The 135305-nt window shown below is 38.2% G+C and overlaps 7 protein-coding genes across 8 annotated transcripts; 4 read left to right on the plus strand and 3 right to left on the minus strand.

Annotated features, from left to right (window-relative positions):
* Nucleotides 1-4977: 4977 nt before the first annotated feature.
* LOC104238521 (uncharacterized) lies at nucleotides 4978-16103 on the plus strand. The gene is made up of 12 exons (XM_009792896.2): nucleotides 4978-5572; nucleotides 6842-7068; nucleotides 8604-8671; nucleotides 10089-10163; nucleotides 10332-10681; nucleotides 10888-10956; nucleotides 11066-11154; nucleotides 12078-14153; nucleotides 14552-14629; nucleotides 14772-14883; nucleotides 15310-15360; nucleotides 15496-16103. The coding sequence occupies exons 1-12, from the start codon at nucleotides 5192-5194 to the stop codon at nucleotides 15547-15549; spliced, it is 3630 nt and encodes a 1209-aa protein (XP_009791198.1). The 5' UTR covers nucleotides 4978-5191; the 3' UTR covers nucleotides 15550-16103.
* Nucleotides 16104-17603: 1500 nt separating this feature from the next.
* On the plus strand, nucleotides 17604-23130 carry LOC104238522 (small ribosomal subunit protein uS8mz-like). The gene is made up of 3 exons (XM_009792897.2): nucleotides 17604-17828; nucleotides 18005-18165; nucleotides 22745-23130. The coding sequence occupies exons 1-3, from the start codon at nucleotides 17699-17701 to the stop codon at nucleotides 22841-22843; spliced, it is 390 nt and encodes a 129-aa protein (XP_009791199.1). The 5' UTR covers nucleotides 17604-17698; the 3' UTR covers nucleotides 22844-23130.
* A 4028-nt stretch (nucleotides 23131-27158) lies between these two features.
* On the minus strand, nucleotides 27159-28151 carry LOC104238523 (ESCRT-related protein CHMP1B). Its single transcript, XM_009792898.2, has one exon. The coding sequence runs from the start codon at nucleotides 27969-27971 to the stop codon at nucleotides 27360-27362; it is 612 nt and encodes a 203-aa protein (XP_009791200.1). The 5' UTR covers nucleotides 27972-28151; the 3' UTR covers nucleotides 27159-27359.
* Nucleotides 28152-55595: 27444 nt separating this feature from the next.
* LOC138888522 (uncharacterized) lies at nucleotides 55596-57875 on the plus strand. Its single transcript, XM_070170396.1, has 2 exons — nucleotides 55596-56095; nucleotides 57857-57875. Exons 1-2 carry the CDS (start codon nucleotides 55596-55598, stop codon nucleotides 57873-57875), a joined length of 519 nt encoding a protein of 172 aa, XP_070026497.1.
* A 28201-nt stretch (nucleotides 57876-86076) lies between these two features.
* Nucleotides 86077-92007, plus strand: LOC104240725 (anoctamin-like protein At1g73020). Its single transcript, XM_009795599.2, has 16 exons — nucleotides 86077-86430; nucleotides 87465-87534; nucleotides 87686-87801; nucleotides 88293-88419; nucleotides 88494-88594; nucleotides 88721-88812; nucleotides 88904-89008; nucleotides 89111-89389; nucleotides 90132-90264; nucleotides 90342-90455; nucleotides 90534-90604; nucleotides 90717-90847; nucleotides 90993-91075; nucleotides 91170-91277; nucleotides 91355-91513; nucleotides 91602-92007. Exons 1-16 carry the CDS (start codon nucleotides 86245-86247, stop codon nucleotides 91725-91727), a joined length of 2001 nt encoding a protein of 666 aa, XP_009793901.1. The 5' UTR covers nucleotides 86077-86244; the 3' UTR covers nucleotides 91728-92007.
* Nucleotides 92008-107097: 15090 nt separating this feature from the next.
* On the minus strand, nucleotides 107098-109346 carry LOC138888774 (large ribosomal subunit protein eL28z-like). Its single transcript, XM_070171312.1, has 3 exons — nucleotides 109034-109346; nucleotides 108543-108706; nucleotides 107098-107447 (listed from the first exon to the last, which is right to left on the minus strand). The coding sequence occupies exons 1-3, from the start codon at nucleotides 109179-109181 to the stop codon at nucleotides 107328-107330; spliced, it is 432 nt and encodes a 143-aa protein (XP_070027413.1). The 5' UTR covers nucleotides 109182-109346; the 3' UTR covers nucleotides 107098-107327.
* An 875-nt stretch (nucleotides 109347-110221) lies between these two features.
* Nucleotides 110222-115179, minus strand: LOC138868194 (uncharacterized protein At1g51745-like). Of its 2 annotated transcripts, XM_070171314.1 has the most exons (4): nucleotides 115160-115179; nucleotides 112944-113872; nucleotides 111597-111821; nucleotides 110222-111494 (listed from the first exon to the last, which is right to left on the minus strand). In XM_070171314.1, the coding sequence occupies exons 1-4, from the start codon at nucleotides 115162-115164 to the stop codon at nucleotides 110659-110661; spliced, it is 1995 nt and encodes a 664-aa protein (XP_070027415.1). In that variant the 5' UTR covers nucleotides 115165-115179; the 3' UTR covers nucleotides 110222-110658. The 2 variants fall into 2 exon arrangements, with proteins under 2 accessions (XP_070027415.1, XP_070027414.1); XM_070171313.1 differs by lacking the exon at nucleotides 115160-115179 and having other exon boundaries at nucleotides 112944-114813.
* Nucleotides 115180-135305: the final 20126 nt, after the last annotated feature.

The raw sequence follows: 135305 nt of genomic DNA on the forward strand, positions 1-135305 counted from the left end.
GCGTAAAGCTGAAAATTATGCGACTAAGATAAAAGTCAAACAATGTAAAGCAAAAGAGAAGCTGAAATATTTAAGCCCTCGAAGTCACCAAGTTGAAGTCTTCAAGTCCATCGGTATTCAAGTTGAAGTCCCCAAGTTGAAATCTTCAACTCTGTCGGTCTTCAAGTTGAAGTCTTCAAATTCGCCGATCTTCAAGTTGAAATATTTAGGCCCTCCAAGTCTCAAAGTTGAAGTCTTCAAGTTTGCCGATCTTCAAGTTTCAGTCTTCAATTCGCCGATCTTAAAGTTGAATTGTTTAAGCCCTCCTAATCTTCGAGTTGAAGTCTGCAAAGTCCGCCAAATTTTCAAAGTTCTCCAAGTGTTCAAGTCGATGTCGTCTTCAAGTTGAAGCTTTATAACTTTCCAATCTTAAGGTGGACATATAAGTCCCTTTGCACCTTAAGTTGGCCTCTTCGTGGGTTTGTCCTTAAAAGGAACTATAACTTTCCAATCTTAAGGTGGACATATGAGTCCCTTTGCACCTTAAGTTGGCCTCTTCGTGGGTTTGTCCTTAAAAGGAACTATAACTTTCCAATCTTAAGGTGGACATATGAGTCCCTTTGCACCTTAAGTTGGCCTCGCCGATAGTCGGGTCGCTTTGAGAGTAATCTCTCCAATAGTCAGGTCATTTTGATAGTAATCTCTCCGATAGTCGGGCCACATTGAGAGTAATCTCTCCGATAGTCGAGCCGTTTTGAGAGTAATCTCTCCGATAGTCGGGTCGGGATGGGTACTCATCCCTTTACACCCTAATATTGTTTTCTTCATGCATGTATCATCATTAAACAAGAACATATCTTTCTCGCTTGACCTACAAAAAAAAAGACAACAAAGAAGAAATTACAAGAAAAGAAGAAGAAATTACCTTCGCGTTAATACTTTTGAGTCCACAAAATAGACTCAAGTGGCTTGTAAATACTCCGAATTAGATATTCTCGATTGGAGCATGCAACCATATATATATATAGATGTCAGAGACTTCTTGCAAGAGTATATTAACGATGTAGAAGTTAGATTATACAATTGGTCTCCTAGATGGATTCAGTTAATGGTGACGGGTTGGTTGCTGATAGTGCAACGTCGATTGGCTATTTAGAGTTCAAGTAGGATTTGGAGGCTTTCAAGCATTCCTTATATATTCGGTGATTGAGGCAGCAGTGTTATATGGATAGATATCTTCTGATCATGGATAATCACATGCCTTGGTGGTGCAAATTTCTATGTCAAATTAAAATGAAATCTTTTCTTTAATATAAAGAATGACAAAAGTTTTTACAAATTTGTCCTACGTGATGGCTAATGTTTGGTCATAATATATCTTTATGCATGCCATTAGTAATATGAAAATTATTTTCTTGATTCAAGGAAATAGAAAGTTCGATTCCGGATAACTTTTAAGAGGACAACTGTCTTCCATGTGTACTTCAAGACCAATTTTTGAGTTTCGATTAGACTACACTCCGATTAGTCTTGAAGCGGGGCATTTGTAAGTATTTAAATTTTATCGGATTTAAATCCATAAAATTATTTGGACTATATTTTAAATTCAAGATAGATTGGTCCAAATAAATATTATGGGCTAATATATAAATGAATTAATTATATAAGTCTAATATAAATGTATTAAATAAATAAGTCTTAACCCATTGGTCTAGCCCATTTAATTGGGCTAAAGTGATGAGCCCACTTCATTAAGCCCAATATGTCATCTTCCTAGATGCCCAGTTTGGTGCCACGTGTCAAATGACGTAGCGCGCCAAGTCAAATGGAAGAGCCAATTGGATCATGCCACAGGTCAAAATGACAAAGCATGCCAAGTCACACTAAAAGGCCAATGAAATTGCGCCACGTGTGCAAGTGACATATTCTAACCAATCAAATGCGGCCATGTCACACTTCAATTTGATTGGTCGGAAAGAGTTTGTTCTTATCATAACTCTTCCCTTCCACAACTATAAGTAGGGGTCTTCATAACTTAGAAAAGACACCAGAAGTTATAACAAGAAGCAAGAGAGAGCTCGTGGATCAAACTCCGCAAATTCCTCCACAAGTTTCAAGCTTCAAGCAATCAAGCTCAAGTTCAACAAATCAAGTTCAAGCTCAAGCACGAAGAACAAATCAAGTTCAAGCTCAAGAACAAAGAACAAATCAAGGTTCAAGGAGTGCGAGTTCAAATCAAAGTTCGTGCTAGTTGAATTCAAGATCATCGTTCGTGGCAACAAACATAGATTCAAGATCAAGCTCAAAGGCCTTTGAATTTATTTACAATTGGAAAGAAGAATTAGAGGATCCATAGAGATTGTAACACTCAAATATTCAAAATAAAATACTACGATTGTTGCGATATTTTTCGGTCTTGATTTTATTTTCTTGACACAAATTTATTGTCTACAGTATCTATAGAATAGGTGCAAACCATTTAAGTATTATGCACAAACCGTATAATATTATAGGCCATTTATATATTTTTATAAGTTATTTATCATTTATTTAAGTGTGATTGATTATATTAAAAAGATTACACAGTAAGTAAATAAAGCTTAAAATCTTTAAATTTGTTAGCGAACCTCAAACTCTTCTTTGTTCATTCACGAATAATTAAGTGATATTCTCATTATAGTTTTAAACTATTTAAATAAGCTACATGATTTAATATAAACATTAGATGGTGCATGGGATTAATGACTTTTATGATGCCATGCTAGAGTATATTATAATAGCTGATTGGTCGCTGCATTGTTTTTTTGATTGCATTAGTTAATGATTGTGACGAACTCATCCCTTACAATTACATAATCCTCTTGGATTGTGGAAAATTCGGTCAAAATCATCAATTTCACCATAATTTTAAGAAAAACATAATCTTAAAAGTGAAAATACAAAATTATATATGTTTTAAATTTACTCATATATTATTCCGAATTGACAAATATATTATGTCATTCGTTAGACCTTTAGTATAAGTTTATTCGTGTCGTAAGGACATAGTCAAGTTTTTGCCATTGACCGCTCTTAAAAATCTAACTTCAGAGCAACTTTTACTTGTAATAATATTTGTCCCCGCAATGAAATAACTTATTATGCTTCTCAAGCAATTAGGAAAACTGCATGATTTCAATTTCCATCCTAAATATGCAAAAATGAATCTGATCCAATTGGAATTTGCAGATGACTTACTCTTATTTTGTACAGGGGATGTAATTTCTGTTCATATGCTATTTGATAAGTTTCAAAGTTTTTCTAAGGCATCTGGTTTGGTTGCAAACTTGAGCAAATGCTTTATTTACTGTGGAGGTGTTATACATGAGGTCTAAAATGATATCCAGAAGCTCTTGGGATTCAACAAAATGGGAACTCCATATTAGATACTTATGGGTCCCTCTAAGCACCAACATAGTATATATTGTTCAATGCCAGCCTCTTTTGGATAAAATGTTGGGAAGGACCAAGTCCTGGACTACTAGATTCTTGTCCTATGCTGGAAGATCCCAATTGATAAAGCCAATGTTGTTCTCTATAAAGGTCTTCATGGGGCAGATCTTCATCTTACCTAAGAAAGTTGTTAAAGTCATAGAAGCTACTTGTAGGAATTTCCTTCGAACTGGTGGTATTGGGTTGTCAAAAAAAAGCTTTGTTAGCTTGGGATAGGGTTTGTTATCTAAGGTCCGCAGATGGTTTAAATATTCTAGACATTGCAGTTTGGAGTAAAACGGTAATTAGTAAACTGTTGTGGAATATTTGTAGGAAAAAAGATAAACTTTGGGTGAAATGGATTCATTGTTACTATGGGAGGAATAAGAATATGTTTGAAGATGTCCCGAAGCAAGCATCTTGGATTGTTCAGAAGATTTTGAAAGCCACAAAGTACTTTAATGAAGCAGGCTATATATTGAATGAGGTATAGGGTATGGAGAAGTTCTTTACAAAACAATTTTACTTGAAGTTAAAGGTTACATTCCAGAAATTAGCGTGGAGGAAACTTGTGTGTAACAACCAGGGTCTACCCAAATGGATTTTCATATTGAGAATGGCTGCACTTGGGAGATTGTATTCAAAAGATAGATTATTCAAGTGGGGTGTGACTCAAGATCAATTCTGTCCCTTATGTGAGCAAGACCATGAAAGCTTGGCCCATTTATTCTTTACCTGTGAGACCACTGCACAAATTTGGACGAAGCTGCTCAACTGGATAGCTGTCACTAGAAATCCAATGGCTTGGGAAGATGAACTATAGTGGGCGATGCAACATGCTAGTGGGAACAGTCCAAGACCTGAGATATACAGAATGCTACTAGCGACTGCTGTTTACCATGTGTGGATGGAAAGAAATTATAGAGTATTTCAAAGCAAGCAGTTGAGTATTGAGGTATTGACAAGACAGATAGTTCAAGAAATCCATTTTAGAGGTTCAATGAAGGTGAAGATTGTAAAGCGGCTGGAGAGCTTAAACTACTACCCAACCTAATTATTTTGGTATTGAGATGATCTTTTTGCTATTTTAGTTTCTAAGCTTAGACGGAAGGCTAAGACTTGATGTCCAACATTCAAGGTTTGTATTTTGTACATAACTCTAATTTGGGTAATAAAAATCTAACTAATTACCAAAAAAATATATATTGAGGGTTAAATTTGAATAATATTTTTATAGAATTTCGACAAGTAGAATCAATCAATTTCAGGCCAGTACTTTCAATAGCAAAATAAATAAAAGCAATTTACAAAAGATAAATATTCGACCAATCCAAAATTATAACGAAAAGCAAATTATATAATTTTATATTAATATGTGGACAAATTTGCACCTTTTTCCTTGTAAAAAACACCAATCGAGAGAAGAGAGTGCATTTTATACCAATTTTACGTTTAAATTTCACTAGCCTCCTCAGTTTCCTTCCATAGTCTTTACCTATCAATGATTAAAAAAAAAAATTCGAATAATCAGTTTTTTCCCTGTACAGTTCTCAACTTGCACGAGTTATCGATTTTATCTAAAAGTAAAATTAGAGTAAGAATTGTGGGCCCAAATTAAAACTAAAATCCCAAAACCCAAATTTGTGTAATCGTCGTCGGCTCCCCCAAATATCGCTGGTATTCGGTATCTCAAGTTCCGATTCCCCTTTTGTCAATCTATTTTCGCATCATTCCAAACGTAATGTACGGAGGTTCCGGAAAGCTTGGCCGTGGCGGCGGCGGCGGAAGCGGTGGCCGTGGAGGTGGCGTTGGGAAGCGCAACATCCAGTCCACGTTCCAACCGCCGCCTCTCAATAGGTCAACCGCCGCGTCTGGCGGTCGCCTGTCACTGGGCGGCGGTGGAGCTGCCGCACCTCGAAACCGCAACAGCAGCAGCGCGACGGGTCCCACTTCCTCTAATGGAGCGGAGGAGACTTTTAGCCTCGTCACTGGGAACCCTTTGAATTTTGCAATGATAATTCGGCTGGCGCCAGATTTAGTGGAAGAGATCAAGCGAGTAGAAGCTGAAGGTAGTACAGCTAGGATCAAATTTGATACCAATGCCAATAATTCCTCCGGAAATGTGAGTTTTCTTGTTCACTTTTGTTTTACAGATCTGTGTGCAACATATTTATTTGCTATTTGATGGTTTTCCTTTTTGTTTTTAGGTTTTATCTAAGTTGGATTAGTTGAACATATTGTGCTTAACTGGATACTTATAGTGCAGTGGAGAATATGAGAGACTGCTAAAAGCATTTGTTGATTTTCAGTTTAAACTTTGCCATGGGCTGTTATGCTTAAAAACTGACTCTTATGTTACATGAAGATGGAACATAAACACTGTACTGCTGGTGTGCAGCAAAAAAGCTTGTAGCACTTCTAACCTCTAGCGACTGGTGCGAGTCAATATTTACGTCTATTTTCAAGACTTGCAGGTTACCTACTTACCCGTAACAATAAGACTTTGTATCAGGGGCGGAGCTCGTAAGAGGGGAAGGGGTTCAATTACATCCCCTTCATCGAATATTTATATTAGGTAAATAGGTAAAAATTAAATCTTTAGGTTCAAAAGTTGCTTTAACTTACAAGTTTGAATCCCAACTATGACATTCTATTTTTTTTTTGGTAATCCCCTTATGGCTTCGCCACTTCGGTTCATAGGTTACCTTTCGTTTGAAAGCTATGCACTTACCAAATGTATCACTCCAACCTTGTTTGCCTGTTTTCTTTATTAGATTTCCTCTGTAACAGAATAGGAAAATGAAGAAACAGAATACCCTATTTTTGGGCAATATGATTTAAAGGCCTTTGAAATGGGGAGATGTGCTTCTTAAGGTGTCCATTTCAAGCTATTTACTCCATGATGCTTCCAGTGTTTTTGTTATCTATCCTTCTAAATTGTGATTATGTATTTGTTCTTTAAAAACTCAAACCGAGGAGCCATTCTTGTGAGAAGCAAGGGATGTCGTGAACGGTGGAAGGTCACAGAGAATTGGCCTATTCATAGAGTGATCCTATGATAAGACTGGCAGTTACATTTTAGTGGTTGTGTTTCGTAGATATTATACTACACTGCCATAATTATATATCCTGACTTGCATCTGAAATGCCACTAAACGTCACTTCTGTTTGTTCCTTTTCTAATATACACTTTTGTATTAGTTGCTTTGAGGTGTTTGGTTGTGCTCTTTATTGAATTAATTTATGAGTGCCTCATTAAGAACTTATGACCTCTTTCACTTTTATAAAAGAAAGAACTTCGACATCCTTTGACTTGATCTTGAACTCATGCTTGGCAATAATGTTACTTTAGTTAAGTATAATTGGATGTGATTTGCCCACATTGTATCAGGTCATTAATGTTGGTAGTAAAGACTTCAGATTCACATGGTCGCGGGAACCTGGAGATCTATGTGATATATATGAAGAACGTCGAAGTGGTGAAGATGGAAATGGTTTGCTTGTTGAGTCAGGTGGTGCTTGGCGAAAGTTGAATGTACAGCGCGTTCTGGATGAATCATTTAAAAACCATGTTAAAATGCGGTCAGAAGAAGCTGAGAAGAAACTTAAATCACGCAAGTATGTTTATTGTCAAACTCTTTTGTTTTTTTTTGGATAAGGATTTATTGTCCAACTCTAAAATGACATGAAATGGTTGATCGTTGTAGCTAGATATATTAGATTTCTCTACATGATAGTGCTCAACTTAATGATATGCAAATATATAAATTTTAGTGCTTTTTATTTGTTTGGCAAGCGGGAAGGGTATGATTAAGGGCATAGTGAGGATTGAGTTTTGCAGTTTTAGGATTCAAGGTGGGATGTCTACCACAGCTACCGCTTAATTCTTGTACAATCAAGTTCATATCTAATTATGTGGCTTTCCTGACCCGTTTTCTTGTTTGCTTTAATGTCTATCTGGGTTGATCTGCTCTCTCTCTCTTGGAGTGAGTGTCTAGGCAAGGTCACTTTAAGCTCATTCAGCGATTTCATGGGATAATGGTTTTGTCCACTCATTTTACATGCTCTTTATTCGACTCTGCTGCTCTTTATTCGACCCTATCTAGTTAGGCTGAAGTTCTGTGATACTGTGTTGAGCTAGTGGTACCACTGTTATCGACGTTTAATTGTCTTTAAGATGCAGCAGCTCACTTCCTTAAGTAGAAGACTAATTTAAAGGCTTTTTTTTTTTTTTTGGTTGAGAAGGTAACATATTTGCATATTAAAATATAGACTACACAAAAGCTATGAAGTCACCCATAATTACACTGTGGAATGCAGGAAAAAATAACTCCTAATCCTTTGTCTTCTTACAAGGATTCTAAAACATCAAAAATAGATTCATGATCTTTCAAAAACTTTCCTTTACACCAAAAGTATATAGGAATTAAACACTTCATCTTCATCTTTTGGATGTTACTAGATTTGTCTTCAAAGCATCTATGCTTTGTCCACCATATGCAAGCTGGGAGAATCCTCCATCTCTTGTTTTGTCCACAACATAATTTAAAAGCTTATGGTATCAAAGGAAAAATTATAGGCTTACAAAAATAAGTCTTTCTCTTAAAATATTAAGCATTTTGCAGTTAGAATTTATTTTTGATGAGAGAGAAAGATCCTGTCTCAAATTTTGCTAAATAACTTGCTAATAACTAGTTAACAGAAAAGTATGATTGATAAACCAATTGATGACCACTATAGTTGGAGTAACAACATTCATATCACTAACCCATACTCAGATTTTTCTTTTGTTGAAAGAAATTAGCTTGGGATTGTTGTTGTTGCTCACTTTAAGAGAAAGCCTATGGTTGATCAAATGTACATCTTAGCACCTTGGTACATGATCTAAAGTGTGGTCTAAGCGAGGGCCGAGGTGAATTGCTTAGCCTGTGGTGCACCTAGCTTGAGGGCTTATGTGTGCCTCAAGCAAGTCTTTGGCAATACTGTTTCTGATGATGCAATGCAGAGGAAAAATGTTTTAAGGCTTTTCCGATGCTTTGGAGAAGTTTTGTTCTAGTTAAATAAATAAAAGATTCTCTGTTGTTTGTACCTTAGCTGATATTTGATTTTCTCATTCTGTCTTTTATATTGATATTTTTGCATCTCTAAAACAGAGCCATTGTTTTGGACCATGGCAATCCATCCATGAAGAGTCAGGTGAAGGCAATGGCTGCAGCTGAAGGTACGCATCGTCATGAACATTGAAATTAAGCATTTGATAATCGCTTTTCTGATTTACCTTGGTTAAAGTCAGCTAGATTGCCCTTAAGTTTCACATATGATTCAGTCATTTTCTTGTACATTTTTCGCATCCTCTGATGCCAATGTAATAACATTTTACCTTCTCAAAAAAAAGTCCTGGTAGATTGCTCCTAGTTGATTATTCCTTCTGCATATTGAAAGGATTATAAACTTGATGGTTATTGGAGGTAGAAATGCTTCTGGTGTTCATTTGAGGATAACACTACCTAGTAATGCAAAATCCTCAGAATATTTGATGGGCTGTGTGCATTATCAACTTGAAGGTATACGAGAGAGGGATGCTTCTGATATCCCATTTTGACTTTCTATTTAATGAGCCAAAAGAAAAAAATTTGATGTAATCAACTATGAAGTATCTGGTAGTCATTATGTATATTTGGCTTTACGTGGAATGAAAGGAGTAGGAGATTGATCCATAGTTATGAGAGAGATATTAGTAGTTTATCTTCTCAAAAAAGAGATATTAGTAGTATAAGGAGATCTTTTCTATTTAATGCATTTGTTGGTGTAGGAAAGAATATTTGTGGGATCTGTGGTTAGATCATTGGATTAGCTTGTTCGAGAACCATTGTTGAGTTTGCTTTATATTTATTTTTCACACCAACTTGGTATAATCAATGAATGAAATATTGAGAAAGAAAAAATGAAGATTCTAATAGTGGCATATCGGCTATCATTCTTGGTGTTCAGTGCTCATGCTATCCTAGTATCTTGTGCTACTCGTTATTTGGAGCTATAGCATAAAACTTCTTTTTGATGTATGTGTTTGGTTTACATGGATTCAGATACTGTTATTGTGTGGTAACGAGATAGGTAACTACAAAGTTACGGAGTCTTGGGAAACTTCTATTGCTATCCAATATCAACTTTATCCAATATAGGTATCTCTCATTTCTGGGCTGTTAAAGAAGGTCGAGAATAGCAATATTACTAAAACCAATTTTCATAACATTTTGTGGCAGCAAATCTACTGGCAATGAGAAAAAAGAACCTTATTGCATCTGTTAAAGGTGGAAAGGATAAATTGTAGTACCTTATCAAACAACAGCTTAAACGCAATAGCTAACACAACAGTGAAACGGTGGCTTATAAGAAGAATCAATTTTAGTAACCTATGAAACAGCAGTCGTTTAAACGCTATAGTTAAGCAGATGATGTGTAAGCTTGATCTTCAGGATGATGATGTGTAAGCTTGATCTTCTGTAGTGTCTCTTTTGTTTATTGAACATATACTATGGAGAACATTAGTTTTCTCTAGATGAATGATCTATAATGATGGTATATGTTTAATTTCTGATATTGCAGTTTGATGTAAATCTAACTCTTTGTCTCTTCAGCCAATCCATGGAGGATGGGTTTCAAGCAAAAGAAAGAGCCTCCTTTCAAAAAGCGAAAGGCAGAACCACCTCCAGGTAATTTGGGAGCTGAAGTTTAGAGGTTTCTTATTAGATGTTTTCTGCTAGTAGTCCAGTCAGTTTATTTCATGTCCAGGTGTTGGAAAGGAGGGATGTCTTGAATATAATTTCACTGTTTTGATGGTGTTATGTTTCCTATCTTTCATTGAACTTTATGAATTGCAGGGGGGGCTTACGGATCTGCTTACAAATCTGGCTCCTCTGCAACAACTCATTCAAAGGGAAAGCCTTCTGCTTCACCTTTGTCTTCTCCCCCTGAACTATCTGGTGCTCCAGCATCTCCATTTGACAATGCCAATCTTTTGAAGGGCCATATTGCTGTGGATGATGTGATACCAGCTCAAACCATGACTAAGGCTACTAGCTCTGACAAAGAAATTCCTAGCAAGGTGACCACAAGTTCTTCACATGATAAAGTAGGGCGTAAAAGGCATGCAGGCTCTACGCCTACCGACCTGCGTAGCATGTTGATTTCTCTACTTATGGAGAACCAGTCCAAGGGGATGAGTCTTAAGGTAAGCATGTGAACTAAATTGTACCTTTGTTAATTTAGCATTGTGTTGTAGGAGGTAGAGTGTAAGTTTAAAGCAAAGAAGTCCATTTTCCTTTGGTTGTTTTTTTTTTGGTTGACATGGAGTACTTGTTAAAAATTCTTAAGTACATCTCTTTACTGCATCAGCTTCTTGTTTTTTTTCCGCTTAAAATATCTTCTGGGTTTTAGGCACTGGAGAAAGCTGTTGGAGACACATTCCCGAACTCAGCCAAGCAAATTGAGCCCATTATAAAAAAGGTAAATGGTAGATGAAATTGCTGTAGTTCTGCTGAAAGAAGAAAAGATAAGTGAATAATATTCTTACCACAATAGTTGTAATATTTTACACATGCATTTCTGGTGGTAGATTGCTATATATCAAGCTCCAGGAAGATACTTCTTGAAACCAGGAGTGGATATAGAAAGCTTCCCGAAACCTGCCCCTGAAAGTGGAAGGTACAAAAAATTTTCGGGCTCTTTGTTCTTTTGTTTTGTCTCTTCTATTTGAAATTAAAATAGTATCTGTCAGAGACAAAGTTGATCTGCATTCAGCACGTCTGGTTAAACTGAAGTCTCGGTAAGTGTACCTGTAGGAGCACGGGAACTTTCTACCAGAGATAAACTTGGAAGATGTTTGTGAAAATGATATTAAACAAAAAGACCTTGGCATTTTACATCCATTTTGAGCTAAAACAATCAAGGAACATATGCATTTTTTTGACGTTACAAAGGTTAAAATGTGCTCATTAATTTTGCCCTTCTTTTGGGATGCTAATTTATATGTTTTGACACTAACGTACAAGGATCATATCTGTATGTATTTGTTTTTGGCCAAATTCCTTGGAGGGTGGAGAGGTGGGAAGATTATTTTCTGATCGAGAGATTATTTTCATTTCCTATTCATGTTTCATTTGATGATCCTCTGTATTGTGGTCATGAACTATTTTCCTTGAGAGCAGAACACCTCCTTCCACAGTAAAAAGATCCACGCACGTATGATCTTTTCCACAGTAAAAAGATCTTTCTTCATTAAAAAGAAAATTCATGCATCTATGCACACACAGTCGGACATTGGTCAGGATGTATTTTCTTATGGTTTTGGTTTGTAACCCAATCGCTTTTGCTTTAGTCAGTTGATTGTGCTCTTTAATATGTTTCCAGTATCACCTTTTTGATTATTATAGGTATGGCAGACATCAATTTAACTTCTCGTTCTAACATATCTCTTTTATCTTAGTGCTGCTGAGGACCAGACTACTAGCTCTACTATGCCTTTGATAGGAAAATCATTCTTCTGAAAAGATATATTCTTTGATTGAAATGCTTGATTCCATGTTAATTGAAAGTCCCCTTACCCTGATGTTTTCTGCTCTTAACAGTTCTCCTGAAGATCATTGTCAGCCATTATCTGCCCCCGATAAATTTGACCAGCTACCTGCTCCAGAACCGGTCTTACCTTTAAAAACTGATAGCAGTGAATTGGAAGAGGGGGCAGTGAGCGATTCTAAACCTCAAGAAGCATATGATGCCATGGAAAAAATTGATATCCTCCATCATTCACCTGATCGAAGTGTAGGGCTGGCTAATAGCTCTAGCTCTAGCTCTAGTGATAGTGAAAGTGAGAGCAGCGACAGTGGAAGCGATAGTGGAAGTCAGAGTAGAAGCAGAAGCCCAAGTAAAAGTGTAGCCAGTGGGAGTAGCAGTGACAGTGAAAGTGATGCTTCTTCTAATAGTAAGGAGGCATCTGATGAGGATGTTGATATCATGAGCGATGATGACAAAGAGACAAATCATGAACCGCGAGCTTCTGAACAGGTTCAATGCGGAACTTTGGATTTTGAGCCAGGTCAATTTAAGGTAGGTGAGAGGGACGATCTTAATGTTACGGATATTGTGGAAATTGAGAAGGACTTGCCTCACGGCGACCAAGTAGCTCAAATGGCTGTTATTCCTGGCTCAGGTCCTATGAGAGATAATGAAAAACCTGTAGAAGAAGTCAGACCTTTATCGTCTGATAGGCATGAGGATAAACAAAGTCAGGTCCAAATGGGTGAGCTTCATCATGAAGCACAAATTGTTAGTTACCAAAAACATCATAGTGAAATTGGAAGTGTCGACAAGGATAGCTTCAAGCATGAGCCATCTGGGGGTAGGAAAAGTAAATCTAAACGAGTGCGTGATGAAAAACGTTTAGTTGATAAAGCAGACAAGAATAAGAGAGTAAAAACTCAGAATGTTATTCAGCATCAAAGTTCTGGTCATAGGAACTCTAATTTTGTAGAGAGTTCACACTTATCTCCTGATAAGCCTTCAGAAGGGCCTTATAAGGGCCTTAATATGCAGCAGATGGATAGAACTTCCAGGAAGTCTGCTTCTGAACTTTTGCAGCCAGACCGGAGATCTGTTGATTTCACTGCAAGGGGCAAAGCTCCTACTGGTTCTGAGAGGCCAATAAAACAAGGTGAAAGCTCAGGGCATACCACTAAGTACACTGAAAGAAGCCTTCAAATGAATGAAGGGCTCCCCTCACAGAGAGACAAGGTTAGTAGAGAGTCACAAGATGAATACGACTTTGTTAGTGATAAAAGGGAAAGAAAAATTCCAAAAGATGGTGTTGGGGACCAGCAAAGAACATCAGTCGATTTGAACCTCAGTAAGTATGACAGCCCGCTGCCACGAAATTCTCCAAAGGATAATATGTGTAATACAGGGAAATCATCTTTCATGAATGGACGTGGGCACATGCTTCAAAGAGAGCTTTCAGACCTGGAGTTAGGAGAACTTCGGGAGCCTCCGCCACAGGAAACAGCTGGGTTAAACAAGCAGTTTGAGAGGAAAAGTTCTTTTAAAGGAGAGAATAGACCAACAAGTTCAGATTATTGGAATTTTGAGTCAACTAAAGGAAGAACTACAGAGAAGAATGTAGCAGAGTTTAGAAGATCATCTCCTCTCCAGTCAAGCGCTGTGCCTTCTGGGGCTCCAAATGGCTTTTCTAAGAGGAGGACCCCTGAACGTCATGCTGAAGATTTTACAAGACCTCACCAAAAGGTTTCACAACCTCAGCCTCAACAACCCCATCCTAGAATTAATCAGAATGATATTGGTTCCCAATATAATCAACCAGTGGAAGTGCATAATGGTCGGCAAATTGAAGTAGAAGGGAGATTAGGAACTGGTCAGGAGGTCCATGGAGACGCTCGCAAAAAAAATTCTGCTGGTGCACGAGAACAACATGACCTAAAACATGGTGTACTTCCAGCATCTGCCAAGGAGAACAAAGGGCAAAAGTCCAGTTTGGCTGCTGAGGTAAATGATAGGCATAAGGATGCTTCTTTACTGGTGAGCTCTGAAGGTCATCAAAGGATGGGAGAGTCTTCTCCTGATGAGATGAGTTCGTACTCCAAGTATGAAAAGGAGGAAGCAGAGCTGAAGGGACCAATAGAGAATTTTGCCCAGTAAGTATTTCTGCATTTACTTTAGTAGTGGAGACACCACTTTGGAGCTTGTTGAAACATGCAGGCATACTCTCAGATTCAATTGATACATAAAAGAGAGTACACAAATGTGGTTTTCAAGTGATATGCTTCAAGTCGTTTTCATTGTTGAAATTTTTTATTTCTTGAAACCTTTTACTGAAAAAAGAGAGTACACGTGTAGGGTCAAGTAGTAAATGTGTTGGATAATTGAGGTCGTTTTCATTGTTGAGACCTTTGTTCTCTAAACCATTAAGTATTAAAAACGAGTAGAGCCTGTTGTGTTGAAGTTATTAATGCCTTTTGTACTTCCTATTATCTTTTTGGCTGGAAATCTTTATTTTTGATGCTTCTCATATATCAGTTTATCCATGTTTCAGGTATGAAGAATATGTGCAGGAGTATAGGGAAAAATATGATAGTTATTGCTCCATAAACAAAACATTGGAGTCTTACAGGTTTGTTGCACGAATAGATTTATGCTTATTTCTCAAAGTTTAATGGAGATTATTTCTTGTCAACTTTTTTAACCAACACCTTTTGCAAACAGTTTATTTTCAGTTTTAGTTAGTCTAACAATTATTGGGATAAACTCTTTAGGAATGAGTTCATGACACTCGGCAAGGAGCTTGAGGTATCTAGAGGAAGGGACAAGCAAAGATTCTATGACATGTTGGGACAGTTAAAAGATTCGTATCGTAAATGTGGATCAGTAAGTTTCCTCCTCTCAATATGTTTTGTGGTCATGGATAAGCAGTTGGAGATTATACTCCAACATTTTTAATGTTGATGTCTATTATGTTTCTAGACTAATGGTGATGCCAGCTCTAGTTCTCTAGCTCAAAAAATCTCTCCTGCATTTTTTTCAATGCTTTTGGATGCAAGTATTAAGTGCCTTTCCGCAGGCTATTTCTGGATGACAGATTACCTAATGGCTGAAATAGTTTCAATGCCCTCTGTAGAGACACTTTCTCCATAGTCCTGTTTACTTGGATAACCCTTTACTTTTTCATTTGACTCCTTGAGCTGGTTTATTAGATGTATCTGTTCACTTGCCCATGTGCCTTAGGGTGATATACTATAACTGTACTTTCTCTGTGATGTCTGACTCATTGGTTTTACAATTTAAACAATGCAGAGACATAAAAGACTGAAGAAAATATTTATTGTGCTTCATGAGGAATTGAAGGTACTTATCGGACCATCACTTTTGAACCTTATTGCTTCATTTTCCTATGATCCCTAGTAGTTTTTCTTTTCTCTTTTTTGCCTTAGTATTCTTCTTTTTCTATACAATTTCTGAATGCTTCAACTTGTTGTGCAGCATTTGAAGCAGATGATCAAAGACTTTGCTGTTTCATATGCCAGAGACCGGTAACCAGAAAGATCGACTTCTAACTCATTTTTGGCCTGTTAGGGAACCCGGAGTGCTCGGGGATTATCTCCTCTATAATATGCGGTGGTTAACTCGTTTGGTGGAGGGGCCAGCAGAAAGTGCTCTGTCCCATTTGTAGATGAAATGAATGATGGTGACACCACAAGAGTTGACAGAAAATGTGAAGATACATTTGGAGCAACGCAAATGTAAATAGAAATGTAGAGTGCCTTATTTTTTTTCCTTTTTCAATTCTTTAGCGGGGCTTGTGTCCCAGTACATTTTTGTGTATATTATTTATGGAAGTTTTAGTGTGCCTGATACGTACAATAATGACTCCTGATTCTAGGAATCGCCCTAAGGGCTAATTTTCCATAATGTTGTCATCATAGTAGGCTCCTATAAAGTGGAGAACTACCAGACGTTTTGGTTTCTTAAAAGTTTTGTTCGCCATTTGTAGTCGCAATGAAACACGTAGTTTGTAATATTATGTACATGTTTCAGTAAACAGATTAGAATTATTATGCTTTACAATTTCAACAATTTCTTTTTTAAAAGTATTATCTTGCTTTTCTTTATTACAAGAAAAATGTTACAAGTGTTAAATTATGAATAAATGCTCAACTTAAAAAAAATAACGCAATAACGGAATATCCTATGTATTTACCACTGCTCATATCTTCTTTTTATCTTTCCAAATTGAATTTTTTTCAATATACATATTTTATAATTGAATTTAAAATACAAATAAAATTTTATTTACGAATAAAGATGTAATTAATGATTGAAATCCCCTTAAATGCTATTTTCATTGAAAAGGAAAAAGAAAAGAAGCCGGCAAGATTGAAAAACCAATTGGGGGGGGGGGGGTTGGAGGGGAGTAGAATCTACAAAAAGGCCTTCGCTGGAAAATTACACTATATAGCCGCTCCCAAAATAATAGTGAAAAGAAATATATATATATATATATATATATATATATATATATATATATATATATATATATATATATTCTATAGGTTATATACAAAAAGTATACAAATTTTTTACACTTTTTCGGGACATTTGCATCTATACCCGCTTTTTGTGTCACGTTTTAACTTGTGTCTGCTTTGCAAAAAAAATTGCAACCGTACCTGCTTTTTCGCATAACTTTAGCATACGGGGCTGAAGTAGCAAAGGCAATCACGCAAAACTTCAGCATTCTAGTAGCCGGGCATGAAGTTCAGCTATAGAGCTGAAGTTTTTGTTTTGTAACTGGCGAACTTCAGCTCTAGAGATGAAGTTTTTGTTTTGTAACTGACGAACTTCAGCTCTAGAGCTAAAGTTTTTATTTGTAACTGGCAGTTTTTGTTTTGTAACTGGCAAGCAGCCGAAGCTTTTGTTTTGTAACTAGCGAACTTCAGCTATTTCACACCTTTTCTCTGTTCCTTGATCACGTGCAGCTGATGAGATGTTATGGTTGAAATTTTCTTGAATTTTGGCTTCGGGCATTAGATGGCAACATTTTCTTAGTTTCTTCCAGTTCTAATAACTTCTCTTCCAATAAAAATTTAGTATCATTAAGCTTCATATGGACTCGTAACCTCAGCCATTCAAATCATTTTCCTCTATTATTCCGTTTCTTTCCTCAATCGATTGATCTCTGCTCTATCCAACGATATATGATTGGCAAGTTCTTCGCAGACTCGTTCCAATGCTTTTCTCCCTTTTCTCTCTTCAGACAACTCTCTTGCAAACATCCCATGAACTAAAGTTCCATAGCAGCACCAACATCAGCAGAAGAAAGAAGAAGGAGAAGAAAACGAAGGAGGAGAAGAGGAAGAGAAAGGGGCTGAAGTTATTTAAAAATTGGGTACAAATTAAAAATTTTTAAAAAATGGGCATAGGTTAAATGACGCGACCAAATAGGGCGCCATGCGTGCAATTTTTACACTTTTTCTCGGCTACCAAATAAAATTTGGAGAATCAGCTGTCCAGTGGGTTCTTTTCTTAGCCCATTCTGCATCACGGCCCAATCAAAATACATAGTATCTCTCGGGTCATACCGATGAAAATGGCCGAAGCAGGTTGTGGGCAAGGGTTTTAGGTTGAAGGGCGAGATTGGAAGTGGAACATTTACAGTTGGCGGAGAAGAAACAGTAAAGTGAAAATGGGGAGGAGAATATTGAATGACGCATTGAGGACAATCGTGAATGCAGAAAAGAGAGGCTTTGCTTCTGCTGAGCTCAAACCCGTCTCCAATGTTATTTCTAATTTCCTCCAAATCATGAAATATCGAGGTATTTAATTAGCGATTCTCTTTCACACTTGTAGTTTTGAGCTCTAAAACATTCAATAAGTTTTGGTAGTAAATTCCCTTTTGTGATGCTTCCTCCAATTTGAGAGAAATCAAATGACTTTAGGATGTTAGAATTCACGGGGCTGCTTATATTTAATTTATAGCTACTTTTTTCAGGTTATATTAAGGACTTTCAAGTACATGATCCTCATAGAGTTGGTAAGATAACTGTTCAACTGCTTGGAAGGGTCAATGATTGTCGAGCTCTCACCTATAGACAGGATATCAAGGCTGCAAGCATTGAGCAATATAAAACACGCGCCCTACCAACTCGTCAGGTTTGTGGTTTCCCCTTTATTAAGGCTCTTTTTTGTTCATGCTATTGAGCTCTCATCAGTTATAAGAAAGCCATCAAACATGAGCTGATTCGCTGTTCGTTGAGTTTTGAGTTGCACTATTGAAGGCTTTGCTTTGTATAATGTAATTCCTATTTTATATCATTTCTCTGTTGATTGCTTTGTTCGCCAAATGCTAATCTGTTCTCCTTCTCTGCTTGAATATGTTAGGTCTTGGGCCATTCTCTCCATTTCTGAGCATTTCCTACATTTTGTTTATGTTTTATTGCTTACATTTCTTTCTCCTTAAATCACTTTATCAGTAAAATCATTTTGCTCTAAACTTTCTCCCATTTCAAATTTATCCTATTGGGTGTTTGTGTTATCACATTTTTGAAAACTAAATGTACAAATGGGTCACAGTGGTAAGCTTTTTGCTACTTGAGAATGCTTCTTGCTATTGCTAGAGGTGTTTTAAGATAGTTCGTATTATACATTGAAAGTGAAGAAGAGCATAGCCAACAATCCCAATTGAAGCCACAATGTTGTAAAAGATGATCCACATCCTCATCATTTGCACAAAACTAACAATTATACATCTCATCCTCAACTTTTCAGCTGTTAAGATTACTCAATCTCACCTACAAAAAAAATGCAACGCTTTTAGGAGCTTTAATTTTCCATATGGGTGATCGGATAAGTCTTGAATGGCCTCCACTGAACATAAAATTTCTAGGGAACTTCACCAAAAGGCTCGAAGGGGATCCTTTCCATATCATCTTATCTGCTTTCAATATTGCGTAAAGTTGTAAAGTTGTGATAAAATATTTCTGCCTCATCAAGTTCCGAAACCTTGAACACTTCTTCTGAAGTATACTTCCATGATGGCTGTCTTGCCTGGACAAGAGTATACTCATCTTGAGTTGCGAGAGTAGCTTCCCTAACTAGCAAGTATTGTAGTGACAGCTTGCAGTGAATCTTATTATGCTCTTTATAAACATTTTAGGTATGGTATTCATGTAATATGTAGATCTATATCATACACTACCAACCTTGAACCCTTAACCTAGTAGTTTGGAGAGAACTCCTCAACCACTATGAACAAGGATGGCTGGTCATATACTATAATTTCTCATCTTGATCATAGTTTAAGGTGCAATTAAAGAAGGTTGTACACTTTGATGTTTTATTTTAGGCGAAATACATAAACGGCCCCTTTAAGTTGTCCTTAACGATCAACCAAACACCTTAACTGACAACTTTACCATTTTTACACTTCAAGTGGCTATTAGGTGTACCTTGTAAACATCCGAGTCCGGCAAGCCATATACGTGAAGTACACTCGCTAATGACATGTCAAATGAACCAATTAAAGAATGACACATGTAAATTATAATTAAAAATTGCACAAATATAATTAACCAAACTCAAATAAATTTAAAGAAACCAAAAACATTTTTTTACTGTTACTGCCGCCCCCCTCCCCTTCCCCCCCCCCCCCAAAAAAAAAAAAAAAAAAAAACCTCTCACGTTAATTTCCTAGCAACTTTCAGCAAAATTTGGATGAGATACACATTATATCACCAAAAAGGATGGGATTGTGATCAGTAATCTAGAGGCCAAATGGTTTTAGTCTTTTAGAGGAGCTTGAGTTTCAATGAAGTATTTTTCGTTCATCTCATGCGTTTTACAGGATAATCAGATCTGGACATCATGTGTTGTACGTTGCCATTTAAGGAAACCTTGGAGGTCTTCTTCTCTGAAAAAATGGAGTAAGACCCAAAACAAAAGGCAACACTACAAAATACATCTGTCTCACCGGAAAAAAGGCCATAGCTTTTAGAGCACCCATCTCTCAATTTCTTTCATTTTTAACTAACTGAAACTCCACCTTAATACCTTGAAAGAGACCACTAAAAACAGTCATCCTGGCATCCATTTTTCTCCGGCGAACAAAACCTACGAAGTCGAAGACCCAGCAGCTGTAGCGATGAGTGGAAATTATCAAAAATGGGATTGAATTTTTGTGGGTGGTAAGTGAAATTGTTACAGTGTAGTCAGTAGTGGCTATTATTAATTATTACTTCCTTCGTTTCATATTAGATGAGGTACTTTCCTTTTTCGTCTGTTCCAAAACAAATGACACATTTCTAAATATGGAAATAATTCAACTTTAAACTCTTCATTTTACCCATTTACCGTTAATGAGAAGCTTTTATAGCCACACAAATGTCATGACCCCACAAACTTTTTACCACCTAAGCTTTTAAGACCACAAGTTTCAAAAGTCTTCTTCTTTTTTCTTAAACTCCGTGCCGAGTCAAACTACCTTATCTCATATAAGACGGAGGGAGTATTACTTTAAGATTGAAGAAGAGGAGGTGAATTAATGGTAGAAGGTGGAGGTGCTACTGTTGCCATATTTAGGGCAGGTAAATTTGGTGGTGAAGATGAAATATTTTGGGAAGAAAGTGAAATTAATGTGTGGAAAATAAAAAATATAGTGGGACCCACATAAAAATTATGGTGATCCACATAAAAAGTTAAATTTAAAAAAAAGGAAAAAAACTTAATTTTGAGGGATTCACGCACTTAGAACTGAATATAAGGCACAAACTTTGCCATGTCAACATGAAGGGTTCACGAGGTCATACTTAATAGCCACTTGAAGTGTTAAATTGGTAAAGTGGTCAGTTGAGGTGTCTGACTAATCGTTGAGGACAACTTAAAGGGGTTGTTTATGTATTTCGCCTTTATTTTAATATGTACTAAGTACAAATGTAAATCTACGCTCTGTAGGTGCTTACACCATTTAGCTCTTCAATCAAACTGCTCTTGGTTCTTGCTCCCTAATTGTAAGTGGAAATCTAATGCTTCCATATTTCTATTAAAGCTGCCCTGGTAGGAGGGGCGGGGGATTAAATGTCTAATTTATATGGTAAATTCTCATTACGTGAAAGATGCTAGAACTTTGCAGTTACAGGTAGATATAATACATATTCATAATTTCTTGTGGATGAGTTGTTTCCATATTCCTATAGAAAGCTGCCCTGGGGAAGGGGCGGGGAATAGTTGTCATAGTTGTTTAAGGAACTCTCATTACCCGAAGGAAACTAATAAGTATGCAGTTTCATGTATTCATGAAATGCACATATATAATTTCTCGTGACTGAAAAGTTTTCAATAAACGTGAACTTCTGAGATCTGGAGAAGAGTCGACCCACTTACCTTCATATATCTATCAATCACGTGCTACAAATAGTTGCAGTCGAACTAAGGTGGTATTGCAAAACCTGTTTTATCATGCAGTTCTTTTGCATATGGTATATCGAGGCAGGACTGGGCCAATGTATGTCTCTGCTGCACTTGCTTTAGAACCAATTTGTCCAACCAACAGATCAAACTACTACATCTTCCAGGCATTTACTCCCACTCGTTCTTTCCCAGTTTCTGAACATACCATCATCTGCACTCTCCAAACCAGCTACTACTGTATATCTATCCATTTACCACACTCCTAGTTACTTCTCAGCTGCTGCTCTTTCTTGAGTTTCTGCTGTGTGAAAAGAATATCCACAATTGTTGTCATTTCTCTCCCTTCAGGAAGGGGAGCCTCGGCGTAACTGGTAAAGTTGCTGCCATGTGACCAGGAGGTCACGGGTTCGAGCTATGAAAACAGCCTCTTGCAGAAATGTAGGGTAAGGATGCGTATGATAGACCCTTATAGCGGGAGCTTAGTGCACCGGGCTGCCTTTTTGTTGTCATTTGTTTCCCTTCAGGCTAATCTCTTTATTATCTTTTCCATCCAAATATAACCATTTTCAACCAATTTTTCTGTCTTCAGAAACTGACATTTCCCCTATCATTTTCTGTCCAAAAAGAACCATTTTGAGCCATCTTACTATCTTGGGACAGTGAAGCAGAGGAAGTATCTTTGACCAGAAAAAGCTCTCACTTAGACGTGCCATCTGGGTTTGCTACACCATTGTCCAATATTATAATATCCACAATAGTTTTCTATCAAACATCTTTGAGAACATTTCGAAGTGTTCAAATTTGCATTGTGAAAACATATCTTTAAGCTGCATGTTGTGTTGCGAGTGCGGGAGCCAAATTTGAGTTGCATGTGCATAGATTATGTTTACAGTTCTTTTCTTAGCATAGGCTACGTTTTTAGTTCTTCTTTGTCTTCTTTCCATTTTTCTTGTCCGTCAACATTATTTTATTTGAAGATAAGGAAAGAACACGATTTGATAAATCATCCATTACTGCCTTGCTTACATCCATCATTGATCTTTGAAGTTCACTAGACACATGTAAACCTTTTTAATCCCCGTTAATCTGTTATCCTATATGCCTTTTAGTGTGGTTTTGCTTTATCCTAATTATTAAAACCTTAAATGCTTAAGTTTTTCTTTCTTTTTTCTTTTTGTATATTTAACCTTCAGAGAAATGATCAGGATTCATTTGCTCTACAATCCATTTTTTTTTTTTTTTTCACCAGCTTCTCTAGCTCATGACCAAGAACTTATTAATGATTTTTATTTCCTATTGAGGGAATTGATTTCTTCCCTTCATGCAGTGGGGATATGTTGTAATTACAACACCAAATGGAGTTTTGGATCACGAAGAAGCTCAGCGGCAAAATGTGGGTGGACAAGTTATTGGCTACTTCTATTGAACACGTTAAAACATGGCTCAAAGTTGCCAAGAGTATTGTTTTACTGTCATCTGTTTTGTACATTGTGGCTTGTTGCTAGCAAGGAGGATTCATACAATCAAGCAGCTTTCCTTTCCCGACGCCCTAGATGAAAGTGAATTTTCCTTTAATAGGGAATAAAACATTAGAATTCCTGTTAAATTTCTTTCTTTGAATCGTACTAAGCAGCAGATGCTCTATTTAGCTGTACTTATGAGCTTTCGATGACATTTGGGTTGAGACTTTCGAGTCAAAAGGTTTCTTGGTGATCGGACTTTCTCCTAGGCAGTGATTGGCAAAATAGTTAAAAGAAAACAGTTAACCACCCATATTATCCACTAAAAAATGGGTTAGATAATGAACTTTTTAAAAATGAATAAAATATAAATAAGAAACATATTATCCAATGGATAACTAATGAATTTAACTTTTACATTTATAACTAATGAATAATCATATTCAAGAAGTCATGGATAATATGGTTACTCATATTATCTGACAGTAACCTGTTTTTTTATCCATATTAAATATGGGACGGGTCGGATAATTTATCTGTTTTTATAACCTGTTTTAGGACCGAACCATATCCACCCCGCCCCCGCCCCTTTGCTAACCGAACCATATCCACCCCGCCCCCGCCCCTTTGCTACTCCTAGTCTTGGGTGTAGTGTGTTGGATTTTAATCTGTAGAAGAGAGCGGGCGTGATTTCCACATCTCGCCCATGAGACAAAAGTCCCCCTCACTTTTTTTCTAGTTCTGCAACACGAATTTACTCGAGGATAAACAAAGCAACGTAAGCCTCCACTTCACACAGTACTATGGTTTTAGTTTCCTAGTATGAGATCTAATAAATAACTTACAACGTAAATTGGAATGCAAGATTAACAAACCCTACTAATCGATAAAATATTCAAAACTAAATATAGCCTTTCTGTGTCTACACTGTCACAGCCAATCCTGACTATACCAAATGTTTGCAGTGTTTCGCTCCGTTTCTTTATCCAGTCATTAAGCAGAATAGCATGATACTAACATTCTTTCTCAAACATAAAGATTTCTTACTGAAGTTAAGTGAGCAGGGGAAAAACATGAACAGTGGAAAGCATAGGATCTCTCCGCAAAGACAGCCTTCCACCAGTTATTATTATCAGTTATCAGCTACTCTTTTACATGATATCCAGACTACGGTAATGCTCTTCTCTGCCTTACATGTGCAAACTCTACTAGTAAATTAACTAGATGAACTGTAAAAGAACATTTATGCAATCCTCCAATTAAGACTGACGAAAAACAGTAACCGCTGTAGAATGTAAGTCAATAGGAAATGAATTTATTATCGAGTTAGTCAGAAGTTTCTCCCACTCTAGCTTCCCAAATAAAAATTTATGTATGCAGTATGTTACCCGCTTCCTCTTATACAATTCAAACCCAATTAAGTAGAACAGTCAACTCACTAGAAGTCTAGAACAATGAAGAGATATCAGATTGTTGTGTAACTTACCTGGATCTTTTGACACTAATAGACTAGCAAAGAAAACCTCCATAAGGCCCATCTCCCCTCATTCCAGGTTTAACACTATAAAGTTGCCATCAATATCATATGGCAAAAACTATTACGTCCGAGTCATGCACTACATACAAATGTTTCTAAAGCTATGATAAACTAAGGGAAACTGTTGCTGACTGTTTCCAAGATGAAATCAGTCCATCTAAACTTCTGAATTCAGCACGGACCACCAACCCATGAACATAATAGTTGGATCCATGACAGGAGAAAATCATTTTATAACATTCAATATCCATAATGCTTATGCTTCATCTATTCCTTTAGCATCATAGCCTCATGCATGATAGATGCTTCATGTCATTGAACAGGAAATTCTAAACGTCCACATGGAAACAAAAACAAAAAACTCTATGAAAAATTAAACATATTTAAAAATTAGCTTTGCTCGACAACCTCAAGCATATTAAACTATGCAAAAGTTAGCTAGGCACAATAAACCTTTTTGTTTTGGTTGCTCAACATGAAATCAGTCCAAATTAGTGGTGCAAGGACAAACCCTACCCATGGAACACTAGACTCCACCCAGTACATATGGCTCTAGCGGTCTTCCCTAACCCCCCTGAATCAGTAGTCCATATGGCTCTATAATCTCCTAATTATAAAGATTTCAAGAGTGGCATACACCATGGATTGAGTTCACATCAACAGCCCCTATTTTTGTCAGAGAACTATTCGAAGTGGATACAAACAAATGTGCAAATACTACAGTAATTAGCTACAACAGATTGCCATAAAAATATACACGAAATCATTTCTCTTGCAACGTGCACATAAAATGCACACTGACAAGTAGAACTTCTAACCATCTCCAAGCCTTTCTCACTCTACAATGTTATGTCTAACTGCATCAAAAGTACCACCGTTTGACTTCTTTGCTTCGTACCTGCTGCAGTCTATGCAGAATTACATGAAAACACTTTTCTATCTTAACACTGAAACATAATTTTATTACAGAAGTTTAGCATAAACCAGGAGCCTGAAAGGAAAGCATCTCCACCAGCAACTATTATCACTTAAAAGCTATCTGCCTGGATGATACCATGGACCTAGTTACACATTGAAACAAACTACAAATGCTCTTCCTCCTCTTCCCTCACACACACACACATTCTAACTAGTAAAATTAACAAAAATTGATCTGCAAAAGATCAATCAAGCTAAAGAACGACCAAGCAAGGTCATCTGTAAAACATACGCAACTAGGAAATGAAGTTATTAGCCCTAATTTTTCCCACTTCACACTTCCTATTAAAAAGATGCATTTATGCAATAGAACATCCACTTCTCTTTGTTAAGTGCCTTAACTGATAAGGCGGAAAATAACAAAACTGCAAAGGTATATCTAATTTGTTACAGTGAGAATAATATAATACAGTATGACCACTAGAAGCCTAGAACTACAAGAGCATATCAAATTGGTGTGTGGCTGTAGTTAACCAGGAATTTCAGCGGCGTACAAACTTGTGAAGACAATATCCATAAGCACCACCCCCTCCTCCCCCCCCCTCGCAAAAAAAAAACAAAAACACACACCACACGCAAATCTGCAACTCACCGATGCAAAATTTTAAAATTTTGTCAATATGTCAAGCTGCAAAACTATGACATCTGAGTCATGCATACTCACAAATGCTTTCACAGCTATGCAAACTAAACTTATGCAACAAAAAGGTAGATGGCTACTAAGACTGCAGATTCTTACAACAATAATGGTTCCTCTAGCCGGAAAAAATGGCGTCAATCCATTTGATCCGCTTGGTTTAGATTATTTCCATAGGCCAATAAGACGGTGTCTAGGATGACAACCAACTATCTTTCCATAGGGATTATCATTTCCAGTCTGGCTCTCGAAGACTCAATATCAGAGGAAGGTTTTTTGCAAATTAGTCCCGCATTAGTATCTGAATGTTGGAAAATATTCTAATATAATAGAGTAATGTTCGAGGCTCACTATCATAGGCGGATATAAAGTCCTATCTTGTAGATACAGATGAAATAGAATTATCTTTCTCTTTGAAATCCAGTAGATGTTGAAGGTGCAGTTGTTAAGACTGCAGATTCTTACCCACAACAATAATTCCTCTAGCAGGGAAAAAAAGAGAGGAGTCAATCCATTTAAAATTTCCCCACTTATGGGATTTCACTGGGTATGTATGTTATTGTTGTTGTAATCCATTTAACTTCAGTATTCAGTTATAACATTCAGTTCCATATTATCCATCATTTGTCTATTCCTTTATCATCATAGAAACATGAATAGCACAAAGTTGAAGTCCACGAACAGGACATTTTGGTATCCAAACCCCCCACAAACTGTCCAGGTGGAAGGAGTGCTAGAAGGATGTTAAAACCAATGAAAGTTGTTTGTAAATTAGCTTGACACGACAAAGATCAAGCTTGTATAGAACACAGCCATTCTTACTCTCCAATGCCCTCCCCCTCCAAAAAGAAACATCACCATATTTAGTTTCTTTTAACTGAGCATGAATTCATTCCAATTTAATTCCTCTGTTTCACAGAGATCAAGTAAACCAACTGGATAGCTTCGCCTTTACATGTAAAACGGTGTCATTTTCCAATACTACGAGGAGTGGTGGAACTAGGAATCCTAAACAGGATATTCATTTGAACCCCCTTCCATACCTCTAGCTCCGCCACTGACTACGAGTTCTGGGCAGCTATATCTACAAGTTTAGCTACAACACTACCAGACAATGAATAAATTACCCTTTACCAACAAGCACTTTAAATTATAGACACGCAAATTCTGTAAACCATTAAGGAGGGCAAAATAACTCCACCAATCACAAGAGAGTTAAATGCACATTAAACTCGTTCTTCTGTAGGAAATAGAGAGAACTGCACATACTATTTCACAATATACCAATTGGGCAGCCTCATTATTAACATAAAACTCAATAATTTCTCAATTACCCACGTGCCTTCAGCTCAGCAAGGCGCCTGGTAAGATCGTCCTCGTCCACTTTCTCGGTGTCCTTTGTAGGAATCGCATGACCAGCTGCTTGCGGAAGCCCAACAGAGACCTCAAGGCCATAGTCATCAGCCACTTGGTGCATAAGGCTGTTAACCTGGTCCTCTGGAGTCGACAGCGACGTACTTCCAGCCATAGAACTCTCCATAAACTCAGCTTGAACTTCCATATTAACGAACTGTTGCTCGAACTTGTCCATCGTCTCGGACATCTTCTGGAGATTACCTGTAGCAAGAGAAGACTCAAGTGATTTTACAATATTTCCCATTGACTTACTAATTGTGGTCATTTTCGCCTGTGTATCGAGTCGAGCCACAACGGCGTCGAGCCGTGAAGATAAACGGAGATAATTCATCTGTTCGCTGCGCTTGCGGATTGCGTTCTCGGCGTAAATTCTAGCGCCGTCCATGTTTCCTTTTTCGATTGCTTTTTTCACCTTAAGCTTCTCGGATTTTTCGTCTTTCTCGCATTTACGAGCTTGGCGTTGAAGGCTTTTTGATGTGAACTTGAGCTCCATGATCTGGTTCATCAATTTCTCTGTGTTTCCCATGGCTCTTAGATCTGGCAATAAACTCTTTCGAATTTGTGAATTATTGATGCAATTTGGTGGTTTTTTCACCTTCGATCGATCACCTTCGTTGAAGTTAGGGTTTGGAAACGGAGATATTTTGCTGGAAATTCCTTGGATACGGTATTTGTATATGCTAGTACTCCCTTACCGAGTAAAGATCATCTACGGTCAGAATCAATTGTAGCGTCGTTTATTTCAATAACCGGCCGTCAGATTAATGAAACACGTAATGGTGGGCCCCAATGGATGAGTCGACCGTTGAACGAGTTTACTTCTTTTTCCTAATTTCCTGAATTGACGTTGGTATTGCTTTTTTTATTTTGATTTTTTTTCGTTTCTAAACTTCGACGCGTTGATTTACGTTCTTCTTAGTCCTTATTTTGTTCCTAAATCCTGGATCCGCCTCTGTCTTCGAAGACGAAGATGAATATTTTTGCGTTCCTTCTATCTCATCTTGTTAGATCTATTTCGTCAAAGTATTAGTTTATATCATCAAAGATTATGGTGAAATAGTAAGTATTCTTTATTCTTAATCAACAATTTCGGATTCAAGTCCTAAAAAAGTCTTCTTTGGCAAGGAGCATTTTAAACCCAAAATGGGACTTCCATTCGCGAATCCAGATTAATCGGACCCTAAAAATGGTTCCACCTATCAGGTTGGAAACCAAAAAAAAAAAAAAAAATTATCTCCTTACAATGTTCAGTAAAAATTTATAGTTGTAGATTGAATGATTTAACTCCAAGCATAGCATATACATGGCAAAGTTAAGATTGATGCTCTATTTCAAAATTACGCTACATGTGAAATGTGTGTCATATCTTGTGTGCCTACCTGATGTTCTTTTTAAGATAGTCAATTACAGGAGATTCAAAACTCCAGAAAAAAAAAAATAATGTGACTAAGATTTCAAATACCATCAAAACTTTCTTTAACATCACCAAGACACCAACAATGTAGGAAAACTCATCTACACTAGATATTTTTCTCAATAAGAAGAAATGGCAATATTCCATTTAAATTGAGCAGTGTCTATTAGAAAAACAATCTAACATCAGCTGCTATCTCACTGGTCACAAGGCAACTCATGAGTCTTCTTGGTTTTCTTTGCAGCAACTATGATTGGCTCTGGGTTGGAGGAATGGACTCGCAGATTATAGGAAGATCAACAAATACGTCGACAGGCATAATCCTGATGCAATTTGTTAAAATCGTACATAATATTTTTGGCTTCTGATTTGATTATGCGTTTTTATGTATGTATATACCGGATCTTGATGCTAACAAAAGAGCTGGAGTTTAGCTACCGCTAAAAAAGTTTTCAAATTTCACTTGAAGTTGAATTTCAGAAATTTGAAAAACTCGAAAAAGCTATTTTTCAAAATTTTCACTTTAAATCACCTACAAAAATTCAAAAACAGCTCCAAATTATATTCATGTCCAAACACAACTCTAATTTTTAAATATCATTTCACTTAAAAAGATTTTTTACTGTTTTCGAAATTTTACAATTCTTATGTCCAAACGCCCACTATGGCGTTCATGAGAATGGATTCACATTCCAAATTGAACAAATGTTTAGTCATTTCGTGTTATGGATCTAACATGGAGTCCCTTTTATGACATTCGCATACCAACTCAAAAGAAATCTTAGCTTTCTTGATAACAAATGTAGGTCAATAACATAAACAAGGTACTTTATTTACATACTTAAATATAGGATATCTTGAACTCCAAGTTGTCTTGGAAATTTTCATTTTCTAATCAAAATTGTAAAATAAGATTTCCCAAGTGTGTTTCTTTCATTGATAATACCTCTCTAATATATATACAAGTTGTACCTCTATAAGTAAGAAAACATATATGTACAATTTATTAAAACGATCTGACTACTTCAACTACGGAAAGATAGCTCTATGATCTGATTGCTATAACTAAGGAAACATATCCTTGTGATTTTGTAATATATACAAGTGATCACATAAGATCCTCCAATACTCCCCCTCAAGTTGAAGCATGAATTGTGAAAATTCCCAACTTGGTTAACAATTTATGAAACTGGTCATGACCAACAGCTTTCTGAGTATATCAGCCAATTGGTTCTGTGAAGATATAAGACGAGTCATGATCGTCTTTGACTGTACGTATTGCCGAATGAAATGACAATCTATCTCAATGTGCTTCGTATGTTCATGAAAAAAGGATTGGCGGCGATATGGATAGCAGCTTGGTTATCACAAAAAAAGAGAAACTGGGTTTGCATGTGTTACTTGAAGATCTTGTAGAAGCCGAGGTAACCAAACAATCTCACTGATAGTAGTGGCCATGGCTCTATATTTCGCTTCAGCAGAGGAACGAGAAACCACTGATTGTTTCTTAGATCTCCAAGAAATGGGTGATTTGCCAAGAAACACAATGTATCTTGTAGTTGATCGTCGTGTCATTAAACACCATGCCCAATCAGCATCGCAGTAGGCTCTTACAGATAGAGAATTATCCAAAGGAAGTAGAATCCCTTGACCTGGATTTCCTTTGAGATAACGTAAAACTCTATAAGAAGCTTCTAGATGTGATTGTCTTGGTGCATGCATGAATAGCTAATATATGGACGAATGATAGTAAGGTAAGGCAATTGTCCTAGCTGGCTTATGTTGCCAGAATCAAGAGAAAGCTTATGTTGTTGCTCCATGGGGAAGCTAGCTGGCTTGCAACCTGTGAGTCCATTTTCTACTAAAATATCAAGTACGTACTTGCGTTGGGTTAATAAAATGTCCGCGGGTGACCTTGCCACTTCAATACTAAGAAAATATTTGAGCTTTTCAAGTTCCTTGATATGAAATTTTGCATTTAAATGATCTTTCAGCTTGGATATGCGATCAGAATCATTTCCTGTAATGATGAGATCATCCATATATATGAGAACCGTCATAAAAGATCCTCCAGGATGAGACAATGTAAACAAAGAATAGTCTGCATGTGATTACTGAAAACCAAGAGAAAGTAAAGAAGTAAACTTATGATACCAATTTCGAGATGCTTGACGAAGGCCATATAGAAATTTTTGTAATCGACAAACTCTCTGCTCCTCCTGTTTTGCAAAACCTTGCGGAATCTTCATGTGGACTTCTTTTTTCAAGTCTCCATGTAGAAAAGCATTATTGACATCTAATTGATGAAGTTCCCAATTCTGAATCGGAGCAGCCGCTAACAGACAACGTACCATAACAAGTTTTGCAACAGATGCAAATGTTTCATGAAAATCAACCCCTCAATTTGAGTGTATCCTTTTGCTACCAAGCGTGCCTTGTAGCGCTCAATACTTCTATCGGGTTTATATTTCACATAATAGACCCATTTTGAGTCTATAGCTCGTTTACCTGGAGGTAAAATCTGCAAAGTCCAAGTATGGTTGGCTTCTAAAGCAAATGTCTTTTGCTATGACCTCTCTCCAATATGTGTGCTTAACTGCTTGAATAAAAGATTTTGGCTCATCGGTGGATGAAATGGACGCAAAAAAAAAAAAACAGCATAATTGGAGGATAGTTTAGAATATGAAATAGAGTAAGATAAAGGATGTACCGTTGAGTTGGCCGATGGAGTAGATAAGAGCGGTTGATTATTCAACTTGGCAAAAGAAAGGGGCAAAATATAATCATATCCTGGCAACTTTTGTGAGACTTGTCTCGAGCGTTTACCAAGTGCAAGGCTAAGAGGATCAATACTATCAGATATATTAGTAAGATCACTACTATCAGTTGTAGACATGTAATTTTTCACCCTTCCCGAAATTTTATACCTTTTAGTGCTTAGATATTAGTTTTAGGTCTAATAGTACTATTTTGAATATTTTAAACTTTTTTGCTTTATTTTGTATTAAAAATAAAAACTACAAAAATATTTTCCTTTATTTTAGCTAATTGGTTTTGACTATCAACTTTTAATTTTTCTTACTTTTCATAAAATTGAAAAAAAAAACAATAGTAAGCAAGTTTTTTAAAAAAAAATAAATTTCATATTTTTATTTGTTTTGATTTTAAGTTGTACATATGAGTAAACATTGAGTAATATTTTATATTTTCTTTAATATAGCAATGTTAATCTTTCTTTTAAAACTTTAGATAAATAGTAGTATTTTACTTAGCTATTCTGCCTAAAAATAAAAAGAGAAGGAAATGATCAATTAACCAACTCACATGGCATACTACAATCAAATCCTTTTTACCTTTCAATCTACAATGACACACTCCACTTACTTTATTTTTTCATAAATTAGTTTTATTTTAGACATACACAATACACACGGTGCACTCTTAATTGTTTTATCTTCATTTGCCTCACTTCATCAGCACTCCACACATTTTCATTTTTATATAAGCATACTCCATTTTTATGAGAGGGGACCACACATTTTTTTGGATTTCTTGCAACGTCCTCCAAGCAAGAAGAATAGATAATGGGGACAAGACTTTGAGAGGAAGGGAGGATTTTTGGGAAAAAGAGAGAGTGAGTGGAAGACAATAGAAAAATTAAGCACTATTTGGGGCACAATAAAGAGAGGTCACAGACAGAGATGGGGGAGGAAAAAAAGGAGATTTTGGAAAATCATCAATCTCCTTCTCTGATTTTGGTCTTCTTGGAACAACCAGAAAAAGACAAATGAAAACAAATTCAGTTTAGCCCTTTTCATCTTCAGATTTTATTTTACTTTTCCATTTTTTTAGTTTAATTTAAATCCCAGAAAAATTAAAAAATATATATATGTTTCTTCTTTCCAATTTCAATTTTCGTTTTAAAAGATAGAATTTGATTGAAGTCCGAGTTTGGATTTGAAATTCCGGTGCCGATTCGAGGTTCGTGGCTTAGCTCGCGGTTTTTGCTCAATTGCGTTGCTGTTCTCGTTTTAAATTTTGGGAGTTGAAATCTCTGTATTTATTGAATTTTCATATAGTGGAAAAACTTACTCAGCAGGTTCAATTCTTTCCTCTTTCTCTTTAACTCGCTTACGAATTGAGCATTAACTGAGCCATTAGAAGATGGATTAATTATTGATGATTATGGATTTATTAATATGTTTCTCTTTGGTGATGATCGTGTCAATTGGTTTGTTCTTGTCACGACCCGAATTTCCCACCCTCGGGAGTCGTGATGGCGCCTACTAATGAGAGCTAGGCAAGCCAACTCTTACTACTTTATCTAATATTAGTAATAGCATGAAAAATGACTGAATGAAAATGCGGAATCCAACATAAATCTCTACCCAAGAACTGGTGTCACATTACTCACGAACTTCTAAGAATACTGAATACAATCATCTGAAAGAAAATAATAAACTGTTTGTCTCGAATACAATGAGATAACAGACTAAAGTAATAGATAGAGGAGACGTCGGGCCTGCGGTCGCCTGCAAGGCTACCTCGGTATCTCACTAGTCTGACTGCTCACACCCGCGTTACTGCTGCTGCTGTCCGAAACCTGTATCTGTGTAAAAGAGCACAGAGTGTAGTATCAGCACAACCGACCCTATGTGTTGGTAAGTGCCTAGCATAACCCCGACGAAGTAGTGACGAGGCTAGGACCAGACAATCAAATAAACCTGTGCAGTTCAAGTATATATATAGACAACAAAGGAAGTACTGGAAGCAACCAATCAATGTGGGAGGGGGAACATGTTGTGGGGAGGTAACAATTTCAAATAGAAATATTCAATAAAAGAAGGAGACAACAAAGTCATAATATCAACAAGTATCAAAAGGAATCAACAATTTGCACGGCATCACCCTTCGTGTTTTTACTCTCTTCCTCACCCAAGCAATATATAAAATAAAATTGTACACGGCATCACCCTTCGTGCTTTTACTCTCTTCCTTACCCAAGCAATATATAAAATAAAATTGTACACGACATCACCCTTCGTGCTTTTACTCTCTTTCCTCACAATATAATCAATAGATATCAGTACGGAATGGCACATCGTACGGCACGACATCACCCTTCGTGCTTTACACTCTTTCCTCACCATATCAAACAATACACGGCATCACCCTTCGTACTTTATCACTCTTCCTCACCCAAACAATAATTACAGATAAGGGGCAAGGAAGTAAACTAGATATTAATCGGGATTCCAATAAGGGCACAATAATTAACAATAAGATTCCTGACAAGGAATATATCAACAATTCCACAATTATCTCGGCAAGGGAATAACTCAATAATTCTTTCTCTTTCTTTCATTTCTTACTTAGTAATTCATTTTATAACTTGAGCCAACGCTCCTCAAATATTAAATATCACCATTTCTTTCACATGCACTTCATAACATATAGAAGTCATCATTTAATCATGGAAGATATAACAAAATTCGAATATTCACGATATAAGGACTCACGGTCATGCAAGACACCAACGTATAGATACTCGTCACCATGCCTATACATCGTACTCGACAAATGGCAAGTAGCAATTAAGACTCAACTCATATTCCCTCAAGCTAAGGTTAGACCAAACACTTACCTCGCTTTGCAACCGATTCAAAATTCCAATAAGCCTTTGCCTCGTGAATCCGGGTCCGAAATTCTCAAATCTAGTCATAAATAATTTGATTCAGTCAATAAAAATTATAGGAATTAATTCCATATGAAATTCTACATTTTTCATTAAAAATTCGAAATTGCACTAAAAATTCGGCCGTGGGGCCCACATTTTGGAACCCGACAAAAATTACGGAATATGAAACCTCATCCAACCACGAGTCTAACCATACCAATTTTACCAAAATCCGACATCAACTCGACCCTCAAATCTTCAAATTAAACTAAGAGGGTTTTCAAGATTTTCCCAACTAAAATCACCAATTAAGTGCCAAAACTAGTAATAGATTCGGGTAATCTAACCAAAATTAAGTTAAGAACACTTACCCCGTTATTTTCTCTGAAAATGTCCCAAAAATTGCCTCTCCCCGAGCTCCAATTTGTAGAAAAATGGAAAATGAGATACTGTTCATGGCCAGAATGTTACATTCTGCCCAGAATGTTTTCGGGGTACTGTTCACGCATTTTGCTATTCACGGGATACTATTCACATGGTACTATTCACCGGTACTATTCATGGGTACTGTTCACGGGGTACTATTCATGGGACTGTTCGCGGGGTACTATTTCTGCAATTTTTCTGAAATTTTCTGCAATTCCGAAATAACTCCGAGACACCTCCAAAACACTCTCGAGCCCTCGGGGCTCCCAACTAAACACATACACTAACTCAACAACATCCTATGAACTTAACCGTGCGATCAAATCGCCTAAATAACGTCATATACCGCGAATTAAGCTTTAAAATCCAAGAATTCCTTCAAATTTCATAAAACATCAAATTTTTCATTTTGAGTCCGAAACACGTCAAACGACATCCGTTTTCAACTAAACTTTACAGAAAGTGCTTAAACCATATATAAGACCTGTACCGGGCGCCGGAACCAAAATACGGGCCCGATACCATCACTTTCTAATCAAATTTCATTTCCATTTTTCTTAAATATTTTCAAAAAACAATTTTACTCAAAAATTCATTTCTCGGGCTTGGGACCTCGGAATTCGATTCCGGGCATAGTCCCATATTTTCCTACGGACCTCCCGGGACCGTCAAATCATGGGTCCGGGTTCGTTTACCCAAAATGTTGACCGAAGTCAAATTTATTCATTTTAATATCAAAACTTAGCAAATTTTCATAGAATTTCATATTTGAGCTTTCGGCTATGCACTCGGACTGCGCACGCAAATTGAGTTGACTGTAAATGAGGTTTTCAAGGCCTCAGAAGCTCGAAATGAATAAGAAAATAGGTGATGACCCTTTGGGTCGTCACATTCTCCACCTCTAAAACAACCGTTCATCCTCGAATGGACAGAAGAAGGAAGTACATGAGTCAGGGAATAGATGAGGATAACGGCTCCGCATGTCGGACTCGGACTCCCAGGTCGAAGCCTCGGGAGGCTGACCTCTCCACTGAACACGAACAGAGGGGAAACTCTTGGATCTTAATTGACGGATCTGCCGGTCTAGAATATCCACCGGCTCCTCCTCATAAGACAAGTCCTTGTCCAACTGGACAGTGCTGAAATCTAACACGTGGGATGGATCGCCGTGATACTTCCGAAGCATAGACACATGAAAAACTGGATGCACGGCTGATAAGCTAGGCGGCAATACAAGTCTATAAGCCACCTCTCCCACTCGCTCAAGAATCTCAAACGGGCCAATAAACCTAGGGCTAAGCTTGCCCTTCTTCCCAAATCTCATCACGCCCTTCATAGGCGACACTCGGAGCAATACCCGCTCACCAACCATGAAAACCACACCTCGAACCTTACGATTTGCATAGCTCTTTTGCCTGGACTGAGCTGTACGAAGCCTATCCCAAATTATCCTGACCTTGTCTAAGGCCTCCTGAACCAAATTTGTACCCAACAACCGAGCCTCTCCTGGCTCAAACCATCCAACCGGAGATTGACACCGCCTACCATATAAAGCCTCATAAGGACCCATCTGGATACTCGACTGGTAGCTGTTATTGTAGGCAAACTCTGCTAAAGGCAAGAACTGATCCCATGAACCTCCAAAGTCAATAACACAAGCTCGGAGCATGTCCTCCAATATCTGAATAGTCCGCTCGGACTGTCCGCCCGTCTGAGGATGAAATGCTGTGCTCAACTGCACTTGGGTGCCTAACTCTCGCTGAACTGCTCCCCAGAATCGCGAGGTAAACTGCGTGCCTCGATCCGAAATGATAGATACCGACACACCATGAAGGCGAACAATCTCCCGGATATAAATCTCAGCTAACCTCTCGGATGAATAGGAGACTACCACAGGAATGAAATGCGCTGACTTGGTCAGCCTATCCACAATGACCCAAACTGCATCAAGCTTCTTCCGAGTCAACGGAAGTCCAGTAACGAAGTCCATAGTGATTCGCTCCCACTTCCACTCAGGAAGCTCAATCCTCTGAAACAAACCACCAGGTCTCTGATGCTCATACTTAACCTGCTGACAATTCAAACACCGAGCCACGTATGCAACAATATCCTTCTTTATTCTACGCCACCAATAATGTTGCCGCAAATCCTGATACATTTTCGCGGCGCCTGGATGAATAGAATACCGGGAACTATGAACCTCCTCTAAAATCAACTCTCGAAGACCATCAACATTAGGCACACAAACTCGCCCTTGCAATCTCAAAGCTCCATCAGCTTCCAATGTACCTGCTTGGAACCTCCTCGCTGCACCGTGTCTCTAAGGACACACAAATGGGGATCATCAAACTGCCGATCACGGATACGCTCCAATAATGAAGAATGAGCGACAGTGCAAGATAATATCCGACTAGGCTCAGAAATATCCAACCTCACAAATCAATTGGCCAAAGCCTGAACGTCCAAAGCAAACGGCCTCTGACTGACCGAAATATAAGCAAGACTGCCTATACTGGCTGACTTCCTACTCAAAGCATCGGCCACCACATTGGCCTTTCCCGGATGATATAAGATAGTGATATCATAATCTTTCAACAACTCCAACCACCTCCTCTACCTCGAATTCAACTCCTTTTGCTTAAACAAGTACTGAAGACTCTTGTGATCAGTGAACACCTCACATGTCACGCCATACAAATAGTGTCTCCAAATCTTCAATGCATGAACAATAGCTGCCAACTCCAAATCATGTATTGTATAGTTCTTCTCATGAATCTTCAACTGTCTCGAAGCATAGGCAATGACCTTGCCATCCTGCATCAACACTATGCCAAGCCCAATACGAGAAGTATCACAATAAACTGTATATGGCCCTGTACCTGTGGGAAAAGCCAATACCGGTACCGTAGTCAAAGCTGTCTTGAGCTTCTGAAAGCTCGCCTCACACTCGTCCGACCATCTGAACTGGGCACCCTTTTGGGTCAACCTGGTCATCGAGGCTGGAATAGATGAAAACCCATCCACGAATCGACGATAGTAGCCTACCAACCCCAAGAAACTCCGAATTTCTGTAGCTGATGCCGGTCTAGGCCAGTTCTTGACTGCCTCAATTTTTTTCGGATCAACCTGAATACCCTCTGCTGATACAATATGACCTAGAAATGCAACTGAACTCAACCAGAACTCACACTTCAAAAATTTAGCATATAACTGACTATCCTTCAGAGTCTGAAGAACTATTCTGAGATGCTGTTCGTGTTTCTCTTGGCTACGGGAATATATCAAAATATCATCAATGAAGACTATCACGAACGAATCCAAATAAGGCCTGAACACTCGGTTCATCAGATCCATGAAAGCTGCTGGGGCGTTTGTCAGCCCAAATGACATAACCAAGAACTCATAATGTCCGTACCGAGTGCGGAAAGCTGTCTTAGGGACATCGGATGCCCTAATCCTCTACTGATGGTAGCCAGATCACAAGTCTATTTTGGAAAACACCTTGGCACCCTGAAGCTGATCGAACAAATCATCAATCCTCGGCAGTGGATACTTATTCTTGATTGTAACCTTGTTCAATTGCCCGTAATCAATGCACATTCTCATCGAACCATCCTTTTTCTTTATAAACAACACTGGTGCACCCCACGGCGAAACACTAGGTCTAATGAAACCCTTCTCAAGCAGGTCTTGCAACTGCTCCTTCAACTCTTTCAACTCTGGCGGGGCCATGCGATATGGCAGAATAGAAATGGGTTGAGTGCCCGGAGTCAAATCAATGCAGAAATCAATATCCCTCTCGAGTGGCATACCCGGTAGGTCTAAAGGAAAAACCTTAGGAAACTCGCGAACCACGGGCACTGAATTAATAAAGGGGACCTTGGCATTAGAATCACGAACATAAGCCAAATAAGCCAAACACCCTTTCTCGACCATACGCCGAGCCTTCACATACGAAATAACACTGCGAGTAGAATAACCAGGAGTCCCTCTTCACTCTAAACGGGGCAAATCCGGTAAGGCTAAGGTCACGGTCTTGGCATGGCAGTCCAAGATAGCATGATACGGGGATAACCAGTCCATTCCCAATATAACATCGAAGTCGACCATATCTAAAAGCAACAAATCAACACGGGTCTCAAGACCCCCAATCACCACAATACAGAAACGATGAACTCGATCGACCACAATAGAATCACCCACCGGTGTAGACACATAAACATGAATACTCAGTGGATCACTAGGCAGAACCAAGTACGGTGCAAAATAAGAGGACACATACAAATACGTAGACCCTGGATCAAATAGCACTGAAGCCTCTCTATCACAAACCAGAATAATACATGTAATAACTGCATCTAAAGACTCAGCCTCTGGCCTGGCTGGAAGAGCATAACATCGGGGCTGGGCCCCACCACCCTGAACCATATCTCTGGGACGGCCTGCTGCTGGCTGGCCTCCATCTCTGGCGGTCTGAGCTCCACCTCTATGACCTCTACCTCCACCTCTAGCACCTCTACCCCCATCTCTAGCTGGCTGGGCGGGCTGTGGAACACCTGGTACCAATACCATGGCACGAGAACTTTGATGCTGAGAACTACCCGGTGCTCGAGGGCAAAATCTGGCAATGTGACCTGGTTCACCACAAGTGTAACAAGCTCTCGGCTGCTGACCTTGTCGACCTGAATGACCACCTCGGAAACTCTGAAGCGGTGGTGTACCGATAGGAGCTGATGGTGCACTGTAAGGCTGCTGATCAGAATAGTGCGTGTGAGAACCACGACCACCTAAAGTACCATAGGAAACCTAGAGATCTGACTGGAAGGGCCTGGGAGGATGGGCTCTGCCATACTAATCTCTACCTCCAGACGAAGTACCACTAAATCTGTCTGAATGACGGGGCCTCTTATCCGACCTATGAACACCTCCCTATGATAGAACCATCTCAACTCAGCGGGCCACATTGGTCGCCTCCTGAAATGAGATCTCACTCCTGGCCTCTTTGGCCATCTGAAGACGGATCGGCTGAATAAGACCATCAATAAACCTCCTCACCCTCTCTATCTCGGTAGGAAGTATGACGGGAGCATGGCGAGCTAGATCAATGAACCTGGTCTCATACTGAGTGACCGTCATGGAACCCTGCTGAAGGTGCTCAAACTGCCTCCGAAAGGCCTCTCGCTGAGTAACGGGGAGAAACTTCTCCAGAAATAACACTGCAAACTGCTCCCAAGTCAAAGATGGCAAACCGACTGGTCTAGCTAAGCAATAATCCCTCCACCAAGTCTTGGCGGATCCAGACAGTCTAAAGGTAGCAAAATCAACTCCATTGGTCTCAACGATGCCCATGTTCCTAAGAACCTCATGACAGTTGTCTAGATAATCCTGGGGATCCTCAGAAGATGCACCGCTGAAAGTGGTAGTGAAGAGCTTGTTAAACCTGTCCAATCTCCACAAGGCATCGGCGAACATAGCCGCTCCATCGTCAGGCTGAGCCACTACACCCGGCTAAACCACCATAGCTGACTAAACCACTAGGACTTGAACCTGGGGAGCTACTGGCTCCGGAGTGCGCGTAGCAGGAGTCTGGGCCCCTCCTCCAGCCTGAGAAGTGGCTGGTGCTACCGGAAGCAAACCCGCTCGGGTGACACTCTCCATGAGAACTACCAATCGGACTAGAGCATCTTGAAGAACTGGGGTAGCAGTAAATCCCTCTGGGACCTAAGATGGGCCAATCGGAATTGTCTGGGCTGGAACCTCATCATCAAAGTCAACCTGAGGCTCCACCGCTGGTGCTGTTGCTCTGGGCTGAGTTCTGCCCCTACCTCGGCCTCGGCCTCGACCTCGCCCTCTGCCCCTCGTGGGAGTTGCTGCTGGGGGCTCGGGCTTCTGAGCGGTAGATGAGGAAGCGCGTGTTCTCGCCATCTGCGAAAGAACAGAGTAGAAAGGCAATTAGTATTGAGGAACAAAACCGCACAACAAGAAAGAAGAAATGTGAAGTTTTCCTAACTCTATAGCCTCTAGGGATAAATACAGACGTCTCCGTACCAATCCCTCAGACTCTATTAAGCTTGTCCGTGAGTTGTAAGACCTATGTAACCTAGAGCTATGATACCAACTTGTCACGACCCGGATTTCCCACCCTCGGGAGTCGTTATGGCGCCTACTAATGAGAGCTAGGCAAGCCAACTCTTACTACTTTTTTCTAATATTAGTAATAGCATGAAAAATGTCTGAATGAAAATGCGGAATCCAACATAAATCTCTACCCAAGAACTGGTGTCACGTTACTCACAAACTTCTAAGAATACTGAATACAATCGTCTGAAAGAAAATAATAAACTGTTTGTCTCGAATACAATGAGATAACAGACTAAAGTAATAGATAGAGGAGACGTCAGGCCTGCGGTCTCCTGCAAGGCTACCTCGGTATCTCACTAGTCTGACTGCTCACACCCGCGTTACTGCTGCTGCTGTCCGAAACCTGTATCTGTGCAAAAGAGCACAGAGTGTAGTATTAGCACAACCGACCCTATGTATTGGTAAGTGCCTAGCATAACCCCGACGAAGTAGTGACGAGGCTAGGACCAGACAATCAAATAAACTTGTGCAGTTCAAGTATATATATAGACAACAAAAGAAGTACTGGAAGCAACCAATCAATGTGGGAGGGGGAAACATGTTGTGGGGAGGTAACAGTTTCAAATAGAAATATTCAATAAAATAAGGAGACAACAAAGTCATAATATCAACATGTATAAAAAAGAATCAACAATTTGCACGGCATCACCCTTCGTGCTTTTACTCTCCTCCTCACCCAAGCAATATATAAAATAAAATTGTACACGGCATCACCCTTCGTACTTTTACTCTCTTTCCTCACAATATAATCAATAGATATCAGTACGGAATGGCACATCGTACGGCACGGCATCACCCTTCGTGCTTTACACTCTTTCCTCACCATATCAAACAATACACGACATCACCCTTCGTGCTTTATCACTCTTCCTCACCCAAACAACAATCACAGATAAGGGGCAAGGAAGTAAACTAGATATTAATCGGGATTCCAATAAGGGCACAATAATTAACAATAAGATTCCCGACAAGGAATATATCAACAATTCCACAATTATCTCGGCAAGGGAATAACTCAACAATTCTTTCTCTTTCTTTCATTTCTTACTTAGTAATTCATTTTATAACTTGATCCAACGCTCCTCAAATATTAAATATCACCATTTCTTTCACATGCACTTCACAACATATAGAAGTCATCATTTAATCATGGAAGATATAACAAAATTCGAATATTCGCGATATAAGGACTCACGGTCATGCTAGACACCAACGTATAGATACTCGTCACCATGCCTATACATCGTACTCGACAAATGGCAATTAGCAATTAAGACTCAACTCCTATTCCCTCAAGCTAAGGTTAGACCAAACACTTACCTCGCTTTGCAACCGATTCAAAATTCCAATAAGCCTTTGCCTCGCGAATTCGGGTCCGAAATTCTCAAATCTAGTCATAAATAATTTGATTCAGTCAATAAAAATTATAGGAATTAATTCCATATGAAATTCTACATTTTCCATTAAAAATTCGAAATTGCACTAAAAATTCGGCCGTGGGGCCCATATTTCGGAACCCGACAAAAATTACGGAATATGAAACCTCATCAAACCACGAGTCCAACCATACCAATTTTACTAAAATCCGACATCAACTCGACCCTCAAATCTTCAAATTAAACTAAGAGGGTTTTCAAGATTTTCCCAACTAAAATCACCAATTAAGTGCCAAAACTAGTAATAGATTCGGGTAATCTAACCAAAGTTAAGTTAAGAACACTTACCCCATTGTTTTCTCTGAAAATGTCCCAAAAATCGCCTCTCCTCGAGCTCCAATTTGCTAAAAAATGGAAAATGAGATACTGTTCATGGCCAGAATGTTACATTCTGCCCAAAATGTTTTCGGGGGTACTGTTCACGCGTTTTACTATTCACGGGATACTATTCATAGGGCTCCTAACCAAACACATACACTAACTCAACAACATCCTACGAACTTAACTGTGCGATCAAATCGCCTAAATAACGTCATATACCGCGAATTAAGCTTTAAAATCCAAGAATTCCTTCAAATTTCATAAAACATCAAATTTTTCATTTTGAGTCCGAAACACGTCAAACGACATCCGTTTTCAACCAAACTTTACAGAAAGTGCTTAAACTATATATAAGACCTGTACCGGGCGTCAGAACCAAAATATGGGCCCGATACCATCACTTTCTAATCAAATTTCATTTCCATTTTTCTTAAATATTTTCAGAAAACAATTTTACTCAAAAATTTATTTCTCGGGCTTGGGACCTCGGAATTCCATTTCGGGCATACTCCCAAGTCCCATATTTTTCTACGGACCTCCGGGACCATCAAATTATGGGTCCGGGTTCGTTTACCCAAAATATTGACCGAAGTCAAATTTATTCATTTTAATATTAAAACTTAGCAAATTTTCACAAAATTTCATATTTAAGCTTCCGGCTACGCGCTCGGACTGCGCACGCAAATCGAGTCGACTGTAAATGAGGTTTTCAAGGCCTCGGAAGCTCAAAATGGATAAGAAAACAGGTGATGACCCTTTGGGTCGTCACAGTTCTTGCTTAAATCTTTTCTGTTGTTTTTGTTTTTAGTCAAAATGAGCTTGAAAGTGTGTTCTGGTTTGCAATTTTATATAGCTATGGTGTTGGATTCGTTTTGAACGTTTGAAGCCAATTCACTAAGAAAATTACAGCATGTTGGTTTGAGATTCCTTTTTCGGTCTAAACTCTAAAACATAGATAGATTTTTTTTCAATAACCTTTATAGACTTTTAATGCAAGATAGAATCATTATATTTCCATGAATTTGTTTTACCACTGCTTGGATCCATCAATTTGTATCGAAAGTAACAAGCATGTTTCCTGAATGTTGTCTAAGCTAGTTGTGTCATTTGGTATTAGCTTAACTATTGCATAAGTATGTAGGTCTGTTTTCTTTGATCGCCCATTCTGGGTTTATTTTTGTCCTTTTAGAGTAATTTGCGTATTTGGAAGGAGTCTGGCTTGCCTTTGCATTACAGTTCCACCCACATTCATTGTTGAGAAAATATGGGTTAACTTAAATGAGTTTTACCAATTTCATGTAGTAACAATATCTATAAAAATGGTACAGTAGGCGCTTATGTCTTAAACGACTTGTATATGCATTCTGCTCGTTTCCTATTATGTGTGTTAGGATGATGCATTGACCTAGATATTTCATGTTATCTTTATATATGTTCCTTTATTTTGTCTTTGTCTATCTTGTTTCCCTTTCTTATGTGTTTGGTCATTGATAACACAATTTTGCTAGACATTTGTTAGATGTGATATTTATTTTTTTGTGGTTTGGTGATTTAATCAAATTGAATGGAGAAATAAGCCGAAGGTTTGGGGCATTAAAAAGAATGATAATTTGGATCTTAAATTTTCATTGCTATTGGTTATAGTTTTATTTTTCTTTTACCCCACTAGGAGCATGCTTAGGCCGACCACATTTGGGTAGGCAAACCTTTAGGACGTTTATATTTTAGTTTTGTTAAGGTGAGAGGTTATCCCTTTAGTCGATTGTATTATCTGGGGAATGCCCTGAAGTACTTTGTAAATATTTTGGAGGCCGTGCCGAGCTTGTGAAGGAAGCATGGTGTAATATCTTATTTTGTTTCTATTTTCATTTTTGTTTTTCATTTGTTTGTCTTTTATTTAGGTAGGGACAACCTTGAACCTTTTATGTCTATTTTTTTGTATGTGTTTTTACCTCAATTTGGATATTTTAAAAGCCACCTTGATCATGTACGTAATCGTAATTTTCACGTGACCTGGCACACCGAAACCAATGTTAGGTGGCAACTCTGAGTTAATCCTTTTGAACACCATCTTTTGTCACTTTCAAAATTGAAAAACCCTTTTGAGCTTTGCGAAATCTTTTTATTTATTTAAGAGGGTTAGTGAAGCAGTGCAAAAAAGAGTGTGACAGCTCTGGCGACTCTGCTGGGGAACTTTGCAGGTTCGAGCTGATACTGTGATCTTGTTGGCTTTTTAGAATATTTGGTTGAGGTTTTTATTTATTTATTAGTATTTGTTGTATTTGATTTTTATTTTTATGTTGTTTTATTATTTACTAGTTGTTTGTGTGTTCACAGTTTTTTCTTTATGTGTTACTGCTTTATAACTATCATCATTTACATAACCTCGAGTCAATTCTTTCTGCAACAAGTATTGGAGTACGCGTTGCGTACACGAACTCTTTGTTGAGTCACCCTCATTTTAGGAGGGTGATCAACTCAAGCTTATTTTGGGGGTGTGACAGCTCTGGCGACTCCGTCGGGGACTTTGCAGGTTCGAGCTGATACTGTGATCTTGTTGTCTTTTTAGAATATTTGGTTGAGGTTTTTATTTTTTTTAGTATTTGCTGTATTTGATTTTTATTTTTTGTGTTGTTTTATTATTTACTAGTTGTTTGTGTGTTTACAGTTTTTTATTTATGTGTTACTGCTTTATAACTGTCATTATTTACATAACCTCGAGTCAATTCTTTCTGCAACAAGTATCGGAGTACGCGTCACGTACATGAACTCTTTGTTGAGTCACCCTTATTTTAGGAGGGGGGCTGTCGAACGTATGGAGTGGGTGGAAAGCTTGAGCAGCCACCATCGAGCATACACTCCCCCGAATTGCCTTGTTAGTGAATCCCAAATGTAGGTCAGCCTTTAGATCATGCTTATTTGCATCATGTCATTTACCTAGCAGGGCTCGGTCCCAGGCACTGTATCCCTTTATAGGAGACCTATCCAAATTATGTCAAAACTGGCCCATGGCCCAAAAGGACATTCAATCATCCCTATGTGATACATGTTGCATCTTTGAGGGTAGAAAGGTCATTTGGCGGACTGATATTTGGGAAAGAGAGCGAGGTATAAAATGAATCAAGTATGACACAATTATTTTTCTTCTTATACAACTTTTTCAAGAAAAAAAAGCCAAAAATACGAAAAATGAAAAACCCAAAAAGATTATGCACTTTCCCATCATTTTCCAAAAATCAAAAAAGGAAAAAAGGAAAATTCAAAAAGATTTTACATTTTTCATCATTTTTTCAAAAAGACAAAAATATAGTTTTTTCCAAATTAGTTGCATTTTTTTAAAAGCTTTCTCCCATGTCCCATCTTCCCGAACTACGCATACCTGATTCTCGTCTTTCGGGGCGCGATACGGAGTCAACCCACATAGGGTCTGGTCTTCCTAGTGAGTCTTAGGTTCTTGGCTTCGGGGGTCGTAGCCAAATCTTGCATGTCTAGCCACTTTGGCCACGTCGGCCATTCTTGCAAAATGGGGTCATTTTCGCGAAAGTGGTTCAGTGATCCATGTCTTAGAATTTTAGTATACAACTAAATGTCCCGTTCCTTTAAGGCTCGTCCTTGTCGTGTTTGCGTCCCTAGCCACATTTGGCCATATCGGCCGCTTTTACAAAATGGGTCATTTCTGCAAAGTAATTTTTAAGGCCATGATTGTTGGGATTTTGAAGTTGTGTAAGCAGTAAATGGGGTATTTTTCATGCATTAGGGGTCCACTTTGTCGAGTTTGCACTAATAGCCACCCTCGGCCACTTAGGACATTTTGTAAAAAAATAGTCCAATCGTGTCTTGCATCTGTCCACTAGGAAGTGTTGTGGCGTCGCATAGTGTCTTGAGTCACTAACTGTGTTTTCTTCATTCAGGTATGGACCCACTAATTCGATCCAAAGTGTTGATGGTAGTGAAAATTCTGAGGAAGTTGGTCAGGTGGTGGAAAATATTTTCATTGTTAGAACAACACGAGCTAATGAATAAGTTGGGCACCCTCATTTCGCTTCTTGATATCACACCTCGCCCGAATTTAGTGGAGGCGATGTTGACCTATTGGGGCCCGCAAAACATGGTTTTCAGATTTGGGGAGTGTGAAATGACTCCTACCTTGGCAGAAATTTCTGGTCTCACTCGCCTAAGCTACATAGGTAAAGACATGATACTTCCTCAAGATCACTCTAGGACAAGATTTCTTAGCGACTTGGGCTTGAAAGACAATAAGCCTTTAGGATGCCTCGAGCAGTCCTGGATATCCTTGGATTATTTGTTTGCTATATTTGGATTACGGGATAGTTTTGACGTCTTTTGGGATGAGTTTTGCACAACCAAGGCAAAGATGCCGACTCGAAGCTTTAAACCTTGCTTTGTTGGGATTATTGGTGTTTCCTTTAGATGAGAGGCACATTAGCACCCATCTACAATCAGTGGTGATGACACTATTTCATGAGAAGTAGTGCAAAACCATTACCGTTGTACCAATGATCTTAGCAGATTATATCGAGTCCTGAGTGAGGTTAGGGGAGGTGTCATGTATTTTGAGAGAAGTAACCTTTTTGCTGCAATTGTGGATGATGGAGCATTTACACACGGCTTCCTTACTTTGTCCCATCGACCGTGCCTTGAGGGATCGAGTGGAATGCATTGAGCGTAGGATGAAATCTCCTAAGTTTACATACCCAGTAGGCGTTATAGCTTGGATTGAGTTCCTTGGTTTGAGGACAAATGGGAATGTTTTGTGGGCTTACCTTTTGCTACCTTTAGATGAGATTTTGGTAGGATGTCGCATGCAACCTTTCTTGGTGTTGATAGGACTTAAGTGTGTAAGGTCGTACACTCCCATTAGGGTGATGCGACAGTTGGGCAGGAGACAAGAGGAGCAGTCAAGTCTGAATCTTCGGAGGTACATCATGAATTTTAGCAGAAAGGCGCCTGACGAAATCAAGTACGTGCAATACTGGAATAATGCAAAGAGGATGGAGAAAAGTACATTAGTAGAGGATATTGGCTGGCCCGAGTGTACTCATGAGTATTTGATTTGGTTGAAGTCCATCCCACCGGGGGTCAACACCCCATTGCCGGCACAGCTTAGGGGTCAGGCAATTCAGACAGATAATTTTGAGGAGACTTCGGATCAGGATCCTTGGGGTAAGCTTGAGTTTATAAGGTCTAAGTTAGCGGGATTGGCAGCAAACGTAGAGCAGCATAGCCAGTATTTGTTTAGGATCAGCCTTCAGGAGGCGGGGGCACACATCGGGGTCTTTATTCCCAGCATCGGTGTATCTTTACATGGCATGTTGCAGAGTTTGAGCATGACGGACAGCCCAAGACCATCCCAAGCGGGGGCATCATATCCAGGAGCTACTTGAGGATTCTTTTTATATGTTTTGAGTTTGTTTATGTTATTGTTATCTTCTAGTCTTGTAGTACTGAGTCCTGTAGATAGTGTCAAAGTCCATCGTAGTATAGTCGAGTCTGTTAGTCTTATATCATTGTACTTCCCATTTTGTATTTTGAAAATCGAAACAAAATTTAAATGAAAATTCCAAGAAGATTTTTATTTACTTTACCTTTTCACCAATTTTCTGGAACTACGCTTGGTCTGATTCATGTGGAACATGAATATATATGCAACCTACATCGGGTTCGATCGAATCATTTTTAAAGTTAAAAAAAAGAGACGGATTTGTGGGGTGCGAGGAAAGAGTGATTAAGCAAAAGAAAAGGGTGGAGAAAATTGAAATGAGAAAATTGGGATGATGCCATATGACCTTATGACCCTCAAAGCTATTTTAGAACCGTTAATTGTTGGTAGGTACATTGTACACAATGTGATATTATTAACTAATAAATGCCCTAACACCAATATGTTGGCTTTGTTTTGCTCCTTTTGGCTTTGTTTCACTATTAACTTCAGGAATGTGGTTAGTTTGTTGGCACTCTGGCAAGTCATCCATACAACACTAGGTCAAAGAGCAAGGCAGTCATAACTAGCAAAGAATTGGATACAGGTGTTGTTGATCCATCAAGAGAGATTGTGGAATCATAATCTGAGTTGAATGAAGAGGTTCAAAGGTTGAAACAACAGATGTCAGATATGTATCACGCTTGGATCAGTGGGCATCCTCCACCCTCATTTCCCACTAACTACACTGAAAACCCTATTACCATCCCACCACTATCACAAGGCCAGATTCCCACCACTGTTGATTTTTCCCCACAATATGCTCCAGGATTTACCCCTTATCACAACTACCCTATCACCTCTTCCCAACCTTTCCCTACTCCACCAGCCAAAACAACCTCATATCCCACTCCAAAATCCACTCCTGTTCTTGTAGCCCCTTTACAAGCTACTATCCATTGATCTTCTAGTGAACCCACATTCAAAATCCCTGATGCCCAATCCTATGCTCCTAAACCAACTTTCAAGGTCTCGGATCCTTATAGCTATACCCATCACTTTGAGCCTCCTGTTGAAATTGAGAAGCCTACTAAGAATGTGGGGAAAGATGACATATTCAGGAAGGTGAAGAGTTTAGATTAATCTTTAAGGAACATGCAAGGGATAAAAAACCAAGTAAGTGTGTCTTGCAAGGACTTGTGCTTGTTCCCTGATGTCCAACTGCCCACTGGGTTCAAGATGCCAAAATTTGATTTGTATGATGGACATGGAGATCCCGTGGCCCATTTGAGAAGTTATTGCAGTAAGATGAGAGGTGCTAGTAGGAAAGACGAGCTTTTAATGGCCTATTTCAGTCAGAGTTTGAATGGGGCAGCCCTCGAATGGTATACACGTTAAGATGCTAGCAGGTGGTATACATGGGATGATATGGCTCAGGCCTTTGCTCGACATTTTCAGTATAATATCGATATTGTCCCGGATCGCCTATCTTTGACCAAGATAGAAAAGAAGTCTAATGAAAGCTTTAGGGAATACAGACTCAGATAGAGAGAACAAGCTGCCCGGGTCAATCCTCCGATGGAAGAAGACGAAATGGTCAAGTACTTTCTTCAGGTACAAGAGCCTATTTACTTTGGCCACTTGATATCAGCCATGGGCAAACCTCTAATGATGTGGTAAAGATGGGATAAATGGTGGAAGTAGGACTAAAGTCAAGCAAGATCATGAGCTATTCCGCCATAAAAGCAACCGCGCAGGCAATCCAGAATGGCATAGGAAGTTTGTCGGGGAAGAAGAAAAAGGATGATGTTGCTATGGTTGAATTTGAACCATGGCGTGGACCAAAGGTTTCACCTCACCAGTACACTCAGGCTCAATCCCAACCTCGAGCCTGCACTCAAGCTCCATATAATCTACCCCAACATTATTTCCCACCATAAGAACCTCAATACTCAGTCAGACCACACCAATATCATGTCTACCATGCATAGTCATATGCTCAACCCCCTCTTTATCCGCAATGGCGAACTCCAGCTCCACAAAACCTTTATCCATCCTCACAACCATATCGAAACCCTATTGGTCCAAGCTTTTGGCCAAGGCTGGATTATAAAAGAGAAAGGCAGCAATAGAAACAAACTTTCACGCTGCTTGGAGAGTCCTATACCAGTTTGTTTCAAAGGTTGAGGCAGTTAGACGTCTTGAGGCCGATTGAGTCAAAGATACCAAACCCCCATCCAAAGAACCTTGATTATTCACTCAGATGCGCATATTGTTCTGATTCCCCAGGCATGACATAGAGAAGTGTTGGCATTTAAAGAGAGCAATCCAAGAGCTTACTGATACAAATCAAATTGTAGTCCAGAGCTTGGAAGCGCCAAATATCAACCAAAATCCTTTACCAGCCCATGCAAAGAAATATATGATCTAAATAGTCCGTAAAGATGGAGAACCTAAGATTTCTTCTAAGTCCATCATGATGATTCGTGCTAGTGAAAGTAATCCAGTTAAGGCTCCAAATTCTACAAAAGTGACTCCCTCGACAGTTGAAGGGGTGACGGAGAAGTGAAACATGCTCAACGTGAAGCCACCTATGCTGGTAGTGAAAGGGTTTCCGAATGATGTGGGAGCAAGTCAAGAAAAGACAAAGGTGGTCATGCCAAGTATCCAAAAAAAGCCTATCATAGTCATGGAAGGGGCCCGTATTACCCCTGTTGTTATTGAACCAGTGACCCAGTTGCCAATGGTTAATACAAAGGTTGTCCCATGGAATTACAAGCGGGTGATAGTGACATATAATGGGAAAAAAGTAGGGGAAAAAGTCAATGAAACTGAAGGACTGACTCGTTCTGGGAGGTGTTTTACCATGGAAGAATTAAGGAAGGCCAAGCCGTTCAAGGATAGTCAAATGCCAGTAAAGAAGCCGGTCACCGAAGAAGATGTTGAAGAGTTCCTGAAAAGATGAAAGTGCAAGACTATTCCATTGTGGAGAAATTAAGAAAAATACCAGCTCAGATATCTTTTTTGTCTTTACTGATACATTCAGATGACCACTTCAAAGCCCTAATGAAGATTTTGAATGAGGCACATGTTCTTGATAAGATCACAGTGAATCACTTGGAAAAGATTGCTAACAAGATCTTCAAAGAAAATAGGATCTCCTTCTCAGATGATGAACTTCTTGTGGAGGGTACAGAACATAACCGAGCTCTTTATCTCACGGTAAAGTGCGAGGAGTCAGTTGTCTCGAGGGTACTGGTTGATAACGGTTCTAGTGCAAATATTTGTCCTTTGTCTACTTTACAAAAGTTAAAAATGGGTACTGAAAGAATCCACATGAACAGTATATATGTTCGAGGCTTTGATGGGAGAGGAAAAGATTTTGTCGGTGATATAATGATCGAATTGTTAGTAGGGCTAGTCAAGTTCACTATGGAGTTTCAAGTGTTAGATGTGGTTGTCTCCTACAACTTATTGTTGGGCAGACCTTGGATACACACGGCTAAGGCAGTCCTGTCTTCTCTACATCAAATGGTAAAGTTCGAATGGGACAGGCAAGAAATAGTAGTGCACGGTGACAAGGACATATCTGCTTATAATGACATGTCTGTTCCTTTATTAAAACTGAAGATGATAAAGGACCTTGGGCCTACCAAACTATCGAAACAATGTCTGTTGAGAAGATTTCTGAGGGTGAATGCATTCTAGGTCCGGGTCTATCCTCAGCATCCGTCATGGTTGCAAATGAAATTTTGAAGAATGGTTTTATGCCGGATAAAGGTTTGGGTTCATCTCTACAGGGTATTGTGCATCCAGTGTGCCCATGTGAAAATTTTGGCACATTTGGTTTGGGATTCATGCCTAAGGAGAGGGACGTGAAAACGGTTAAAAACAGAAACAGAAGGTATGGTCGCTACCCAAACCTATTCCACACATCTCCAAGTTTTTTGTCAAGCCAGGGGTCGCAAAACGTCCAATATCATCAGTTCCGAAACCTATAGTCGATGTTGATGAAGAGATGATCAAGAGGTTCCAGAGTCTGTTCGATGAGGTTAATATGGTAGAAATTGGGGAAGTTCTAGTAATACAGATGTGTAGCTTGTTGGGCCAAATGTGAAGCTTAGCAATTAGGAAGCTACTCTTCTACCCACCCGGAAGGAGTTTTGATAGTTTGCTTTGTTTTCCTTTATGTTATTTGGGTTATTCTAGGGTTATAATCCAAATTTTTATTTTTCACTTGTTTTGATGTTCAAACCCTTCTATCTTTTTATTTTCAATGAAAAATAACTTTCTGTTCTCCGTTATTCCTAATAGGGTTTCATTTTGTTTTGTGCAGTTCTTTTTATGCTGGTTCTAATGACATGACATGCATGAGGAATTTTCAACCAAGTCTTAAAAGTCAATCTAATTCTGAAATAATAATCCAAGAAGTGGAGTATGATAATAAAACAGAATATGATGAAGAAGCAGCATTTGAGAAAATTAGTAAAGAGATAAAACAATTTGAAGAAAAACCAAAGCCTAATTTGAATGAAACTGAAGCAATCAATTTAGGAAACCAGGATAATGTTAGGGAAATCAAGATAAGTGTGCATCTGGAACCACAAGTTAAGGAAGAAATAATCAAAGCATTGTTTGAGTACAAAGATGTCTTTGCATGGTCGTATGAAGATATGCCGGGCTTGAGCACTGATTTGGTAGTTCATAAATTGCCAACTGATCCAGCATTCCCTCCTGTCAAGAAAAAGTTAAGAAAGTTCAAGACTGACATGAGTGTGAAGATCAAAGAAGAAATCACAAAACAACTTGATGCAAAGGTCATTCGGGTCACTCGATATCCCACTTGGTTAGCTAATGTTGTGCTAGTATCAAAGAAGGATGGTAAGACCAGGGTATGTGTCGATTACCGTGATCTTAACAAGCGAGCCCAAAGGATATTTTACATTGCCGAACATTCACATTCTGATCGATAATTGTGCCAAGCATGAGATTGGGTCTTTTATGGATTGCTACGCGGGATATCACTAGACCTTGATGGATGAGGAAGATGCAGAAAAGACAGCGTTCATCACGCCATGGAGAACCTATTGCTACCGGGTAATGCCATTTGGTTTGAAGAATGCTGGGGAAACTTACATGAGGACGATGACTACCATATTTAATGATATGATACATAAGGAGATTGAGGTTTATGTAGATGATGTGATCATAAAGTCAAAGAAGCAGTCTGACCATGTCAAGGACTTGAGGAAGTTTTTCCAAAGGCTCCGCAAATACAACCTCAAGCTCAATCCAATGAAATGTGCATTTGGTGTCCCCTATGGGAAAATGCTGGGATTCGTGGTTAGTAGATGCGGTATTGAGCTGGATCCGTCAAAGATCAAATCCATCCAAGAGTTACCGCCGCCAAAGAACAAAACTAAAATGATGAGTTTTCTTGAAAGGTTAAATTATATTAGCATGTTTATTGTTCAGCTCACGATAACCTGTGAGCCCATCTTTAAGCTATTGAAGAAGAATGCTACAGTCAAGTGGACTGATGAGTGTCAAGAAGAATTTGATAAGATTAAGAGGTACCTGTCAAACCCACATATGCTGGTCCCACCAGAGCCTGGGAGACCTTTAATTCTCTACTTGACAGTCTTGGATAATTCTTTTGGCTGTGTATTGGGTCAACATGACATCACGAAAAGAAGGAGCAAGCAATCTATTATCTTAGTATGAATTTCGCTCCCTATGAGGTTAAGTACACTCCACTTGAGAGGACATGTAGCGCCCTGACTTGGGTGGTACAAAAGTTGAAGCATTATCTTTCGTCCTACACTACTTACCTCATTTCTCGTATGGATCCTCTAAAGTATATCTTTCAGAAGCCTATGCCCACAGGAAGACTTGCAAAGTGGCAAATTTTACTCACAGAGTTTGACATCATCTATGTGACTCGGACCGCGATGAAAGCTCAAGCCTTGGCCGACCATTTGGCCGAGAATCCAGTAGATGAAGAATATGAGCCATTAAGAACTTATTTTCCTGATGAAGAAATAATTTATGTTGATGAGGTTGACCATGATAAAAAGCCAGGTTGGAAGCTCTTCTTTGATGGAGCTACTAACATGAAAGGTGTCGGAATAGGGGCAGTACTCATTTCTGAAACAGGGCAACACTACCATGTGACAACCTAACTTCGATTTTATTGCACCAACAACATGGCTGAGTACAAAGCATGCATTCTGGGTTTGAGGTTCGGTGTAGACATAGGAGTCCAAGAAATACTGGTTCTAGGAGATTCAGATTTGTTGGTTCACCAGATTTAAGGAGAATGGGAGACTCGGGACTTGAAGCTCATACCGTACCGACAGTATCTGCATGATTTTTGTCAACATTTCTAGTCGGTAGAATTTAGACATATTCCCAGGATTTATAATGAGATTGCCGATGCTTTGGTTTCCCTGTCATTAATGTTACATCATCCGGATAAGGCTTATATCGACCCCGTGCATATCCAAGTTTGTGATCAACATGATTATTGTAATATGGTTGAAGAGGAAATTGATGGCAAACCTTGGTTCCATGATATCAAGGAATACATCAAGTCAGGGGTATATCCAGTATATGCCACAGGTGATCAAAAGAGAACCATCCGATGTCTGGCTAATGGATTTTTCTTGAGTGGGGGAATCTTGTACAAGAGGAATGCTGATTTGGGACTATTGAGGTACATAGATGCTAAAGAAGCTTCAACTATCATGGCCGAAGTGCATTCTGGAGTTTGCAAGCCGCACATGAATCGGTATGTCTTGGCAAAGAAGATATTTCGATCATGTTATTATTGACTTACCATGGAACGAGATTGTATCAGCTTTATTCGCAAATGTCATTAGTGCCAGGTGCAAGGTGATTTGATTCATTCCTCACCATCTGAGTTGCATACAATGTCTGCACCTTGGCCATTTGTTGCTTGGGCATGGATGTCATTGGACCAATTGAGCCGGCAGCATCGAACGGGCATAGGTTTATTCTGGTGGCCATTGATTACTTTACCAAGTGGGTCGAAGCTATAACTTTCAAGTCTGTAACCAAGAAGGCAGTGGTGGATTTTGTTCATTCAAATATCATTTATGGGTTTGGAATTCCCAAGGTGATCACCACAGACAATGCTGCCAACCTCAACAGTCATTTGATGAAAGAGGTATGCCAATAGTTCAAGATTATGCATCGAAATTCCACTTCATACCATCCCAAGGCGAATGGAGTTGTCGAGGCTGCTAACAAGAACATAAAAAATACTTCGTAAAATGGTGAAAGGTTCTAGGCAATGGCATAAAAAGTTGCCTTTTGCCTTACTGGGTTATCGCACTACTATTCACACTTCAATGAGTGCAACTCCTTATTTGCTGGTCTATGGAACTGAGGCAGTTATACCTATGGAAGTTGAGATTCCATCCCTTCGGATCATTGCAGAAGATAAAATTGATGATGATGAGTGGGTCAAAACCCGGCTAGAGCAGTTGAGTTTGATTGATGAGAAAAGGTTGGCTACAGTATGTCATGGTCAATTGTATCAGAAGAGAATGGCGAGAGAATACAACAAGAAGGTGCATCCTCAAAAATTCGAAATGGGTCAGCTGGTATTAAAACGCTTCCTTCCTCATCAGGCTGAAACTAAAGGCAAGTTTGCCCCAAACCGGCAGGGGCCATTCATGGTGACAAGAGTGTTATCCAATGATGTTTTGTATTTAACAGATATAGAAGGCAAATGTGTAGATATGGCTATCAATTGTGATGCAGTCAAGAGGTACTATGTATGAGTTCTTTCTTATTTTCATTCGCATTTTGTACTTGGCATGTTCAAAGTTGAAATGACGAAGGTATTTTGTTCTGCTACCCAAACACTTTTATCATTTGTTATCCCTTTTGAGCCTTATTTATTTTCTTTCATACTCCTCTTTCGGAATCAGGAGTAGAATTAGAAAAAAAATGAAAAAATGAAAAATAGAAAAAGGAAAAAAAGGAAAAAATAGAAAAGAAATAAAGGAAAAAAAAGAAAAGAAAAGTAACAAAAACAAACAACTTTTGTTTGAACTACGTTCGACCTGATTCCTTTTAAGGATACGTAGGCAACCTTACACGGTTCGGTCCCCTCAAAATAAAAACCTAAAATACCCCAGACCCAAATAAACTGGGGCAGAAGTTTTGGTTTTGCAAAAGATCTGATTCCGAAAGTTCTAAATTTGAACCCTTTTCATTTTAAACTATTTTAAGCCTTCATGACACCCTTTTTTTTCTAGCCTTGTCCAAAATCCTACATTACGGTCCAAAGAAAGACCTTCCGATCAATCTTTGAGGATGCCAAGTCAGGAGAGATAGAGGTATGATTTACATTATGGGTAACACTTTGTTCATGGGCACAAATGAAAAATGAATAAAATGAGAGAGTCTTATTGGTGAAAACCCTCACGAGCACCGTAAGGCGATGGTGAGCTAAGAGAAAGTTTAAAATGAGATAGTCTTATTGGTGAAAATCCTCGCGGGAACTGTAAGGCGATAGTAAGTTGAGATATGAATAAATGAGAGAGGCTTGTTGGTGAAAACCTTTTGGGGCACTACAAGTCGAATGAAGCTCATGACGTTACAGAGAAATTGGATCATTGAAAGCCCGATTTTGAAATATGAAGACATGACATGAACTGAAAATATGATTGGTTGGATGGATTAGGCTGATCAATCCGAAATGCATGTCATGATCATTGGATCCAGTCGCTTCACTCAGATAAGTATTTTTCTCCCATTCTTCTTCACACAGTCATCTTTGTTCAAAATTTTCCTTCATTCCTTTTGTCAAAAATCACTTCACTGTGCTCTTTGAGTCTGTCTTTATGAGTCTCTTTCGAGTCAACCCTTGTTGAACAAGCAGGAAAGGATCCCAAATCCTACTACCAGCTTTTAAATTGCACAAAGCGGAGTTCGGCCAAGCACATCACAAGTGACATGATTTAGAATGAGCAGTATGGTGATAACTGAAGTTCAGGCGGTAATGTGATTCTGGAAATTTGAGAAAATACAAAGGTTTAGCAACTTTCAGAATGAAAACACAATGCAACAAGAGAGTGTAAGAGACTCAGGCCATTCAGAGATTTTGTGGTCCAGTTTCAATCAAAAGGTCAAAAATTCTTTGTTAGCCCGAAGCAACTAATCAGAATGAAGCATGGTAGTGGCAGAAGCAAACACTTTCAGTAAGGATGCCACAAACTAACCGTCACATTTTTAAACTAACAAGATTTTCTTTGTTTGAAAAAGGGGCAAGAAATTTTGTTTGTTTTACAAGAATCCTCCATGAGGAAAGCCTGTTCCAGGTAAGTTCAGTTTTAAGTTCTCAAGACCCTCCTGGATAATGGGATCAGGCTTTAAGTTTTCAGGACCCTCATGGATAATGGGATTTGATTTAAATTTTCAGGACCCTCCTGGAAAATGGGATTTAACTAACAGTCACAAATGTTCCTGGTACAAACTAGGGCAGAAAATTTTCTTTATTTTGTTTATTTTATTGTGATTGCAGGCGCCCACCTGGAGAATGAGGGAATTATTTTAGTTTTAAATTAGCGGCAGGCGTCCACCTGGAGAACGAGGGAATTCTTTTCAGAGTTACTTTCAATTATCAAATTCAAGAAGCATCAGGAGCCCGCCTGAAGAATAGGGTCAACTTTTAATTTTCAAGTTCAAGTCAGAGAAGCATCAGGCGCCCACCTGGAGAACGAGGGAATTCATTTCAAAGTTTTATGTCAGTGGCAGGCGCCCACTGGGAGAACTGGGGAATTCATTTCAAGTTTAAGTCGGTCGTAGGCGCCCACCTGGAGAATGAGGGAATTTATTTCAGTTTTATGTGAGTCATTGGCGCCCACCTGGAGAACGAAGAAATTCATTTCAGATTTACTTTCAATTCTCAAATACAAGAGGCATCAGGAGCCCGCCTGAAGAACAGGGTCAAACTTCCAGTTTTCTTCAAATTCAAGTCAGCAGGATACCCACCTGAAGAATAGGGTGAATTTTTAATTTCATGTTTAAGGATCAAATAGGGATTCAAGGAAGATTCGAGACAAGAAGTTGATAGGACCTTGTATTTTTCTTTTATTTTTGCTGTAATTTTTCCTTTTAATTTTGATGTAATAGCAGGAACCGCGGACCGGAACCTTGATAGCACCTCAACCGGCTCTCCACCTCGGTATACTCTATCGCTCTTCTCACTTCTGAACTACACGTGGCATGATTCCTTTATAGCCAAGGATATGTAGGCTGCTCAAATACCAGGGCTCGGTCACATTCTCCTTTCTTTTAGTTTCTGGTCTTTCCAAATAAGGGTCGGGTCAAAAACCTGTCTCGTCGTTCTTTGTCTGAAATCTCTTCGTGTTTCCAGTCAAAGAGGGGCAGCTGTAGACATGTAATTTTTGACCCTCCCCGAAATTTTATACCTTTTAGTGCTTAGATATTAGTTTTAGGTCTAACAATACTATTTTGAATATTTTAAACTTTTTTGCTTTATTTTATATTAAAAATAAAAACAACAAAAATATTTTCCTTTATTTTAGCTAATTGGTTTTGACTATCAACTTATAATTTTTCTTACTTTTCATAAAATTGAAAAAAAAATGATAGTAAGCAAGTTTTTTTTTAAAAAAATAAATTACATATTTTTATTTGTTTTGATTTTAAGTTGTACATATGCAGTAAACATTGAGTAATATTTTATATTTTCTTTAATATAGCAATGTTAATCTTTCTTTTAAAACTTTAGATAAGTAGTAGTATTTTACTTAGCTATTTTATCTAAAAATAAAAAGAGAAGGAAATGATCAATTAACCAACTCACATGACATACTACAATCAAATCCTTTTTACCTTTCAATCTACAATGACACACTCCACTTACTTTATTTTTTCATAAATTATTTTTATTTTAGACATATACAATACACACGGTGCACTCTTAATTGTTTTATCTTCATTTGCCTCACTTCATCAGCACTCTACACATTTTCATTTTTATATAAGCATACTCCATTTTTATGAAAGGGGACCACACATCTTTTTGGATTTCTTGCAACTTTCTCCAAGCAAGAAGAATAGATAATGGGGACAAGACTTTGAGAGGAAGGGAGGATTTTTGGGGAAAAGAAAGAGTGAGTGGAAGATAATAGAAAAATTAAGCACTATTTGGGGCACAATAAAGAGAGGTCACAGACAGAGATGGGGGGAGGAAAAAAGAAGGGTTTGGAAAATCATCAATCTCCTTCTCTGATTTTGGTCTTCTTGAAACAACCAGAATAAGACAAATGAAAGCAAATTCAGTTTAGCCCTTTTCATCTTCGGATTTCATTTTTTTCCAGTTTTGTTTTTAGTTTAATTTAAATCTCAGAAAAATACAAAAAAAAAATATATGTTTCTTCTTCTTTCCACTTTCAATTTTCGTTTTAAAAGATAGAATTTGATTGAAGTCCGAGTTTGGATTTGAAATTCCGGTACCGATTCGAGTTTTCGTTCGAGGTTCGTGGCTTAGCTCGCGATTTCTGCTCGATTGCTTGCTGTTCTCGTTTCAAATTTTGGGAGTTGAAATCTCTGTATTTGTTGAATTTTCATATAGTGGAAGAACTTACTCAACAGGTTCAATTCTTTCCTCTTTCTCTTTATCTCGCTTACGAATTGAGCCTTAACTAAGCCATTAGAAGATGGATTAATTAGTGATGATTACAGATTTATTAATATATTTCTTTTTGGTGATGATCATGTCAATTGGTTTGTTCTTTCTTAAATCTTTTTTGTTGTTTTTGTTTTTAGTCAAAATGAGCTTGAAAGTGTGTTCTGGTTCGCAATTTTATATAGCTATGGTGTTGGATTCGTTTTGAACGTTTGAAGCCAATTCACTAAGAAAATTACAGCACGTTGGTTTGAGATTCCTTTTTCGATCTAAACTCTAAAACATAGATAGGTTTTTTTTCAATAACCTTTATAGACTTTTAATGCAAGATAGAATCATTGTATTTCCATGAATTTGCTTTACCACTGCTTGGATCCTTCAATTTGTATCGAAAGTAACAAGCATGTTTCCTGAATGTTGTCTAAGCTAGTTGTGTCATTTGGTATTAGCTTAACTATTTCATAAGTATGTAGATCTGTTTTCTTTGATCGCACATTCTGGGTTTATTTTTGTCCTTTTAGAGTAGTTTGCGTATTTGGAAGGAGTCTGACTTGCCTTTGCATTACAGTTCCACCCACACTCATTGTTGAGAAAATATGGGTTAGCTTAAATGAGTTTTACCAATTTCATGTAGTAACGATATCTTTAAAAATGGTACAGTAGGCGCTTATGTCTTAAACGGCTCGTATATACATTCTGCTCGTTTCTTCTTATGCCTGTTAGGATGATGCATTGATCTAGATATTTAATGTTATCTTTATATATGTTCCTTTATTTTATCTTTGTCTGTCTTGCTTCCCTTTCTTATGCGTTTGGTCATTGATAACGCAATTTTTGCTAGACATTTGTTAGATGTGATATTTGTTTTTTTGTGGCTTGGTAATTTAATCAAATTGGATGGAGAAATAAGCCGAAGGTTTGGGGCATTAAAAAGAATGATAATTTGGATCTTAAATCTTCATTGCTATTGTTTATAGTTTTACTATTCGTTTACCCCGCTAGGAGCATGCTTAGGCCGACCACATTTGGGTAGGCAAACCTTTAGGACGTTTATATTTTAGTTTTGTTAAGGTGAGAGGTTGTCCCTTTAGTCGATATTGTCCGGGGAATGCCCCGAAGTACTTTGTAAATATTTTGGAGGTCGTGACGAGCTTGTGAAGGAAGCATGGTGTAATATCTTATTTTGTTTCTATTTTTATTTTATTTTTTCATTTGTTTGTCTTTTATTTAGGTAGGGATAACCTTGAACTTTTTGTATCTATTCTCTTTTTGTGTGTTTTCACCTCAATTTGGATATTTTAAAAGCCAACTTGAACATATACGCAACCGTAATTTTTAGTGCCTAACACCTTCTCTCCGAGTCAAATGAACCCCCTTACCCGAATCTCTGATGTAGACTTAGTTTTGGAGTCCAAAGTGTTTTAAAAGGAAAATTATTTTTTAAAAAAAATGGTGACCTGGCACACCAAAACCAATTTTAGGTGGCGACTCTGAGTTAATCCTTTTGAACACCATCTTTTGTCACTTTCAAAATTGAAAAACCTTTTTGAGCTTTGCGAAACATTTTTATTTATTTTAAGAGGGTTAGTTGTCACGGCCCTAAATACCGGCCGATAGGTAAGCCAACTAATCAATAACCACAACCCTCTTTCTAATAGAATTAAGCCATTTTCAAACGCAAGTTTTAAATATCAAATTCATTATAAGCGTTACGGCAACAAAGATATGCGGAAAGTCAAAATAACAATAAACTACACAGCCCAATAATCTAGTGTCACGAGTTTAGAGCCTTTAATACAAGTCTGAATACCTAATACATCAATAGTCTAGGAAATGCGGAAAAATAGCAAGATAGGAGGGAGAGAATAGGGTTGCGGATGCCATGCAGCTACATCGAAGTCTCCGTCAAATACTGAAATAGTTGAAAGCCCTCACTCGGCCGCTCGGGCACCTGGATCTGCACACAAGGTGCAGGGAGTAACGTGAGTACACCAATTCAGTAAGTAAATAGAGTAAATAAGGACTGAAAGTAGTGACGAGCAGTTCAAAAATACATAACTGAATAATCAACAGAATATCATGTCATCTTTACAGTTTAAAATATGTTTCCATTATAAAATCACATTTCCAGTTTAAACATTTGAAATCAAGTACTTAGCGGTATATCAAACAAAGGCTTATTTAAAAGAAGAGTGAAATCAGTGAAAATATCATAACAAGGCCTTTTGGACAAGTAATCACTCAGAATATGGCCCCTCGGGCGGCCTCTCAGTCACTCGTGACTCGACTCTCATCACACATTACTCACTCTTAGCACTCGGCTCATTAGTATCTCATAGAAATCATAGTAACCGCTGCGGCGTTCAGCCCGATCCATATATAACAGTCGACTACGCTCACTGAGGGTGTACAGACTCCGGAGTGGCTCTTACAGCCCAAGCGGTATATCGCTGCAGTGTGCAGCCCGATCCAATATATATATCGCTGCAGCGTGCAACCCGATCCATATAAGTATTGTTGCGGCGTGCAGCCCGATCCATAACTCTCATATATATAAATATCCTCACAATTGGGTTCTTAACCACTCTCGGTCTTTAACCTCACAGCCTCTCGGGCACAACAATGGAAATTAGGGAACTCAGCCCAAACAGTCCTCACAATTGGGAGTAGAGTAATAAAAATAGTTTTAAATATTTAAGCAGGTAAAACATGACTGAGGATTTGCTTCTAGCAAGTAAAGTGAGGAAAAATAGTCAAAATGCCCCTAAGGGTTTCTACAGGTCGGCATTAGGCCCCAAACAAGGCATACAACCCATGATACAGTATAATATCCAAAATACGGAATAACATAATATTTCCAAATCAAATACGCTGCTTAATAGTCTCTACGGGACGGACCAAGTCACAATCCCTACCGGTGCTCGCCCACACGCTCGTCACTCAGCATGTGCGTCACCGCGTTTATCAAAACAAGTCAAATACCGGGGTTTTGTACCCTCAGTTCCAGATTTACAATGGTTATTTACCTTAAACCGGTGAAAATACTACTCCACGATACATTTTCCCCTCGAATCGGCCTCCACACACGTCGAATCTATCCAAAATCAGAACAAGGACGTCAAAATATGCCAAGGGAACGAAGCCCAAGCGAAAACAATTGAAAAATACCAAAAATCCTGGAATTACCAAAACCCACCCCCGGGCCCACGTCTCGAAATTCAGAAATTTTTACATCAAGTGATTCCTCGTCTCCCCACGAGTCTATGCATATCAAGAGCACTAAAATTGGAGTCCAAATGACCTCTCAAATCCTCATTTAAAGGCCTCTTAAACTCAAGACCTAATCCCCAATGTTCCTTCCTTAATACTGACTAAAACCATGATTAATCAGTGAAAAATGGTCTTAAACCTAAGTAATTAAGCTTAGGGAACTTACCCAACTTATATCCTTTGATTCCTCTTGAAATCTTATGCCTTAGCCTCTTTCTCGTCTTCAAAAAATGGAGTTCCTTAAAAAATTCGCGAAGAAAGTAATATATACCTTTTGCCTAGGGATTTTTGCATCTGCGACCATCCCACCACTTTTGTGGTACCGCATATGCGGTCCAATCGCCGCTTCTGCGGTCCTTCACTTAAAAGCACAAGCCACTTCTGCGTTCAGTCTTCCGCACCTGCGACTGCGCAGGTGCGGTCCCTGGAAAGTTCTCAACCATCCGTTCAGCAGTTGTAACAACAAATTCTCAACCATCCCTGGTAAATTCTCAACCATTCGCAGGTGCGGAAATACCAGAAACAACAAAGTTCAGCAGTTGTAACAAGTCTAAAACCTCTCTGTCAACCATCCGAAATCACCCCGAGGCCCTCGAGACCTCAACCAAAGGCACAAACATATCGTAATACCTTATTCAAACTTGTTCCAATCATCAAAACACCTCAAACACCATCAAATCATCCAAAACACATCGGATTCAAGCCAAACTTTCTAAAATCTTCTAAATTACGCTTTCGATCAAAAACCCAACCAAACCACGTCCGAATGACCTAAAATTTTGTACACACGTCCCAAATGACATAATGGAACTACTACAACTCTCGGAATTCCATTCCGACCCCTATATTGAAGTCTCGCCTACCAACCGAAAATTGCCATAATACCAACTTCGCCAATTCAAGCCTAAATCTACTACGGACCTCCAAAATTAATTCCGATAACGCTCTCAAGTCACAAATTACCTCCCGAAACTAACCGAACCATCGGAACTCACATCCGAGCCCTCTAATACATAAGTCAACATCCGGTTGACTTTTCCAACTTAGACTCACTCTAAAGAGACTAAGTATCTCAAACCTTACCAAATCCTTTCCGAACTCGATCCGACCAACTCAATACCACATAAAACGGATAAACAAAGCATAATGAAGCAGAAATAGGGAAAATGGAGCGGTAACTCATGAGATGACTGTCTGGGTCGTCACATCCTCCCCAACTTAAACAAACGTTCGTCCTCGAACGAGTCAAGAAACATACCTGAAGCCTCAAATAGGTGAGGATATCTGCTCTGCATCTCCCGCTCGGTCTCCCAGGTAGCCTCCTCCACGGGCCGACCTCTCCACTGCACTTTCACTGAAGCTCTATCCTTTGACCTCAACTTTCGAACCTGCCGACCCAAAATAGCTACAGACTCCACATCATAAGTCAAATCATCATCCAACTGAACCGTGCTAAAATCCAAAACATGAGACGGATCCCCAATATACTTTCGAAGCACAGAAACATGAAATACCGGATGCACACTCGACAAGCTGGGCGGCAAAGCAAGCTCATAAGCCACCTCCCTCAACCCTCCGAAGCACCTCAAAAGGCCCAATGAATCGAGAACTCAATTTCCATTTCTTCCCGAATCTCATAACACCCTTCATGGGTGAAACCTTCAACAGAACCTTCTCGCCAACCATGCAAGACACATCTCGAACCATCCTATCAACATAACTCTTTTGTCTCGACTGCGCTGTATGAAGCCTCTCCTGAATCACCTTCACCTTATCCAAAAAATCTTGTACTCAAATCAGTCCCCAATACCTAGCCTTACCGGGCTCAAACCAACCAACTGGAGATCTACATCACCTCCCATGCAAAGCCTCATATGGAGCCATCTGAATACTCGACTGATAGCTATTGTTATAGGCAAACTCTGCCAGCGGTAGAAACTGATCCCATGACCCTCCAAAATCAATGACACAAGCACGCAACATGTCCTCCAATATCTAAATAGTGTGCTCAGACTGCCCGTCCGTCTGAGGATGAAAAGTTATGCTCAACTCCACCTGAGTACCCAACTCTCTCTACACAGACCTCCAAAACTGTGAAGTAAACTGAGTGCCCCTATCTGAAATAATGGAAACTTGGACACCATGCAAGCGAACAATCTCCCGGATATAGATCCCTACCAACCGCTTTGAAGAATAGGTGATACACACCGGAATAAAGTGCGCAGACTTGGTCAGTCGATCTACAATCACCCAAATAGCATCGAACTTCTTCAAAGCCCGTGGAAGTCCAACAACAAAGTCCATAGTGATCCTCTCCCACTTTCACTCAGGAATAACCATCTGCTAAAACAAGCCACCCGATCTCTGATGCTCATATTTCACCTGCTGACAATTGAGACACCGAGCCACAAATTCTACAATGTCTTTCTTCATTCTCCGCCACCAATAGTGCTATCTCAAATCCTGAAATATCTTCACAGCACTCGGATGAATAGAATACCGCGAGCTATGGGCCTCCTCCAGAATCAACTCTTGAAGCCCATCCACATTGGGCACACAAATTCTTGCATCCTCAACACCTCATCATCACCGATGGTCACATCTCTGGCATCATCATGCTGAGCTATGTCCTTCAGGACAAGCAAATGCAGATCATCATACCGGCGCTCTCTAATGCAATCATATAAGAAAGACCGAGAAACCACACAAGCCAATACCCGACTGAGCTCTGAAACATCTAATCTCACAAACCGATTGGCCAAGGCCTAAACATCAACTGCAAGGGGTCTCTCCCCAACTGGAATATATGCCAGACTCCCCATACTCACCGTCTTTCGGCTCAAAGCATCGGCCACCACATTGGACTTTTCCAGATAATACAATATAGTGATATCATAATCCTTAAGCAACTCCAACTATCTCCGCAGCCTCAAATTGAGATCCTTCTGTTTGAACAAGTGTCAGAGGCTACGATGGTCAGTAAACACCTCACAAGACACACCATACAAGTAATATCTCCAAATCTTCAATGTGTGAACTATGGCAGCCAACTCTAAATCATGAACGGAGTAGTTCTTCTCATGGGGCTTCAACTGACGAGAAGCATACGCAATAACTCTACCCTCCTGCATCAACACACAACCAATCCCAACTCTCAAAGCATCATAATACACTGTGTATGAACCTGAACCTGATGGCAAAACTAGTACTGGAGCTGTGGTCTAAGCTGTCTTGAGCTTCTGAAAGTTCTCCTCACACTCGTACGACCATATAAATGAAGCACCCTTCTGAGTCAACTTTGTCAAGGGCGATGCAATAGATGAGAATCCCTGAATAAACTGGTGATAATAACCTGCCAACCTAAGAAAGCTATGAATCTCTATGGCTGAGGACGGTCTAGGCCAACTCTGAACCGCCCCTATCTTCTTCGAATCAACCTGAATACCCTCGCTGGACACCACGTGCCCCAAGAAAGCTACTGAACTGAGCAAAACTCACACTTGGAGAATTTTGCATAAAGCTTCTCCTCCCTCAATCTCTACAATACAACTCTCAAATGCTCCGAGCGCTCCTCCTGACTACGCGAATACAACAGAACATCATCAATGAAGACTATGACAAATGAATCAAGATATGGCCGAAACACGTTGTTCATCAAATGCATGAACGTTGTTGGGGCATTGGTGAACCCAAAAGACATCAATAAGAACTTATAATGACCATGTCGGGTCCTGAAAGTCGTCTTAAGAATATCTGAATCCCTGATCTTTAACTGGTTATAACCTGAACGGAGATCAATCTTGGAGAACACTCTCGCTCCCTGAAGCTGGTCGAATAGATCATCAATGCGAGGCAAAGGATATTTGTTCTTAATTGTTACTTTGTTCAGTTGTCTATAATCAATGCACATTCTCATTGTGCCATCCTTCTTCTTCACAAACAGAACCGGTGCACCCCAAAGTGACACACTAGGCCGAATGAACCCTTTATCAAGGAGTTCCTAAAGTTGTTCTTTTAATTCCTTCAACTCCACTAGTGACATACGATACAGTGGAATAGAAATGGGTTGAGTGCCCGGCACCAGATCAATACCAAAACCAATATCCCTGTCTGGTGGCATGCCCGGCAGGTGAGCAGGAAACACATCTGGAAAATCCCTCACAACTAAAACAGAATTAATACTGAGAGTCTCAGCTCCGACAACCCTCACAAACGCTAGATATGAAAGACAACCCTTCCCAGCTATACGCTAGGCTTTCAAGAATGAGATCACTCTACTAGGAACATAATCAGTCACACCTCGCCACTCGATCTGTGGCACACCCGGTATAGCCAATGTGACTGTCTTAGCATGACAGTCCAGAATAGAACGATATGGAGATAACCAATCCACGCCCAAAATGATATCAAAATCCACCATGCTCAATAATAATAGATCCACTCGGGTCTCCAGACTCCCAATAGTCACCACACATGATCGGTACACACGGTCTACAACAACAGTATCGCCCATCGGGGTAGATACATGAACAGGTAAGGCAAGAAACTTACGGGGTGTACCCAAATAACAAGCAAAGTATGATGGCACATAAGAAAAGGTGGAACTGGGATCAAATAATACAAAGGCATCTCTATGGTAGACTGAAACAATACCTGTAATGGCAGCATTTGAAGCCATAGTATCGGGTCTACCCGGAAGAGCATAGAAATGGGCCTGACCACCACCTAATCGACCTCCCCCTCTAGGGCGGCCCCTGGCTGATTGACCTACACCCCTATCTAGCTGGGCGGGTGGTGAAGTAACTGGAGCAGAAGTCGAGGGTTGATCCCTCTGCTGAGACTGACCATCACGAAGATGAGGACACTGCCTCCTCATATGCCCAAACTCCCCACACTCATAACAACTCCCCGGTGCTGGAAATGGGGATTGAAGGGAACCCCTAGCACCGTAATGACAAGTAGATGGCATGGAAGAACCCTGGACTGATGAGGCACGAGACGAGCTCTGAGCTAGGAGGGCACCAAGTGATGAGTGGCCCTGATGAGAACTATGAAAGCCATAACCAGATGGTGCTCTACGGTAACCTGGGCAAGCTGAATGGGCCTGCCTGAATGAACGGCCTTTGCCTTGCTGGAACTGACCCCTCAAAGGAGCACTACTAAAGCTACCAGATCCCCAAGGCCTCGTGGCCTCCCTCTCCACTCGCTCCTGCCGGCGAACCGTCTCAATCTCACGGGCGATATCAACAACCTCCTCGAAGGTAGCACCTGTCACCCTCTCCCTAGTCATGAGAATCTGAAGCTGGTATGTGAGGTCATCAACAAACCTCCTGATCCTCTCTCGATCTATGGGAACCATCCAAACCGCATGACGGGCTAACTCAGAGAACTGCATCTCATACTGCGTCACCGTCATCTCCTCCTGACGCAGCTCCTCTTGGTGCGACTGTGGTACATACTTCTCCAGGAAGAGAACGGAGAACTGCTGCCAAGTAAGGGGCGCTGCACCAACAGGCCTACGCCTCTCATAAGCCTCCCACCAAGTGAAGGCAGCCTCAGAAAACTGAAAGGTGGTAAATGCCACACCACTGGTATCTAGAATCCCTACTGTACGAAGCATCCTCTAACACTTATCCAAGAAACCATGGGCATCCTCACCCTCTGCATCGCTGAATGACGGGGGCTGGAGTCTACCAAACCTCTCAAGTTGACGTTGCTCGTCGTCCGGCATAACTGGAACCACAAACTCCTAAGTTGGTGCAACCGGCTAGGCTGGAGGTGCCCCCGGTGTCTGGAGTCCCTGTACAACCTGCTCAAGCGTGCGAGAAATGGGAGTTTGGGTGCCTCTCTCGGCTTGAGAAGTAGTTGCGGCCGTAGTAACTGAAACCGCCTAAGCCAAATCGGTACTCACTGATAAGATCTGAGCTAAAGCGTCCTAACGGCCTGGAATCACCATAGGCACAGCTGGTTCCTAAGCTGGTGCTGTTGTAGCATCCAGCATTGGGACGTGATCCTGAACTGGGGTAGTTGGTGGATCTGCAGGTGTTGCCCTAACTGCTCTGCCCCTACCACGGCCTTGGCCTCTAGTGGCCCTAACTGGTGGAACTAGTGGTCGTCCACCTTGCCCGGTAGCTCGTGTCCTCACCATCTGTGAGAGAATGGAATAATAGAAGTTTAGTATTCGGATCAACAAGATAACACGATAAGAATTTCAAGAATATGAAGAATTTTCCTAAAGGTTCTGCAGCCTCTCGAGGATAAATACTGACGTCTCCGTACCAATCCGCGAGACTCTACTAAATCGGCTCATGACTTTCAAGTCCTATGTAACCTAGGCTCTGATACCAACTTGTCACAACCCTAAATACCGGCCGTGATAATGCCTATCATATTACTAGGCAAGCCAACTAATCAATAACCACAACCCTCTTTCTAATAACATTAAGCCATTTTCAAACGCAAGTTTTAAATACCAAATTCATTATAAGTGTTACGACAACAAAGATATATGAAAAGTCAAAATAACAATAAACTACGCAGCCCTAACAATGTGGTGTCACGAGTCTGGAGACTCTAATACAAGTCTGAATATCTAATACATCAATAGTCTAGGAAATGCGGAAAAATAGTAAGATAGAAGGGAGAGAACAAGGCTGCGGACGCCATGCAGCTGCCTCAAAGTTTCCGTCAAATACTGAAACAGCTAAAAGCCCTCACTTGGTCGCTCGGGCACCTGGATCTGCACACAAGGTGTAGGGAGTAACGTGAGTATGCCAACTCAGTAAGTAACTAGAGTAAATAAAGACTGAAAGTAGTGACGAGCAGTTCAAAAATATATAACTGAATAATCAACAGAATATCAGGTCATCTTTACAGTTTAAAATCTGTTTCCATTATAAAATCACGTTTCCAGTTTAAACATTTGAAATCAAGTACTCAGCGGTATATCAAACAAAGGCTTAAAAAAGAGTGAAATCATTGAAAACATCAAAACAAGGCCTCTCGGGCAAGGAATCACTCAAAATATGGCCCCTCGGGCAGTCTCTCAGTCACTCGTGACTTGACTCTCGTCACACAGTACTCACTCTCAGCACTCGGCTCATTAGTATCTCATATTAATAGAAATCATAGTAACCGCTGCGGCATGCAGCCCGATCCATATATAATATTCGACTACGCTCACTGGGGGTGTGCAGACTCCGGAGGGGCTCCTACCGCCCAAGTGTCATATCGCTACGGCGTGCAGCCCGATCCAATATATATATCGTTGCGGCGTGCAGGCCGATCTATATATGTATTGTTGCGGCGTGCAACCCGATCCATAACTCTCATATATATAAATATCCTCACAACTGGGTTCTCAACCGCTCTCGGTCTTTAACCTCATAGCCTCTCGGGCACAATAATGGAAATTGGGGAACTCAGCCCAAACAATCCTCACAATTGGGAGTAGAGTAATAAAACCAGTTTTAAATATTTAAGCAGGTAAAACATGACTGAGGATTTGCTTCTAGCAAGTAAAGTGAGGTAAAAGAGTCAAAATGCCCCTAAGGGTTTCTACAGGTTGGCACAAGGCCCCAAACAGGGCATACAACCCATGATACAGTATAATATCCAAAATACGGAATAACATAATATTTCCAAATCAAATACGCGGCTTAATAGTCGCTACGGGACGGACCAAGTCACAATCCCTACCGGTGCATGCCCACACGCTCGTCACCCAGCATGTGCGTCACTGCGTTTATCAAAACAAGTCAAATACCAGGGTTTTGTACCCTCAGTTCCAGATTTACAATGGTTACTTACCTCAAACCAGTGAAAATACTACTCCGCGATGCCTTTTCCCCTTGAATCGGCCTCCACGCGCGTCTAATCTATCCAAAATCAGAATAAGGATGTCAAAATATGCCAAGGGAACAAAGTCCAAGCGAAAACAATCGAAAAATACCAAAATTACCAAAACCCGCCCCCAGGCCCACGTCTCGAAATTCAGAAATTTATACATCAAGTGATTCCTCGTCTCCCCACGAGTCTATGCATATCAAGAGCACTAAAATCGGAGTCCAAATGACCTCTCAAATCCTCATTTAAAGGCCTCTTAAACTCAAGCCCTGATCCACAATTTTCCTTCCTTAATTCCCACTAAAACCATGATTAATCAGTGAAAAATGGTCTTAAACCCAAGTAATTAAGCTTAGGGAACTTACCCAACTGATATCATTTGATTCCTCTTGAAATCCTATGCCTTAGCCTCTTTCCCATCTTCAAAAAATGGAGTTCTTTAAAAAATTCGCGAAGAAAGCAATATATATTTTCTGCCCAGGGAGTTTCGCATCTGCGACCATCCCACTGCTTCTACGGTACCGCATATGCGGTCCAATCGCCGCTTCTGCGGTCCTTTACTTAAAATCCCAAGCCGCTTCTGCGCTCAGTCTTCCGCACCTGCGGTCCCCAATCCGCAGGTGCGAAAATACCATAAACAACAAAGTTCAGCAGCTGTAACAAGTCTCAAACCTCTCTGTCAACCATCCGAAATCACCCCGAGGCCCTCGGGATCTCAACCAAAAGCACAAACATATCCTATTACCTTATTCAAACTTGTTTCAATCATCAAAACACCTCAAACACCATCAAATCACCCAAAACACATCGGATTCAAGACAAACTTTCTAAAATCTTCTAAATTACGCTTTCGATCAAAAACCCAACCAAACCACGTCCGAATGACCTAAAATTTTGCACACACATCCCAAATGACATAATGGAACTACTACAACTCTCGGAATTCCATTCCGACCCCTATATTGAAGTCTCGCCTACCAACCGAAAATTGCCATAATACCAACTTCGCCAATTCAAGCCTAAATCTACTACGGACCTCCAAAATTAATTCCGATAACGCTCTCAAGTCACAAATTACCTCCCGAAACTAACCGAACCATCGGAACTCACATTCGAGCCCTCTAATACATAAGTCAACATCCGGTTTGACTTTTCCAACTTAAACTCACTCTAAAGAGACTAAGTATCTCAAACCTTACCAAATCCTTTCTGAACTCGATCCGACCAACTCAATACCACATAAAACGGATAAACAAAGCATAACGAAGCAGAAATAGGGAAAACGGAGCAGTAACTCATGAGATGACTGTCCGGGTCGTCACATCCTCCCCAACTTAAACAAACATTCGTCCTCGAACGAGTCAAGAAATATACCTGAAGCCTCAAATAGGTGAGGATATCCGCTCTGCATCTCCCGCTCGGTCTCCCAGGTAGCCTTTTCCACGGGCCGACCTCTCCACTGCACTTTCACTGAAGCTCTATCCTTTGACCTCAACTTTCGAACCTGCCGACCCAAAATAGCTACAGACTCCACATCATAAGTCAAATCATCATCCAACTGAACCGTGCTAAAATCCAAAACATGAGACGGATCCCCAATATACTTCCGGAGCACAGAAACATGAAATATCGGATGCACACTCGACAAGCTGGGTGGCAAAGCAAGCTCATAAGCCACCTCCCCAACCCTCTGAAGCACCTCAAAAGGCCCAATGAACCGAGGAATCAATTTCCCTTTCTTCCTAAATCTCATAACACGCTTCATGGGTGAAACCTTCAACAGAACCTTCTCGCCAAACATGTAGGACACATCTCAAACCTTCCTATCAGCATAACTCTTTTGTCTTGACTGCGCTGTACGAAGCCTCTCCTGAATCACCTTCACCTTCTCCAAAGCATCTTATACTAAATCAGTCCCCAATAGCCTAGCCTTACCAGGCTCAAACCAACCAACTGGAGATCTACACCGCCTCCCATGCAAAGCCTCATATGGAGCCATCTGAATACTCGACTGATAGTTGTTGTTATAGGCAAACTCTGCCAGCGGTAGAAACTGATCCCATGACCCTCCGAAATTAATGACACAAGCACGTAACATGTCCTCCAATATCTAAATAGTGTGCTCGGACTGCCCGTCCGTCTGAGGATGAAAAGTTGTGCTCAACTCCACCTGAGTACCCAACTCTCTCTACACAGACCTCCAAAACTACGAAGTAAACTGAGTGCCCCTATCTGAAATAATGGAAACATGGACACCATGCAAACGAACAATCTCTCGGATATAGATCCCTACCAACCACTCTGAAGAATAGGTGGTACACACCGGAATGAAGTGCGCGGACTTGGTCAGTCGATCTACATTCACCCAAATAGCATCGAACTTCTTCAAAGCCCGTGGAAGTCCAACAACAAAGTCCATAGTGATCCTCTCCCACTTCCACTTGGGAATAACCATCTGCTGAAGCAAGCCACCCGGTCTCTGATGCTCATATTTCACCTGCTGATGATTGAGACACCGAGCCACAAATCCTACAATGTCTTTCTTCATTCTCCACCACCAATAGTGTTGTCTCAAATCCTGAAATATCTTCGCAGCACTCGAATGAATAGAATACCGCGAGCTATAGGCCTCATCCAGAATCAACTCCCGAAGCCCATCCACATTGGGCACACAAATTCGGTCATGCATCCTCAACACCCCATCATCACCGATAGTCACATCTCTTGCATCATCATGCTGAACTCTGTCCTTCAAGACAAGCAAATGTGGATCATCATACCTATACTCTCTGATGCGATCATATAAGAAAGACCGAGAAACCACACAAGTCAATACCCGACTGAGCTTCGAAACATCTAATCTCACAAACCGATTGGCCAAGGCCTAAACATCAACTGCAAGGTGTCTCTCCCCAACTGGAATATATGCCAGACTCCCCATACTCATCGCATTTCGGCTCAAAGCATCGGCCACCACATTGGCCTTTTCCAGATGATACAATATAGTGATATCATAATCCTTAAGCAACTCCAACCATCTCCGCTGCCTCAAATTGAGATCCTTCTGTTTGAACAAGTGCTGGAGGCTACGATGGTCAATAAACACCTCACAAGATACATCATACAAGTAATGTCTCCAAATCTTCAATGCGTGAACTATGGCAGCCAACTCCAGATCATGAACGGAGTAGTTCTTCTCATGGGGCTTCAACTGACGAGAAGCATACGCAATAACTCTACCCTCCTGCATCAACAATAACTCTACCCTCCTGCATCAACACACAACCAATCCCAACCCTCGAAGCATCACAATACACGGTGTATGAACCTGAAGCTGATGGCAAAACTAGTACTGGAGATGTGGTCAAAGCTGTCTTGAGCCTCTAAAAGTTCTCCTCACACTCATCCGACCATACAAATGAAGCACACTTCTGAGTCAACTTGGTCAAGGACGATGCAATAGATGAGAATCCCTGAACAAACCGGCGATAATAGCCTGCCAACCTAAGAAAGTTATGAATCTCTATGGCTGAGGACGGTCTAGGCCAACTCTGAACCGCCCCCTATCTTCTTCGAATCAACCTGAATACCCTCGTTGGACACCATGCGCCCCAAGAAAGCCATTGAACTGAGCCAAAACTCACACTTGGAGAATTTTGCATAAAGCTTCTCCTCCTTCAATCTCTACAATATAACTCTCAAATGCTCCGTGTGCTCCTCCTGACTACGTGAATACACCAGAACATCATCAATGAAGACTATGACAAATGAATCAAGATAAGGCCGGAACACGCTGTTCATCAAATGCATGAACACTGATAGGGCATTGGTCAGCCCAAAAGACATCACTAAGAGCTCATAATGACCATATCGGGTCCTGAAAGTCGTCTTAAGAATATCTCAATCCCTGATCTTTAACTGGTGATAACCCGAACGGAGATCAATCTTGGAGAACACTCTCACTCCCTGAAGCTGGTCGAATAGAAATGCGAGGAAAAGGATACTTGTTCTTAATTGTTACTTTGTTCAATTGTCTATAATCAATGCACATTCTCATTGTGCTATCCTTCTTCTTCACAAACAGAACCGGCGCACCCCAAGGTGACATACTAGGCCGAATGAACCCTTTATCAAGGAGTTCCTGAAGTTGTTCTTTTAATTCCTTCAACTCCACTGGTGCCATACGATACGACAGAATAGAAATGGGATGAGTGTCTGGCACCGGATCAATACCAAAACCAATATCCATGTCTGGTGGCATGCCCGGTAGGTCAGCAGGAAACACATCTGGAAAATCCCTCACAACTGGAACAGAATTAATACTGAGAGTCACAGCTCCGACATCCCTCACAAACGCTAGATATGAAAGACAACCCTTCCCAGCCATACACTGGGCTTTCAAGAATGATATCACTCTACTAGGAACATAATCAGTCACACCTCGCCACTCGATCCATGGCACACCTAGTATAGCCAATATGACTGTCTTAGCATGACAATCCAGAATAGAGCGACACAGAGATAACCAATCCATGCCCAAAATGACATCAAAATCCACCATTCTCAATAATATTAGATCTACTCGGGTCTCCAGACCCCCAATAGTCACCACACATGACTGGTACATACGGTCTACAATAATAGTATCGCCAACCGGGGTAGATACATGAACAGGTAAGGCAAGAAACTCACGGGGCGTACCCAAATAACGAGCAAAGTATGATGACACGTAAGAAAAGATGGAACCAGGATCAAATAATATAGAGGCATCTCTGTGGCAGACTGAAACAATACCTGTAATAACAGCATCTGAAGCCATAGCATCGGGTCTACCCGGAAGAGCATAGAAACGGGTCTGACCACTACTTGATCAACCTCCCACTCTAGGGCGGCCCCTGGCTGATTGACCTTCACCCATATCTGGCTGGGCGAGTGGTGAAGTAACTGGAGCAGAAGTTAAGGGCTGATCCCTCTGCTGAGACTGACCATCACGAAGATGAGGACATTGCCTCCTCATATGCCCAAATTTTTCACACTCATAACAACTCCCCGGTGTTGGAGATGAGGATTGAAGGGAACCCCTAGCACCGAAATGAACAATATATGGCATGGAAGAACCCTAGACTGATGGGGCACGAGACGAGCTCTGAGCTGGGAGGGCACCAAGTGATGAGTGGCCCTGATGAGAACTATGAAAGTCATGACCTAATGGTGCTCCATGGTAACCTGGGCGAGCTGAATGGGCCTGCCTAAATGAACGGCCTCTACCCTGCTGGAACTGACCCCTCTAAGGAGCACTGCTAAAGCTACCAGATCCCCGAGGCCTCTTGGCCTCCCTCTCCTCTCGCTCCTACCGGCGATCCGTCTCAATCTCACAGGTGATATCAACAACCTCCTAAAAGGTAGCACCTGTCACCTCTCCCAAGTCATAAGAATCTGTAGCTGGTACGTAAGGTCATCAACAAACCTCCTGATCCTCCCTCGATCTGTGGGAACCATCCAAATCGCATGACAGGCTAACTTAGAGAACCGCATCTCATATTGCGTCACCGTTATCTCCTCCTGACGCAGCTGCTCAAACTGCCTACGGATCTCCTCTCGGCACAACTATGGTACATACTTCTCCAGGAAGAGAACAGAGAATTGCTGCCAAGTAAGAGGCACTACACCAACAGGCCTACGCCTCTCATAAGCCTCCCACCAAGTGAAGGCAACCTCAGAAAATTGAAAGGTGGTAAATGCCACACCACTGGTCTCTAGAATTCCTACTGTACGAAGCATCCTCTAACACTTATCCAAGAAACCCTGGGCATCCTTGACCTCTGCATCACTGAAAGTCGGGGGCTGGAGTCTACCAAACCTCTCAAGTCAACGCTGCTCGTCGTCCGGCATAATTGGTACCACAAACTCCTAAGTTGGTGCAACCAGCTAGGCTAGAGATGCCCCCAGTGTCTGGAGTCCCTGTACAACCTGCTCAGGCGTGCGAGCAATGAGAGTCTGGGTTCCTCCCTCGACCTGAGAAGTAGCTGCGACCGTAGTAACTAAAACCACCTGAGCCAAACCGGTACACACTGATAAGATCTGAGCTAAAGCCTCCTGAAGGCCTGGAATCACCATAGGCATAGCTGGTGTCTGAGCTGGTGCTACTGTAGCGTCCACAACTGGGACATGATCCTGAACTGGGGTAGTTGGTGGATCTGCAGGTGTTGCCCTAACTGCTCTGCCCCTACCACGGCCTCGGCCTCTGGTGGCCCCAACTGGTGGAACTAGTGGTCGTCCACCCTGCCCGGTAGCTCGTGTCCTCACCATCTATGAGAGAATGGAATAATAGAAGTTTAGTATTCGGATCAACAAGTTCGCACGATAAGACTTTCAAGAATATGAAGAATTTTCCTAAAAGTTCTATAGCCTCTCGAGGATAAATACAGATGTCTCCAAACCGATCCGCGAGACTCTACTAAACCGGCTCATGACTCGCGAGACCTATGTAACCTAGGCTCTGATACCAACTTGTCACAACCCTAAATATCGACCGTGATGGCGCCTATCACATTACTAGGCAAGCCAACTAATCAATAACCACAACTCTCTTTCTAATAACATTAAGCCATTTTCAAACGCAAGTTTTAAATACCAAATTCATTATAAGTGTTACGACAACAAAGATATGCGAAAAGTCAAAATAACAATAAACTACACAGCCCCAACAATTTGGTGTCATGAGTCTAGAGCCTCTAATACAAGTCTGAATACCTAACACATCAATAGTCTAGGAAATGCGAAAAAATAGTAAGATAGGAGGGAGAGAACAAGGTTGTGGACGCCATGCAGCTACCTCAAAGTCTCCGTCAAATACTGAAACAGCTTAAAGCCCTCACTTGGTCGCTCGGGCACCTGGATCTGCACACAAGGTACATGGAGTAACGTGAGTACGCCAACTCAGTAAGTAACTAGAGTAAATTAGGACTGAAAGTAGTGACGAGCAGTTCAAAAATACATAACTAAATAATCAACAGAATATTAGGTCATCTTTACAGTTTAAAATCCGTTTCCATTATAAAATCACGTTTCTAGTTTAAACATTTGAAATCAAGTACTTAGTGGTATATCAAACAGAGGCTTATTTAAAAGAAGAGTGAAATCAGTGAAAACATCATAATAAGGCCTCTCGGGCAAGGAATCACTCAAAATATGGCCCCTCGGGCAGCTTCTCAGTCAAATGGTTACTTACCTCAAACCGGTGAAAACACTACTCTGTGATGCCTTTGCCCCTCGAATCAGCCTCCACGCGCGTAGACTCTATCCAAAATCAGAACGAGGACGTCAAAATATTCCAAAGGAACGAAGCCCAAGCAAAAACAATCGAAAAATACCAAAAATCCCGAAATTACCAAAACCCGACCCCCGGGCCCTCGTCTCGAAATTCAAAAATTTTTACATTAGTAGATTCCTCGTCTCCCCACGAGTCTATGCATATCAAGAACACTAAAATCGGAGTCCAAATGACGCCTCAAATCCTCATTTAAAAGCCTCTTAAACTCAAGCCTTAATCCCCAATTTTCCTTCTTTAATCCCCACTAAAACCATGATTAATCAGTGGAAAAATGGTCTTAAACCCAAGTAATTAAGCTTAAGGAACTTACCCACCTGATATCCTTTGATTCCTCTTGAAATCCTATGCCTTAGCCTCTTTCCCATCTTCAAAAAATGGAGTTATTTACAAAATTCGCGTAGAAAGCAATATATACCTTCTGCCTAGGGATTTTCGCATCTGCGACCATCCCACCACATATGCGGTCCAATCGCCGCTTCTGTGGTCCTTCACTTAAAAGCCCAAGCCGCTTATGCGCTCAGTCTTCCGCACCTACGACTCCGCAAGTGCGGTCCCTGGCAAATTCTCAAAATCTGCTTTTGCGGTTCCTCTCTCGCACATGTGGCGCTGCACCTGCGGTCCCCATCCACAGGTGCGGAAATACCTGAAACAACAAAGTTCAGCAGCTGCAACAAGTCTCAAACCTCTCTGTCAACCATCCAAAATTACCCTGAGGCCCTAGGGACCTCAACCAAAGGCACAAACATGCCTTAATACCTTATTCAAACTTGTTCCAATCATCAAACACCTCAAACACCATCAAATCACCCAAAACACATCGGATTCAAGCCAAACTTTTTAAAATCTTCTAAATTACGCTTTCGATCAAAAACCCAACCAAACCACATTCGAATGGCCTGAAATTTTGCACAGACGTCCCAAATGACACAACGGAACTACTGCAACTTTCGAAATTCTATTCCAACCCCTATATCAAAATCTCGCCTACCAACCGGAAATTGCCAAAATACCAATTTCGTCAATTCAAGCCTAAATCTACTACGGACCTCCAAAATTCATTCCGATCACGCTACCAAGTCACAAATCACCTCCCAAAACTAACCGAACCATTGGAACTCACATCCAAGCCCTCTAACACATAAGTCAACATCTGATTGACTTTTCCAAATTAAACTCACTCTAAAGAGATTAAGTGTCTCAAGCCTTACCAAATACTTTCCAAACACGATCCGACCAACCTGATACCATATAACACAGATAAACAAAGGATAACGAAGCATAAATAGGAAAAACGAAGCGATAACTCATGAGACGACTGTCTGGGTCGTCACATCAGTGAAGGAGTGCAAAAAGGGGTATGACATCAGTTGTTGGTGGTGGAAAAGTGCTTGTGGATGTATTTTCTGAATTCTCAATGGCACTATAATTCTCAACCGTTGTACAATTCTCATTCGTCTCATGTTGCTCTATGTAGTTGGGTTCTTGTCCATATGGCTCATCAAATGTAATCGGTTGACTCAAGTCAATTTATGACATAATCTTTGTCTTTTTAGAACCTTCAAAAGGATAAACATGTTCAAAAAATTGGACATCGCGTGAAATATAATTTTTTTTATCCTCAAAATCATAAATTTTATATCCCTTTTGACCGCTAGGATATCCAACAAAAATGCCTCGCTTTGCACGTGGAGCAAATTTATCTCGAGGCTTGCTATTCATATGTCCATAACAAAGACAACCAAAGTTTCTCAAATGATCATATGTAGGTACTTTACCAAGTAGCTTATCATATGGGGTTGTATTTTGTAAATTAGAAAGAGGCATTCAATTAATTAAATATGTCGCAGTAAGGACACATTCTCCCCAAAACTTGATGGGTAGATGCGCTTGAAAACGCAGTGCACGAGCCACTTCCAAGAGATGTCTATGCTTCTGTTCGACTACTCCATTCTGTTGTGGAGTATTTGTACAACTACTTTGACGTTTCATGCCATAATCAAAATAATGTGACACTAAATCTTCATGCTTAAATTCTAGTCTTTTGTCTGTTCTTAGGATTTTAATTCGCAAGTTGAATTGCATGTTTACCCAATTAAAAAATTGTAACAGATAGACTTTAGTTTCTGATATATTCTTCATGAGAAAAACCCATGTTGCTCGACTGAAATCATCAACTATATTGAGAAAGTAATGAGATCTAGAAAGAGATTGTGTCTTGTATGGCCCCCAAATGTAACAATGTATTAAATCAAAAGCATGCTTTGTCTTAATCATACTAGTGGGGAAAGATATTCTTGTATGTTTTAACTTACAACAAGCATCACAAAACATAGTTTTCTTGCCATCAAGGCTAACAGATAAACTAGGAACTAGAGAAATACGATTTATTGGTAAATGCCACAACTGTTGATGCCATAAACTTGCACTAACAGACTTCTTCACCATCAATGTTTGCCCCCCTTCCATCGACTCAAAGTAATAAAGACCATTCCGTTTTCTACCCACTCAAATCGGCGTCCTCGAAGGTAAGTCCTGAATCATAAAAGAATTAGGCAAAAAGGCTACTGTACATTGTAAGTCATCTATCAATTTGCTAACTGACAATAAATTAAAACAAAAATCAGGAACTCCAAGAACATGTTCAAAAATCAATCTTTTCCCAAGAGCCACTTGGCCCAAGGCATGAACTTTGACCATATCACCATTTGAAATTTGCAATGGCGGTAAATCTGGACGAACTATTTTATTTGACAATGAATTTATATCACGAGCTATATGGTTTGTAGCCTCCGTATCAACTATCCACACCTCTTTTGTCTTACCTGAAAAATTAGATGCTGCCATATTTAATAATGGGTTACCTGTAGAAGCTCCATGGTTTCCCAATAGTACTAATAGTTGTTGGTGTTAATCATATGTCAAACCTGGGATTGGTGAAATATGCCCTTCAGTAGTTGCAGCCAGGACCACACCTGGGAGTGGATTTGATTCCATCTAATATTTCTGATGCGCACGAGACTGCATCTGATCATTATTGGTTTGCTTGCTATTTTTCTTTCCTAGTTTGCGCTAATCTGAAGGATATCCAATCACTTTGAAGCAATAATCTTTGTTGTGATTTGTTTTCCCACAATGTATGCAAGGTGAAAATTGATGTCGAGCCCCATCTTCATTTTTCCTTTGTCGTAATTTAACGCCTTTAGTCAGCAAGGCAGCTGCTTCAATAGTGGGTGTGTGATTTGCGGCAACAGACCTCTATTTCTCCTCTTGAGCCGCGATAGCATAGGCTCTTCCTAGGTTTGGCAATGGGTCGACACTTAATATTTGAGAATGCACAGTTGAATATGTGTCATCAAGTCCCATTAGAAAATCAAAAACTTTTTCCTCCTCCCTCATGGATTGCATCTTCTTTGTTGCCCGTAACTGCAACACATGTGCAAGAAGGAGTTGGCAGAAGACCTTGCAACTCACCCCAAATGGACGTAAGTTTACCGTAATATGATGAAATAAAAGCTCTCTCTTGTTGCAAGAGAGCTATGGCACGCTTCAATCCATACACTCTTGGTGCAATTCCTTGAGTAAATCATTCTTCCAGATCTACCTAAATTTCTCTGGCAGTTCGACATGTGCGGCACTACCTTGAAATTCCTTGGAAATTACATTTGTAAGCCATGAAAGTACAATGGCGTTGCATTGTATCCACAACTGAAAATCCTGAGAGTTTTCTTTCGGTTTCTTGATGGTCCCATCAACAAATCCAACTTTATTTTTAGAGTGCAGTGCATTCAAAAAACTGTCTCCAAGTGAAATAGTTTTCTCCATTTTCACTAAGAGAGTTGGTAACGAAAATCAAACCTGGGTGATCGAATGGATGCAGGGAATAGGGAGAAGCATCTGCGACTTTGAGTTGAGGCAGACCTGCTTGTTCTCCAATGCCTTTATCAGTGCGTCCTTTTGTCCCCATGGCTGAAAAAATAAAATCTCAGGATCTCTTAACGTGCTCTAGTACCATGTAAATAGACTTTGGGCCTAACTCAATCCCAAAAACTAGCTCAAGAGGTGTGGATTGCCCAAGTCCATATAAGGAGACCACACATCTCCTTCATTGTTGATGTGGGACTCAACACCCTCTCTCACGCCCAGGACTGGACATCTAGAGTATGGATAATTATGAGGGCCCAACATCGGAAATCGGGATGGGTCATGCGCTGATACCATGTAAAATAAGATTTCCCAAGTGTGCTTCTTTCATTGATAATACCTCTCTAATATATATACAAGTCGTATCACTATAAGTAATTAAGTTAACATATATGTACAATTTATTACAAGTGATCTGACTACTTCAACTAAGGAAATATATCTCTATGATATGATTGTTATAACTAAGAAAACATATTTTTTTGATTTTGTAATATATACAAGTGATCACATAAGATCCTCCAATAAAAATTATAAATTTGTAATAAGCAGAACGATTATGAATTTTCTTGCGTATGTCACGAGTTTCAGGTAAGGAATTTGGACAAGCCTTAGGAAATTATTTCGAAACCCCTATTTGTAACAACTCCAAAATATAGATTATATTAGTAGTAACTAACGATTACAACTTAAATAAGTAGAACAACATTAACGAAAATACAAAATACAGAAGTTAAGTAAGATAGGAGAGCTCCAAAGAAGAGGATGAGAAGCTAGACTTAGAATTGGGGATTGGATGACTCAAACATTTTACTCAACAATAATCGGCTCCTATTTTTGGCCTAAGATACTGCTATTTATTAATTCCTCATACCTCACATGTTCCTAACATGGGTCCCACAAACAAGTTTTTGAGTTTCTATCCATGCCCTCCCAAATGTTAACTATGTTCATAACACTATTTATTCCTTAATATCTACTGACATCTTAGCAAAAAAAATATAATTAAGTAGATAATAATATATGGAATAACATATACTATCTTATGTACCATGTCTTAGCTTTTCCCAGGAGCCGTAAAAATTGCACAGGGCGCCCTATTTGGTCGTCCCCATTTAATTTATACCCATTTTTTTAAGTTTTAATTTGTACTCACTTTTAAATAACTTCAGCCCCCTTTCTCCTCCTCCTTCTCCTCATTCGTTTTCTTCTTCTTCTTCTTTCTTCTGCTGCTATTGGTATTGTTATGAAACTTCAGTTCATGGGGATGGTATTTTCATAAGTATGTTTATCAGATTATTTAAAAATAAATTATAAACAACTTTCTAAAGTAAGTACGTACATATATGTAAATATAAGTCCATTTCCTCTAATTCACATTCTATTATTTTTTTTTTTGGATTCAGCTTTGTACATTATCAATGCATTTTAACCTATTATGCTAAATCATTATCTAGTTTTTAAGTTATTAATCCTACTTATGATAAACTTATTATCTGTACAAAAAATCAATTACATGATAGCATAAAACATGCTAAAGTTCAGCAAATATAGAACAAAACTTCAGCTAAAACATGCTGAAGTTCAGCAAATAGAGAACAAAACTCCAGCTACTAGAATGCTTAAGTTTAGCAAATAGAGAACAAAAATTCAGCTATTATGCTTAAATTCAGCAATTACAAATAAAAACTTCAGCAAATAGAGAACAAAACTTCAGCTACTATGCTTAAGTTCAGCAATTACAAACAAAAACTTCAGCACACTTGGTTCAGCAATTTTTACTACTTCAGGCTCGTCTACTAAAATGCTGAAGTTTTGCGTAATAGTCTTTACTACTTCATGCTCGTATGCTGAAGTTACGCAAAAAAGTGGGTACAGTTGTAATTTTTCTTGCAAAGCGGATACAATGTAAAACGTGACTCAAAAAGCGGGTATAGATGCAAATTCCCCTAGGATCCGTTATTCAACTATCAGAGTCTTTGAATCCTCGCATGTTCGTGAGAATTAATTCCTAACATCTTGATGAAAGTCAAAAGTAATTACAATTAATTCCTAATGGCTTGACGACAGTCAAAAATTTAATTACGAGTTTGATTGACCATTATTCTTTGATTAGACACGACAAAAATTTGAGGAGCAAATTCGTCAAAAATAATTCTCCCACCATTTGCATTAAATTCAAAATTTGAACTCTTTATTTTCAAGTTGGTTGAGTAGCAAAAGTGATGGCATAGTCCCATTTTAGTTAGGATGAAATGAAATTAATACAATCCTTTTAGTAAAGAAATTTAAGGCGCAGCAGCACCTTTAATTTTGTCACCCTCTGAATATATCCAAGTCTCGAAGACATATATTCCTTATGTCAACCATAAAAATACTTGGTAATAGAGCATCTTTTTCTCTGCATCACTGATATCATTATTCCCAAGCAACTTGTTCTGAAGCCTGGAGATAAAAGAGAAAGTATGGGAGGTCACGAGTTGTATCCGTCGCCCAAAAACACTATCATTTTTATAGTTCGAAGTTCACCAACAAGGTTGTGGTGGAATGATACGTATTCTTTTATCTTTAATCAGAGATTTTGGGCTCGAGTCCGAGATATGGAATCGCATTTGTTAGGGTCTTAGGGATATTTTACTCTCCTATGTGAGATTTTTCGGCGCGAATCCAAATTTGGTGGGCCCAGTATGGATGAGAAACCAACAAAAAAAATTGTTACGAGAAAAGTTTTAAACGAAAAGTTTGAATATAAATTGTGTAATTTAATAAAGTTTACATGTTAACACCTGAAATGTAATATAAAGAATAATTTTTAATAGTTGATGAAATAATAAAAGAAAATATTTGAGAAAAATGCAGTAATTAAAGAAAGATAATGACTTTAGTCATAAGAATATCTGTCTAATAAAATTACTTTTGATCTCTTTTTGAATTTTTCACTTTATTAGTGATTTATTATTTATTTAAAACAGTAATAAATGAGTTCCTATTTATCTAAAATTTTAAGTATTTTGAAGTAAATGTAATTTAACTAATATTTGAAACCGTGTAAGTGTAGTAGTATGCAGATTGCCAAAATAACTAACATTACCTAAAAAGTTATACGTAGTTTGGCAAAATGATGACTAGAAGTAGTATTTTTTTTATGCAAGGGAGTAATACTATTTGTATCTCTCGGATTTATCTATTTTTTTCATTTAAGAAGAGTAAACGAATTTAATCTGCTCTGTTCAAAAAGATAATATTTGTTCTATTTTATGTGATATTATTATTATTTGATAAATTAAATACATTTTTAGCATGACTTTTAGATATTCTGAATTACTATTAACTATTGTAACATGGATGCTTTGATATAATCTTTTATTTTATATAAATTTATGAACAATATAATTAATTCAAGTAGTCGCTCACCCAAATTAAATTTATTTCAAAGTTGTTGTGCGTATATAGTTATTATTAACAATTATCTTAATTTTGAACAAGGAGAGAGTTGAGGTGAGTCATTATAAAGGAAACGTGTTAAACAAATTAGAAGAGACATAGAAAGAACACTCATCTATATAAAATAAAAGAAAATAAACATAGAGCACAGCAATGCATTGTGGTCTGTGCCTACAAATTTGACCTGTTTTTTATTGCTGAAAGGGTATCCAAAAACGGTTACACAAAAAAACAACAGGCGCCAATTCCACGTGTTCTTCCCCTCAGCTTATGTGTCACCCTTGCCTTCACAGCTCTCCTGTATTTCTCCGCCATTTTCTCTCTGCTCCGAAACGCTCGTCTTCATCATTGACGTTATTCGATTTCATGTTCCTTTAGCTTCAGCGAGGATTCACACTTTCCCTCGTTGGAGCTGTTGAACATTTTTTTAGGGCTTTAGGAAATGAACGGGAATGGTGCGGAGGAAGAAACGGCCTTTGAAATAGGCGTGGTTCTTCCGAAGAGTTCAGGAAATTACAAGCATGGAGATAATAAGAGTAGTGACTGCATTGAGGTTCTCGTTGAAGAGTTTCGAAAAGCGGGATTAATTGTCGACAGAGTTGTTGGCCTTCAGAATGAATTCATCAGGGTCCGTTTCCCTTCTAAATTCAGCTGTATTACTATTGTTGACGTTACGATTACTAAAATATTCACAGAGGGCAATTCCTTGAAATAACTTAGTACTAATATCAAACTAGATAGTTTCTGTTCTTGTTTGAATTTACTGCATGAGAAATCCCCGTTGTTTAATTTACGTTTGTTTTATTTTCCTCTAAGCAGTCGCTTTCTTACTTACTATGCTGGGTTATTTAACATTTCTATTCTGTAATATTGTGTAACAATAAACAGTCATATACTCGAATGGGTGGAGGATCTAGGCAAAAACTGAAGTAGGTTGAAGCTGCCCTGCATACTACAATTGTAGTAGGAATTTTGCAAAATATACTATTCTTGTTAGTCACATCAGAAATGACTAACAAGCTCGTAAGAACAGCATAGTATTAATTAAGCTTGGCTCACATTGATAAGGGTGTGGTAGCCTTTGGTCTTTCTTTGTGGGATACCCCAAAAGTTTAGAGCTGAAATTTGGATCCTTGAGACTGAGAAAATGCACCCATAGTTGTTGCTGCATACAAACTAAGACCTAGTACAGGACTACTTACGAGTTTGAAAGAAAGAGTTTTGAAAATTGTGATCTAAAACATGTCGTAGATCTTTCTGTGGCTATAAATCACCTCATTAATGGATTTTTCTTTGATTGAGTAGTTCTTTTTAGGACAGACTAAAAGTCAAGTGTGTCACATAAATTGGGACGGATAGAGGTAGTAGGTCTTTTTGCTTAAGAAAGATAGCAAGATGGGTAAGGCATTGAAGAGTCACACGTTGAACCAGACAAATTGCCCGTGGTTATGCATGTATCCACGCATATTCTACAATATGTGGGTCGTACCTTTTGTTATGATTCTAATTCTCTTTAACTAGAAAATACCACTATGGGCGTGATATATATAATTGCTTCATATTAACAAAATAGGTCTGGTCACTAGACAAATATCTCCTTGTTGCTGTTTTGTTCTCGATTCTGCATATAAAATTTAATAATCATAAGCTCTTTATTTCCAGTTGGGATCGCCACTAGAAACTCTTGGCAAGGCTGCAGCAGAGTTGCAGTTGAAGAAACGGACTCATATCGGTGATAATCATGAAATCTTTCTTCAGTTACCTATTAAAATTTCTCTAGTTTCTCCTTTCTATGTATGATCTGATGCAATTACAAGCTGATTCACCTGTCCAATAAATTTGCAGGATTTTGCTTAATTCTGAGCACACAATTTTTGTTTCAGGAGTGGATTTGCAATTTCACTGGGATGAGGTTGAAGCATTTGAAAGGCAGCCAGATGGCTCGTTGTTTAGTTGGTTTGAACGCTACTGTTGCTACCGCCACATAATATATGGGATTGTGAGTTAACTGGCATCCTGGCCCGCTTTAATATTTGTGCTTTCTTGTCCTAATTGATGCATAAGTTTTTTCACGCCTTCATTTGATTGTCTGTATCAAATTAGGCAAGTCTGAAGCGCGTCTTTTCGAATGCTCTTTAGGTTCCCCATCTTTGCAACTATTAGTTCTTATACTTTTATCACAAATAAATCTTCTGTGTCTTAGTTTATTCAAAAAAGAGAGTCTTCTGCGTCTTATTGCAATCTAGACTGGAATATAAAAATTCTTTTGTGGTGTAACTATTAGTTCTTATCCTTTTATCACAAATAAATCTTCTGTGTCTTAGTTTATTCAAAAAAGAGAGTCTTCTGTGTCTTAGTTTATTCAAAAAAGAGTCTTCTGTGTCATATTGCAATCTACACTGGAATATAAAAATTCTTTTGTGATGTAATATAGCTCACTATATTCCTCCCCATACTCTCAGTTCATGTTTGAGAAGTCGAAAATTGCAGGTGAACACAAGCACCTCAACAGTTGTATTAAAGTCTGATGGAATTGAAGCGCACTGGGAGCCAGGGAAGCCTCTTTTGCGAATATTGGAGTCAGTGGGCATTGTTAAAGAAGTGTTCCCTGTGCATGGTAAGTTTTCTCTGATATGTTCAAGTTAACAGTGGTCTAGAAACAACCAAAGCAGATTTAAAATATCTTTGCAGATGAAAAAAAGAGGAAGCAGCTTCTAAGAAGTTGGGCATTGAACTGGTGGGACTTCACTGTGCAGCCTATAGATGATATTTGTAACTATTATGGCACGAAGGTGAACTATTTGGAGTTATTTAGCATTCTGTATTCATGCTTAATTCCATTGCTATTTGTGTCCATGTTCTCCACAATGCACAATTCTCAACTTGCTTAACAATGACTAGCATAATGTCAACAACAGATAGCTTCCTATTTTGCGTTTCTTGGGATGTACACAAAATGGATGCTTTTTCCAGCTGCGTTTGGACTTACAGTGCAGTTAGTGGATTTTGGGTAGGTCAATCCCACTTTCTGTGCCTGTTACTGTCAAAGTTTCTTTTAGTTTTGATTCCGGTTCTGAACAGGCTCTTATATATTCTTCCAGGTCATTGCAGTTGTTTGTCCTTTCTGCTTTCTTCATAAGCATAGTTTCTTGGGCTGTGTTATTTTTGCAATTCTGGAAGCGTAAAAACTCCGCGCTTCTTGTCAGGTGACACATTCCACATGATTTTTCCATTTGTTTTTGTCAATCTTCCATTGAAGTTATTTGGATTGACATATTTTCGTTCGTATTTCACTGCCTGGAGTGCAGGTGGCAGATGAATTATCCGGCTGGTGTAGACAATGGTTCTAGATTGTTGGAAGGTGAATGGTATCAGTTTCAGTCCCCTGTGGAACTCATGAAGAAACAGGGGGCTGAAAAAACTGATAAACCAAGGGGGAAAGAAGCATTTCAAAGAGAGGAATGGCTTGGTCATTTCATGAGATTCAGAAATGATGCCATGATTATACTGAGCATTATATGTCTCCAGCTGCCTTTTGAATTGGCTTTCGCTCATGTCTATGAGGTTTTGAGGTCTGATATATCAAAGTAAGAAACTTTATAATCTTCTTAACCCATGGCATTAGAGCACTTTGTCCAGAAATACATGTTTTATCTATATGTACATGTCATTTTCTTACAAATAAAATAATAAAAATATACTACTTGCTTATGTCTGAATTTCTGAAATCCCAGTATCTGAGATGTCTTCAAGTTGATTGGTTAATTCCACGTCAAGATCCTCTCTTTGGTGTTCATCTTTAATGTAAATAAGCCTGGATGTCTTACTTTTAAGTAAACCAGTTCAGTAGAGCAGGATGAGTTACCTAATTCTTAATACTATTAAAGAGATACCAATATTGATAAAATTTCTTTTTCATTGTTACTCCTTACTTCATCTATTTGATGTCCTATTTTAGTTCATGTTCTGTTAGGGCCTAGAACTGTACCAGCTTTGGAATGAACTAAGAAGTACTTTTTCTTTGACGTTGAAATTCTTCTGACCTCCCACCACGCAGTTTTATTTCATAAAACGACTGCCAATATTTTATTTAACTTTTCTATGTTCACTCTTGGGGGTTACATATCCTGGTATTCAGATTGCAATTGCAAAATGTTGGTCTTAACACCACGGAAAGTAGTAAGTAGTTATCCTCCAAATATTCAATTTTCTTACCTATACCTTGCAAATCTTTGCTGACTTCACAGTTTAAATAAACATAGCTTTATCTGCTCTTAATTCACTTTAGCCTGCCACATACAAAATAAATATGCTCTCTGCTTCTTTCAGGTTTTGTCTGACAGCTGTATACCTCTTTACCATTCAGTACTTTAATAAAATTGGTGGAAAGATATCAGTGAAGCTTGTAAAATATGAGAACAACAAAAACATAGAACGGAGAGCTGACAGCTGGGTTTACAAGGTGGTTATGAGAAACTTAGTATCTTTCTTAATTTCCGGACTTTTTGTCCCTAATTGGGAATTTGCTGTCTTCTGCAGGTCTTTGGTCTTTACTTCATGCAGTCCTACATTGGAATTTTCTATCATGCTTTATTGCACCGCAATATTATGACACTTCGCCAAGTTCTCATTCAACGTCTAATTATATCGGAGGTAGATGGGATCGTTTCTGATTCCTTTCACATATACCATCTGAATCTTTATTAACCTATGTTGTTACTGTTTCCCCAGGTGCTGGAGAATATGTTGGAGAACTCTCTACCTTATTTAAAATACAGCTTCAAGAAATATAGAGCTGTGGGGTAAGGCACTCTCTTCGTTTCGGGTGGTTTGCACCGTATTTTGTTGGAGATTTTCTGGCTTATTATTTGTTTGCTACTTTCTGGTCCATCTGATATGTCCCTTTACGTGAAGAAACAAGAGAAAACGTGAGAAAGGAAGGCCTTCGGAAAAGACCCAATACATGTCTAGAGTAGAAAAGGAGTACCTTAAACCTGATTATTCTGCTAGTATTGGAGAGGAGCTCGAAGACGGACTTTTCGATGGTAATTCATGCCTCCTATTCTTGTTAAAGATTGTAAATGAGTTTCAATCTTATTAAACACCTTAATAACATGTCCATGTTTGAATTACTGCAACTGCAACTGTTTTTAAATACCCATAGCTAACTGAAACTCTTAATCATTGCAGATTTTCTGGAATTGGCATTGCAATTTGGAATGATCATGATGTTTGCTTGTGTATTTCCACTTGGTTTTGCCTTTGCTACTTTGGTACATAATGCACCTGGCCTCCCTTTTTTTTACATAGTTCACTTATTTGTTTTTAATGAGTAAAAAGAAGCCTTATTATATTTTGCTTTTGCAGAACAATATCACAGAGATACGAACGGATGCACTTAAATTGCTTGCCATGTTAAGAAGGCCCATTCCACGTCCTGATGCGACAATCGGAGCTTGGCTAAACATATTTCAGGTACAACCCGACTATTCAATCCGTGCCGTCCTTCCTAACTACTCGTTCTTACAATGGCTTAATGTCTTGGAATACAGTTTCTGATTGTCATGTCCATATGTACAAACTGCATCCTCCTCGTTTGCCTATATGATCGTGACGGGCAATGGAAAATATCACCTGGACTTGCTGCTATTCTCATTATGGAGCATGTGCTTTTGCTTATAAAATTTGTATTCTCTCGCATTGTTCCAGAGGTATGATTTCTAATAGCTAGACCGATCTCAGAAATTACATGTACCATTGTGAGTAAAGAGCATTGTTCATTTGTTGCATCTTGAATAGGAGCCGGCCTGGATAAGAGCTAATCGGATGAAGAATGCAACTCATGTACATGATATGTGCTCCAGGCAGCTTTTAAGGAGCATTTCTGGTGAAAAGATTAATGCTGAACTTAAAAAAGATGAATAGTGAACATGTTGAAGGACTTACGAGTGGCATGTTCCTATCCACAGCGCGGTGTCACCTTCCCTCCCCCTTCTCCCGAAAACCAAATTTGAAGGTAGGCATGGAAGCATATATGACGATTTTGAGCTGTGTGTAATTGTGCAATGTTTAAATTTCTTGTTAGTGGATTTTAGGTGCCAGTGTAAAGTGAAGTTTTCTTACTTTGATGTAAAGAAGTTTTGTATTTGATTGAGAAGCTAGACTTGGATTCCATCTCATATCATGTATTAATGTTCCCCGTCAACTCTGTTGCGGAAGCCAAATGTATATAGTGTGAATAAGTCACAACTACTATACCAAAAATTATGACAGCCACCAAATAATAAATAAGACAATAAAGGGAACACCAGAATTTACGAGGTTCGGCTAATTTTGCCTACTTCTCGGACACAACCAATATTTTATTTCACTCCAAAAATACAAGTGAAATAATACTAAAGAGAGAAATACAAATGCCTTAAACAGATGAGAAGGCAAATGAGAGGTATGTATAAATCCTAAACATTAAGCCTTCTTTTATAGGGGGAAAATCCCTCCAACCCTTCTTTTCCCACCGATGTGGGACAAAATGTTTTGCCAAATTCAACAAATCTCCACCTTGGCAAAATTCCACATCTTCAATTTTCTCTCAATAACAAATTTTGATTGTGTCTTCATCTTCAATCTTCAGTTTTCAACAATGTTGATCAAATCCAAACAATGTTGAAACTTGACCGCAGTCACCACCTTTGTCAGCATATCAGCAGGATTCTCCGTAGTATGAATTTTCTTCACTGTGACTCCACCTTCTTCTATGATTTCTCGTACGAAATGATACCGAACATCAATGTGCTTCGTCCTTGCATGATAAACTTGGTTCTTCGCTAATTGAATAGCACTTTGACTATCACAAAAAATTGTGATACCTTTTTGTTCAACACCAAGCTCCTTTAGCAATCCTTGAAGCCAAATTGCCTCTTTCACAGCCTCTGTAATAGCCATGTACTCTGCCTCTGTTGTAGACAAAGCAACTGTTGACTGCAAAGTAGACTTCCAACTAACTGGTGCCTTTGCAAAAGTAAACACATAACCAGTAGTTGATCTTCGTTTGTCCAGATCACCCGCAAAATCTGAGTCACAATATCCAACTACAGACTGATTGTCTTCCTGCTCAAAAACTAACCCGACATCTACAGTATTATGAATATACCGTAGAATCCACTTCACAGCTTGCCAATGCTCCTTCCCTGGATTGTGCATATATCTGCTAATAACTCCAACAGCTTGTGAAATGTCAGGCCTTGTGCAAACCATTGCATACATCAAGCTACCAACAACATTTGCGTATGGTACCTTTGACATATACTCTCGTTCAGCTTCATCCATTGGCGACATAATAGTACTTAGCTTAAAATGGGAAGCAAGTGGAGTACTAACTGGCTTAGTCTTGTCATCTATGCCAAAACGTTGAAGTACTCTCTTCAAATATTCCTTTTGAGATAAACAGAGTTTCTTTGAACGTCTATCTCTAATTATCTCCATGCCAAGAATTTTCTTTGCCTCACCCAAATCCTTCATCTCGAACTCCTTCTTCAGTTGAATCTTCAACTTATCAATTTCTTCCGAATTCTTGGAAGCTATCAACATATCATCAACATATAGGAGAAGATATATAAAGGAACCATCTTTAAGCCTGCGCAAATACACACAATGATCGTATTTGCTTCTCTTGTACCCTTGCTGCAACATAAACTTGTCAAATCGTTTGTACCATTGTCTAGAAGATTGTTTCAAACCGTACAACGATTTTTCAAGTTTGCACACCATATTTTCTTTTCTAGCAACTTTGAATCCTTCTGGCTGAGTCATGTAGATTTCCTCCTCCAAGTTTCCATGTAAAAACGCAGTTTTTACATCCATCTGAACTAGTTCCAAATCCAATTGTGCTACCAAAGCCAACATAATTCTAATGGAGGAATGTTTTACAACTGGAGAAAACACTTCATTGTAATCAATTCCCTCCTTTTGAGCATATCCTTTGGCCACCAATCTTGCTTTGTAGCGAACATCTACTTGGTTAGGAAATCCTTCTTTCTTTGCAAATACCCATTTGCACCCAATTGCTTTCTTTCCCTTCGGGAGATTGGCCAATCTCCATGTATGATTCTGATGAAGGGACTGTATTTCATCATTCATGGCAATCCTCCACTTATCTTCTTCTGAACTTTGGACAGCGTCTTTATAAGTAGTAGGAACATCATCAGCTACAATTGAGGTTGCACAAGCAACCGTCTCTATGAGACGAACAGGTTTCGTTATTGTTCTTTTTGGCCTGCTGGTTGCTATTGATTCAAGTTGTTGTTGAGATTCCTGAGTTGGAATCTCCTCTCATTTGCCTTCTCATCTGTTTTAGGCATTTGTATTTCTCTCTTTAGTATTATTTCACTTGTATTTTTGGAGTGAAATAAAATATTGGTTGTGTCCGAGGAGTAGGCAAAATTAGCCGAACCTCGTAAATTCTGGTGTTCCCTTTATTGTTGCTTTATTGTCTTATTTATTATTTGGTGGCTGTCATAATTTTTGGTATAGTAGTTGTGACTTATTCACACTATATACATTTGGCTTCCGCAACAATTGGTATCAGAGCCAAGGTACTGTCTTAGTATGCTCTGTGGTTGCAGCATAGTCTGATCTTCCACATCAGAAAAGATTTATCTTGGTAACTGTGTCAAGATTCTGTCTTAGTATGCTCTGTGGTTGCAGCTTAGTCTGATCTTCCACACCAGAAAGGAAATAATCTTGATTTGTGTCGTCAGCTATTAAATAATATTTGTGTCAAAGATGGGAGACAATAAACAAGAAGAATCTACATCAAGTGTCAACAATACGTCATCATTGGCATCTTCGCTTATGACAAGAATTGTGTCAAATGCGAAATTTGCGGTAGAAATATTTGACGGGTCCGGACATTTTGGGATGTGGCAAGGCGAGGTTCTAGATGTCCTTTTTCAACAAGGGCTAGATCTTGCTATTGAAGAAAAGAGACCAGATGCTATTGGAGAAGAAGATTGGAGAATTATCAATCGTGTTGCTTGCGGTACCATTCGATCCTACCTTGCTAGAGAGCAGAAATATCCATACACAAAGGAAACTTCTGCAAGTAAATTATGGAAAGCACTGGAGGATAAATTTTTGAAGAAAAACAGTCAAAATAAATTGTACATGAAGAAGAGACTGTTTCACTTCACCTATGTTCCTGGTACCACGATGAATGAACATATCACCAGTTTCAATAAGTTGGTCACAGATTTGCAAAATATGGATACAACTTATGATGATGGTGACTTGGCCTTGATGTTGTTGGCGTCACTTCCTGATGAGTACGAGCACCTTGAAACTACTCTACTCCATGGAAATGACGAAGTTTCTCTCAGAGAAGTTTGTTCGGCTTTGTACAGCTATGAACAAAGAAAGCGAGAAAAACAGAAGGGCGGAGAAGGAGAAGCACTGTTTGTGAGGGGTCGTCCTCAAAGTCAAACGAGGACAAAGAAGGGAAGATCCAAGTCAAGATCCAGACCCAGCAAAGATGAATGTGCCTTTTGTCGAGAAAAAGGGCACTGGAAGAAAGACTGTCCGAAGTTGAAGAATAAGGCCAAACATAACAATGGAAAGGCCATTATGGATTCAAATGTAGCTGATTGTGATGATTCAGACTTCTCATTAGTTACAACAGAGTCATCAACATCATCAGACATATGGTTGATGGACTCGGCTTGTAGCTATCATATGTGTCCCAACAGGGACTGGTTCGTGGAATTTCAAGAAGGAGAATATGGAGTCATCCACACAGCGGATAACAGCCCTCTTACCTCATATGGCATTGGTTCAATACGATTAAGGAACCATGATGGAATGATCAGAACATTAACAGATGTTCGATTTGTACCGGATTTGAAGAAGAATCTCATCTCTGTAGGAGCCCTAGAATCAAAAGGGTTCAAAATCATTGCAGAAAATGGAGTGATGAGAGTATGCTCCGGTGCACTAGTGGTAATGAAGGCTAATCGGAAGAATAATAATATGTACCGCTATCGTGGCAGTACAGTTATTGGGACAGCGACAGTGACATCCAGTGACGACAAAGAGGCAGAAGCAACCAAGCTATGGCACATGCGCTTGGGACATGCTGGAGGAAAATCCTTGAAAACTCTATCAGATCAAGGATTGTTAAAAGGAGTAAAGGCTTGCAACTTGGAGTTTTGTGAGCATTGTGTTAAAGGGAAACAGACAAGGGTTAAATTTGGTACAGCGATCCATAATACTAAAGGCATTTTGGATTATGTACACTCTGATGTTTGGGGTCCTTCCAAAACACCTTCATTGGGTGGGAAGCACTATTTTGTAACCTTTGTTGATGATTTTTCCCGAAGAGTATGGGTGTATACAATGAAGAGCAAAGATGAAGTGTTGGGAATTTTTCTCAAATGGAAGACGATGGTGGAGAATCAAACAGGCAAGAGGATCAAGTGTATTCGCACAGACAATGGAGGTGAATACAAAAATGATCATTTCAATAAGGTCTGTGAAAATGATGGCATCGTCCGACACTTCACTGTTAGACATACACCACAACAAAATGGAGTGGCAGAACGTATGAACCGGACCTTGCTGGAGAAGGTACGGTGTATGTTGTCCAATGCTGGCTTGGGCAAAGAATTTTGGGCTTGAGGCAATTACATATGCATGCCACCTCATTAATCGTCTACCATCTGCTGCTATTGATGGCAAAACACCATTTGAAAAATGGTACGGAAAACCTGCTGTAGATTATAACTCTTTGCACGTGTTTGGCTCAACTGCATATTATCATGTGACGGAGTCAAAATTGGATCCAAGGGCAAAGAAGGCTATTTTTATGGGAATTACTTCTGGAGTCAAAGGATATCGCTTATGGTGTCCTATGACAAAGAAAGTAATATTCAGCAGGGATGTTACCTTTGATGAATCTGCTATGGTAAATAAGGTAACAGAAGATACCAAACAAAATGAAGGTGCTTCTAAGCAGGTGGAGTTTGAGGGAAAATTTATTTTTCCTACACAAGAAGCAGAGGAGGAAACAAATGAAGATTACCCTCTGGAAGGAGAGCCAGTAGAGGAGATTCCAACTCAGGAACCTCAACAACAACTTGAATCAATAGAAACCAGCAGGCCAAAAAGAAGGGTTGGGGGGATTTTCCCCCTATAAAAGAAAGCTTAATGTTTAGGATTTATACATACCTCTCATTTGTCTTCTCATCTGTTTAAGGCATTTGTATAAATCCTAAACATTAAGCCTTCTTTTATAGGGGGAAAATCCCTCCAACCCTTCTTTTCCCACCGATGTGGGACAAAATGTTTTGCCAAATTCAACAAACTCAACCTGAACCCCAGAAATATCAAAGAGAGACAAAGAAAGAGAGGTGAAGGACAAGCAACAGAAGAAACAAAAACGAGTGTATTTCTCTTATAATCGCTGACATAGGGTCTTTGCCCTCAAAATATAAAGGACAAGCAACAGAAGAAACAAAAACCGAAAACAGCCTCCTAAATGTATGTTTGTGGAATACAATCGCTATGACATTTCATCTGATCCAGTTTCGCACGAAAATGCCATTTGACTCCTAAAAAGGAAAAACGCAAATTTGCATAAAGTTGCTACAGAATAGAGTCCATGTTTGTATCTAGCAAATTATATACAGCGAAATGGACGGTCAAAAGGGAAACGTTATATACACCCCGCAGCCTCTTGGATCTTTATTGGGTCGCTGCATTTATGGTTCAAAGCATTCTCTGCTTAATTTGTTTTTCTGTTGTGCTGCTCTTTGATTTTGGCATATGGCAGAGAGCAGACGAGGCAGCTGTTTCCTCGCATACCTTATTTGACGAGATCTCTCAAACAGTACTCTGCCTGATTTGGTAGAAGAGATGTTGATCAACTTGTTAATATTTAACTGTTGTATCAACTACTACGAGAGCTCCCAAAACGGTCACTGACTTGGCGGGCATAAGTGACTACGGTTTTAGCCCATTTCTTGATTTCTTCCTTGAACTTCTTTGAATCGACATGTTTCAACGACTTCATTCCAGGATCAATTGAGATTTCCATGAAAGAGAAGCAGCGGTTGAAACTTCCACGCTTTGCTGCAGTTTCATCGCTCTTCATAATTTGCTTCTCTTTGCTGCATGAAGCAGCTGGTCTTTTGGGAATTGAATTCCTTTTCATCAACTGATTCCTAGAATGAGATCATTTATGTTGTTTATAATTGAGAATAATGGTATTGTTAGCCACTTTTATACGAAAGAAAATGCAATAACAGGGCGTATGCAGCAAGGAATAAGCAACAATATACTTTTCAAAATATTCTGCAGGTGACTTTTGCTACTAGTCAAATGCCCAGGTTGGTAAAAGCGTGTTAAATTGGTGTTCATTATTCTCGGACGGAAGGTAGAGGTACTCATGTTTTGATGTAGTCATTAGTTTCTTGCTTGCAATAGCTCGCAAATCACACCAAAAACGTAAACCGCATCAGATAAGTCTGGCGCAACGAGCTTGGAGACAGCTGGTGAGAGAAATCGATCACATGTCTTCCATGTGAGAAATCACTCACCCAACCAACTCAGTCAACCCTCGCGGAACGTTTCAACTACAAAAACTTAAACTTCTCGTATCTCTTATTTTCTTTAATGAGGAATCGTTGTTAACAACCTTGAAGTGACGGATCTAATATACTAATATTAGGTTCTCTGCACGTTTGGACTTTGTTTGGATTTCTTCCAGTGGCCAACTGTCAAATCAAAACAAAACTACTACTCAAGGAATTACAATTTCCTAATCATGAAGTTTCCTTATCAAAAAGGATATTTTGGAGCCAAAAAGATCAACACTTTTCTCTTTGAATTATTTACCATCGTTTCTTCTTCTTTTTTTATTTAAGTAACAGAGGTCTCCAAACACTTGGGGCGTACTCGGCTTTCTCATCCAGGTTAGATAAATAAACTAAAGTTACTGCCTAGCATCCTCTCCTTCCCTGACAGTTACTTTGAAAATTACTGATAGGGAGAAAACCTACAGTGTAAAGTAGTTTATCCTACAATACCCCGTGCTAACTTTGCACGGGTGATAATAACAATAACAACCCAATAAAATTTTAGAAGTGGGGTCTGGGGAGAGTAGAGGTGTCTAACAGGCCAGGTCAATCCGTTTTCGGACCGGCCCGGACCGATACAAGGGGGCTGGGTGGGGCTGGGTTAAAGGGGTAGGGGGGTTTGGTCCATTCACCTATTTTCAACCGGTTAACCGGACCGGTCAACAGAAATACTGTAGAACCGGTTAAACCGTCCCGGCCCAGACCGGTTAACGGCTAGTTTCTTTCTTTTTCTTTTTTCTTTTTTAAATTGTTGATTGGGCAGCCCATGATAACTGCAACCGTGGTCGAGTCTTAAATCTTCGCCCAAAGTGTGGCACAGGCAGTTTAAGGAGGCATATGAAGAGTTGTCTTGAGCGCGTCCTCCGGAAATTCGTATTTAAGTTGATTTGAGACAATTTGTGTTATTTTAAAATTATTAGACGTATTTATGCTTAATGTTTTAGTTTGTTAGATTAATTTGAAGTATTATTATGCATGAAAATTTAGTTTCTCTTTTTTTATTAATTTACTTATTAAATGCAAACTTCAATTTTGTAATTTTGAAATAAATGTAGCACTTGCAATTTATAAGTGCAAGTTTTTCTCATCTTCATTGTATTCTTTATATTTTTACTTTATATTAATATAACTTACAATAGTTATACAAAATACAAACAAAAAAAAATACACTAACCCGGCCCGGCCCCTTGTACCCGTAACCCTTACAGTTCATTTTTTACCCGGATGAACCCGAATCCATTAAACCCGGTAAGTCCCAACCCGTAACCGGCCCGGACCCCAACCCGTTCGGTTCTTAAATTTTCCTACCCAGTTCGGCCCGGCCAGACCCACCCGTTAGACACCCATAGGTAGGGGTGTTCATGGTCCGGTTTGGATCAGTTTTTCCCTAAAAAGAAATCAAACCAAGTAAGTCGTTTTTCAAATATTAGAACCAAACTAAACCAATTAAGTCAGTTTTTCTCGATTCGATTTATGTCGGTTTTTCGGTTTTTTCGGTTATTTGTCGGTTTTTTCTTAAATATAAGACATACACTACCAAACACATATTCTGGCGACCACATTTTCAATGTAACACTATCAAATCAATTGCCCTTTGAGAAATCTATTATTTACCAAAATATATTGATGATAATTGAATCAAATAGTGATGAATAATTTAAGGACTCAATTAAAAATATGTTATTTTTAACACGAAATGGATTCTTACACTAAACAAAAGAAAACTACCAATCAAACTAGAATGTAAAGGTAAATAACTATATTAAAAGTGCAAACTATTAACATTTACCATAAATTTTTTGAAACTTTGTATAATAATATACATATATATAGGTGTAATAATAAATTTGAAATAGTCGGTTTGGTTCGATTTTTTTCTGATTAAAATCAAAACCAAACCAAATTTGATCGGTTTTTAAATTTCAAAACCAAAACCAAACCAAACCAAAAAGTATCGGTTTTTTTGGTCGGTTTGGTTTGGTTTTCGGTTTGGTTCGGTTTTTTGGGTTTTTGTGAACACCCCTACCCTTAGGGGAGGGTAGAGTGTACGCAGACCTTAACCCTACTCCGGAGGGATAGAGGGGCTATTTCCGAAAGACCCTTGATTTAAGAAGAAGAAAATAAATAACAGACAATAGATCAGTCATAGCAACAGAAGCCGGAGAAATAATATCAGTATCGTAAGAAATAGAAAATAAATGTAAAAATAATAATAATAACCCGTAATAATGCCATAGAAAAACAATAATAATAACCCATAATAATGCCATAGAATATAGTGTGGAAATTACATAAATCACTAACAACCCAAGGCGAAACATTATTAGCCTAGTCCCAATTATAACTTTGAATTATAAAGTTTAGATTAGAAGTAACCAACTTCTAAATACAAGACTGACAACAGGGGCTGTTTTTAGCAAACCAGCCATAAACATGTCAATCACTCCATCACATAATCCAAAAGTTCCAAATCATTAAAAACGAAAAAAAAATTCAGTCCTCGCTGCGACCTTTTTGATTTACTGCAAAATGACGATATCATTTGCTTAGCCTGCCCCATCCTTTTAGTTTGAATAGTATCAACCTCCCTAAACCTGAGAACATACTGGCATTAATCATTCATTTTATCTCAAGACATGATTCTGATAGTTTACCAATCAGACTTATTTTATCAATGGGCAACAGAAGTTGGACTCTTTCAACCCCAAACAAGCGCAATGAATAATTCATATTTGTTATGATAAAATCAAAATATGGTGGATGTCTACTCTTCCTCCATGATCTTTCTCTCAAATGGTTAATGACATATTCAATGATATATTTTCTATGTTCCATGACATATTCTATGACATATTTTCTTCACTTTTCATGTCTATATAAAGGCTTTGTAATAGATAGGAAAATACACACAATTGAAGAAGAAAATCTCTTCCTTCTCTCTATCTCTATTCTTGTTCATGTTTTACTAAGTTGCTTTTATTTCTTGTTCATGCTTTACTAAATTGCTTTTATTTCTTGTTCATGCTTTACGAAATTGCTTTTATTTCATAACACGTTATCAGCACGAGTCTCTAACCAATTGTCTATATATATATATATATCTACAAAAATTTTCCTACATCCAGAAAGATTACAATTTGAAGCCATACATATCATCACATGGTTAAATGTAAAGAGAAACTACATATGGTAAGTAATGAAATGTAAGAAGGTATGATTATCTTATACTTGTCATTCCTTTAAAATCTCATATGCACACAACTTCGTACTACACCTGTATTGCATAAGCACATATTAATATTACATCTTTTATATCACATGAATGGAATAAAATTTTCGAAGTTCTATATGTGAAAATCATAGTAGCAGTTAATTGTTGATATGATGCATGTCATGGTAACCAAGGATATTTTATATAAATTGTCTTATGCATATTTATGTGTTAACTATCTTCAATCTGTCCTGCCGCTTTTAACATTTTCTTTTACTTGGATGAATATTTTTTTCCTTTTGGATTTTTACACTTGCATATAGTACCAAAAAAAAGGAATAAAAAATAAAATAAAATTGGTCATACTGATTAAAAGCATAAATCATCTTGAAGAAAACAAGAAATACTTCACATCTTTATCTAGGTTGATTAATTACTTCTTTGAAGTTTGGAAAACAAACCAGCTATTGAGAAAGTATACTTCATAATTTATGGTCGTATCATTTGAAAGCAAACAATGATTAGTATGACTACTAGAAGAGGTATTTTTGAGTATCCATGACCTACTTGATGTTTGCTACTGATTTACCATTTTTAAGTATTTTATATGAATGATGCACAAGCTACAACTGGTAAGTTGTTACATATAATGTCACTTTTCAGGTAATATAAATGCTGAATTTATGTATTAATACTATATATGTGTTGTTACCTATATGATGTACTTTTGATAAATTTATTCACTAATTGTTTGGTTGAATTGAGTGAATGAAAGTCATGGCGTTAAATCAAATCCAATAGGTAGGGTATACCCCGAAAACAACAATATTTTTTAGAGAGACTCAATAAATATTAAGATAATGATTTTATGATCCTTTTAAACTCTAATAGAATTTAGAAGAAATATTCTGACTACAAACAATTGTATTTTATATAGATGCTACAAATAATTAATAAAGCTTTACGCTGATTTGAGATTTGTACACTTATTTAAGAAAGCAAATTTAATTTGCTAAGTTGCAAATTAGTTGTGTATAACTTTCTTGGCATGTGATTGAAATTAAGGCTTGAGAATGAATCTCAATATTGTTTAGCCTATTATGCCATTAATTGAGGATAAGACATCGGGATCAAGTCCTGATGCTCCATAATGATAAGAGTTGGGTTTGAGTCCCAATTTATTATGGCCTAACATGCCTTTATATTGGTAAGACATTGGGTTTGAGTCCCAATGTACCATATTGATGATATAATGATGACTAAAGAAAAATAATAAATTTTTCATGAAAAGGCATAAAAATTGTCCCACTTGATTTGCTCCATTCTTGTAGTGAATGTGAAGGCAATGTTTACCATCAAATTGGTATGAAAATAATAAAGCATGTCGCTGATTATGATCCATTCCTTGAAGAGAATGTGACGTGTGATAAGCATTGAGAATGCAAACCCATTCCTAAAGTTGAATGTGGCAATATGTGATAAAAGAATAAAGACATGCAATTCATGATTATATGAATATCACACAACTCACCTCTAAGGGAGGTTTGAGAAAAATAAAGAGAATAAATATTATTGTGTGGTTACATGAATATGTAAATTGTCGTGTACATGTGATATGCCAAATATTATTTTGTCATGCCTTATAAAAGTTATTAAAGGCAAAGTTAAAGCAAGAAATGATTTTGCTTATGATGATTTTGACCATGACAATTTATTATGATATAATTTTCTCCGTGAAGGAGACATTTACCATATGAATGGTATGATAAAAGATCTTGTAGTACAAAAGTTGTTAAGAACTCCGGAAAAACTAATTTGTTACTACCCGGATGAATAAACTTATTCATGACATTGATATTGTAAAGTCTCAAAAGAAACTTTTTGAGTTTCAACTATATAAGTCAAAGTGATTGACATATTGAGACTATAAATGAAAGGAAGATTGAATATCTTCATATTTCTATAATCATACCGGGTAAATATGAAAGGTTACCCGATCTTCTTTCTATTTGTACTACACATAAATAAGCATGATGCTGGAATCATATGCCACAAGTAAACTAGAGGTTTACTAAAACAAATATTAATTGGCATGACCGGTTGACCATCTCGGTTCAATTATGATGCGAAAAATTAATTAAGAATTACATTGACATATATTGAAGAATAGAAGATTCTTCAAGAATTCTCTTGTGCTGCTTATTCTCATGATATATCAGTTAAAGGTTGGGATTGAATCCTTTGATTTCTGGAAGGAATAAAAGGTGATATATATATGGGCCCAGTCACCTGCCATGTGAACCATTTACTATTATATGATTTTAATAGATGCATCTATTTTATGGTCACATGTGCATTTGTTATCAACTTGCAGTTTGGTTTTTGCAAGATTGCTTGCTCAAATTATTAGAGCACAATTCCAGAATATAAATTATGATGATTTATCTTAATAATACTGGTTTAAATCCAAGTTGGTTTAGCAGAAATTGTATGCCTCCAATTATAGCTAAATCATTGGTTATGAGAACAAAACTCCCAAAAACGAAATTTGGTATGAGATTTATTATTTAATATACAGCAGCACTTGTACGCATCTAGCCAAGTTATAAAAATTTCTCCCTATCACAATCGGTTCAGGGTCAGGAACCAAATAATTTCTATATAGAAATATGGATGTGCTATATGATTTAATTATGCCACCAAAATGCACAAAGATGAGTTCCCAAAGAAGGTTGGGAAATGTATTGGTGATCCCAACATTAGGGGGAGAAAATGGGCAGCTGAGAAAGTGATACGTGAAATGAATTATTATGAATACATATAGATCCTCGTACAAGAAAATATGAACTTGAAGTTCAAGTGATAATTCATTTACAAATTATTGTCAGACGCATTTGCTGACCCAAAGCTAAATGTCATATTTCAGCTGCTAATGCTCCAAATAGAATAAAGTCTATGAGGGACAAAGTCTATGGCACGTATGAAGTGTAACAGACCAATCGGTTCCAAAGATAAAACTCCTTGAAGAAGGAGAGGGGCAAATATTCAAAATAGTCATAATAAGGAGGCAAGTGCCCTAGAAGAGCACCACGACATAACACTTCATAAGACCTCATGGGAGAGGCTCAGGTACCTGAAAATAATGAGATAAAAAGATCTCAATAAGTTATGTCTTTATTAGGTAATAATGGAACTGATGTAAAGTGATCGTCGATGATATTGTTAACATAATGTAGCGCTCAATATTATTAATATTGACGAGGATCTTGAGCTCAAATCTGTCATGAAATTTGGACACATAAATGATTGGCCAAATGAAAAATAAGCAATGAAAATTGACTTCACTTGAAAAAATGTGAAGTTGCGTGGATAGTCCCAACACATGAAAGTATAAAGCCAATGGAGGTATAAATGTATTCTTGTGCAAAAAGTTCAAGTCGATAGACAAACAGACGACTTGTGACACAAGAAAATAGTGAATATCCTCACATTGATTATATGGAGACATGTTCTCTTATGGCGGATATAATCATTTCAGGTTTTAATCTGGCAATACATGAAAACTTGATATGCGTATCATGGAAATTATTGAAGGATTAAAATTGTTTTGAAGCATATTAATGTTTCCAAGAAATTTATTAAATAAAGCTTCAAAAATTCTTATACGAATTGAAACAATCAGGGCGCATGTGGTATAATTGCCTGTGTGAGTACCTATTGAAAGAAGGGTACAATAATGATTCAATTGTCCTTGTATCTTTATAAAAAGATCTGGATTTGAATTTGTTATAATCTCTGTGTATGTTGATGATTCAAATATCATTACAACTCCCAGGCAGCTTCCTAAAGCAGTAGACTGTTTAAAGAAAGAATTTGAAATGAAAAATTTTGGAAAGACTTTTTGTCTTGGTCTACAAATTGAGTATATGAAAGATGAAATTTTTATCAATCAATCAGCATACACTAAAAAGATTTTAAAGCAATTTTATATGGATAAAGCACATCCATTTAGTACCCCGATGGTTGTGAGATCACTCGATATAAATAAAGATCCATTCCGACTTCATGAAAATAATGAAGAACTTGTTGGTCCTGAAGTACCATATCTTAGTGCAATTGATGCACTAATGTATTTTTCTAACACTACAAGGCGTGACATAACGTTTTCAGTTAATGTCTTAGCAAGATATAGCTCTGCTCCTACAAGGAGACATTGGAGTGAAATCAAACACATATTGTGTTATCTAAAAGGGACTACCAATGTGGGCTTATTTTATGGCAATGATTGCAATCCCGATCTTGTTGGTTATGCCGATGTAGAATATTTATCTGACACACACAAGGCTTGATCTCAAACATGCTATGTGTTTACATGTGGAGGCACTGTCATATCTTGGCGATCGACTAAGCAATCAATCGTGGCTATTTCTTCTAATCATGCTGAGATAATTGCTATTCATGAAGCAAGTCGAGAATGTGTATGGTTGAGGTCTACTATACATCTTATTCGAGACAAATGTGGTTTGAAGTGTGATAAACTACCCACAGTTTTGTATGAAGAAAATACAACATGCATAGCCCAATTAAAGGGAGGATTCATAAAGGAGTTAGGACAAAGCACATTTCACCTAAATTATTGTTCACACATGATCTTCAAAAGAATGGTGATATTAATGTGCAACGGATCCGTTCAAGTGATAATATGGCTGATTTGTTCACCAAATATCTACCGGCGTCAACCTTCAAGAAACTAGTGTACAAGATTGGGATACGAAGGCTCAACGATGTGAACTGATGATCTCATCAGGGGGAGTTAATACGCGTTGTACTCTTTTTCCCTTTCAAGGTTTTGTCCCATTGGTTTTCCTTGCAAGGTTTTTAACGAGGCAACCAAAAGGCGTATTTCTAAATATGTGTACTCTTTTTTCTTCATTAGGATTTTTTTTTTCTCATAGGGTTTTTTTCCTAATAAGGTTTTAACGAGGCACATTATTTATGGACATCCAAGGGGGAGTGTTATGATAAAATCAAAATATGGTGGATGTCTACTCTTCCTCCATGATCTTTCTCTCAAATGGTTAATGACATATTCAATGACATATTTTCTATGTTTCATGACATATTTTCTTCACTTTTCATGCCTATATAAAGGCTTTGTAATAGATAGCAAAATACACACAATTGAAGAAGAAAATCTCTTCCTTCTCTCTATCTCTATTCTTGTTCATGTTTTACTAAGTTACTTTTATTTCTTGTTCATGCTTTACTAAATTGCTTTTATTTCTTGTTCATGCTTCACTAAATTGCTTTTATTTCATAACAATATTCGCATTTTGGTGCTTTATTCACATAAAATAATACTAAAACATATAGATTTAAAACCTGCAATTTAGCTATTTTTACTCAAGGACATGCAAAAAATTATACCAGATGCAATAAATAAAAATAACCACGCAAATGGAAGTGACGCGCATTTATAATGCCCCATGTCCATACATTAATGTTAATAATCTTTTTAAACTGATAAAGGAAGCCAATATTTGCTCAAGAGTCAAAACTAGAAAAACAGTGTTCTTGCCAATAGCTACCTCAGAAAGAAATATAAGATAAAATTCAAACACAAAACTTTGGTACTTAAAGGACCATGCGTTGCAAGTCACACGCCATAGCATTTCCTAGCATGAAGTCTTAAGCCTGCCTGTTCTTCTTCTTAACACCTGACTTGGCAACCTTGAGACTCCTGTTCACGGCACTCAGCCTTGCAAGGGCTGCCTTCTTCAGATCTGGCCTGTAGTAGTTGTCTGCAACCTGTATAATTAGCTATGTTAAATATCTTCATACAAAATGTGAAAATAGACAAGGCTGAGATAACTATTTAACAAAGACAAATTAATGTTCAGAAGTAGTTACTAGAAGTAACCTATGGAAAAGCTAACTCATGCAATACAGTAAGAACAGACTAGAAAATAGGATTAAAAAACATAATGTGACAGACATAACAATGAGAAAAACCTTGGCAGATAAAATATTACACAAGTATCTCCCAAGAAAATTGAAGGCAAATGGGAAAGAATAACAACTCAGTCAAAATGATTCATGTGCAGTCTGCATATGGATCCTTGACAAAAGAACTAATTCTCAAAGCTAACAACCAACCATTACTTCAAACAAAGCAACTGCTACATTATTTAACAGGACATCAATATTAGTATTCAGAAGTATTCGCCAGAAGTAATCTCCAGAAAACCTTAACAACTCGTGGAATACAGCAAGAACTGAGAACTAGCAACTAACACATCAGAAGGCATAATGGGAAAACCCTGATAAATTAACATTTTAAATATATCTCCAAAGAAAAAGGCAAACGCAAGAGAACAATAGCAACTCATCATAATGTAGTACTACTGTCTTTATTCCAAATATAGACCCTGACAACCTATTTGGTTTGGACTATTCATCTGATCACTTCAAATAACCAAAATAGTCCATCAGGCACTATATAAAAAAGATAACTAATTCTCAAAGCTAACCAACCCTTACTTCAAATGTGACTATTATCAACGTAACTAATTCTCAAAGCTAACCAACCATTACTTCAAATGTGACTATTATCAACGATTTATATTAATTCAAGGGTGTAGACTCTAAATAATCAAAATAATACGCAATCCAAAGTCCAAACACATAAAACCCTTAACCTTAATAAAAAGGACAATGACAGATTCTGGAGAAAAATTCAACCTCAAAATTATGAAGGTGAGAAATCCTAACACATCTCTGTAAGCACAAAAATAGAGAAGCTATCGAAATTTGATTTGATGACAAACACTGCAAGGATACAAAGTCACCATAATGCTGTTTGGCTACAAACAATTACATAGCAAATAATCAAGGGAAACCAACCTGGTTGGTTACAGCCTTGGTCATTCTGCGGAATTCCTTCTTCATCACAGATTTGTTCAGCAAAGTTGAAGGCTTGTTTTGCTTCTTGGTCTTCGATGTGGCAAGCAACACAGACTTATCTTTCCCCTCAGCCTGGATAGTCACAGTTTTCTTGTTTGCTAGGCCTAAACAATCATAACACCATAAAACAAAATTCACTTCACGTTAATTTAACCCATGCCAAATATGCAACAATAATCCAAACAAGCTGTGAATTAAGCAAACCTTTCCACAATTAAAAACAATACCAAACATGACAGACCTCAACTTCAATTAAAAAACCAAATGTGTACACTATGAAAATCCTAAATAACATTCGAACGACATATGACAAATTGCATGTAAACCATCAATCAATAGATAATTTTAACGGATTGGAATCAACGAAACAAAATCCTGATCTATAAAAGCAATTAGACAATTTTAAGAGGTACAAATGTAAGGGGACTAACCAGAGTGTTTGTAAGAGTGAAGGTTGTAAAGATTGTTAGGTTCTTTGCTGAAAACAACACCGGCGGTACCATTACCGAACTCCTTAACCAAAAAGGAGTTGTTTTTCTTCACGATCTCCCATACAAGTTGCCCTGGAACTGTTGTCATTTCCACTAACTGAGAGCCTAGGGTTTTGCTTTGACGGCGGTAGAGGAAGATGTTGTGAACTTAAGATCGCAAAAGTGTGTAAATTTTGCATTATATATTGGCATCTAAAAGCCCTTAGGCAAGGAATTGGACGGGCCTGAACATTTGAATTTACGGAAATGGCCCATTTTCTCCTTGTAAAAATGACAATATATAGCCGCTATATATGTAAAATATATAGTAAATTTTATACATTTTTGCGATTACTATATATAAATAATTTTGATCGCGGGCTAGAAGTGATCTTTGCTCTATCTTTTTCATTTTTTCTTTCACGTATAAACGCTCTCGAGAGAAATTAATTTAGTCCAAACATACGGTCATTTATGATGACAAATTCTTTAATTATTTTATATTAATTTTAAAAAAAAAAAGGTAGGAGGAGGAATTGTATATGTAACAGTTGTCATGCCTATTAAAGAGAGTCTAATATAAATTTATTATTTTTAATTCCTTTTAATTTGTTTGAAAGTGTGAATCAATAATTTACTTTATTTTGTTTGGTATAGCGAACTAAAACAATTGTGCCCCTCCTTATCCAATTTTGGATGTCTAGGGGGATAAAAGGTTATCTATATAAACTCTAAGATATTGCTAAAAGTACTTTAAAGCCAAAAAAAAAAAATGTAAAAGTGCTTTTGAACACTTACAAGCAAATTTATCATAAATGACCCCATTAGAGTTTCTAGTTTTTACTGCCAAAGAGAAGAAAACTAGTCTAATATCATCGTGAAATTGCAACTACAAAACCTGGTTCTCAAATCCATACGCATTTCTCCTTTGCAATTGCAATGTAGCTACACATTACTAACATTATCACACGCAATCTAGCGACATAAGTAAATTCACATAAATTTAAAGAAGTTCCAGTTGATCCAAAACTGAATTCCAAGTGTTGCAATCTACATACAGATGACATAACGTGCCACCATCTCACCACATAGAAGTGACATTGCTTCTTGCAATGAGAATGTCCCTTCCCCAACGCTTGAAATTCCTCGTTCTACATCAAACTAGGATCTCAAAACTAGGATTTCATTCTCAAAAATGAGGCTCAGTTCTCAACGTCTCAAAATACAAAATAGATAGACGGGGAAGAGATTTTAAATGATGCACTGAAGTAGCCAGTGCAATCTGTACCATAAATATAAAAAGCATAAAGTTATTAACCCTCTAAATCAAAGTCGAAAAATTGAACCAATCCTAATCAGACCACCATTTTTACACCTCACCTAACGTTACATTATATACACCAGACAAAGCAACCAATCAGCAGAGTTCCCCCAGCACCACATTTTCCACAACGGTGATCACACCCTGTTATTGTACAAAAAAGATTCAACTCGAGAACCCAGACTGGGCTGCTAAAAATCAGAATTCCTACAGAACAAATCCTCATAGTTCACTACTCTGGCCTTTCCGGTCAATGGAGCATCATTCAACCGATGCTTGGTATAATAGAACGGTGGGCAGGTCGTACTGAGCTATTTAATGCTTCATTTATCCTACTGAACACTATTTTCAGGGGGACACAAGCTACTGCAGGGCCTTTAAGCTTCTCTACTACAGGTTTCTTCTCTTTATTTTGTTGGTGAGAACCAGTTAAGGAAGACAATTTTCTAATCTTCTTTGAAAGGAGGCCGTTTTTCCTCGTCTTGGGTGACTTAGTTGGTGAACCACGAGGTTGCACCATGTGATGCCTAGTCGATATCCTGGCCGCCAAACTTGGCTTGGATTCATAATCCATATCCGCACCTTGCAAAGCTGAGTTGTTCTCACTGTGATCCTCATCCAAGTCATAGCTGCTGCTATAGCACTCAGATCCACTGACTAGCAGATTATCACAAAAGCCATCATCCAAGACTTCAACTGTGAGAGGGTGACCTATGATAGGCTGACCATTCAATTTGCTCATTAGAGAAATATATGGAACATGCTGTGGACGATAGCTGGCTTTGACCTCAAGATTAACATCATACAGTGAAGAATCAGCTATGTGGTGCCTAAGAGAAAAATCTGATGACTCATACTTGGGGTTAACTGTATATCGAGACTGGCGATAGGGTAGCAACCTCTGGGGAGCTAGCAGCTCAGCTGTTGGCCCCTTCATACGAGCCTCTCTGAGAGAAACATTCCTGCCCCAACCTCGCAACTCATCCACTATGGATCTTGTTTCGGACTGAGGCGTAGTTGTTGCTGGTTTCGACTTTAAACGATATGTCAAACTCTCTGAAGCATGGGAACCACCAGTATTATAGCAACCAACTTTACGACCTGGAGAAAGAGGGAATGCATCAAGATCCATAGCAGTCAAATATACATTTGATTCATCTTTTAAGTCTCTGTGTTTTACAGAATCTTTCTTTGTAATCTTACTTGTCTGCCTCGAATTCCTCTTTCCTTTCAACTGCCACTTTGAAGTTCCTTTCTCCATCCTCTGGCTAAAACATTGGAAATCGTCACTACCAGAACTAGTAGAGTCTGAGTCATCAAGCTCCTCACTCCCAAACGACATAGCTTCAACTTGGCTGCCCTGGCTAGGCTGTGCCCCAACACCACCTTTAGCCTTCTGAGATGTACAAGACATTATAGGAGACAAGCCTGTGTGGAGAAATAAAGAACATCAGCATACACAAATAACAAGAACAACAATCCAATGGGGAAAAGGCAGACATAGATAGATCAGACAGCAGAAGAGCAACCATGTTAAATCAGAAATAAAAAACCGGAAAAAGGAACAATAAACAGCGGAAGAAAAGCTTTTTTAACATAACTTCAGAAATCATTGGTGAAAAAGCTACTAGAAACCCATAACGTTGATAAGAGAAGAAATTGAAAACAAATTCACGTACAAAGAAGTGTCATGACAAGTTCTCCCACTGAAAAGGTATCCTCAATACAAATCAAAAGAAAAAAATATTTTTTTTGGGAACAGTTGCATTAGAAGATAAGTTCTTAATCCAAGTTCGACAATGAGAGTTTAGAAATTTTTCTAGAGTGAGATCTAAGAAGTCCAAGACGTGCGGAGGCTGGTGTATCAGGTTTTGTATATAACACATTAGAGTGTCATGAGAAAACATGAGACAGAAATGGGTGCTTCTACTAATTAATCTGCCGAACTCAGCCACAAACCCCAACATGAAGTAGAGAAGAAAACTGGAAGTATGAGAGAGTCCCACTCTAAGTTAAAACTCTTATAATGCAAACCAACTGCGAAATTAAGAGGAATGATTCACCAAAACTACCACACCCAAAATCTACCACTTCAAATCACTTAAACTAAGTCGTGTCTTATGCCAAAGAACAAAGGCCAATGGGGCTTCCATGAGACCTGGAGCACATTAGTTTTGGGTCTTCCATAACCAAAGGGAAGGGAAATCCTATTGCATATAAACCTTCTAAACCATATTATGCAGTATGCACAGACGTTATCCACCCTAAGATTCCATGGTTCTAAACCTCGTTTTTTAACAATTAATGTATCAGTTGACAAATATATTTATTGTTTAGTATCGTCCACTTAAAGACAGACCCATTGGAATCGAGGCACACGTCTTAGAACCTTCACGCCTACACTATAGCACCACCTAAGCTTGCCAAATGGACAACCTAGCTTTAACTAAGTGCTAAGCGGACCTCAAATGAGCCTTTGATAACACTGCTACTCCAATGAAATTTTAAACAGTACAATGCAAAGAAATTTCTGCTACTGCACATGAATACCTGCAGAATGCTTCTCTTCTGTAACTAAAGGCACATCAAACAACCTGTCAGAAGAGCCATTCTCAGACAACCCCAAAATGCTGGAAATTTCACTCTCTTTCTGTTTGCATTTAACAAGGGAAGAATCATGAGCGTAGCCAAATACATTCAATGGTTTCCCATTCCCACAAGTAACTGAGATATTATCTGTGTCGTTATTGAGTACAGCCGGGGAACTTTTCCCTGACTCTATAGATTGTAACCCATGAACTTTGCTTTCAGACACCCCTGCGAGAGTAGAGCCAGTTGGACTAGGAAGTTGTTCACACATTATAGGAACAGACACCATTGCTGTACTCTCCAAAACCTTTGTCAAGGGTCGGCGACGGTTCTTTCTCTTTAAAAAATCATGAACATGTGCCACCTGAGATCTCTTCCTTTTCAGAGATGACACCACACCCATCCCCAGGTCATCAAGTCCTTTCATGCGCTTACTTCCCTCAGTTCCATCATCCTCTGAGTCATTTGGTGTTCTCCTCCGTCTCCCACACACAGGTTGCTCATTAGAAGCAATTACATGATTTGGCGCCTCAAATGATACACCAGATTGAGATAATTCTTGAGCAGAATTTGAATTATCTTCTGAACTAGTGAGTTCCTCATCTAAATCCTTACCATCTTCATGAGGATTAGATGAAGTATGTGAGTCTTCCATGGTATGATGCTCTCCATCTTCTTTATCTATTCTTGAGAAAAAATTTGGATGGTCTTTCCCGAGACGAGCATTTTCAATCTCTAGAGCATGAATAATGGCATCCTCTCTTCGAGCATATTTGACAGCCTTTCTTGAAGAGTTAGCAGCAGCAGCCTTAGCTTTCTCAATACATTCATCATACTCCCCACAACGAAAGGCTTTCACCCGTTTAGATTTTTCAAGATTATACCAGTCCCTGAAACAGCAGCAATTACTAGACCTTTTTATCAAGAATCGAGGAAAAAGGAAAAGGAAAATATTCACTTCCACAGTTGGTACACTCCTTAAAAAGGGAGGGCAAAAATGGAACGAGAAAGAAAAAAACAAGTCCATACAAAAGAAAACAAAGATGACAAATACTGCTATAAGAGAAAGTAAAACACATGAGTGAAAAGGAACACCATATATCTGAACTGCGGAAGTATTAGCAGGTTAAAAGATAGCAAGGAAACTAATGTCAACTTTTCTTGGCAGCCCAATAATTAGCAAGGAAAGTAATGTCTCCGTAACCGGGAAAAACGGGTGCAACTACAAAAAGGACTAAGATGCTTTTAGTATCCAACAAGAACTTTGAGCCACTTGAACCAGTTTTAATTTGCGAGGAACATGTAGAACTGGATTCTGCAACAGAAACAATCAGGAGTAAAATGGCTCTGAATGACTTCTTACTGAGGTAGAACCGCAATTAGGGAACATATAGTAATCTTAGCTATCTTGATAACTCAACTTTTACCAATAGAAGGAAGACTCCCCATATGAATGCTAGTCTGGTTGGAAAGTTGATAAAGCCGTCAGAGAGGAAAGACCGGGAAGCACCTCCTGCTCAAAACTTCCCCATATTCTTTTCTTTTGAAAAAGATGATCCCTGCTTGTATCTTTTGGGGTGTCTGGACAAGAATCACAGATGTTTTGATGGGATATCAACTCAAACACACACACTTAAGTCTAGATGTCTCCTTTGGTTATTTAGTTGGCAGTGTTTATCCCCTGTAGATCCCCTTTACGCATTTTTATGGCACTAATATATCATCTCCTATTGCTTTTTTGAGCCGAGGGTCTCCTGGAAACAGTCTCTCTACCCTTCGGGGTAGGGGTAAGGTCTGCGTACATATTACCCTCCCCAGACCCCACTTGTGAGATTATACTGGGTCGTTATTGTTGTTGTTGTTGTTTTGCTTTAGCCTAGTATTTTTTCTTTTCTTTTTTTGGGTATCAAAGCTTACTCTTTCCCTCTCTCTTGTACTTCTTGCATCTTCTTGATGCCTTTTTCTATAAAACTCATTACTTCATCAAAAAAATAAGGAAGATTCCCCATATTGCCAAATAAGATCCTGCACGTCACATACAGATATGACAAAACGCTTACAACACTAGCAAAAGTCAAGAATCAACATTGTTACTTGACAATAGCCAATAAACACCTGAAAACCTAGATCGCACGGTTTACATTAAACTTTTCAAAGCCAAAAACTGTTGTACGTACCACATAAATGGCACAAGCAGTATAGACCAGTTCACAGCAAAGAAAGTACCATAAGAAAGCTAAATTGAAATACTAAAACATTAAGTAATAGAAGCAGATGGAGTTACCTAACATTCCAAAAGTCTGAACGCCTCTCCACAAGAATCAGTAAGACCTAACCGTAAGTTATTCTGTAGGTTTCATATTTTAATTGTCAGAAGTAGTTCCCACAATTTCTTGTTTCACGACATGGTAATTAGGTTCGTTAGCTTAGTTCTATTATAGGTGGAAAGCATTATGGGAGATTTGCAATATATATAGACGATGTGAATATCTCACATAATGATATTATTCAAGTTATAACATCTTTATGTTCCGTGCATTATGTGTATAATTTCTTTACATCATCATGTCAAGCCTATATAACATGAAATTCCCCATAGTAAACCTAGTTTGATTTTAACCTAGAAAATATAGTAAATAACCTAACATAACCAGTTAAGATACGCTGTAATTTAAATACGTTTTACACTGATTATAAATGAACTCCAAAGCCAAATTATACACTGACAATAATTTAAACTATCACTATTATTCCTGCTCTTTTGTTTATGATTTGGCTTCATAGGCCATAGCTGGCCTAGTCTACGATTTGAAAAATTGAAATTACAAAATTTATTATTTAAGCTCATGAAATTCTTTTTCCACAAAGACAATATAACCAATTAAAAAAAAAGAGTTAACGACACGGCTTTCGGGGAATAAATATATAAATGTAATTTGCTCGTGGATATCCTAATCATCATACTTTATTTAATTTTATAACCACCAACATATATTTTAAGTCATCATCTACATTGGTTAATTTAAAAATAAATGTGCACTAAACACTCTGATTCCAGCACAAATGCTTCAAAGACATGAGCACAAATATAAATATACGAGATGTCAAAAACTAAATGCAACATTTAAAAGAACCATTCTGAAACAAATACCTTAGTTCAATTCATGGCAAAATAAATACGACTCACTAGACAATAAAACATAAACAGAAAATATCAAAATAGTATTATATACTTACTAAATAAACTCATTTGTTCATGTTTTACTAAGTTGCTTTTATTTCTTGTTCATGCTTTACTAAATTGCTTTTATTTCTTGTTCATGCTTTACGAAATTGCTTTTATTTCATAACACGTTATCAGCACGAGTCTCTAACCAATTGTCTATATATATATATATATCTACAAAAATTTTCCTACATATATATATATATCTACAAAAATTTTCCTACATCCAGAAAGATTACAATTTGAAGTCATACATATCATCACATGGTTAAATGTAAAGAGAAACTACATATGGTAAGTAATGAAATGTAAGAAGGTATGATTATCTTATACTTGTCATTCCTTTAAAATCTTATATGCACACAACTTCGTACTACACCTGTATTGCATAAGCACATATTAATATTACATCTTTTATATCACATGAATGGAATAAAATTTTCGAAGTTCTATATGTTAAAATCATAGTAGCAGTTAATTGTTGATATGATGCATGTCATGGTAACCAAGGATATTTTATATAAATTGTCTTATATATATTTATGTGTTAACTATCTTCAATCTGTCCTGCCGCTTTTAACATTTTCTTTTACTTGGATGAATATTTTTTTTCCTTTTGGATTTTTACACTTGCATATAGTACCAAAAAAAAGGAATAAAAAATAAAATAAAATTGGTCATACTGATTAAAAGCATAAATCATCTTGAAGAAAACAAGAAATACTTCACATCTTTATCTAGGTTGATTAATTACTTCTTTGAAGTTTGGAAAACAAACCAACTATTGAGAAAGTATACTTCATAATTTATGGTCGTATCATTTGAAAACAAACAATGATTAGTATGACTACTAGAAGAGGTATTTTTGAGTATCCATGACCTACTTGATGTTTGCTACTGATTTACCATTTTTAAGTATTTTATATGAATGATGCACAAGCTACAACTGGTAAGTTGTTACATATAATGTCACTTTTCAGGTAATATAAATGCTGAATTTATGTATTTAGTACTATATATGTGTTGTTACTTATATGATGTACTTTTGATAAATTTATTCACTAATTGTTTGGTTGAATTGAGTGAATGAAAGTCATGGCGTTAAATCAAATCCAATAGGTAGGGTATACCCCGAAAACAACAATATTTTTGAGAGAGACTCAATAAATATTAAGACAATGATTTTATGATCCTTTTAAACTCTAATAGAATTTAGAAGAAATATTCTGACTACAAACAATTGTATTTCATATAGATGCTACAAATAATTAATAAAGCTTTACGCTGATTTGAGATTTGTACACTTATTTAAGAAAGCAAATTTAATTTGCTAAGTTGCAAATTAGTTGTGTATAACTTTCTTGGCATGTGATTGAAATTAAGGCTTGAGAATGAATCTCAATATTGTTTAGCCTATTATGCCATTAATTGAGGATAAGACATCGGGATCAAGTCCTGATGCTCCATAATGATAAGAGTTGGGTTTGAGTCCCAATTTATTATGGCCTAACATGCCTTTATATTGGTAAGACATTGGGTTTGAGTCCCAATGTACCATATTGATGATATAATGATGACTAAAGAAAAATAATAAATTTTTCATGAAAAGACATAAAAATTGTCCCACTTGATTTGCTCCATTCTTGTAGTGAATGTGAAGGCAATGCTTACCATCAAATTGGTATGAAAATAATAAAGCATGTCGCTGATTATGATTCATTCCTTAAAGAGAATGTGACGTGTGATAAGCATTGAGAATGCAAACCCATTCCTAAAGTTGAATGTGGCAATATGTGATAAAAGCAATGAATAAAGACATGCAATTCATGATTATATGAATATCACACAACTCACCTCTAAGGGAGGTTTGAGTAAAATAAAGAGAATAAATATTATTGTGTGGTTACATGAATATGTCATTGGTCGTGTGTCACACCTCCTTTTTCCGCCCTCGCGGGGGTACAGGAGTTTTTTCCAATTAAAGGACAGTCGAAACGAGATTTATTTCTTTATTTCAGAGTCGCCACTTGGGAGATTTAGGGTGTCCCAAGTCACCTATTTTAATCCCGAATCGAGGAAAAGAATGACTCTGTATTACAGTCTGCGCACCAGAAATCCGGATAAGGAATTCTGTTAACCCGGGAGAAGGTGTTAGGCATTCCCGAGTTCCGTGGTTCTAGCACGGTCGCTTAACTGTTATATTCGGCTTGATTATCTAATATAATACGTATTATAAACTTATGTGCAAATTTTATCCCTTAGCCGCTTTTATTATTCTTTTTATTTATTGTTATTATTTTACGAAAAATTGCAACATTGTGAAAACGTATTTCAAATCACGTCGCAATCAATTGCACCCGTGGTTATCGACACATTTCGACTCCGTTGAGATTTAGATTTGGGTTACATAAATGCACACCCGTATTTAAGGAAATAACATTATTAAATACGCGCCTAGAGCGACTAGCGTGTCATTATTTTGGGTAGGGCCGTGAAATTTGCTAAAACGGCTCCTCCCTAATTCTAAGCAATTAACTGTACATTTATTGAGGGCCCCGAAATCTATACATTTCATTAAGCGAGGCTCATCTCATTTATTTTAAATGGACAAATCTTAAAGCGACTACATTTTTTCTATAAAAATTAGTCTCTAAAATAAAGAAAGAAAAATCCTAATTAATTACTAGCTTTTATAATTTTAAGAAAACATGACATGCTAATTGCTTGGTTAATACAAATATTGATGAAAAAAAAGGAATTTTACTCTTAATTTCGAAATTTTAAATAAAATAAAAATTCAACAACTAATATTCAAAAATAAACAAATATAGCTAGATTAAAACTCAGCATTGTTATTATTTTTTAAAAAAAATTATTGAGATTAATTATTCACAATCATTTGAAACTAGATTTAACCATAATTACTAAAGCTTATTAGAAAGTTTATTAGACTTAAACGTTCTTCTAATCTTGCTTAAGCTCAAGTCATGCCTTAATGCCTAATTTACGATGTTTAATTTAAATTCATGTTTTAACTAAATTTAGCTACTTGTTCATGATCAACCTACAATCTTGAAGCCTTCATAGCTAGTGAATTAACCTGTTTTGCCGAACTGATTTATTACAGACTAACTTATGATATTATTTCTTATTCCAGCTATTATTTAGTAATTCATGAAATAGCTTAAATACAATCAACAAAAGAAACAAAGAAAAAAAACGAAATTAAAACTTCAAATTTTCATTCTTCATATGTATTCATGCTTCATATTTCGGATTACAATAACCAGCTTTTCAGTTGTGTACCTGATATTGGAAGCAAAAGAAAATGAATATGAGAATCAGCAGCAGCAGTAAAATCAGTACAACACAGCAACAATAGCCCAGCAACAGTAACAAACCAGTGGAGTAGTAATCCAAAAAAAAAACAAAATCTTCCAGCTTTGATGAAACAACAATTAATTCTGATTTCAAACAACAAAAGAAAGCAGAATATTTTTTTTAGTTTTTATTTTTATTTTTTGAAAGCTTAAATATTTTTCGGAATTTTCTATCTATTAAATGTTCAGCCATTTTCTCTCTCTTATTTTCAGATTTGTTTCTCTCTCTCGTATCTGTGTATTTTTTCTCTATCTCTCTGTCTATATTTTTTGATTTCAAGACCTCACATATATAACCCATCCCATAAACCTTTCAATTAATTAAAATCCATACTTTTCTCTACCCAACCCATTATCTTTCCACTCATCCCCATTACATTAAATAAACATATCACACCACCCCATTTCATTTTGTCCCCCATGCTTCATTTAAAATAATGCAAGATTCCCCTTTAAATTAAATCTTGTCCCCCCTTTATATTAAATAATCATATCACAACCCACCCCATTTCATTTTGTCCCCCATGCTTCAAATAAACAATTACAAAATGTACAATTCCTAAACTACCCCTTCCGACCTTACTGAAATTACCAAACTACCCCTGAACGTATTACAAATTTACCAAACTACCCATCAGCTATAACACATCAATTAATCAAACTTAACCAAAATATAGACAATATGATCAATTTCTAACAATGTTCAAACAACAATATGAACACGGATGAACATCATAACAACAATATCACATGAACATGATTTTAACAACATTTCAACAACAAATCACATGAACACAAATTGAACAACCAAGAACAACTAAAATTTGATTGAACAATATTTTTAGCAACAACAAACCTATTTTTCGGATTTAAACAACAACAATCAAACAAGTATATTTAGATTCTTAAATTCAATAATATTGAACTTAAAATCAACTCTAACAACATTACAACAAACAATTCTTATATTAAACTTTAAACAAGATTATGAGACCAATTCAAGAAATAATCACAAATGATAAACAAGAAATAAGAAAATCAAACTATACAAATTTCGGATTCAAGATCAATCAAATAAAGTATGAACATGAATGAAAAGATTCAACCACAATAACAAACTTTATTCAAATTTCGAATTGAACTTAAACAAAACAAATAAACATATTCAAATCACTAATCTTCAAATAATCAATTAATCTTTCTTAATTAAATCCAACAAAAAAAATATAACAAAGATACATGATCATGAATGAAATCTATATTAAACAAACAACGGATTCAAGCGATTTAAACTAAATCTAACAATATTAAACCTAAACTAACAATTCCTTTTTTTTTGCAAAAATTAAATTAACATGAAATAAACTGAAAATCAATTAATTAAATTTTCATTTGAATCTGAAAATTAAACCAACCAAACATATAAACAAACTAAAAAAAAATTATTTCAATGATGAACAAACAAAACAAGAATTGAATCATTTATCGATTTTGGATCCGAAAAATATCAAACAAATTACGGGCAAAAAATGAAACTCAAAAACCCACTAACCGGATCGAAACAATGACGAACTTGAACGGAAACAAATCTGCCCGGAAACAAATATCGCACCAAAATCATTTGACGCCGAAGACGATCACGAACGGACAAACGAAGAGCTTGAAGGAGAGGTAGCAGACAACCGTGAAAGCGATGCCGGACGGGGCAGCAAACAATGCAAAACGTGAGCAGCAGTAGATGCTGGACGAAGCAGTCACGCAGCATCATGAAGTGAGGAAGAAGAAGAAGCAACGATCAACGTGAACTTGAAGAAGAAGAAACACTCGCGATCTTGAAGAAGAAGAAGAAACACGGGCGGCGGGTGTGTGTGTGTTGTGTTGCCGTGGTTGTGTGTGTGTATGTGAAGGAGAAGAGGTGGGGGAAGGGCAGCCATGGATGGGGTGTTTGGATGCTTGAAGAAGAAGAAGAAAAGAGAGAAAGAGAAGGGGGGGGGGCGGATGAGAGAGAGGGATTTTTTAGGGTTTTCTTCCTTTTCTTTTTTTTGTTTTGTTTTGTTTTGCTTTGTTTTTTTTTTTGAAATGCAAGATAGGGGGTGTTGGGTTATGGACCGGGTTGACCCGGTTTGAAATGGACTGGGTCGTTTGGGAAGATTGGGCCATTTTTTGGGCCTGTGGCTTGAAATCGAAGAAGAGGCCCAATTCCGACTTTCTTTATATTTTCGCTCTCTTTTCTTCTTTTTATTTCTCTAAAACTAAATTATAAAAATACTTAAATTATTATTAAGAACTAAATTAAGTTATAAAAGCGCAAATTAACTTCCAATAACAATTAACGCACAATTAAGTAATAATTAAGCATAAAATTGTATATTTGGACATTAAATGCTAAAAATGCAAACGATGCCTATTTTTGTAAATTTTTATTTTTTTGTAAACAAACTTAATTACTAACAAATTATAGAATTAAATCCTACATACAAAATGCGATATATTTTTGTATTTTTTATTAATTTAGCAAATAAACATGCACAGACAAATACAAATAATTATTCAAAATATCACAAAATATCACAAAATTGCACACCAAGGAAAATTATTTTATTTTTGAATTTTTGGGGAGTAATTCTCATATTGGGCAAAAATCACGTGCTTACAGCTGCCCCTCTTTGCCCGAAGACACGTAGGGTTTTCGTGCAAAGATAAAGCGAGCGATTTTTGCCCATCCGAGTACTCCGTTGAAGCATTTTTTTGAAAAAGATTTGACCGAACCTTTGCTTCAAAGGTTTCCTACATATCCTGGGCTAAACAGGAATCAGGTCAATGTAGTTCGAGAAATTTTGGTAGCTGGGACTACCGTTGGACTGCATTGTTACTGTTGTTGCATGCTATTACTACTGCTTACCGATCTCCTTGTTACACCTTGCTTAAAAGAAAACAAGAAGCTAGGCTATACTGCAATTTTTCTTGTTGCCTTGCTTTCTTGTCTGCTTGCATTTTTTCCGGTGCTTTTCTTCCGATGCTTTTCTTCCTTTCGACACATGCACTTGAGTTTTTGCTGGGACCTCTTATTGCAACCTTCTGCTTCCTGATGCTGGGGATTTTTATTGTTTTCTGTTGGGGATTCCTGTTGTAACCCTCTGTTTTATTGTCCTGTGACTTGATCTTGAAATGTATGCCTCTGTTCGATGGGCGGGTTCCCAACTTTAATACTTGAAAATTAATGTTGAATGTGTTCCTCTGTTATATGGGCGGACTCCCAACTTCAACACTTGAAATGAAAAGACTGAAATGTATGCCTCTGTTATCTGGGCGGGCTCCCAACTTCAACGCTTGAAATATAAAGACTGAAATGTATTCCTCTGTTCTATGGGCGGGCTCCCAACTTCAACACTTGAAATAAAAAGACTGAATGTATGCCTCTGCTATCTGGGCGGGCTCCCAACTTCAACGCTTGGAATGTAAAGACTGAAATATATGCCTCTATTATCTGGGCGGGCTCCCAACTTCAATGCTTGAAATGAAAAGACTGAAATGTATGCCTCTGTTCTATGGGCGGGCTCCCAACTTCAACTCCTGAAATGTAATATCTCTATTCTCCAGGCAGACTTCTGACTTTTAAAATTTAAACTATGTGTCTCTGTTCTTCAGGCGGACTCCTTACATCAAACTTGAAAAGTATGTCTCTGTTCTCCAGGCGGACTCCTGACTTTTAAAATTTAAGCTGTATGTCTCCGTTCTTCAGGCGGACTCCTGACGTCAAACTTGAAAAGTACGTCTCTGTTCTCCAGGCGGACTCCTGATTGCTAAATTTGAAATGAATGTCTCTATTCTCCAGGCGGACTCCTGACTTTTAAAATTTAAACTGTATGTCTCCGTTCTTCAGGCGGACTCCTGACGTCAAACTTGAAAAATACGTCTCTGTTCTCCAGGCGGACTCCTGACGTCAAACTTGAAAAATACGTCTCTGTTCTCCAGGCGGACTCCTGACGTCAAACTTGAAAAATACGTCTCTGGGCTCCTGACTTCAACAACAACTTTGAAAATAATCGCCATTCCTCTCTTCAGGCGGGCTCCTGACTTCAACAACAACTTTGAAAATAATCGCCATTCCTCTCTTCAGGCGGGCTCCTGACTTCAACCAATACATCGCCATTCCTTTCTTTAGGTTGGCAAGATTTCAACAACTTTTTAAAACGCCTTTCCTCTCTTCAGGCGGGCTCCTGACTTCAACAACAACTTTGAAAATAATCGCCATTCCTTTCTTCAGGCGGGCTCCTGACTTCAACCAATACATCGCCATTCCTTTCTTTAGGTTGGCAAGATTTCAACAACTTTTAAAAATGCCTTTCCTCTCTTCAGGCGGGCTCCTGACTTCAACAACAACTTTGAAAATAATCGTCATTCCTCTCTTCAGGCGGGCTCCTGACTTCAACCAATACATCGCCATTCCTTTCTTTAGGTTGGCAAGATTTCAACAACTTTTAAAAACGCCTTTCCTCTCTTCAGGCGGGCTCCTGACAACAACTTTGAAAATAATCGTCATCCTATGAGTCAAAGTAAACTTAGGAGGAAATGCGTCTCCTATAGGTAAAAGTAAACTTAGGAGGAAATGCCTCTCCTATGGGTGAAACTAAACTTAGGAGGAAATGCCTCTCCTATGGGTAAAACTAAACTAAGGAGGAAATGCCTCTCCTATGGGTAAAACTAAACTAAGGAGGAAATGCGTCTCCTATGGGTAAAAGTAAACGTAGGAGGAAATGCATCTCCTATGGGTGAAACTAATCTTAGGAGGAAATGCCTCTCCTATGGGTAAAACTAAACTAAGGAGGAAATGTGTCTCCTATGGGTAAAAGTAAACGTAGGAGGAAATGCATCTCCTATGGGTGAAACTAATCTTAGGAGGAAATGCCTCTCCTATGGGTAAAACTAAACTTAGGAGGAAATGCGTCTCCTATTAATGAAATCTTCACTTAGGAAGTGCGTCTCCTATGCGTGAACCATTTCCTTCTTCCTGAATTATTTACTTACCTGTGTTGTCTTCCCTCGAAACTGCTGGGGATTATTTTGCTGGGGATGACTTTTCCTTTTCTTCCTTACCCACTCTGGGTTGCCCGAAACTCTGTCGAGGATGCTTCTACATCTCGATGATCCACTGGGGATAACACTGCTGTGGATAACTCTCCTGAGTAAATATGTTATCTTACTCCTTCCAAAATTACTTCCTTTTGAGTATGATGTTTCATTCCTCTGCAAACTACTTCCCCCTTTTCTTTTTTTCTTTTTTTTTTTTTAAAAAAATGACAAGACTGAATGTATTCCTCTGTTATATGGGCGGGCTCCCAACTTCAACCAACAAATCACCGTTATATTTTTCAGGGGGGGCTCCTGATTACTTAAAATTTGAATTGTATTTCCTTATTCTCCAGGTGGGCTCCTGATTGCTGATACTTCCATTGTATTCCCTTATTCTCCAGGCGGGCTCCTGATTGCTGATACTTCAACTGCTCTTCCTTGTTCTCCAGGTGGACGCCTGATTGCTAATACTCCAACTGCTCTTCCTTGTTCTCCAGGTGGATGCCTGATTGCTGGGGATAATACTACTAGGGAAGTCTCCCTTCTTCCCCTCCTTCAAATTCAATTTTTTTTTCAACACTGCTGGGGATAAAAGTGTTATCTTCTCGGGATAACGTTGTTGAGGATAACGCTACTGGGGAATTTTATCCCTTCAAGTCGATGCTTCATTCTTCTGGAAGCTGCTGGGGATGATAATGGCTTTTTGCTTTTCTGAGCACAAGTGTCATCCCTTTATTCTGTCTGCTGGGGAATACTTCCTCCATTTAAACTTATTATGTTGGGGCAACACTGGTTCAAATACCACTTCCCTTGAGACTGGTGCTATCTTTATTCTTCCTCGAATGGGTACCTGACTTCCAGAAAATTTTCCAAATGAAAGGAAAATTTTCTGCCCCAGTTTGACAGTCTCCCTTATGGCATGCATTTCTGTCATCAATGCCATTTCCTTTACCTGTTTCAAATCAAACAAAATTTGTTAGTTTAAAACGTGGTGGTTGGTTGTGATACTCCTACTGGGATGGCTTTTCCTTTTCTCCTTCCTTGCTCTGCGCTCCACAACTTGTTGGGGATGATATTATTTGCTGGGGATAATCCCTTTCTGCTGGGGATATCCCTCTTCTTTTGTGGCATAGCTCGGAAACTGGCATTTCCCCGACCTTTTAGTCTAGTATGAATTTCCCCAAATCATGCTCACTGCTCTCCTTGCTTTGTTCAACGGGCCTTGGCCTTGAGGTTTATAACCTTTGATTTCGGCAAGGGTATCCCTCTTGACACTTGTCAATCCTTTTGTCAATTCCCTTTTGCTGGGGATATCTTTTTTGACACTGGCCTCGCGTTTGTTCCTCGCTGACTATACCACTTGGATGTACTAGTCAGATCTTATCTTGCATAATTGGAAAGCTGATGGCATATTTTGAAGTCAATTCACACTTGTTTTGACCAGACAGACTCTATTGGGGAGTTTTTCTATGAAAGGAAAAGATGAAAAGGAACAGAATAAAGACAAAGGAAAAGGATGACTCTTTAACAAAAGAAACTATAAATAAAAACCTATCAAACGCAGACACCGACTCTAATGGTCATGACATGCACATGTGGCCTATCCTCTGCCATCAATCATCTTTCAAGACCTTCAATTGGCAATTCCCCATCTGATTCTTAATCTTATTCGACTTGTAGTGCCCGAAGGGTTTTCACTATCAAGTCTCTCTCATTTTGGTATTTCTCTCAGCTTTCATCGCCTTATGGTGTCCGTGAAGATTTTCACCGATAAGACTCTCTCATTTGTATCACTTTCCAGCTGGGGATTTGGAGTGTTGCCGGTATGACTCTCTCTGCTGGAGATTAGAGTCCTTTCTGCTGTGGAACAGAATGTTATGTTCGCCGGTAAGACTCTCATTTGTCTGACTTGGCATCTTTTGCAGACTGGTCAGAAGGTCTTTCTTTGGACCGTAATGTGGGTTTTTGGACAGGCTAGAAAGAAAGGGTATTAAAGGCTAAAAAACAAATCAAATTTGGGGTTCAAAATTACAACCTCCGAAATCATATTTGTTTACAACAAACGCAACCCTTGACCCAGTTTCTTGCTTGGGGATTATTTACTTATTTTTATTACACCATGTACACTATGACCATTGTGGCCATTAAGCACCCTATGACCGAGCAGTGAAGCGCCTACGTATCCTCTTTGAGGAATCAGGTCAAACGTAGTTCCCAATTACTCTTTTTTCATTTGACTTTCTTTTTTTTTTGTTATCATTTTTCTTTTTTTTTCTTTTTCGTTTTGTTGTTTTCTTTTCTTTTTTTTTCTTTCTTTTTTTTCTTCATGTTTTCATGCCATGCTCGCGTTTTCTAGTCGTTTTTTTTACTGATTCCGAACGAGGGGTATGAAAGAAAAATAAGTAAGGCTCAAAAGGGGTAACGAAGGATAAAGTATTTAGGTAGCAGAACAAAATGCCTTCGTCATTCCAGTCTTCAAAACATGCCAAATGCAAACAACACAACAAACAATAGATTTATAGTCTCTTCCGACGGTGCTGGGCTTGACAATTATGTTAAACATTTGCTTTTCCCTTTGTTATTTCTAAAACATCGTTGGGCGACACTCTCATTATCATGAATGACCCTCACGCCAATTTGGAGAATCTTGATTTTAACGGTTTTCTTTGTGTTTAACTTGCCCCAATTCCACATGACTCGGGCTTCAAATAATCCCAAACCGTTCTTATTTCCTTTAAATGGTCTGATCGCCTTTCCAGGGTTTTACGATTAACTTTTAAGGTTGGGCCCAAACTGTGTGCGCATGTCATGTCACTAGAATCGGCACTGAACAAAAATGATAAAAGGACCAAACAAAGAGATGACTGGAAATAAAGAAAGACCGGATTTTGTATTAGACTACCGGTGAAATGGTTTAAATAACAAAACAAACAAAACAATCCAGAACAAAATCCTAAAACAAACTGGACAAGACAATATCCGACTTATAACCCTAATAATCCGAACAACATAAATGTCAACAAAATAAGCCACCACAAGCTTCTCTCTTGTTAACCAAGGAACAGAGCGTCCTTCCACTTTATCAAGACTGGCATCTTAGCCACTGAGCTTTGCATCGATACTGCCAAGACCATTACCAGCTTCAATATCATCAACATCCGTTGGCAAGTTCTCGAGGGGGCTCGAGTGCACCATGTCACTGTTATTAATCACAACCCGCCCTTCTTGGATCATTTTCTCTACTTCCCTTCTCCAACTATGACAGCTCTCAATGTTGTGCCCTATGACATTGGAGTGGTAGGCGCATCGCGCTGCCGGATCAAAGCTCCTTGCAAGTGGATTTGGAGTACATGCGGGGAGTGGCTCAATAGAGCCAGCATGCTTTAGCCTTTCAAACAGACTTGCATAAGATACTCCGATAGGGGTGAGAGCCTTTCCTCGTTTCAGCAACCTTTCGTTCCTAAATGCTTGATTGGGCCGGAAACCTGATCCAGGGGGCTTCTGGTAGGCTTGTGAGGGTGGATAGGCCTTCTGTGGAGCTGGGTATTTGGAAAGTGAAGCCCGTCTTTGGGAATCTCGTGGAGAGAAGTAGCATTGGGGAAGGGAGTAGCGTGGACGAGTGATGGAGCTACTCGGGTAGCTAGGAAAGCTGTCATAAGTGGGCTGGGATGGAGAGTATGGGGGATGGGTAATGCCAGAGTTTGAAAAGCTTGGCGGTGGTGGGGGTGGTGCTTTCCCAGTTATCCATGCCTGATACATGTCTGCCACATGTTGTCTCAGCATTTTCACTTCTTCTACCAACCCGTTGTTCTGTTCGACCAATTGTTGTCGGTCATCAGTACCGACCCATCCTGTTCTGAGGTTCTGTGTCATTTGCTTTGCAGGGAGGAGTTACCACAACCAACCACTTTTCTATATATGAACACAGCAAAGGGAAGCCATCACGTTAGTGTCAGGGCATTTGACAGATAATCATATATTAGAGATGCATTGCACCTAAGCAGTTAAACCATTCTATCAGAGATGCGATGCACTTGCGCTTTCCTTTATTTTTCTTTCTTCCCTTTTTTTTCTTTTTCAGTGGTGGTCGAATCTTATGGATATTGCCTACGTATCATGACCCCGCATGAATCAGACCTTGCGTAGTTCAGACCAATAAAGATAAACAATACTCAACATTTTTTTTTAATTTTCATATTAAAACAAACTGGGTTTCAAAGGTTTAAAGATGACCTACAAACTTGAAAATCAAACAACCCGCATATTCTAATCAAAAGATTTACAAACTCAAAAACAAACGGCCAGCTTCCTTTCCCCGTTTATCAAATGCAACCAAATGACTATTTTTGCAAATGTGGCCCCTTCCAATTCTCACATGAATTTTGAGGCTGGGGAGGATTATTTTATGACACTTCACCAACTTGTCCATTCTTTTACGAAAATAACCTTTCGACAACTGAAAGATACTCTAAGGCTATTTCGGCAAGAACGGTTTAAGACGCGGCCGAAGCTGGCTCGGCTTATTATGACAAAATTCAAACGGTATTCACCTGACCGCCGACTCTTTGTTTTTTTTTTCTTTTAAAATTATAATAAAAACCTGGTGTTGCAAACACGGCCCTTCAGCGCCTCGGGGACGAAGATTTATAGGGCTGTGTGGGTCAACTAGACCAAAAATCCTAAACATGACCCAAAAGTGGCTGTTTATGCAAAGTCAGCCTTCCGGCGTTCCTTTCGGGAACATTCGGCTATTTATGACATAACAACATCACCTGACTTATTTATGACTCTTTTTATCGTTTTTCAAATTAGAAAACTCAATATTGCAAACACGGCCTTTCAACGTCTCGGGGACGAAGATTTTTAAGGCTGTGTGGGTCAACTGGACCAAATCTTAAATATGACCCAAAAGTGGCTGTTTATGCAAAGTTAGCCTTCCGGCGTCCCCTTCGGGAATATTCGGCTATGTCTTGATAAAACAGCGTCACCCGACTTCTTAGAAATTTGACATATATATTTTTGCTATTTTTTTTTTGTAAAAGAGGAAGTTGGACATCACCCGACTTATTTATGACAAAATTAAAAATCTTGACATGTTTTTTTTATTTGTTTTTGGCTTTTTTAGCAAAAGGGGGTTGGACCCGATGAGGGTTGCCTACGTATCTCACATCCGGTGAGAATCAAACCCGCGTAGTTCGGGCAAATTAACCGAACTATTTTAAAACATGACTCTTTTTCATTTTTATTTTTTCCTGGCAAGACAATCTATTTTCCTTTTCTATTTTTGAAAAAGACAAAATAACGATTTTTTTTCATTTTCAATAAAACAATCTATTTTTCCAAAAATAAAAGACTCTTTTTTTCTATATTTTTTAGTAAAACAAAATAAAATATTTTCCTCTTTTTTTTCAAAATTTCGGCAGAGTTTCACCAGTAATTGGTCATTGATTTTTTTCTAAAATAATCAATTAACTCCCTAACTGATATATTCTTTTTCCCCTTTTTTCTCTTTTTTTTTTCTTTCAATTTTCCCAACATTCCCGAGATTTAGAAACCGGTCAACATGCAAGTTCGAAACAAATATATGTACAGAGCAAGTAGGATGCATCAGAATGGTCTTTTCATTTCAGGTTGCTAGTCCTAGACGGACCCAACCCCTGTGTTGAGTCCCCTAAGTCAAATGCAACGTGATGCAAATAAGCGTTCCTACTAGGGATCCGGCATGAGGTTTCGTTATACTAGGTTTATAACCTGGGTATATGTTCTAGACTGTGTACCCGAGCGGACAACTCGAGTCGAGGAGGGGGCAACTTACCGGGAACCAAAAGGCCATCCGGCTTCGTAACTTATCCGTCCTCTTTCTTATTTCAGGTATTGACACTAACAGAATAGGGAGCCTCGACCAGCGAGCTTCTCCCCGGAGGTAAGAAGAGAAGGGTTTCGGCACAGTTTATATACAGTTCAGATAATATCAAAGCGGTAAAAGACAACATTTAGTATGTTATGTCAGAACATGCAATATATATCAGATAAAACCAAATATAACAATTTATCTAAGCTCGAATTTCTAACCCTAAACCAGTGGTTCTGGGTTTAATAGAAATGTCCCCAGCAGAGTCGCCAGAACTGTCACACCTCCTTTTTCCGCCCTCGCGGGGGTACAGGAGTTTTTTCCAATTAAAGGACAGTCGAAACGAGATTTATTTCTTTATTTCAGAGTCGCCACTTGGGAGATTTAGGGTGTCCCAAGTCACCTATTTTAATCCCGAATCGAGGAAAAGAATGACTCTGTATTACAGTCTGCGCACCAGAAATCCGGATAAGGAATTCTGTTAACCCGGGAGAAGGTGTTAGGCATTCCCGAGTTCCGTGGTTCTAGCACGGTCGCTTAACTGTTATATTCGGCTTGATTATCTAATATAATACGTATTATAAACTTATGTGCAAATTTTATCCCTTAGCCGCTTTTATTATTCTTTTTATTTATTGTTATTATTTTACGAAAAATTGCAACATTGTGAAAACGTATTTCAAATCACGTCGCAATCAATTGCACCCGTGGTTATCGACACATTTCGACTCCGTTGAGATTTAGATTTGGGTTACATAAATGCACACCCGTATTTAAGGAAATAACATTATTAAATACGCGCCTAGAGCGACTAGCGTGTCATTATTTTGGGTAGGGCCGTGAAATTTGCTAAAACGGCTCCTCCCTAATTCTAAGCAATTAACTGTACATTTATTGAGGGCCCCGAAATCTATACATTTCATTAAGCGAGGCTCATCTCATTTATTTTAAATGGACAAATCTTAAAGCGACTACATTTTTTCTATAAAAATTAGTCTCTAAAATAAAGAAAGAAAAATCCTAATTAATTACTAGCTTTTATAATTTTAAGAAAACATGACATGCTAATTGCTTGGTTAATACAAATATTGATGAAAAAAAAGGAATTTTACTCTTAATTTCGAAATTTTAAATAAAATAAAAATTCAACAACTAATATTCAAAATAAACAAATATAGCTAGATTAAAACTCAGCATTGTTATTATTTTTTTAAAAAAATATTATTGAGATTAATTATTCACAATCATTTGAAACTAGATTTAACCATAATTACTAAAGCTTATTAGAAAGTTTATTAGACTTAAACGTTCTTCTAATCTTGCTTAAGCTCAAGTCATGCCTTAATGCCTAATTTACGATGTTTAATTTAAATTCATGTTTTAACTAAATTTAGCTACTTGTTCATGATCAACCTACAATCTTGAAGCCTTCATAGCTAGTGAATTAACCTGTTTTGCCGAACTGATTTATTACAGACTAACTTATGATATTATTTTCTTATTCCAGCTATTATTTAGTAATTCATGAAATAGCTTAAATACAATCAACAAAAGAAACAAAGAAAAAAAAACGAAATTAAAACTTCAAATTTTCATTCTTCATATGTATTCATGCTTCATATTTCGGATTACAATAACCAGCTTTTCAGTTGTGTACCTGATATTGGAAGCAAAAGAAAATGAATATGAGAATCAGCAGCAGCAGTAAAATCAGTACAACACAGCAACAATAGCCCAGCAACAGTAACAAACCAGTGGAGTAGTAATCCAAAAAAAAACAAAATCTTCCAGCTTTGATGAAACAACAATTAATTCTGATTTCAAACAACAAAAGAAAGCAGAATATTTTTTTTTAGTTTTTATTTTTATTTTTTGAAAGCTTAAATATTTTTCGGAATTTTCTATCTCTTAAATGTTCAGCCCTTTTCTCTCTCTTATTTTCAGATTTGTTTCTCTCTCTCGTATCTGTGTATTTTTTCTCTATCTCTCTGTCTATATTTTTTGATTTCAAGACCTCACATATATAACCCATCCCATAAACCTTTCAATTAATTAAAATCCATACTTTTCTCTACCCAACCCATTATCTTTCCACTCATCCCCATTACATTAAATAAACATATCACACCACCCCATTTCATTTTGTCCCCCATGCTTCATTTAAAATAATGCAAGATTCCCCTTTAAATTAAATCTTGTCCCCCCTTTATATTAAATAATCATATCACAACCCACCCCATTTCATTTTGTCCCCCATGCTTCAAATAAACAATTACAAAATGTACAATTCCTAAACTACCCCTTCCGACCTTACTGAAATTACCAAACTACCCCTGAACGTATTACAAATTTACCAAACTACCCATCAGCTATAACACATCAATTAATCAAACTTAACCAAAATATAGACAATATGATCAATTTCTAACAATGTTCAAACAACAATATGAACACGGATGAACATCATAACAACAATATCACATGAACATGATTTTAACAACATTTCAACAACAAATCACATGAACACAAATTGAACAACCAAGAACAACTAAAATTTGATTGAACAATATTTTTAGCAACAACAAACCTATTTTTCGGATTTAAACAACAACAATCAAACAAGTATATTTAGATTCTTAAATTCAATAATATTGAACTTAAAATCAACTCTAACAACATTACAACAAACAATTCTTATATTAAACTTTAAACAAGATTATGAGACCAATTCAAGAAATAATCACAAATGATAAACAAGAAATAAGAAAATCAAACTATACAAATTTCGGATTCAAGATCAATCAAATAAAGTATGAACATGAATGAAAAGATTCAACCACAATAACAAACTTTATTCAAATTTCGAATTGAACTTAAACAAAACAAATAAACATATTCAAATCACTAATCTTCAAATAATCAATTAATCTTTCTTAATTAAATCCAACAAAAAAAATATAACAAAGATACATGATCATGAATGAAATCTATATTAAACAAACAACGGATTCAAGCGATTTAAACTAAATCTAACAATATTAAACCTAAACTAACAATTCCTTTTTTTTTTGCAAAAATTAAATTAACATGAAATAAACTGAAAATCAATTAATTAAATTTTCATTTGAATCTGAAAATTAAACCAACCAAACATATAAACAAACTAAAAAAAAATTATTTCAATGATGAACAAACAAAACAAGAATTGAATCATTTATCGATTTTGGATCCGAAAAATATCAAACAAATTACGGGCAAAAAATGAAACTCAAAAACCCACTAACCGGATCGAAACAATGACGAACTTGAACGGAAACAAATCTGCCCGGAAACAAATATCGCACCAAAATCATTTGACGCCGAAGACGATCACGAACGGACAAACGAAGAGCTTGAAGGAGAGGTAGCAGACAACCGTGAAAGCGATGCCGGACGGGGCAGCAACAATGCAAAACGTGAGCAGCAGTAGATGCTGGACGAAGCAGTCACGCAGCATCATGAAGTGAGGAAGAAGAAGAAGCAACGATCAACGTGAACTTGAAGAAGAAGAAACACTCGCGATCTTGAAGAAGAAGAAGAAACACGGGCGGCGGGTGTGTGTGTTGTGTTGTCGTGGTTGTGTGTGTGTATGTGAAGGAGAAGAGGTGGGGGAAGGGCAGCCATGGATGGGGTGTTTGGATGCTTGAAGAAGAAGAAGAAAAGAGAGAATGAGAAGGGGGGGGGGCGGATGAGAGAGAGGGATTTTTTAGGGTTTTCTTCCTTTTCTTTTTTTTGTTTTGTTTTGTTTTGCTTTGTTTTTTTTTTTTGAAATGCAAGATAGGGGGTGTTGGGTTATGGACCGGGTTGACCCGGTTTGAAATGGACTGGGTCGTTTGGGAAGATTGGGCCATTTTTTGGGCCTGTGGCTTGAAATCGAAGAAGAGGCCCAATTCCGACTTTCTTTATATTTTCGCTCTCTTTTCTTCTTTTTATTTCTCTAAAACTAAATTATAAAAATACTTAAATTATTATTAAGAACTAAATTAAGTTATAAAAGCGCAAATTAACTTCCAATAACAATTAACGCACAATTAAGTAATAATTAAGCATAAAATTGTATATTTGGACATTAAATGCTAAAAATGCAAACGATGCCTATTTTTGTAAATTTTTATTTTTTTGTAAACAAACTTAATTACTAACAAATTATAGAATTAAATCCTACATACAAAATGCGATATATTTTTGTATTTTTTATTAATTTAGCAAATAAACATGCACAGACAAATACAAATAATTATTCAAAATATCACAAAATTGCACACCAAGGAAAATTATTTTATTTTTGAATTTTTGGGGAGTAATTCTCATATTGGGCAAAAATCACGTGCTTACATCGTGTACATGTGATATGCCAAATATTATTTTGTCATGCCTTATAAAAGTTATTAAAGGCAAAGTTAAAGCAAGAAATGATTTTGCTTATGATGATTTTGACCATGACAATTTATTATGATATAATTTTCTCCGTGAAGGAGACATTTACCATATGAATGGTATGATAAAAGATCTTTTAGTACAAAAGTTATTAAGAACTCCGAAAAAACTAATTTGTTACTACCCGGATGAATAAACTTATTCATGACATTGATATTGTAAAGTCTCAAAAGAAACTTTTTGAGTTTCAACTATATAAGTCAAAGTGATTGGCATATTGAGACTATAAATGAAAGGAAGATTGAATATCTTCATATTTCTATAATCATACCGGGTAATTATGAAAGGTTACCCGATCTTCTTTCTATTTGTACTAC

Source organism: Nicotiana sylvestris, chromosome 3 (assembly GCF_000393655.2).
Source record: "Nicotiana sylvestris chromosome 3, ASM39365v2, whole genome shotgun sequence".
Taxonomy (NCBI): domain Eukaryota; kingdom Viridiplantae; phylum Streptophyta; class Magnoliopsida; order Solanales; family Solanaceae; genus Nicotiana; species Nicotiana sylvestris.

Coding starts and splice junctions, on each gene's coding strand:
- LOC104238521 (XM_009792896.2), top strand. CDS start 5,192: ATGTACGGAGGTTCCGGAAAGCTTGGCCGTGGCGGCGGCGGCGGAAGC. Junction 11,155..12,077: donor CCTGCCCCTGAAAGTGGAAG/GTACAAAAAATT, acceptor TGCTCTTAACAG/TTCTCCTGAAGATCATTGTC. Junction 15,361..15,495: donor TGCTTCATGAGGAATTGAAG/GTACTTATCGGA, acceptor CTTGTTGTGCAG/CATTTGAAGCAGATGATCAA.
- LOC104238522 (XM_009792897.2), top strand. CDS start 17,699: ATGGGGAGGAGAATATTGAATGACGCATTGAGGACAATCGTGAATGCA. Junction 17,829..18,004: donor CCAAATCATGAAATATCGAG/GTATTTAATTAG, acceptor TACTTTTTTCAG/GTTATATTAAGGACTTTCAA. Junction 18,166..22,744: donor GCGCCCTACCAACTCGTCAG/GTTTGTGGTTTC, acceptor CCCTTCATGCAG/TGGGGATATGTTGTAATTAC.
- LOC104238523 (XM_009792898.2), bottom strand. CDS start 27,971: ATGGGAAACACAGAGAAATTGATGAACCAGATCATGGAGCTCAAGTTC.
- LOC138888522 (XM_070170396.1), top strand. CDS start 55,596: ATGGTGAAAGGTTCTAGGCAATGGCATAAAAAGTTGCCTTTTGCCTTA.
- LOC104240725 (XM_009795599.2), top strand. CDS start 86,245: ATGAACGGGAATGGTGCGGAGGAAGAAACGGCCTTTGAAATAGGCGTG. Junction 90,605..90,716: donor AAGAAATATAGAGCTGTGGG/GTAAGGCACTCT, acceptor CTTTACGTGAAG/AAACAAGAGAAAACGTGAGA. Junction 90,848..90,992: donor CGAAGACGGACTTTTCGATG/GTAATTCATGCC, acceptor TAATCATTGCAG/ATTTTCTGGAATTGGCATTG.
- LOC138888774 (XM_070171312.1), bottom strand. CDS start 109,181: ATGACAACAGTTCCAGGGCAACTTGTATGGGAGATCGTGAAGAAAAAC. Junction 108,707..109,033: donor TCACTCTTACAAACACTCTG/GTTAGTCCCCTT, acceptor ATGATTGTTTAG/GCCTAGCAAACAAGAAAACT. Junction 107,448..108,542: donor CCAAGGCTGTAACCAACCAG/GTTGGTTTCCCT, acceptor CTAATTATACAG/GTTGCAGACAACTACTACAG.
- LOC138868194 (XM_070171313.1), bottom strand. CDS start 114,009: ATGGACTTGTTTTTTTCTTTCTCGTTCCATTTTTGCCCTCCCTTTTTA. Junction 111,822..112,943: donor AGAAGAGAAGCATTCTGCAG/GTATTCATGTGC, acceptor TTCTCCACACAG/GCTTGTCTCCTATAATGTCT. Junction 111,495..111,596: donor GAGGAATTCGAGGCAGACAA/GTAAGATTACAA, acceptor CTCTTTCTCCAG/GTCGTAAAGTTGGTTGCTAT.